General features: G+C 32.0%; 5 protein-coding genes and 1 long non-coding RNA gene across 20 annotated transcripts; 3 read left to right on the forward strand and 3 right to left on the reverse strand.

Moving 5' to 3' along the window:
* Positions 1-19,333: 19,333 nt before the first annotated feature.
* LOC111697387 (dual 3',5'-cyclic-AMP and -GMP phosphodiesterase 11) lies at positions 19,334-36,459 on the forward strand. The gene is made up of 22 exons (XM_023467387.1): positions 19,334-19,463; positions 19,665-19,755; positions 21,503-21,599; positions 21,802-21,876; positions 22,741-22,783; positions 23,123-23,224; positions 23,394-23,675; positions 24,097-24,180; positions 24,683-24,810; positions 25,081-25,140; positions 26,097-26,185; positions 27,096-27,189; positions 27,777-27,950; positions 29,165-29,246; positions 30,142-30,214; positions 30,756-30,875; positions 31,400-31,444; positions 33,016-33,131; positions 33,649-33,787; positions 34,712-34,830; positions 35,742-35,849; positions 36,333-36,459. The coding sequence occupies exons 1-22, from the start codon at positions 19,420-19,422 to the stop codon at positions 36,457-36,459; spliced, it is 2,292 nt and encodes a 763-aa protein (XP_023323155.1). The 5' UTR covers positions 19,334-19,419.
* Positions 36,460-36,487: 28 nt separating this feature from the next.
* On the forward strand, positions 36,488-37,421 carry LOC111697397 (cone cGMP-specific 3',5'-cyclic phosphodiesterase subunit alpha'). The gene is made up of 3 exons (XM_023467408.1): positions 36,488-36,612; positions 36,687-36,775; positions 37,112-37,421. Exons 1-3 carry the CDS (start codon positions 36,559-36,561, stop codon positions 37,395-37,397), a joined length of 429 nt encoding a protein of 142 aa, XP_023323176.1. The 5' UTR covers positions 36,488-36,558; the 3' UTR covers positions 37,398-37,421.
* A 9,138-nt stretch (positions 37,422-46,559) lies between these two features.
* On the reverse strand, positions 46,560-49,381 carry LOC111697376 (uncharacterized). The gene is made up of 3 exons (XR_002764274.1): positions 49,331-49,381; positions 49,091-49,193; positions 46,560-49,023 (listed from the first exon to the last, which is right to left on the reverse strand). It is a non-coding gene; the product is annotated as an uncharacterized LOC111697376 (long non-coding RNA).
* Positions 49,382-50,701: 1,320 nt separating this feature from the next.
* Positions 50,702-89,665, reverse strand: LOC111697378 (voltage-dependent calcium channel subunit alpha-2/delta-3). 10 transcript variants are annotated; one of them, XM_023467360.1, is made up of 34 exons: positions 89,289-89,665; positions 87,025-87,079; positions 86,304-86,357; positions 83,166-83,303; positions 82,694-82,797; positions 81,260-81,937; positions 80,750-80,846; positions 79,482-79,628; positions 78,267-78,359; positions 77,696-77,968; positions 76,108-76,182; positions 73,590-73,676; positions 70,445-70,501; positions 69,674-69,754; positions 69,102-69,176; positions 67,287-67,304; positions 65,087-65,157; positions 64,738-64,777; positions 64,183-64,278; positions 63,673-63,805; positions 61,315-61,454; positions 60,659-60,749; positions 58,991-59,029; positions 57,842-57,923; positions 57,466-57,504; positions 57,066-57,131; positions 56,302-56,388; positions 55,327-55,579; positions 54,229-54,411; positions 53,817-53,935; positions 53,512-53,679; positions 52,403-52,627; positions 51,856-51,958; positions 50,702-50,824 (listed from the first exon to the last, which is right to left on the reverse strand). In XM_023467360.1, the coding sequence occupies exons 1-34, from the start codon at positions 89,393-89,395 to the stop codon at positions 50,717-50,719; spliced, it is 4,182 nt and encodes a 1,393-aa protein (XP_023323128.1). In that variant the 5' UTR covers positions 89,396-89,665; the 3' UTR covers positions 50,702-50,716. The 10 variants fall into 10 exon arrangements, with proteins under 10 accessions (XP_023323128.1, XP_023323129.1, XP_023323134.1 ...); XM_023467361.1 differs by lacking the exon at positions 70,445-70,501 and adding an exon at positions 72,880-72,933; XM_023467366.1 differs by lacking the exon at positions 70,445-70,501.
* A 4,750-nt stretch (positions 89,666-94,415) lies between these two features.
* Positions 94,416-106,131, forward strand: LOC111697384 (histone-lysine N-methyltransferase SMYD3). 6 transcript variants are annotated; one of them, XM_023467379.1, is made up of 8 exons: positions 94,761-94,866; positions 100,066-100,164; positions 101,270-101,384; positions 103,068-103,219; positions 103,601-103,661; positions 104,363-104,640; positions 104,825-104,998; positions 106,013-106,131. In XM_023467379.1, the coding sequence occupies exons 4-8, from the start codon at positions 103,077-103,079 to the stop codon at positions 106,089-106,091; spliced, it is 735 nt and encodes a 244-aa protein (XP_023323147.1). In that variant the 5' UTR covers positions 94,761-94,866; positions 100,066-100,164; positions 101,270-101,384; positions 103,068-103,076; the 3' UTR covers positions 106,092-106,131. The 6 variants fall into 6 exon arrangements, with proteins under 6 accessions (XP_023323146.1, XP_023323149.1, XP_023323147.1 ...); XM_023467378.1 differs by lacking the exons at positions 94,761-94,866; positions 101,270-101,384 and adding an exon at positions 94,416-94,498; XM_023467376.1 differs by lacking the exon at positions 101,270-101,384.
* A 5,118-nt stretch (positions 106,132-111,249) lies between these two features.
* Positions 111,250-121,326, reverse strand: LOC111697383 (4-trimethylaminobutyraldehyde dehydrogenase). The gene is made up of 8 exons (XM_023467374.1): positions 121,282-121,326; positions 120,683-120,795; positions 118,139-118,219; positions 117,035-117,096; positions 115,250-115,483; positions 113,281-113,365; positions 111,616-111,688; positions 111,250-111,418 (listed from the first exon to the last, which is right to left on the reverse strand). The coding sequence occupies exons 1-8, from the start codon at positions 121,298-121,300 to the stop codon at positions 111,309-111,311; spliced, it is 777 nt and encodes a 258-aa protein (XP_023323142.1). The 5' UTR covers positions 121,301-121,326; the 3' UTR covers positions 111,250-111,308.
* Between the last annotated feature and the right edge of the window lie 945 nt (positions 121,327-122,271).

Consider the following 122,271-nt stretch of genomic DNA (forward strand, 5'->3'; position numbering starts at 1 on the left):
AAATTACCAACTGCTTTTATTGATCACTTTCTTCAGAGAGCGAGGCTTTATTTACTTATGAGAGATAACTACATATAATTTCGTCTTTTCATCAAATTTTAAATCAAAATCAAAAGTCGTCTTCATTGTATTGGCAAAATCGCCTACCACCGTATATTTAATCTTCATCTGAGACTTTTATGATAATGGTGACATTGGAAAGAATTTAATGTTTGAAAGATTCACGTTTTTTGAAAATCAAACCCCCCCCCCCCCTTCCATACGTCTATGGTATTCTACAGAAGCCAGAAACAAAACATTTTTATTTATACTTAAATACAGAATGAGAAATAAATTAGCCTACAGATTAATCAACGTTATTTGTCCTGATTGCTTTTAAGAAATGAATTTATAAAACCAAATTCTTTTGATCCATCCTTTCCCATTAAATTAATTATTGTTTCTGAAGAATTGGAGAAAATTATATTTTTCTGCTTTGTACAGAACAATGGGATTCCATAATGGAACTATATCTTTATTATTATTCTTAACGCAAGAAAGAACAGTCCTGTGCACAAAGAGCATCTTTTTTTATGATACAGAATGAAAAATATAGATATAATTAATTTTGTCGTACTTTAATACGTCTCTTACTCTCAGATCTTATACGTTTTAAAAAGTGAAAACTTTAAAAAGTAAAATCTTTAAAAATTTATATTATTAGTATCCTGGCATTTAGATATCTAAATAGGGGCATAAGTGATAAATCCCCCCCTCCTCCCCGGTAGTAATATAAACAACATCACCTTACAAGCTCTTTTACTCATTTTTTTAAGCATTTAAAATTCTCTGCGCTCCGCTTAAACTTTAAAGGTGATGTGGAAAAAACATTTATGATTTTTATTAAAATATTTTAATATACCCCCCCCCCCCCCCCCNGGGGGGGGGGTATGCTAAGCATATTCCTCCCTAAATCTACTCCTAATGTATAATCTCTCCTGACCCTTGTATTTATACTGAACTATCGAGTTTTGACAACTGTTGAAGGATTTTTAAACTAAACACAATTTGGTCAGAAACTTTTCTATAATATTACAAATAGACCTTTTCCAAGAGAATTCATTTTTTACTTAATTTAATCAGTTTCAGTGATAATTTTAGTTTTTTTTATAACTTGTTCGTCATCCCTGGGCGGATTTTTTAAATTTTTTTTTGAGCAATTTTTTTTAATTTTGACCAGCTATAATCCTCCTGCGATGTCATCAAAAAAAATGTGGACCCTCCTATCGGTTCAACCGTTTTCATTATTACCAATATCAATGAGAAATTCGTTACGCTCCACTCTGAAAGAAACTCATTCCATCCTTTCAAGTCTTTCTGGCTTGGATGGGATAAAAGAAACTCATTCCATCCTTTCAAGTCTTTCTGGCTTGGATGGGATAAAAGAAACTCATTCCATCCTTTCAAGTCTTTCTGGCTTGGATGGGATAAAAGAAACTCATTCCATCCTTTCAAAACTATCTGGCTTTTGATGACATCTGTTATTAAGTTCCATGTACAAATCAACTTTTAAAGTTTAAAAAACGGTTAAAAAGGTAATAAACTGCAAACATCTAATTCAAGGATTTAATACAAATGTTTTCTACTTTTTATTCGAATAAATGCATTTTAAACTGGGACATTGACACTTGTGCATTGATTGAAATAAAAATTATTTTTCTAATCGCACACGACAGAATAGAACTATTGTAAATTATATTTTACCGTTGGTAACTATTTAAAACACAATTTCAAATGAGCCTCCATTTCCGTATCACAACCGTACCCTTCAAAGTTTTGTCTGTTCAAGGTATGAATAAGATATCCATAATCCTCTGTTGAAAACTGATTTTCTTCAATATAGGTTTCTCTCTTAAAGCGTCTCGCGCATTTTCTACTTTAGAAACAATAGGGGAAATTGTCAGGAGTAAACAGTTTTCCAGCTGAAAAAAACGACAATATCTTCAACATGTTTTATCAGAAAACTGTTTAAAGGGTAACGTTGTGAATAGGACATGCCACACTTGAAATTACAAGTACAGTCCCTTTAACAGAAGTTGATTTAGTAGTTTTAAGAGATCGGCCCTGCTCCTCAATAATTTCACAATTAATACTTGTGCTCCCGACTCTTCCAGAAAATGACTCGCGGATTAATGCATTATGAAACAAAAGAGCGGGAAAATTATCTTTATTCATAAGTATTCCTTTGTTTCTTAGTGTTTTCTCATATCTGTCTTGACATCAATCCACCAATTATTAACTTTTTGTAAAGCTTCTTAGTTAAGATTCTGTAAGAGATTAGAATATCAATATATTTACCGTTAAAAACATGTTGAACTAAAACAATAAGAAAATCCCTCTGTTCAAAGTTATCAAAAACAGTGTTGCGGTGTTCTGTCAAAAATGTTCTAAATCAGTTCAAATCAATATTTAAATGTTCAAACTTGTTAATTAATGTGTGAAGCCTAACTATTTTTAAATTTTTATTTTTAAACCTCGTAACTATGTACTGATCCTGAGGGAAAAAAAGATTAAAATTCTTCACATATTTAAAGACTGGACAGCGGAAAAATAGACGTGACGACAGGAATTCATACGGTTGAACCTGGCTTTAAGTTCAGTTTTCTGAACTTAAATATAGTTATTTCTAAACTTAAATACAAAACTCAGAACCTAAAACTTAGGAAGGCCATTAAAACTATGCAAATCGTTATGAAGCAAGGTGTTTATATTCTGAGGAAGATGATTAGAATTTGTGGCTTAGATACGAAATATTTGTTATGCATTTGCTATGACTGATTGGATTAAAAATAAACAAAGCCCACGCATGTTCTGTTGAATTTAGTTTTAGTGTTTCTTGATATTCAGTAATGGAAATAAAGGAATTGAGTTTTGGCCACAAGTTTTGATCCCTATATCTTTGCAAACCGATGATGTAGACCTTTGATATTTCAAACTATGAATTTGACATTTTAAGTTGGTGGCAAAAGTTCCTTGGCCTTTTTTTAAAAAAAATTGATAGCTTAACATGCTATGCAAAATTTTTCTTAACTCTGTTCCTGTTTTTAAATGCTAAAAAAGTAGTGATTGGCGAATTGTAACATTTGAAAATACCATTTTAAGAACTGTTTTTTTTTCAAGGACTCATGAAATATCTTGTTTTTCTCACGACTTCCAGAAATTGTTTCGATCTCTATACAATCCATGCATGAGCAACAAATTAGATGTTAAGTGTTTTGAAAGAAAAACTTTACTTCACGTTTTTATTCTTTTACGACACACGGGAGGTCATTTCAGGGATTTAAAAATTTAAACCGCGTTTAGATTTAGTTTTTTTTCAGCTTCTATAAATACAAAAAGATTTTATCAAAACCCTGATCAAATTTTTTAACACCAAAAAAAACTTTGAACTGTTAGTGATCACGTGGATTTAACGTTTCTGTCAATGTTTGAGAAAATTGTGACTTTCGATCACTATTTGGCCCCTTTAACATAATCTTATAGCCTTTTATCTTAAATGTTTTTGTTGGTATATACATTTTGAATGAAAAAGTAACAAATAAACAAATCTGTAAGTCTAAAGACTGTTGAGTTATAGACGAAAACAGTTTGATTTCAAATAAAAGAAACCGAATGCTTCTCTCTCTCGTTAGTTCAGGGTGTGATAGATGAATCAAAATTGTTTATATGATTATTTTTTTTTACACACTTCAGACATCACAAACATATTTTTTAACCTAAATCTTTATGTTTATTTATAATTCCAACTAAAAAGATTAAAATGTCAGTATACCTCGTTCTCATTTTGACATATGTTAAAAGTCAACCTTCAATCTAATGTCAGCTAAATATGTGTTTTAATAAAAAATAGATCTTGATTTCAACTTGCTATCTTTTTCATCAATCCGAAATCGGACAAATTTGGCCTTTTTCCTGAACTCAAAATTTCTACTCCTAATAGGTTTGCAACCTGATGGTGTAAACCTTTGATATTTCAAACAAAGAATATTTGATCCGACAGAAATATTTGAAATATCGGGTTCAGATATAGGAGTTATAAAATCAGAATGTAAAAAAAACTTAATTTCTTTCATGATATAGTCATAGGCAATTTAGGCATAGATTTTCTACCGAAGTTCTAGAAACATTGCATTTTAAAACTTACATTTTTGATCTTGCAGGTCTACGGCATCATTTTATAAAGATTTAGATTTGTGGCAAATCATCAGTTTCCCCTCCACATTTTATCACAAAAATATTTTTATATTTCCTGTTTTCCTTCTGAAGTCAATAATATTATTTATTTATCTTATTTTTCCAAAATATTTTTCAGCTTCTATCATATGTATATATACTGTATATGCGTATATATACTTTATAATTGGATTTTTTCTCACTTCATACAACATGTTATGATGTTGAAAAATAGACATGAGTAAATATTAAAAAAATCAAGCAAAATATTATGATTGTAGAAATAGAACTTTTTATATCATCTGTCTGATTTTCAATTTTGACGTTTAATCTGAATTTAATCCTCGCAGATTTAATCCCAAGAAAATGTCATTTTCGACCTGATTTGAAAAGAATGTTAATGAAAAATAGCGCGGAATTTAAGCATTAATAGATAAGTAACGCTGTCAATTTTTTCCGACGTTTCTTTCGGAATATTTATGTTTTTTTTTTTCGTTTTTTAGGTTTTTTTCGTTTTTGTTTTGTTTAAAGGAACTGATGACCCAATTAAGAGCAACAATACCCTTACAAGCTTTGCCAGATATAAATTTTATTCGAAAGTGGCATTTGCGCATTTCTTGCTTCAGAAACAATGGAGTAATTTTCATTTTAAATACTTTTCAAGTCAGAAAAACGACAATATCTAGATGTAGGTTTTCAGGGTACACCGTTGTGAATCAAGCATGTCCTTTTTTAATGGAGGGTAACTTTTTGTCCTGTATAGCTCCTATATATATATATTATGTTAAGGAATTGAGTTTTTGCAACAAACTCTAAATTTAAATTCCCTATATCCTTGCAACCTTATGTCGTAGACCTCTGGTTGTTTGATATATCAAAAGTTTGCCCCATCAGGTTGTGAAGATAAAGAGATTAGAAAATTTGAGTTTGGGGCAAAAACTCAATTCCTTTAACTTAATATATTTCCATCTTTAAATTTAATAAAATTCCTTAAGGATGATTTTCTCGTTTGATAAAATATTTCAAGCTAAAAATTGTTATTTCTGGTTCTGGGAATTTTAGTGAGATTTATGCATTGTTAATTAACGTTTGTTTAGAACTAATTTAATTAGCCTGCGAATGATAAATTTATTTTTAAAGAAAATACCATAAAAGAACTTTTCAAATTAAATACAGAGGAAAATATTTTTTATAAGAATTTTATCAAAAGAGAAATTATTTAGAAACTGTTTTGTTACAAAGTTTAATTTTGTCCTTATGAACATTTGTACATTTCCTAATTCCTAAATGTTTGCAACCTGATTTCGTGGACCTTTGATATTTCTATTTTTGACCATTTGATCAACCAAAATTTAAAGTATCAAAGGCCTGAAACTTCAGGGTTACAACGATATAAGGATTAGAAAAATTAGAGTTTGGGGCACGTGTTCGAATTCTTAAACGTTTGTTTACTCGAACAGGCATGTTCTACGTTCAATTCAAAGTTACTATCTTCATTCTCTCCTATAGATGTGTAAGGGTTATATGCCCCTGAAGATTCTAAGAACTTCACGAAATAATCAAATATTTTTATCATTGACGAGCGGAGAGCTATTTCAACAAAATAAAATTTGATAAAAAGTCAACAGTAAGACTGAAAAATTACCAATCATGGTATCAAAAGATCCGTCTTAGAACACTGAATTCAGAAAAATTGATTTCACATGGATTCGTTAATTATCCAACCAATTAGAGTTAAAAACTGGTTTTTGTATTGAAACTTCTTTTTTTGGCATTAAATCAAGAAAATTAATAAATATAAAAAAAGTGGACAGTATTCAGCGTCTTGATATATTTTGAAGATTTCTTTTCGATCCTGTTATTTATTTTTTATCTTTTATTTCCTAAAAATGTTTTTTTTGTGAAGTTCTTAGAATATTTAGGTGTACATATATCACTAGGGCCCTAAGATTGGTTCCAAAATCGACCCACCCCTAGTGTGCACACTGCACAGTGCACACCCCTGATCCTGCAGAATTTTTGCAAAAATGTCAACTATTCTTATCTGCAAAAATGTCTGATTGTAAAACACAAGTCATTACACATTTCAACAGACGTTTCAATATTTCAAATTGAGATCGATGTTCTTGTTTTCTCCGTTCTTTTAAATTTAAATGCTGTTTTTAAGTTTAAAATGCTGTTTGTGCACATAGTAAGCAAGAACGTTTTTTAAATTAATTGATTAAATCAGATTTAATATATTAATATTTATTATTTGTTTTTATTATATTTATATTATATTATACTTTAGTACAAAAAGTCCAATTATAAGTAAATAGTGTTAATAGTTTTTTTTTACTTCTTTTAATAAAATTTGAATTTGAAAACCCTATTCTGTTTAAGTTTGGGATATTTGTATCCAAAAAATAAAATGGAAAAACGATCGTTATGACACCATCGTGGTTGGATCGTTTTTTGGTTTGTTTTAGGGTTAGAAAAACCCAGCCCCGTGGATTTTATTGGGTTTTTTTTGGGCTTTTTTTGGGTTTTTCAATTTGAAAGTAGTTAAAACCTTTATTGCTATGAAAAATAATAATGATGTGATAGTAGGCTATTATAAAAATACTCTTCAAATTCAACAATATCACCTCCCTTATTCATGATGGGATTACTGAAATTTTTTGATATTATAGTTCTATAAATTTCAGACTAATTCTATTTTCTCACTTGGATACATATTTCTGATTGGGGGTTGGGCTACTCAGATGAATCAGTAGATATTTAATATTTACCTGCTCAAGAAGGAAGACCAACTGTTGAATACCGAAAAACTTCAGCTCATAAAAATGACAAAGGGATTTTGACAGCTCTGGTGTAGTTCTGTGTATCTTCTTGGGGTTTTCGATATCTTTGATCCTTGTTATAAAAATAACAAACATTGCAATTGATCGATTGCTTTAAAAGTTTTCTACAATTTGATTTGTCTAATGGTAAAACTAGAAACCTTCTTGAAGTCTCAAGTGACAAGGTTGACTACTTTGATTAATTCAATAATTTTTAAATAACTTAATATTCATTTTTTAAAACCATTGGTTAAGTTTTAGGAAATGAATAAATGCGTTAGTTTTAGTGATGATAACTTCTAAAAATGTAAACCTTATTTCTTTAAGACTTTATCATTACAAGAGTGAAGAAATTAGGGAATAATTAAAAAAAATTTAAAACCCCTCCAAAAAAAGTTCACTTACAGGTGGGTTTAAAGTTTTTTTGGGGTGGGCTGTTTTTTTACGCCAACCCTGGTTTGTTTTTGCATTTACTTTCTGTCAGGGTCAAAATTTTGCCAAGTGAAAGAAGAACAAATGTTTAGAAAAAATGTCAAAAACATATTTTAACCATGAAAGAAAATATAGGCAAATAAGAATCAACTTAATGCACATCACTACTTTTGTACAGCTTGACCAGGCTGTACAGTGTACAGTATACGTACAGGCTTATAAACGGGAATGCGGGGCTGTACATCAAATAAATCATCCCATTTTATATTTATATAAATATGTACTTCTACTGTATTCCTACTCCAGGGTTACTTCTTAAATTATTTCTAATTTTAGATTTTATGTGTCAAGATTTGTGGGATTTGTTAGATCATCTAGTTTCAAGCTTACTGAATCTCTCTGTATATGTTCCAGAAGTAAGGCACTGGTTTATTCTTCTACCTTCCGCATTTTGTTCAGTCTTGAAATACTTCCTATCCAGGAGTATACCCTGAGATATAGTGAACCTGAACCAAGGTTGATCCTCTCTCTTTCTCCGGGCTCTGTTGCTAAGCAGGATACTCAATGTGTATATGTGAGTAGGTGGAGTAATGTATAGGGCAATATACGCATTAAACCTATTTATAATCAAGGGACGCGACAGAGAATAAATTAATTCTATTTTATCCTGACCCTGTAATCTGTATACATCATCTTAATCTTAGAAACTTGATTCCTTAAGTATACTCTGCGCGCGCGCGTACTCCAAGAGAAAGAGGTGCGCCTTACTGCACGCAGTTTTTTGTCAGGCTTTTGCGCATATAGTGCATTAAAATATATATATTTAAAAGACATGTGTGGACTTTAACACTTCGTGAATGTGACAAAAAGTGATATTACGTTCAAGATAAATCTTTCGAATTAAGATATTTTAGTTGTCAGTTTTTAGTTTTAAAGTTATATGTATTTGTGTACGTATAAACATTTTATTCAGTGATTGTATAGGTTTTTCTAAAATCCTTGAACGCACTGTTTTCAGGTAATGCACCAGAAACATGTTTTCTGAATTCAGGTTGAAGTAAAATGTCGTTTTGAAATAACCCGAAAGAGCCCCCCCCCCCCCCTATTATTTTATTATCTTCAAGCCAAAAAAAATTGTGTAAACAAACCCTATTTTACATAAAAACTTGTTGATAATAAAAAATAACAAAATGAATACTTTGAATTTTTTTTAATCTTTTTTAATAAATAAAATTTTTTTTGTGGTATCAGTATTTGTGCCTTGTAAGTTGTATCAGTGTGTGTTCTTACACTGTTACTAAACCTTTATGTCAATGTTTGATAAAGAAAAAGTAAACAAAACACACACACTTGGTTGCAGTACACAAACACACAAACTTGATTGCAGTACACAAATACACAAACTTTATTGCAGTACACAATAATACAAATTGATATAATAAACATGATTTTGCCAGTCTCGAAAAAATTCATAATTTTAGAATTTGATTAAAAGGCATGTTTATGAACCTAATTTAAAAAAATCACGTTTAACTTGAATACCACATTACTGAAAACATATCGCGTTGTCTATTAAACAATTTTTCAGTAACAACAGCCCAAGAAAATCTAAAATTATCATATTTATATGATTTTAGTTGTTATTAGTCCGTTTATGCTCTGACTACATAGTTGTGCGTAATATGCGTAGAATTAAATATTTTCTTGATTTAGTTCAGTCACAGATTGGTCATGATAAGCGAAGGAAGTTGTAGATTCAGTCAGGGAGTCGTCACATTCGAACCTAATTTATAGAACCTTTTTATTTGATATAAAAACAAAGAAAAACATGTTCCCGACTTTTCCCAGTATTTATTCAGATGATCTTGCTGCAAAAGAAAAAAAGTATTTAAAGTGTTAAAAGTAAAAATGTTTATATTATTTCTCGACGAAACTCCATTTAAAGGAATTGAGTCTTTGGAACAAAATCAAATATTTAAACCTCAATATCTTTAGAACCCGATTTTGTAAACCTTTGATATTTCAAACTCAGATTATTTGATTTAACAGAATTCATAGTTTGAAATATCTAAGGTCTACAACATTTGGTTCCAAAGATATAGTGATTAGAAAATCAGAGTTTGTGGCAAAGACTCAATTCCTTTGACTAGATTGCACACCTTCAAGATCGAGTGTATAGTTTCAAAATATACAAATTGTTAACACTCAAGTGAAAAGTTGACGGAATATATTCGCGTTAACATTTCTTCTTGCTTTATGTAGTTTTCCTCATAAAGCTGTTTAAAAAAAGATGATAAAAACAGAGCTTTAATTTTCTACAAAAAATATTTCATCATTTGATACCGTCTCGGATTTTTATGTGTTAACAAGTCTTCGGGATTATAACGTACAAAATAACATTCCATGAGTATTCGAAAATATCAATTTTTAAAAATTGAATATATAACTAGATTCTTTGAAGAAGAAAAGGATCACTTCAAGGGTTTCCGGGACCAACTATAGGCCTATACAACTTAAACATCTCTTTCTCATTCAGGTGCCTCTAAATGTAAAGATGGCAACACCCATTATACACTCAAAAGCTTTGTTTGATTAAGTATGAATCCATCTTTTGTTAAGGTTTTTGAATTTGTGTATTTCGGAAAACTGGCTTGCCCAACTCTTGCTTACAAGAAACAATGGAGAAATAATCGAATCAAATATTTTTCGTGTTAGAAAAAACAACAACATTATCTTCCACGGTTTTATATCAAATTTTGGTTTAAAGGATTAAAGGGTATCGCTGTAAATTGACATCATTTTTTATCAAGAGTCATTTTAAATTCTGCTTTATCAAATTGTGAATGATTATCAAACTGAGTTTAAAATCAATATATTTTCAAATACAGCCTATTTAGCATATATTCAGCAGTATTCTCATTCGGTTAAACAACAGATATTGTTTATTTTTCTCAATCTATTATTGTATATTTTAAACTTGAAGTTTTAGACAGAAGAAAAAACATTTTAAATATTAAACTATTCAAAAATGTGAATATAATTATCTTTTCAACTTAAAGGGAGTGTTCGCGAAAAATGAAAGGGGGTATAGGCTGAATGCAATAAAAAAGCGCTTTTGATCGCTAATAATTTACTTCTATCTGTTGCGTCTATAAGGAGAAAATTGTTAAAGACGTCTCATACCGAATAACTTATAATATGTTTTAATTAATTTGTTTTGAATTTGATTATTTCTCTTGTCGCTTGCGCAACTATCTAAGAATGCCGCGCACCACTCACATTTTTCGAAATCCGTTAAAACGTTTTCTAAAAAAAATAAAATATTATAAAATATAAACTATATACAAATGTGGCGAAAGATAATCGATGACTATTGGTTGTAATATCTGAACGATTTGTTTGAAATTAAATAGATTTTTTTTTTCGGTCTAAGTCGTATGTTGCAATTTTCTGAATTTGTATGGGCGCTAAGTTATTCGTTATTTATAGACGCAACAGATAGAAGTAAAATTAGTCGCAATCAAAAGCGCTTTTTAATCGCATTAAGCCTATGCCCCCTTTCATTTTTCGCGAACACTCCCTTTAAAGGGGCCGTAGGCGTAATCTCATTCATCATATAAAGGTTTTAAAGGGTCTTGTTTTGTATCGGTCATGGTAAAAACTATTTTTAAGAATTAAAAACGATAATTTGCAGTATATTACCCTTCGGGTCGATAATTATACCAAAAGTTAAAAATTGCAAACATAAGTTCATTTCGTTGCATGCAAGAACACCCATGAACTATCCTTGAATATAAAAAATTAAATTCTGCGTTAATTTTTATTTATATTTGTGTAATTACAGCTTGAAGAATGCTAAGTCACAAATCATTAAAAATAAAACAATGAAGCAATTTATTTGTTTTTCTTTATGATGATTTTAACGGTTTAGTAGCAGTACACATACAATAGCATATCACATAGATCCAAGGTGCTATGAAAGGTTTTATCACTATTCAAGATAATTTTTTTTATTATTTCCTGTTTCTTATTGACAAGGAGTATTAAAAGAGTAGAACAGTTTACGGCTTCAACATGTTTGTATATTTATATAAGCTGGAGTAGAAGTATTTCTAAACACAACTCAAATATATTTTCATCTATCTATCCATCCTTCTATCCAGCTCTTTATTCATCCACATCCACATATCTATCCAGCTCTTTATTCATCCCACCTATCCATCCTTCTATCTATTCATTTATCTATTCAACCATTTATTTATCTACAGTGATAACCAGAAAACTCTCGAACCTCAAATGACTTTAAATAGTGTAATGAGCAATGAGCATGAAAAACAGTAGTTGTGTAGTGTTTACAGTCATGTTTTAATAATATACTAGTAAAGCATCAAATGCACTTTAGTATTGCGTTTATGTCGTCTTCCTATTCTACAGTTTTCTTGTTGTTACTGTATTTATTCGTGTATAACTATTCATTTATCCATCTGTTTATGTAACATATATTTTTTATGTCTATTTTCCCATAAAAAAATATCCAAACTCCAAACTGCTGTCTATCTAACTGTCTGCCTTATAAATAATATACTTTGACTCTCTGTTCATTTATATCTCTATCTATCTTTCTGAAATTCTAACACTTTTTATTCTAGCACTATAAAGATTAAAATTGTAAATATAAAGATAAAAAATTTTAGAAACTCTGGAATATTTAGAGTGTTGATAACGATTGATCAACTAATTAATTATGCTAATTTTATCTTTTTTTGACCTAAATTTAGATGTGCATTTATTAAGTGTATTTGTCTGGTCTATTTAAAAAAGTTCATCAAAAAACAGACAACAAACTAAGGCCTTTTTATGAACTTGAAAAAATATCATTTGAGTGATTTTTCATTGTAAAAGTTGCTAGATAAATTGATGTAAAAAAATTACTTTGAATCTTTTCTGTTTGGGGGTAATTTTTTAAAAGCTTGTTGTCTATTCTACATTTTTAATGTTAAAATATGCATCAAAAATTGTTTACACTAATGCAGTAATCTGCATTAGATGCATCCATGTAATCCAATATACGTGCAAACTAAAAAAAATGTGGAATATTTAGTATTTTTATGCTTCAACTCTTTCCTTTCTCTTACAAGTTCATTTAGAGGGAGCACTATCCCCCCCATCCAGCCTTTTTTAGATATTAATAATGTATTGTGAGATAATATTGGTGTCGTATCGTTTGCACTAATGATTGATCGGACTAACGTACATTCGGACTAACGTTTTATTTGAGGGTCAGGTTAGGTTATAAAGAAAATTTCTGGGCCGAGCGCTGCGGCTAGGACAGGCTAAGGGGCCGAGCGCCGCGGTTAGGACAGGCTAGGGGGCCGGGCGCTGCGGCCACAAGTGTTACTGATAAGCTGACTTTAGTGCAAAAGTACGTTAGTTCAATCGGACATTAGTGCAAACGATATAGCATCATAATATTCTATGTTTGATTAAATTGAAGTCGGGTGAAGCTTGAGGTATTTTTTCTTTTAGTGATATTTAGTGTTGTTTATTGCGACCTATTTTAACACAAAAAATAAAAATATAAAAAGAGAATTTGAAATAAATTAACTAGAACCATAACTGTAGGGGGGAGGGGTGCACACAGGGTAAATAGGGTGGTAAAGACCTTCTTTATAGTAAAAAAGTAATTTTTCGCCTTAGATTTGGCGGGGGTCACATGTCCCGTCCCCCCCCCTCAGTTAGGGTTCCAAATCAGATCTAATGAAGGTTCTTGTTAGGCGTTAACGTTTGTAACTTTAAAGTTACAGAAGATATGATTGTTTTGTTACACCATAAACAATTTGAAACTGGGTGAGAATTACTCCTTCATACTTTATTTTTTCCTTGTCATTTAATTAAAAAAAGAGTTTTTTATGTCCAATTCTTTAAAAGGTTTAAATACCCCTCCTTAAACAAGCCGTTCCCCCCCCTCCCCCGACTCACGCAAAAGTTCGTTAATTAGATCGACCCCCACCCCAACTCTATATTCACACATCTACACAGTTTGTTTTTAATCTTTGTGAAGAAACAATCTCAAGGAATAATAAATGTCTTTAAACATTTTTTTAGAAAGTGAATATTTGCAAATTATCTTTTTCCATCTCATAATCTGAGTTCTTTTCCCTTATGTCCATTTGACAGCCCAAATTCTTATTTTGAATAGTCTTTTTGTTTGTTTATCTTCTTGTGATTTTTACATTTTTTTATTTTTTTATCGATTTTGATAGTTATTATATCGTTAGAACTGACGAGGGTCAACCCAGACCGAAATATATTTTCAATAAATGTGGAACTAACATCTACTTTTTTACTCTACAGAGGTTTGGTCCATCACCATCACTGAATTTTAAATTAAGTATTTCTAAAGACTGAATGCCCTAAAAGTTTAAAAGTTCAAGGCCTAAATCCAGGAAATATGGGAAACCCTTTCAAATCTTTGATTTCAGTTTTATTGAGCAAATCTGGAAATGATTCTAAAAGTTGTAGATGAAAGATCTCATTTACTTGATTCTAGGATTTTAAGGGTTAAAACATTTTTAATGTAAACAAAAATGTTTTAGATCTAATAAACACTCTAAATACTCTATTTTATTCAATTTTGATGGAATTTATCACACCTAATATTTCCCGTTGTAGGCTGATTAAGTGACTTTATCGCCCTACAACAGGGTGAAAAAAAGTAACTTTTTCACCCTGCTATTAAAATTTCAAATTTCATACCTAATTTGTTTCATTGTAGGGTGATAAAGTTACTTAATCACCCTACAACAGGGTGATTAAGTAACTTTATCGACCTGCTTTTAAAAAATTTGAGTAAAACGGAATAAATAAAAATTTTTCTAGTTTGTTTTCGATCAAAATAAAAATTCCGGCAAAAACTTTTTCGCACTTAATAATACCCATTACATGATACAAGTACACGCAAATATTCGAAGATTTCTGGTTTAAATATTTAATATTCATATTTCTACATTAATCTGTCAATGGGAAAGGTATAGCTAAGCGTAATGATTACTAATGGCTGTAAACTAGACAGAAGGGTAAAGCAAATAAATACAACATTACTGGTCCGACATTGAGACCGCTTAGCTCCTCTAGTTTTTATTTTACGCACAAATAAAAGACAAACTTGTTTATCCGGTTAAGTATTAGAAATTCAACCTTTTTTGTACTTTTCAGGAGTTATGATTGAAATCATTTCAATCAATTACGTGGAATTTACTTTAGATTGATGTAAGATTTAAGATACAGGGTGTCCCAATAAACATGGGAATTCAGTGACGAATTCGATATCGTCTTTTAAGATAATTCTTTGATTTAGTATCGTGATACCTACTGATAACGCTGTAATATGTAAGAGTTTCGTCTGCTATGTTCACATTTTGTTTGTTTATGTTTTGACTGCATACGGTTGTACTAAGTAAAACAAGAAAATTACAGTATACAATCAAAGTAAATTTGTCCGTCTTCACTGTTCATCTTGCGGACACGTTATAGACACATCTTTACAGTCTTTTACCTTTTTCATAAAATAAACTCTAGCAGGCATAATAATATTATGGCTTTTGAAATTAGGTATTACAATGCTAATTCATAACAAAGACGATATCCAATTCGTCACTGAATTCCCATGTTTTTTTGGGACACCCTGTACAAAAGTTGACAGAATATTGGAATAGTATCTGGTTTAAATATTTCTAAATTCTGGAGAGCTCCAAGTTTTGTTCACTTCAGTTTGTCTGGAGGAATTCAAACGAACTAACTCTAAAGTTAAACAACTTACAATTTTAATTTACCGGAGATTGGAACCTTTGTGTGGAGTATTGTTAATTTCGAACACTTTATTTCGATATCCAATCTGGACACTCTTAAATATGAGGATACACGCTTGATCCCTCATTAAAAGTTTTGACGTTTATTGGATACAAACAAACAGACAGACAGACAAACAGACACCCAGACAAGCCAAATTTTTATATAGAAGGATATACGCTTGATCCTTCATTGAATGTTACCCCTGCAAGGCATGACCACCACGAGTTTAGTTTATGAAAAACTAAACTTATGTCGAAGCTTTCTTCGCTTATAAAAAAAATCATACAAAACATATTCATACTTTTCGATAATCCAAGATCTTTCTATATTAGGGTAATCATTTGAAATCTGCAAATGCTAATTCTATAAATATATAAAGCCGTAATATCTGTTTGCTTGTCCGTTTGTGTATCCCATCATAGCTCCTTTTGACCGATATGCCTCAAATTTTGATTGGGGAACTCGTTAGAAGTATAGAAATGTTCATAGCTCGGTTTAATATTTTTTTAAGTTGATTCGGTATAATCCAGGCAAAGTTTGATCCCCAAGCTGTAGTTTTTAAAGATAAATTTGATCTTTGAATGTATACCGCGTAAATCTAAGACGACCTCCATTTATTGGAGAATTATTGGAGTTATATATTCAGGGTTGGAGTGACGGAAAATAATGAAATTCCATTCCCTCTCTTATCAAATTCCTGAATTAAGTTTGGAGTCAAAGTTTTGGTAATTTTGCGTGCCCCTCTTTTGGCATTAAAGAAATCCATGAAAGAAATAGATATTCTTTTTATAAAGAATTTCTTTCTAATATGATATTAATTATTTTAATTTAAAAATGTGCTATTGCTTTGAAATTGATATTTTAAAGAACTTTGCGACTGCTAAAAATGTGGAGTTGGACATTTTTAGAAACTTATTTTAAATATAGGTTATAAGATCGGAAAGGCGGTATTATTGGATTTTAAATATAGGTTATAAGATAAAAAAGGCGGTATTATTGGATTTTAAATATAGGTTATAAGATAAAAAAGGCGGTATTATTGGATTTTTTGAATCTGATTCGTCTAAACTAAAGAAATATGTTTTTGTTTAAGCATTTTATTATAATTTTTTGTTTTGATATTTTCAAAACTGTTTTTTAGTATTTAAAAATTGTTTTACTCGGCCAAAGAAACTTACTCGTCAAAAACTCTACTTGTCTAAACCAAATATCTTTGGAACCTGAATTCATTTAGGTTCCAAGCATACAGGGTTTAGAAAACTAGAGTTTGTGGGGAATAATCTGTTCTTTGGCCGAGTCATAGTTTAGTTTCTTCTTCACAGGAAATGAAACTTTGATTAGAAATAATTTCTAGATTAGGTTCAGTGTGCGCTAATGGATTTTTACCACTTGATTATTCAATAAACCGCGTAATATCTAGGTATATTCAGGTTAAGGAATATGAGGATTGCTGTATTTATTACAGGAAGTGTAGTAGCGGATCTGGCGTAGGTCAGAAGTGGAGTATAGCGGATATGCTTAGGTCGAAAGATACACCAAAAAAGTTTAATTGCAAAAGTAAACGCTTTCGAAATTACTATATCTTTTAGCAAAAATCACAATTTTCACCAAAATATATTAGAAAAGTCTAATTGGTAATGAAAATATATTTTTGTGGAAGGGGTGGGGGAATATATTCCCCTGTTAGTTTGTTAAATATTTATAGAGCTAAGTGAGGGGTAGGGGAGATATACTCTATGAGGCTGAGAGCAGAAACAATATGTAACACTATAATAATATAAAGAGATAGAGAGGATATTTTTATAAATCTAACAACTGTATAATTTATCATCCAGTTTCTAAGAGGATATATTTTTAGAAATCTAACAACTGTATAGTATATCATACAGTTTCTAAGGGGATATATTTTTAGAAATCTAACAACTGTATAGTATATCATACAGTTTCTAAGGGGATATATTTTTAGAAATCTAACAACTGTATAATATAAAATACAGTTTCTAAGAGGATATATTTTTAGAAATCTAACAATTGTATAGTATATCATACAGTTTCTAAGAGATTTTTAGAAATCTATCAACCGTATAGTATATCATACAGTTTCTAAGTGAATATATTTTTAGAAATCTACAACTGTATAATATATCATACAGTTTCTAAGGGGATATATTTTTAGAAATCTAACAACTGTATAATATATCATACAGTTTCTAAGGGGATATATTTTTAGAAATCTAACAACTGCATAATATATCATACAGTTTCTAAGAAGAGGATATATATTTAGAAATCTAACAACTGTATAATATATCAAACAGTTTCTAAGGGGATATATTTTTAGAAATCTAACAACTGTATAATATATCATACAGTTTCTAAGAAGAGGATATATATTTAGAAATCTAACAACTGTATAATATATCAAACAGTTTCTAAGGGGATACATTTTTAGAAATCTAACAACTGTATAGTATATCATACAGTTTCTAAGAAGAGGATATATTTTTAGAAATCTAACAACTGTATAATATATCATACAGTTTTCAAGAAGAGGATATATTTTTAGAAATCTAACAACTGTATAATATATCATACAGTTTCTAAGGGGATATAGTTTTAGAAATCTAACAGCTGTATTTCTGAATTTCAGTTGTTAAAAAAACAACTATTTTTTTAAACCCAAAAAAATGTAGATCGCGTTGTTTTTTGGATTGTAAAATTACATACATTGTACATATGGCAATACAATTCCATTTGTTTTGCAATTTATTGAATGATTTTTTAAATTTTTTTAATAATTCTTCCCAATAAAGTTATTTATTTGCACTAGGTAGCGTGTAACATTTTAGATTGGAGAAACTTTGTATGAAAGTGTCATATTTGTTTTTGATATTTGAAAACCCTCCTTCTTGGCGCGTCAAGTCGGCGTCTCATATTTCCTAAAAAATATTATTGAAAAGTTTATTTGTGAAGATAAAAAAGTGTTTATTTAAGGACCTGGCAATCAGGCCTGTAAAGAGATATATCTCCAGTCTACACAAATAAATCATTTAGAACAGATCAATTTAAATTCGCCTTTGAAGAACAGATTTCTTTTATGGAAGATAGAGGGGTGAAACAATTTGTTAGGCTCATTAGTTTTAGAGGATTAGCAAGAAGAAAATATTAAAGGATTTTTTCCATGTTTCTATGATTTCATTTTTTTTCTTAAATGTTACCACAGAAAAGAAGATAATACAGTTTTTTTCGGATAACAAGGGCAATAGTAGTGATAAAAGCAGTAACATCTTTCATGAAAAAAAAACAAGGTGCTTAAACTAAAATTTTTAAATCTTTTTATCTTTGCCACCTGATCGTGTCAACCTTTGATAAATATGATCTGAAAAAAATAAAAGTTTAAAATATCACCGGTCCATGAAATGGGGTTGCAAAGATATAGGGATTGAAAAATCAAAGGTTGTGGCAAAAACTTAGTCGATATTTCCAAATAAATGTTTGTTTTGAACAAAGCATCATATTTGTCATTTTTGTTAAGATTCTCAATATTATCTTCTTCTCTGAATTATCGTCATAATATTAAATCATAGAAAAGAGAAAAAGTATGAATCAGAGATAATTGTATCATTCATTCTTTGAAAGTACTTGCATATTTTTTCATCTTACATTAAGTTATTAGTTTGTAAATACAATCTTTAAATAAAAAAGAAACACATGGTGATTATTACAACGCCAGTTTGCACTTTTAGCCCTGCTTTTAATCCACTTTAACCATTGGATGTACTTTTTTAAGATAAAAGTAGGAAAAGTACATTTTCGGTTTGATTTTTGTCTTTTAAAATATAAAGCCAAATTTAATATGTTTATTTAGTACAACGCGGTCATACATAGATTTCAGGGTCGTATAGAGGGGGCTATGGGGGCTAAGCCGCCACCATTGATAAAGTCAGCTTTCGTAGTTTTGTTTGAGGTGATACACAAAAAATTTATTAAAAAAATTTAAAATGTTATTTTTTCAGAATAAAAACGGAGAAAAAAAGAGGAGGAAAGAAGTGGAAAGAGGAGGAGGAAGAAGATAAAGAGGGAGAAGGTTGAAGAGCTGAAGATGAGTAAAGTTCAGAGAAAACAGGGAGTCGGGGGTCTTTTCAGGTCAGTACGTTGGTTTGAACAATCACAACGGTACCCTTGAAGACTTTGTCTGAACAAGCATTAGATATTCGTGTTTTGATTTTGGAAAAGGATAATTTTCAGGGTAGAGCTGTGAGTCGGCACTTTAATTAAAGGCTTTCTTGAAATTACAATTGGACAATCCCATTTAAGGTTGTTTACATTTACATTGTTTACATTTAGACCAGTTTCCTGGAACAAAGGTCGTCGTTTCACCAGTCCTGGACCTGAGATACAAAAACTAAATGAAAACACTGGAATTCAAAATTATGAGGTGAGTATTGTTTTTAGGAAAAAACTTTTAGATCCGTTTTTAACTTTTAAACATTTTAATAGTTCTCTCAAAGGAGTTGAGTTTTTGCCACAAACTCTGAGTTTCAAATCTCTATATCTTTGCAACCCATTGTCGTAGACCTTAGTTATTTCAAACTATGAATTCTGTTAGATGAAATGGCGTAAATTTGAAATATCAAAGGTACTATACACCATTGGATTGATAAGATATTGTGATTAGAAGATTTAAGTTATGTGGCAAAAACTCGTTTCCTTTAAAAAATATTATCTCCAAGACAAGCATGTTTTTATTACATTATGCCAGCATTTGAAAAAAAAACGCAATATATTTAATCATAATTATAACTTTGCAACATATAAATACAATTTTTAAATTTGTAAGAATTCTAACTTTAACTGAACGTTTAATGTTTAAAAACGAATAAAGAACAATGCCCAAGACTCGAAGATTTTTTGTTTTCAGTTTTTTCGTTATTTTTTCGATGCAATCGATCTCAGTTGCTTAAAAACAAGTTTAAACATCATAAAAATAGCCTAGTGTAATCTGACGCATTCTGATTTGCAGAACAGATGTGCAAATTGAAAATTCAATTTTCTAATTTTTATTTACTCCATGTAAGAAGCATATTTTCAAAATCGTTCAGAAAACTGTAAGAGAAAAATTTACAACAAAATTTTTATATTTTTATTAAAATCTATAGAAAAGTATTCCGAACATTTTTAATTCTTTAGAATTTTTTTAATTAACTTTTTATCGAAAGCAAGTTTTGATGATGAAGGTTTTCAAGAGTTTTAGATAAAAAAGTCTTAAAACCTGATGAATTATTAATAAACACACTAAAAATCACTTAAGTTGTAAAGTATCAATACCTTCATAAAAAAATAGAACAAAGTTTTTATATTTAAATTATTGCATTTCACCAAATTGGACACAAATAATAAAGGATGTTTTTTTTATAGCGGTAAATTTCTTTGATCATCCCGGAGTGCGTAGTTACAAAGATTATCATTTGAACGTTTTGAAGTGTTCTTATCTTGTTAAATGTTCAGTTAAGGTTAGAATTCATTAGAATGAAGCGAATACATATTCTCAGAGAGGTTAGACATGTTTTTTTCGAACGTATGAATTTGGAATTCTCGTCGTATTAAAAAAGGGGCAGATTGGATTCACAACGTGGTTCCCTTTAAACCTTTTCTCATCAATAATGTGAAAGACTTTTTCTTTGTTTCAACCTGAAAAAATACCTAATTCTGAAAAAGTGCCTAATTCTAAAAAAGTACCTAATTCTGAAAAAGTACCTAATTCTGAAAAAGTACCTATTCTGAAAAATTACCTAATTCTGAAAAAGTACCTAATTCTAAAAAAGTTCCAAATTCTGAAAAGTACCTAATTCTGAAAAAGTACCTAATTCTGGAAAAGTACCTAATTCTGAAAAAGTACCTAATTCTGAAAAAATACCTAAATCTGAAAAAGTACCTAATTCTGAAAAAATACCTAATTCTGAAAAAGTACCTAATTCTGAAAAAGTACCTAATTCTGAAAAAGTACCTAATTCTGAAAAAGTACCTAATTCTGAAAAAGTACCTAATTCTTAAAAAGTACCTAATTCTGAAAAAGTACCTAATTCTGAAAAAGTATCTAATTCGGCAAAAAATTCCTTTAAGTAGGAAAATTACGTCTACAGACCATTTGGAAATCTCTTGGCTGTAAAGTTTTAAATTTTTAGGGTCCCTTGATGCGGCTCCAGATTGAAGCATATTTGGACGATAACCCTGAATTTGCAGAGTCCTACGTTCTACGCAAAATCAGCAGAAAAACAATAGGTAATTAGTATTCATACAATTTGATCTTGATTCTTTGACCTAATTTTGATCTGTTTTGTTTGTTATTTTACGTAGATTTCTACAATTATAGACAATCTCAATTTGACAATATATCAGTCAATTATTAAAATAACCAATTTTCTTTTTTAATTCCATCACAAACAATTAACTTTCAATAAATCTTAGAAAAAATTATTTTAAGAAAAATGGCTTAAACTGCACTCCGTGCAAGAACAAGAGAATCCTCTACTAATAGTTCAAGAACCAACCACTCCAGGTACAGTATAGTACGGTACAGTACGGTACAGCATAGTATAGTACAGTAAAGTACAGTTCATACATTACAGTACAGTACAGTACAGTAAAGTACAGTACAGTAAAGTACAGTACAGTAAAGTAAGTACAGTACAGTACAGTACAGTACAGTACAGTACAGTACAGTACAGTACAGTACAGTACAGAACAGAACAGTACAGTACAGTACAGTACAGTACAGTACATTTTAGCATAGTGCAGTACAGTACAGTACAGTACAGCACAGTAAAGTACAGTACAGCACAGTACAGTACAGCACAGTACAGTACATTCCTGTATAGTACAGTACATTCCAGTATAGTACAGTACAGTACAGTACAGTACAGCACAGTAAAGTACAGTACAGCACAGTAAAGTAAAGTACAGTACATCAGAGCACAGTACAGTATACAGTTCATACATTATAACATGTTTTTTCACTGTTTACTGGTACAATGTATACAGTTCATACATTATAACATGTTTTTTCCCTGTTTACTAGTACAATGTATACAGTTCATACATTATAACATGTTTTATCACTGTTTACTGGTACAATGTATACAGTTCATACATTATACCATGTTTTATCACTGTTTACTGGTACAATGTATACAGTTCATACATTATAACATGTTTTTTCACTGTTTACTGGTCCAATGTATACAGTTCATACATTATACCATGTTTTTTCCCTGTTTACTAGTACAATGTATACAGTTCATACATTATAACATGTTTTCCCTGTTTACTGGTACAATGTATACAGTTCATACATTATAACATGTTTTCCCTGTTTACTGGTACAATGTATACAGTTCATACATTATAACATGTTTTTTTTCAGGAAGAAAGTTTTCCGATGAACCCAGTTATTCTTCACAAATAAGGAAAACAGTTCATTACAAACATTAGTTTTTACGCAGTTTTAGCGGGTTTTTCTATCTTTATGAATCAAAGAACAATTGCAAAAAAAATGTCAGTGTTGGGTCCTGACAAAAAAATGAGAATTTCCACAGTGATTTGATTGAATATGCTTAATAATAGAAAGCCGCGTTTATAACAGAATTTTTGGGAAAAAAATACATTTTTAAGGTTCAAAATAATTATTTGTATTTACTTTATTACTGTAACATAAATATTTTTTGTTTGTTTTCTATAAAATACGAAAAAAAATATATTGTTTAAATTTAGCTTCGAGCAGATGACTTGAATTGGTTGTTTTTCAGGAAACGATTTTCCGCCGATAATTCTCCCACGATCCACCGATCTATCTCGGTTACTCCGAACCGGAAGATTTCTGCTTCTGTGTTTGAAGCAAGCGGGCTTAGGTATAGGTTTGTGGCTTTGCTCAGTTTTTTTAGCTTTAATAATAATAATTTGATAATCGTTGGAGAGAGAACTGATTGCTCGGATCTAATTCTAATTTACTAATACCTATATCTTGGAAATTTTGAGTTAGATGCAAGTAATCAGTTTCTATATCTCTGAAAATTTTAGGTCTGCCATTTTATCAACGGCGGATGACGGCTCCGCCTCGTTCCTATCCACCAACTCCGCCGTGGACCTGTCCAGGCAAAGGTCCAAGTCCCTGATCCTGGTCGGGGAGCAGAGGTCCATCAAGGACGTGACGAACACGATCATCTCTGAGCTGGACTTGAGCGTGCTCTGTCAGAAGATTGCGCATCATCTTCTCTCAATATCCCAGGGTTCAGAGTGTACAATCGCTCTACCTACAGATGGACTTAAGCGAGGATATAGGATAGAGGCGATCAATATCAGGTAAACAGCAAGTAAGCAAGCTATAAAGCAAAAATCTGATAGGATTTTGCCAATAACTCCTTCTACATGGTTTCTAAAATCATGGAAATCGTAGTTTTTAAAATGCGGTTTTTAAATCTTAAACATATATATCTGTGACTCTATTTAAGGAAATGAAGCGAGCAAAAAACAATAATCAATTCTGAGCTGAAAATTTTAGAATTATTGATATCGAGATCAATACTTGATGTTCTCTTTTTATTAATCTGCCGATTAATTTAATCTTGCATTAATATCCAGGCAAGTGTCTAAAATTAAACCAATCAGAGAGTTGATTGAAGAAACCAAACAGACAATCAAAAAAGAGGATTAAACAGAAAATAAAAAGAGATCTGGCAATCGGGATTAAGGGTGATCTTAATTAATTTCTTTATGTTTTTAGACAGAACGGAGTGGGTGGAGTGAGACAGATATCTGCTCTACCACTTCCAGATAGTAGGGTGGAGATAGATAATTCTACAGTAAGGTAGAGTACACTTCCAGATAGTAGGGTGGAGATAGATAATTCTACAGTTAGGTAGAGTACACTTCCAGATAGTAGGGTGGAGATAGATAAGTCTACAGTTAGGTAGAGTGCACTTCCAGATAGTAGGGTACACTTCCAGATAGTAGGGTACACTTCCGGATAGTAGAGTAAACTTCCAGATAGTAGAGTAGAGATAGATAATTCTACTGTTATGTAGAGTACACTTCCAGATAGTAGGGTGGAGATAGATAATTCTACTGTTAGGTAGAGTACACTTCCAGATAGTAGAGTAAACTTCCAGATAGTAGGGTGGAGATAGATAATTCTACAGTAAGGTAGAGTACACTTCCAGATAGTAGGGTGGAGATAGATAATTCTACTGTTAGGTAGAGTACACTTCCAGATAGTAGGGTGGAGATAGATAATTCTACTGTTAGGTAGATTACACTTCCATATAGTAGTTTATCTCCCCTGCAGTGAGATTAACTATCTCCATGTTTAGTTTATTGACGGATGGAAAACTAGTCTATCTTCCCTCCTCCTCCAACCTGTTCCCTAAAACATCCCAGGTTACTCTACCCGGAGCTACTGTAGGAATCTGTCTCATCCCACTCAGAGATATTCAAGAAGGTATTAAGGTTTATCTATTTTTCTATAATTTTCTTATTATTCCAGAAAATCGTAATTTAGACCCATTGAGGATCTTATATGATTAACTATATCCATCTCACCCAAGTCCAAAGGTTACATGATCCTAGACGGTAAAACACGTATTGTATATGCATTCAGCTTCAGCCGTACTGTCCAGTCAGGCTACCCAGGGTAGAGTCAACCCAGCACGATTTATCCAAAAAATGTAGCCTGGTAAGATCACAGTGATCTATTAATCCATGTATTTAGAACTGCAAGGGTTTGCTGCTGTTAAGGGAAGAGATCTCCTGGAGCTTCAAGCTAACACAGGAATAAACTCATCAAGAACTTTTTAAAAAACATGGAAACGAGTGCTTAGGATCCGGATCTGGAGCCACAAAAATATGCAGATCCACGGATCAGGATCCAAGGGGCAAAATATCAACCAAAAAATTAATTAAAAAAAACTTTTTTACTCTCAAAACCCAAATTTGAATTGTTGAAAAAAGAGATATCATAAAAATTTTCTTATCTAAAAATGGTTCATCAAGCATAAACAGCGTTATCCTTTTTCAATCAGAATGAATTAGAGTTCCTTGTTTTTTGAGATAAAAATTGATTATTCAACTGTGCAGTTTCCTTTAAGAATGACTTTCGCATTTATGCTGCAGGAACGAAAAGAAGTTGTCAGAAATTAGCACTGTTGAAAATACAAAATCGACATAATCTTTCTCATTGCTACACCGAGAAAGGTTTAAAGAGTACCGATTACTTTCCTTTTTATTATCGTCTTCCTTCACCCCGATATGTATTTGTAAATTTAATAATGCAATGCATTATCCGTCAAATTATGATAAAAATGACTCCTTTACCCTGTGATTTATAAAAAAAATGCCTGTCTGTATTTTACATTAAAAATGGATGGAGAAGAAATTGGCTGAAATTTATTGATTAAAATGTTTGAGACGGTAGACCACATTTTGGAAATATTTTACAATTTGCTTTTATTGTAATATTTTCTCTTTAAATCTTTAAACATTTTTCACATTTTTTCAAGTATCCTGTAAAATTAGATTTCTGAACATTCTTTGTAAAACTAACTATTAAATTCTTAAAGTTTTTTTTATTAAATATTGTGTTCTTTCAACATTTAACAAGATGAGAAAATGTATTTTCTTCATACCTTCATGAATGCATCTTATATACAGATTTATCGTTAAAGCCAAATTTTGAAAAACAAGAGCTTATTATGCTTGAATCCTTGGTTTGAGTTTATATTTGTTTAGTACTGCTGGATCTAGCCAGAATATCAGGGATATGTTTAAAGAATTCAACACAGTACAATGCAGCGAGACTAGAGGTCACTAGATCACAGGTAGTCTATCGAGGTTAGAGGTCACTAGATCACAGGTAGTCCATCGAGGTTAGAGGATACTAGATCACAGGTAGTCCATCGAGGTTAGAGGATACTAGATCACAGGTAGTCCATCAAGGTTAGAGATTACTAGATAGCTGGTACAGACATTCATCGAGGTTAGATGATACTAGATAGCGTTGTTGTCGGATAGGAACAAGATTCTCAATAATGAACAGATAGACAACGGAGTAACCCTCAAATCAAAACTGATAATGCAGAAAACTCTTTATTTCCTAAAAAAATCAAATGTATAATGAAAAATAATTATTACAATGGTTTACAAATTTTATAATGAAAAGATTCTTACGATCTAATTAAGGATCTGTAGGTTAAAACCGTCGGGGAGTCCTAAGACGTTTTTTATACATTAAAACTTCTGAAAAGAATGACAATTAAATGTTAACGAAAGTCACTAATTCTTTATATGAAATATTCTTTGCTTAACTTTTGAAATGGGTTCACAATTAATAAAAGTGTTTATATTCCGTTGTCGGAGAACAAAGAGAAGCGGGGCTGAAATTGTTTGGTTTGGTGTCTCGTCTCCGAGAGTTGATTTTAGGTTGAAGACGACATTACATGGATGGGCGGGGGGGTCTTATAGTTAATGGTTGATAAGCGTGTAGTTACATTCATCGATGTTAGAGGATACTGGAGATAGCTGGTAGTTACATTAATTGAGGTTTGAGGATACTAGATAGATGGTAGTTACATTCATCGAGGTTAGAGGATACTAGATAGCTGGTAGTTACATTAATCGAGGTTTGAGGATACTAGATAGCTGGTAGTTACATTTATCGAGGTTAGAGGATACTAGATAGCTGAAAGTCATATTCATCGAGGATAAAGAATGTAAAATGCATTATTTCAGGTGTTCCTGGACCTAGCTCGAGTAATATTTGACGAGCAGACCTCCATAGAATTTACTGTTCTTAAGATACTCATCAACTTTCTCAGTTTAATAGGTAGATATCATAGATATGCAAGACTTAGTAGATATATAAATGTACGTGGGTGGGTCAAATTTTTCTAAATAATTTAACCCTGAGGCCGAATTTAATGAATTTGAGCCGAGTCTCAAATCCACCAAAAATCGATTTTAATTGAGCTCCGGCTTAAATCTTGAAACATTGAATACAATTTTAAGAAGAACCATAATTGAGCCGCGTTTCAAATTTAAATCGCGGCTCAAATACTCTAAATTCGGCCTCTGTACAATTGAATTGGATATGGGATGGGATTTTAAAAATTAAATATTCGCGTTAAACTACAGTGATAACCAGAAAACTCTGGAATAGGAGGACGACTTTTAAACTTAAATTATGACTTTAGATAGTCCAAGAAGCCCGGGAAGGAGAAATCGTTCAGTTTGAACAGACCCATTTTACATGATTTGTGATTTAATAAGTGTCTAGTAAAACTATTTGCTTTGTAACAACATCAAAAACACTTAAGTATTGCTACAACGTCGTGTTCCTATTTTGTAGTTTTCTGGTTATCACTGTATGATGACAATAATTTTTTTTTCTAAGAAATAAAAATTATTTATTAGAATGTGAGCGGGCCCAGGTTCTCCTCTCTTCTGCTGAATCTCCAACACAGTTTCATAAAGTTTTCGATCTGGAGGAAGCCGACCTTAATCGTCCAGATTTCGAGGAGTTGAAATCTCCGTTCGAAAACCGGTTTCCTATCAACAGCTCAATTTCCGGTCTGGTGGCCGCAACAGGTTACTAACGTTTTTTCTTTAAATAATCATTCTCTATTTTCAATCGGAAAGATGAAAGTTAACGAGCTGAAAACATTAGAATGAGATATCCTTAATCCCGATTAAGGATATTAAGTAAGTATCCAATGGACACACTTTTAATTTTCTACTTAAACTGTTCTTTCTTGGATATAGTAGAGAAAATTCAAAAGCAGGTTTTCTTAATTAGAGAGTTCCTCCCATTTCTGTATACACTATATAATCTTAAATGGCGCGCAAAATTTCAAATTTATCAGCTTCATATACGCGACTCTGATTGGTTGAATTTTATACACTTTTCAGGATACAAGCTTACAAGATTAAGTTAGTCTCGATATTAAGATAAAGAGAGACGCATTAATCTCAATATCCACCATTCTAAAGTTTTCAGCTCTGTTTTCACGTTAGGTTATGATTTATCAAAAGAGTTTAAAATTTTCTTTTGATATCAAGTTCTACCAATTAGTGTACAGTGCACAAAATCTTCTGAATCCAATTTTGAAATAATTTAGATTAAATTTTGAGAAATCTTAAAAATATAATTTTATCCAAGTAATCTTTAAAATTAAATTTTTCTGAACCAAATTCGTACATTTTTTACAATGTGCACAATGTTGAATGTGAGTGTAAAATAATTACATTTAACAAATTTCATATTATCAAACTTTTGAAAATCAAGACTTTATCTTTATCTTACCGGCTATGTAAGGTAGTTGAACTGAGTATGCAGTGTTGAGGAATACTTCTTTCGGATTCATTTGAGACATATTAAACTTTTTAAAGATCTGTAAATCCTGAGTTTGAGTGCAAATTTTATGTTCAAAACTCCTACTCAAAATCAGTTTTTTTTAAATTATTAAATAAATTATTTAAACACCTTTATTTTTACTTCATATATATATATATACTGAATTGAAGAAAAAATCCCTAAATGTATACCACGGTAAAAGTTCAATAAAAATTTCATCCTTCGTTCGGATTAGGAATCCGTGAGATGTTTGGTATCGGGGATTTGAGAATGGATATAGGATATTTTAAAAAATTGGATATCGTAATCGGATATATTTAAAAAAATGAACTCGGAACTTAAAAATCAGATTTCGGAGAATAAAAGATTGGATATCGTAGTAATATTAAAGATAAAATATCGAAGATTTAAAAAAATAAATTTTCGATATTAAATAAGATATTTTTAGGAGAGACGGTAAATATTGGTGATCTATCTACCGATCATAGATTTGATCCCAGGCTCAATGGTGATGTGGATGTGGAACATAGGCTAGTTATTCTTTACATACAGTGATAACCAGAAAACTCTGAAATAGGAAGACGATTTTTAGTCTCAAGTTATTACTTTAAATATGAGTCACAACAATTGTGCGGTGTAAGCAGACCCATTTTACTTAATAAGTGATTTAATAAGGATCTAGTAAAACTATTTGCTTTGTAACAGCATCAAATACTATAATGTCGTCTTCCTATTCCATTGTTTTCTAGTTCTTCCTGTTTATCACAACTTTTCATAATTTAACGATCATTTAATATTTCTCAAATTTTCTGAAAAAAATCTAGGATCTACACCCGCACTTCAATTCTAGACATATTTGATTGCACATAATCTATGTCCGTATAAAATAGTCGTAATCCCTATTTGTTTGTTGGTTTGTTTGTATGTCCGATTATAACTATGGAACCCCTTGACCGATTTCCCTAAAATTTTGATTTGGGAACTTGTTAGAACCATGGGAATGTATACTAACTGTTCTAAGTTTGGTAAAAAAATTAAAAAATCAAGTAGGTTTTAGAAAACTTTAGTTTTTTAAGCAACGCTGGGTTCCCAAAAATGAAATTTAAATATTAAATTGATAATCAATACGATTCCTTAATTTTCTTGGAAAAAAATTGACTTCCATTTTTATTTTATATTTTTGTTCTTAAAGAAAGTAGGAATAGAAAAACAATTTGACTAACTAATTGTCTGTTCAATGTTTGTAAAAGTATCTAATCAACCCCTTTTCTTCTCAATTAGATTTATTTTTTTGTCTATTTTTAACTAAAAATACAATCTTTAGCAAAAAATGTAAAGCACACTGCATGACAAAAAAAGGAGATATCATCGTTTTCCTAGCTGCAGTACCTTTAATTATTGTAAAATAATATTTCAAGTATTTAGATCCCTTCTCTGTATGCCTATACTGGATAGTGATCAGAAAATACTCGGTGTTATATCTCTTATCAATAAAAAGGTAAATATAAATATATATATATGTATATTTTATAAACTAATTTGAAAGGAGCGAACCATTTGCCATACATTTCAACTTTTTAATCAGATTATTGTGTAAATCTTTGCAACATTATTATGTAATGAAATGAAAGAAAGGTCTAGTACAGTCAGGTTATAATGATATAAGGATAAGAAAATTAGTGTTTAGTTAATTTAGTGATATCTATATATATAAAGATATCTCTCTTTGTTTGTTTGTCCGATCATAACTCGGGAATCCCTGGACCGATTTGCCTCAAATTTTGATTGGGGAACTCGGGAGGCCCACGGGAATGTTCTTAGCTTGGTTGGGTCGACTTTAACAGCGAAAATTTAGTTTTCTGTTAAAAATCGACGACGTGGGGGTAAATGGCGGGAGTAACTATGAGTGCCTTGTGCAACGCTAGGTTCCCAAGCTAGTTTTACATATTTTAGGTCTGAAACCCTATAAGGTCAATATCTTATAATTAATGAGCTTTTACTTAAAAATTTATAATAATTTATTTAAAAGTTGTCTCTAGGAGGGTCAGTTTACCTGGAACGATGAAAGATTTGTGGAAGCGTTTGGAATATTTTGCGGCATTGCGCTCAGAAACGTTTCTCAGTTTGAGATTGTTCAATCTGCCGAAGCTCGATGTCAGGTAAAGAGATGGTTTTAACCATAGTTTAATCAAAATAACAGATAGGACACTAGATGTCGTCTTTTCAAGATTCTACACTTAACTCCTTTGGGCTGCTGCCTCAGTGATATTTGAACGTAAGTTAACAAAATCTTGAAAAGTCGACATCTAATGTCCTATCTGTTATTTTAATTAATCTATGGTTTTAACGCTAGGGTTATAACTCCTTCTGGAAAAAATCTATACTGCAAAGCGTATCGGCTTTATCTGACAAAAGTTGTGAGCTTTCATTTAACGCCATCAAACAAACACTATTTTAAAGACACATTCATAAACACAAATCTCCTTTTTTAGCTTTAGTTTTTCAGAAGTAATTGGCAAAATACTCATTAAATTTTGCTTCCCACCTTTGGATCTCATATCTAAGGATTATAATTTTACCGAAAAACATTTTATTATTTATTATTGGATTACTGATTACTTGTGTTTGTTTCAAGAGTTACTTCAAATTTGGTCCACACTCCACAGTCTTTTAATTTTGTCAGGTTGCTCTGGAGATAATGTCCTACCACGCAGATTCAGATCCAAAGGAATAAATCAAATTAATGAGAAAGAAATTCATTCATTTATTGTTTAATTAATAAATTAAATTATCAAAAAATCTACTATAGATATTTAATAAAAAAAATTAATGAATTTTCAACAGTGGAAAAATGAATGCATCCATATATAAAGCAAAGCAGGTCAGTTGGTAGAAACATGGTTGGAAGAAACATGGTTGGAAGAAACATGGTTGATAGAAACATGGTTGGAAGAAACATAGTTGGTAGAAACATGGTTGGTAGAAACATGGTTGGAAGAAACATGGTTGGAAGAAACATGGTTGGTAGAAACATGGTTGGAAGAAACATGGTTGGTAGAAACATGGTTGGAAGAAACATGGTTGGTAGAAACATGGTTGGAAGAAACGTAATTAATAGAATCTGAAATCAATTAGAGTTCTCTCTGCACATTTGTTGAATTTCGCTTCATAAACAGAGATTCAACAACTAGGAAGTAATAACGCATCAAATCAAGACCTCGCCGACTTCGAATTGTCGCTGAACACGCCAAACTAAAGTAGATTACACGAAAGATTAAATTATTAAATGTTTTCAATCATAAATCTTTCAATTAAAGAGCTATTGAGAAGAACATTTTGAATTTATAATATGTAACCGGGTAAGTTTGCTTTTTTCATACTCATGCGTAAATTCAAAACTAGAGGAGCTACGAGGTCACAAAGTTGTACCAAGAGTTTGCTAAGCCTTTTAGTTTAACCTCACTTAAATTTGTTTAGTCGTGGCCAGGGGGGATGATAGTTCTCTACCTGTGTGCTCAGTTAGCTGTAATGTACACTTACAACTATTTACTAATATTGATATACTATAGGTTAGGCCAGAATCAACTGATATTAAACAAATATGCAGTACGCTCTCGGTATAGTTGATGGCCTATACAATTAGTAAAGGATTAGCGTACATCATCACTCTATACACTATAACCTCGTTAGTCGTGGGGCATAGACTTTGCTAGCCTCTAGTTGGGAAATAAAACGTGCTAGGTCGACTTTACACTGAGAAGTCTAGTCTGTGCGGTAGGAGTAGGGATGTTAACGTTTTCATTTTTTTGAAAAACTATCGTTTTTTCGTTTTCCTTTCGTTTTTTGTTTCGTTTTTCGATCGTTTTAAAAACTATCGTTTTTTAAAGTTTTTAAAACGATTGTTTTTAAAATGATCGGAAAACGAAACAAAAAACAACAGGAAAACGAAAAAAACGATCGTTTAATGATTGTTTTCAAAAACGATTAACAACCCTAGGTAGGAGTAAACGCATTTACAGGACAATAACATTAGACCGGTGAATCCTTGTGCCAGTTCGGATCTTGCAACGATTGGGTTGGGTATGCACGCGTCGAAACTGCAACGCCATTGTTTCTAGCTTTCGTTAAAAAGGAGTATTTTGCAACACCCTACTAGTTATTTGAACCGCGAGCATATTTAGGTTCACAGGGCAGTGTTTAGATTCTTACAACTGCAATTTTACCAACCATGGTTCGTTTCAACTGTATCGGATGATAAGAATGATGATAATTGATCAAGTTTGGTTTGATTAACTCCAGGAGGCCGAGGAACTAAGTAAACTACCCGTTCCTTCAGTTCTCTCTCTTCAGCTCCAGTCCCTCACATTCCTAGATACAGAACTACAGGAGAGAGATACAGTTAGAGCATGTTTACGGTAAATTATACCTTACATTACAGGTATAACATGTTTGCGGTAAATATACCATACAATATATACAGTTAGATCATGTTTACGGTAAATTATACCTTACATTACAGTTATAACATGTTCACAGTAAATATACCATACAATATATACAGTTAGAGCATGTTTAAGGTAAATATACCATACAATACATACTGCAGTTAGAGCATGATTACGGTAAATATACCATACAATATATACAGTTAGAGCATATTTACGGTAAATATGCCATACAATATATACAGTTATAGCATGTTTACGGTAAATAAACCATACAATATATTCAGTTATAACATGTTTACGGTAAATATACCATACAATATATACAGTTATAACATGTTTACGGTAAATATACCATACAATATATACAGTTATAACATGTTTACGGTAAATATACCATACAATATATACAGTTAACACATGTTTACGGTAAATAATCTATGAAATGTACTCCTATTTGAATTGTACTCTATTAACTGTTCCCTAGAATGTTCTATGAGCTGGACCTGGTCTCCAGGTTTGGGTTGGATCACAATGTTCTCTGCAGATGGTTGCTCACCACTAAGAAGAACTACAGGGTTGAAGTACTCTACCATAATTGGAACCATGCATTTAATGTTGCTCAGGTATTAGCTGCAGGGAATCTATATTGTAAGAACTAAGACTGAATAAATTCCGTACAGTCGTCTTTGAAGTCAAATCCTTTGTGGGTAACCAGCTGTAACTTGATAAAGCATCAATTTTTTTTCCAGCTTTAGTTCCAAAAAGAATGAAACACTCGTCTAAAACTTTAATTATCAAGTCCTTTCATCTTCGCAACCTTTGATATTTCAAACTTTTACGCCATCAGGTTGCAAAGATATGAAAGAATTAGAAAATGAGATTGAGGAGAGTAATCAAATTCTTTAATTTAAAAATTCACATAAAGTAATTGAGCCTTTGTCAAAATCTCTGATTTTCTAATTATTATATCTTTGCAACCCAATGCCGTAGACCATATATATTTCAAACCATGAATACTGTTTGGTCATAAAATCCATCAGGTTGCAATAATATTTGGATTAGAAAATTAGACTCAATTACACATAAGCGAAGGCGTACTCTGAAAAAATCTAGGGGGCCGAATATTCGCGAAGCGCAAAAGTTGTTTTGCCCCCCCTCTAGGAGCTCCTAGGGGGGGGGGGGGGATTTGAACTGTATAGTCCAATTACCTTACAAGTACTATTTTACCTCTCAGTCAAACATAACTAGCAGAAAAAGGGCAGCAAACTAATTTTTTTATGTTCTTCGCTCTTCAATTTCAGATCTGAAAAGTGTAATAGCTCTGAGTTTTGGGGGGCTTTATATGTCGTCTTAAAATTACAAAATTTTACGGGTTTGTACACATAGGATGAAACTGTAAAGACGACTTGAAACTTTATATTAAATTATTTTACAGTTGCGGTAAATCAATAATATGAGGAAACAGACAAAATACATTTTGTACTGTCGAACCTGAAGTCTCATTCTTTATAGGAAACCCTGTATAATATTTATATTTATGTATCTAGATGATGTTTTCCTGTTTGTTAAACTCCGGATGGTGGTCTGGGTTGGGTCCTATCTCCTGTCTAGGACTTCTCATCGCCTGTCTTTCACACGACCTGGATCATAGAGGAACCAATAACAGGTTTATACCTTCAAACCATTCTTTTATTCTGTTTAAAGGAAGTGCAAACGTAATTTTAAATTCTAGAATATAATGTTCGATTCACAACGGTACCCTTTAACTAGTTTACACTATTTCGTAAACATAAATCCGCAATTGTCACTTTTACAGAGAAAGATACGAAATTTTCAGTTTGAAAAACTATGATATTACATTCATTCTTGATCAATATATGGTTTTCAGGGTAAAGTTGTGAATTTAAAGAACGCCTGCAATCCCTTTAAATCTAAATATTTAAAGTCAAAATTCTGGACACAAAGGTTATTAAGATTTGTGTAAAGGTCAAGCAACAGCTTTTATTTATTGAATTATTATCTAGAGAAATTTATATATAATAAAAATATATAAATATGAAATATTAATATCAATCCTTGATAAAGCTTTGTTTGTTTTTATCTTCAGGTTAATTATTTTGAAGATAGTAAAAGCCGACAACTATTTCTGAAACTTTATAATCCTTGCAAGATATCATTTTTGAAATGTTTTCAAGTGGACTTTCAAACCTAAGGTCTTTTAAACAATACTTTGTTTGATAGTTTTTAAATGACTAATTAGAAGTAGAATCATGATTGGTTAAGGGATAGGTGTTTACGTGTCAGTTTTTCATCAAAAACCTATCCTCAAAGTAAACTGATTAGTCCCAACAAACGATGATTTGTCATTCCAGAGATCTTTGCAACCTGATGTTGTAACTTTAAACCTTTGATATTTCAAACTATTTGATCCAGCAGAATTCAAAGTTTAAAATATCAAGTTGAATAGGTATGGTATGGGATTATAAAATTCGGAGAGAAATATGTACTTTTAGCCTCAGATTTTTCTTAAAAATCATATTTTTATTTTTATATTTTTAATGGTTTTATTTATTTTAGTTATCAATTGTCCACAGATTCTCCTCTAGCTCGTCTCTACTCAACCAGTACCCTGGAGAGACATCATCTTAACCAAACCTTGGTTATACTTAATCTTCAAGATAATAGGTGATTATCTTAACCAAACCTTGGTTATACTTAATCTTCAAGATAATAGGTGATTATCTTAACCAAACCTTGGTTATACTTAATCTTTAAGATAATAAGTGATTATCTTAACCAAACCTTGGTTATACTTAATCTTTAAGATAATAGGTGATTATCTTAACCAAACCTTGGTGATACTTAATGTTCTAGATAATAGGTGATTATCTTAACCAATTCTTTGTCATTCTTTATCTTCAAGATAATAGGTGAAATTATCTTTTAAACCTAGATTATACTTTATCTTCAAGAGAGTACATATCTTATCCACAATTAAGAATAATAAATTTTCTTATAGAAAAATTAGGATATCATCCTTGATCAGACAAATGTTAAAATGGTATCGTTGTCAATCGGACATGTCACTCTACTTATGGAGGATTCCTTGAAATTATATCTACGGTATCTTCAGAATTTGAGATCTTGGCTAAATCTTGATTTTCCCAGAATCCTGGAGCCCTTGAATTCTTCTGAATATACTGCTGTTCTAACAATAGTAGAGGAAGCTATTATTGCCACAGACCTGGCCCTCCACTTTGCTCATTTATCTAAACTTACTGCACTATCTAGGTAAATATACCATACAATATATACAGTTATAACATATATATCTGCTCCTAAAGGAGTGAACTGGGAGGATGGAAAGGTGACCTCTATTATAAGATCAGCTCTGATGACTGCTGCAGATCTGGGAGCTTCAACTAAACCCTGGGAGATGCAGAAGGAGGTATTTATATCCCAGTTTTCTATCTGGACTCCCTTTGTTAATCTGAGATTTTTGAATTAAGTATAATTGTTTAGGTAGCTGGATTGATAGCTGAAGAGTTCTGGCAGCAAGGAGACTTGGAGAGAGTTAGATTAAACAAACCGTCCCAACCCTTGATGGATAGGAGAGTTGCAAACCAGGATTTGTTAACAGACAGAGAAAAAGTTATTCTTAAAATAATTCAAAAATTAATTTTGTCTTTCTTTTAATATACAAGCTCTACTTTTTATTATTAACAAAGAACTAATTACTCGCCTCAACTTTAATTTCCTTTCATCTCTACAGCCTAATGTCCCAGAATACTGCTAGATCAAATAGCCAACGTTTGAAATATCACAGATTTAAACTATTAGAATGCAAAGATATTGAGATTAAAGAGTTTGAGTTTGTAGCAAGTAATTAACTACATTTTTCTTCTTTTCAACCCGGATAAAAGTTTATAGTTTGCAACCGTATTTAGAGATTTGAGGGATTCCTTCCCCCAGCTCCAGGTTGGGTTCTGTCAGGATGTGTGTCTACCCGTCTACAAGTCACTGACCAACCTCTGCCCCGCCCTACATCCACTGCAGGACGGAGTAGAGGACAACAGGGACAGATGGTTGGAGATCGCCAGGAACCAGGACAGGGATGAGGAGGAGGGCGATGAGGAGGACGAGGAGGAGGAAGAAAGAGAAATTGAAGAGAGAAGTTCGGACGAGGAGAAGACGATCGGAACAGATAATCAGAAAGTTACGCGGAATCTTTAGCATTAGGTCACGGAACCTTCTTAGATCCGGTCACATTTTTATAAGATACAGTCACTGGATCTAGGGTGTTCCAAAGTACGATCACGGAGCCTAGAATATTCTATGATCCGGTCACGGGTGTTCCAAGATATGGGTACTGGATCTATGGTGTTCCGAGATAAGGTTACTAGATCTATGGTGTTCCAAGATATGGTTACTGAATCTATGGTGTTCCAAGATAAGGTTACTTGATCTATGGTGTTCCAAGATAAGGTTAATGGATCTATAGCATTCCAAGATATGGTTACTGGATCTGGGGTGTTTCAAGATATGGTCACGAGATCTATGGTGTTCCAAGATACGGTTACTGGATCTAGGGTGTTCCAAGATTCGGTTACGGGATCCAGGGTGTTCCAAGATACGGTTACTGGATCTATGGTGTTCCAAGATACGGTTACTGGATCTAGGGTGTTCCAAGATATTGTCACGAGATCTAGGGTTTTCCAAGATACGGTTACTGGATCTTGGGTGTTCCAAGATATGGTCACGAGATCTAGGGTGTTCCAAGATACGGTTACTGGATCTGGGGTGTTCCAAGATATTGTCACGAGATCTAGGGTGTTCCAAGATACGGTTACTGGATCTAGGGTGTACCAAGATACGGTTACTGGATCTATGGTGTTCCAAGATATGGTCACGAGATATATGGTGTTCCAAGATATGGTCACGAGATCTATGGTGTTCCAAGAAATGGTTACTGGATCTGGGGTGGTCCAAGATATGGTCACGAGATCTAGAATGTTCGTAGATTGGGTAAGAGAATCTTTTTAGATCCGGTCATGGTAATTAGATCCGGTCAAGATACGGTCACCATGGATCAAGACTCGGTCATGGAATGGATAATGGTCCAAGATTCCAATTCTTCATAATACTCCGCAATATACTCTCAAGCCAACTAAAAGTGATAAAATCAAGAATTTTACATATTTCCATTTTTGGTAATTTTTACTTTTTTTACTTTTTGAGTTAAATTTATTATATTTTTTTTTTGAAAAAAAATGATTTATATTATTTATCCAATGTTTTTTGTAGCATATTCGCGGGCGAATATAAAAATCTTCTGTATTTTGTTATTCATTTTATTTTTTTATTCCATTTCATAAATATTGTGATATATATAATCTATTGTTACATTTCTTTCTTTCTTTTTATACATATTACAAATATATATATTAGATATACTTTTATAATCATAAACAATAAATAAAAATAAATTTGAAAACAAGAATTTTTTAATTCAAATCTTGTCTCAACAAAAATTCAAAAATTCTGGTCAAGCATGATAAAAGAACCTGTCAAATCATTCGTTGGGATGTTTAGAAAGATGAAAATTTCCCTGTATGATAATTGAAGGACTGCAATGAATCATCAGCTGTTTAGTTTTAAACCATCAACGGAACCTCTTTCATACTGTTATACACAAATGAAAATAATGCAAAACTAGAGTAAAGTGAAACCCAGAAAAGCTTCTATATTATAAGTTCTAAATATTTTTGTTCAAAATAAAAATTCTGTTTGGTTTGGCAACTTTTTTCTGCAGAATCTTTCCTATTTTCTGAAAGGTTTCACATCGATATGTATAAGGATATCTACTCGATATAAAGCAATATTTATTAATACTTATTTTAACTCAAACTCTTAACTAAATGAATATAGAAAAAATATGCCGGTTTAAGAAAGTTTTAGATAGATATTTGCAATCATCCAGAACAAAAAGTTTTATCAAAATTAAAATTTTTTAGGTTTATTGGACGTTTTCAAAAAACTGCAAAAAAAATCATTTCTGACGCCCCTAGGCTTAGTACGTCAATATAATTCACCAAAACCATACTGCAGTCCTTCAATTATCATACAGAGAAATTTTTATCTTTCTAAACATCCCAACGAATGATTTGACAGGTTCTTTCTTTAGCCTTTGAATTGAGAATATATTTCCTTCTTTTAGTTTTTAGACATTAAATGTTAATTTATAATAATTACTTTCCATGATTAATCAGTGGAAAGAAGGATATATCAACGCAAACCATCTTAGTTTTCGACAACACCATTTTAAGGAAATTGGTCAAATTCTTTTTTGATTCAATCTAAACATTATTTTAAATTTCATATAATTCCATTTCTGATCCTAACCAAATGGAATCGGGATAAAACCCTGAAATCGGGGTAAAATCGGTTGAAAGTAAATTTAGGGGCAGGAAAATACACTTTCTGTGTCATTGTGAACTTTGGTAAGTTTTTTGTGAGCGTGTATACTACACTTCAGAAATGTGTACTGTACATAGATAAATAAACATAGATAGCTTATGTACGCAAAATCACCAAGAATTGTACAGTCCGCGAACTCATATTTCTAGGGGTCAAAGTGTACTTCAATGATAAGCGGGGTGGTTTGGTGTTTTAATGGATTTCATAATTATTAAACCACTCAGGAGTGAATTTTATTTTGAGAATATCAAATTATTTCACTGAGCAATATATCATATTGACGAGAACTGAAGAAGGACATGAGAACATAATAAGGACTAATCTAACTTAAATTTCTCTCTACAGAACTCATGTACACAATACTCAATGACATAAGAACAGCCAATGTTCAAAACCGACCTAGTTAATCTATATAATAGGAATATCTTTAAAACATCTCTGTACATTTTTATCTTTCAAGATGAAAAATGTCGTCTTATGCGCAATCTATCTTTATCTATGGTACTGCATTTGGGGATATTACTTTTAGGATCTCAATCTGCATAAAACATTTTATGAATATGTTCTGATAAATGTAATGTAGGAAAGAATTCATAAATGGTTTCATTATGAGAAGCCTGGAAGATTACAGTTTAAATTAAGGTACAGTGGTAGGCAATTATATCAATACAATAAAGACGACTTTCTTACTTAAGTTTTGATTGTTAATTGTTAATAAGCTTTTTTCGAATTACAAGTTTAAAAGTAATCAAAGAGAAGCTTTTTTAATTGACAGCTTCACATGACTTCTGTCTATGTGTATCCATGCTGTTCAACAGCTTGATATAAATCAAAATTTAAATCGAAAGTAGTCTTCATTGTAATGATATAATCGCCTACCAGAGTATGATAATATATAAAGGGTTACCCGTAAAAAAGATGATACACAATGACGTCATAAACATCAGATAAAATGCATTTTATATACTCAAAATTGACGTCGAAAAGAATATAAAGCTACAGCATTTTAGAAATAATGAATTGAGCCGTTGCCACAAACTCAAATTTTCTAATCCTGATATATTTGCAAACTGATGATGTAAACCTTTGATATTTCAAACTTAGATTATTCGATTTAACAGAATTCATTGATTGAAATATATCATGCAGCTGACATTAGTTGCAAAGATAAATGATATTCAAAAATCAGAGTTTGGGGCAAAAACTCAATTCCTTCCTGAAATTTAGAGGGTTGGCTAACTGCTTAAAAGTAAAAAAAAATCAAATACTTTTGTAAGTATTATTGAAATTGAAATAGAACTAAACAATAAATATTTTTTGCTACCGAAAATATTTATTTAGAAAAATGGTTAAAACTTTATAAATGCGTTTTTATTTTGCGACATTTTTTTATTCAGGGTGTCATTTTATTATTCATCTACAGGGTGTCCTTTTATTATTCATCTACAGGGTGTCCTTTTATTATTCATCTACAGGGTGTCCTTTTATTATTCATCTACAGGCTGTCCTTTTATTATTCATCTACAGGGTGTCCTTTCATCTTGCCAATTTTCAAATTATTGTAACTTTGATATTGTTTAGAATTTTTTCCAATCTGTAAAAAATGTGAACGTTTTGTTTTATAGAAGGAAAATTCACAATTCTAATACCAAAATATGCGCAAATTCAATTATTTCATTTGAGCCATATTCCTATATGCTGTTTTCTAAAGAAGCCAGAACCATTGTTCTGACAAAGGATTACCTTCTCTGGGATTACATTGTTAACTTTACCAGCACAAACATGAACACTGTTCCTGTTGTGAAAGCCTTCAAGTGAGTGATTGATGAGAAGTTTGCCAATGGAATCTCACGAGATACTCTGTTAAGGGTTGCTGATAACTTTTGTACCAGAGCCAAACTATGCATGCAAGAGGAAGACGTGGCAATTTTGAATATCTGCTAAAGAAAAAGAAGTAAACCAATTGATATAACAAAATGTTCATATTTGTAGATTAAAATGTCACTGAATAAATGTAACCAGAAGGTTTCAAAATTTGCACAATAAAAAGGACACCCTGTAAGAATAATTAAAGTACGAATATTATTCCCACTAAGGAATGGGGCGCACTACATTTACTGCATTTACCACGAACGGAGAAAAAATTGAGCCAGGTAATTTTTCAAGTAAAAAAAAATATATAAATTGTCGAAAGTTTGGAGCATTTTTTAAACATCTTAATAGCATTCTTATGCATGCTGTCAGATATTTTTTAAGTACTACAGTTGTCGTCGTAGATATCAATAGAATAAAGACGACTTTCGAGTTCAATTTAGATTTTTACCAAGCTATTAAACAGATTTGTAATTTGGAAACACATAAACATAGAAACATAAACATAGAAACATAAACAAGCTGTCAATTAACAACAGCTTTTTTATTTTACTTTTAAACTTGCAAATTGAAAAATGCCTAAATCACAAGTTAAATAAAAGAGTTGACTTAAAGGGAGTGTTCGCGAAAAATGAAAGGGGGTGTAGGCTTACTACGAAAAATAAGCTCTTTTGATCGCTTTTAATCTTACTTCTATATGTTGAGTCTATAAGGAAAAAATTGTTAAAAAATTACTGCTGACAATTTTCATAAAGGTTAAAATGATTTTGTATTAAATTGTTTAAATATAGAAACAAAAGCTAAGAATAAAGATAGATAATCATAAATTTTATGTTTTTAATGGAATCGAAAAAATGACTTCAGAAGTTCAGTATCACAAAACCTTTCTCTTCATTCCCTCAATTTCTCACTCCTCTCTTACTTCCCCCTCACTATACCTTTCATTCTCCTCTAACACCAGCTTATCATCCTCTACCTCAAATCTCCCCTCTCCTCCTCCCCCTTCACACTCTAAACTCTGGTAAAAAGTTGTATTCTCCTTTAATTTATGTTAAACCAGTTTAAACAGTTTAAACCAGTTTGTCTGTTTTCATTAAAACTGGGTTTTGAGGATTCCCAGGAGGGAGCCAGCAACTAAACAATAAACTATCCCTCAGGAAGAATTTTTTGCTACAAGTTGAAAAAAATGTTTTCCAAGACTTAAATGAAGGAAGCTGAAGTACCCAGTGGTTGCCCATGCCCCATAGACTTCAATTTGTAAGGTTTTCTGTGCTTTACATTTGTTCTCTCTTAGCGAAAGACGACCTTTTGTGTCTAAATGGTTAGTCCGGTGTATAAGGAAAAAAATTCATACCGAGGGATTGTCTAAATTCCACTCTAATAAATATTCTCTATATCTATTTTATCCTAAATTATAATGGGGGNTGAACGGAACTACTTAAAAGTTACATTATTTTTAGCGTAGTTTTTCGAGATAGTGTTCATGTCTGACAATTTTCTCCATGTTTCTTCAATATAAATCGGCAAGCCACTGCATACAGCTAGAAACTTGAAAAAATCGTCAATTCGTCAAATAGTCAAAAATAGTAAATTCAGAAATAGCTTTATGGATACATATTGTAATTTGTAAATCCGACTTGTAAATCTACAAATGGAAGGGCATACGAAATAACGACAACAGTCCCTTCAAACAGGAAAATCGCAGGGTGTCCCGATAAACATGGGAATTAAGTGACGTCTTTTAAATCGTCTTCGATCATTGTTCGGAAGACGTATACAGCCTCGTTTTTATACTTTCATTGCCATGCATTATAAATATCATAAATCAAAGACGACTTTCAAATCGTGTCTCAATTCCCATGTTTATTGGGACACCCTGTAGTAAAGTGTTCAATAAACGAAAGAAAATAAAAATAAAATATGAAACTTCATTTTGTAAAATAGAGGAATTAACTAAAAGAAAAAGTGAAAAATATAATAATCAATAAAAAGGCAATAAGCAATAAGAGCACTCAGAAATAAACATAAAGAAGAAACGAAGACCTGAAAATTGAGAAAATGTATGAAGATAAAATAAAATTGTGTGATTTGATTTTGCAAGATAAATCCAAGAATCGATGTACTATATCTTCTGTATTCCCTGTATATCCTGTATCCCCTGTATCTCCTGTAACCCCTGTATATCCTGTATCCCCTGTATCTCCTGCAGTATCCTCTGTATATCCTTTATCCCCTGTATCTCCTGTAACCCCTATATATCCTGTATCCCCTGTATCTCCTGCAGTATCCTCTGTATATCCTTTATCCCCTGTATATCCTGTATCCCCTGTATATCCTGTATCCCCTGTACATCCTTTATCCCCTGTATATCCTGTATCCCCTGTATATCCTTTATCCCCCGTATATTCTGTATCCCCTGTATATCCTTTATCCCCTGTATATCCTGTATCTCCTGTATATCCTGTATCCCCTCTATAACCTGTAACCCCTGTATATCCTATATCCCCTGTATATCCCTTATCCCATGTATATCCTGTATCCGCTGTATATCCTGTATCCCCTGTATATCCTGTATCTCCTGTATATCCTTTATCCCCTGTATCTCCTGTAACCCCTGTATCTCCTGTATATCCTTTATCCCCTGTGTCTCCTGTAACCCCTGTTTCTCCTGTATTCCCTGTATATCCTGTATCCCCTGTATATCCTGTAACCCCTGTATATCCTATATCCCCTGTATATCCTTTATCCCTTGTATATCCTGTATCCGCTGTATATCCTGTATCCCCTGTATCTCCTGTATCTCCTGCATCCTCTGTATATCCTGTATCCCCTGTATCCCCTGTATATCCTTTATCCCCTGTATCTCCTGTAATCCCAGTTTCTCCTGTATTCCCTGTATATCCTGTATCCCCTGTATATCCTGTATCCCCTGTATCTCCTGTATATCCTGTATCCCCTGTATAACCTGTAACCCCTGTATATCCTATATCCCCTGTATATCCTTTATCCCATGTATATCCTGTATCCGCTGTATATCCTGTATCCCCTGTATCTCCTGTATCCCCTGTATACCCTGTATCCCCTGTATCTCCTGTATCCCCTGTATATCCTGTATCCGCTGTATATCCTGTATCCCCTGTATCTCCTGTATCTCCTGCATCCTCTGTATGTCCTCTATCCCCTGTATCCCCTGTATATCCTTTATCCCCTGTATCTCCTGTAACCCCAGTTTCTCCTGTATTCCCTGTATATCCTGTATCCCCTGTATATCCTGTATCCCCTGTATCTCCTGTATCCCCTGTATATCCTGTATCCCCTGTATTTCCTGTATATCCTGTATCCCCTGTATATCCTGTAACCCCTGTATATCCTATATCCCCTGTATATCCTTTATTCCCTGTATATCCTGTATCCCCTGTATCTCCTGTATCTCCTGCAGTATCCTCTGTATATCCTGTATCCCCTGTATATTCTTTATACCCTGTAGCTCCTGTAACCCCTGTTTCTCCTGTATTCCCTGTATATCCTGTATCTCCTGCAGTATCCTCTGTATATCCTGTATCCTCTGTATATCCTGTATCCCCTGTTTATCTTGTATCCCCTGTATATCCTATATCCCCTGTATATCCTGTATCCCCTGTATATCCTTTATCCCCTGTATCTCCTGTATCTCCTGCAGTATCCTCTGTATATCCTGTATCTCCTGTATATCCTGTATCCTCTGTATATCCTGTATCCCCTGTATATCCTGTATCTCCTGCAGTATCCCCTGTATCTCCTGTATATCCTTTATCCCCTGTGTCTCCTGTAACCCCTGTTTCTCCTGTATTCCCTGTATATCCTGTATCCCCTGTATATCCTGTATCCCCTGTATCTCCTGTATTCCCTTTATATCCTGTATCCCCTGTATCTCCTATATCTCCTGCAGTATCCTCTGTATATCCTGTATCCCCTGTATATCCTGTATCCCCTGTATATCCTGTATCCCCTGTATATTCTGTATCCCTTGTATATCCTGTATCCCCTGTATATCCTGTATCTCCTGTATATCCTTTATCCCCTGTATCTCCTGTAACCCCTGTATCTCCTGTAACCCCTGTATCTCCTGTATTTCCTGTATATCCTGTATCCCCTGTATCTCCTGTATCCCCTGTATATCCTGTATCCCCTGTATCTCCTGTATCCCCAGTATCTCCTGTATCCCCTGTATACCCTGTATCCCCTGTATCTCCTGTATCCCCTGTACATCCTGTATCCCCTGTATATCCTTTATCCCCTGTATCTCCTGTATCTCCTGCAGTATCCTCTGTATATCCTGTATCCCCTATATATCCTGTATCCCTTGTATATCCTGTATCCCCTGTATATCCTGCATCCCCTGTACATCCTTTATCCCCTGTATCTCCTGTAACCCCTGTATCTCCTGTATATCCTTTATCCCCTGTGTCTCCTGTAACCCCTGTTTCTCCTGTATTCCCTGTATATCCTGTATCCCCTGTATATCCTGTGTCCCCTGTATCTCCTGTATCCCCTGTATATCCTGTATCCCCTGTATCTCCTATATCTTCTGCAGTAGCCTCTGTATATCCTGTATCCCCTGTATATCCTGTATCCCCTGTATATCCTGTATATCCTGTATCCCCTTTATATCCTGTATCCCCTGTATATCCTTTATCCCCTGTATGTCCTGTAACCCCTGTATCTCCTGTAACCCCTGTATCTCCTGTAATTCCTGTATATCCTGTTTCCCCTGTATCCCCTGTATTTCCTTTATCCCCTGTATACCCTGTATCCCCTGTATCTCCTATATCTCCTGCAGTATCCTCTGTATATCCTGTATCCCCTGTATAACCTGTATCCCCTGTATCTCCTGTATCCCCTGTATATTCTTTATCCCCTGTTTCTCCTGTATCCCCTGTATTCCCTGTATCTCCTGCAGTATCCTCTGTATATCCTGTATCCCCTGTATATCCTGTATTCCCTGTGTATCCTGTATCCCCAGTATATCCTATATCCCCTGTATCTCTAGTATTAGACGGATAATGATAATTGTCAAATTCATATATTTCACGTAAAAGATACATATGATTTCAAATTATATTGATATGGTGATAAACAATTATATCAGAACAGTGGAAGCTGTACTAGAAACAGTGCAGTGTGTTTAACCATTGAATAGAAAATAAAAATGTCCTGAATTAAAACATTTCATCCAAGCAGCATAATACAATATTATATCAAATATTCAAAACAGGGAACTCTGGGGTTGCTAAAATAAAATGTAAATAAAAAGTATTCAAATAATAAGTTAAAAAAAGGGAATTCTAACCTCCCTCTCTTACTCCAGATTATTCTTTCATCCGGATATTTGCTCCAGGGGGACCTGGAGTCAGAGAGACAGTAGTAGGATGGTTAGATCAAACTATTTATATACAAATCAAGGTTTTTAACATTTAAATTAATCCAAGCGGTTTTGAAACAGTAATAAATTTTTAAGATAAATTTTTTTTAATCACACCAAAATTGAATTATCAATGATTGCATAGAAAATGGAAGACTTGTTTTCACTTATTTCAATATCCAATAGTGGACTTGGATATTCTTTATATCGATATCCTTCAGAGGACATGGATATTTTCCATATCCATATCCTACAGTGGAATTGGATATTATCCATATCCTTCAGAGGACTTTGATATTCTTCATATCCATATCAAATAGTGGACTTTGATATTCTTAATATCCATATCCTACAGTGGAATTGGATATTCTTGAGATCCATATCCTACAGAGGACTTGGATACTATCCATATTCGTCAGAGGACTTGGATATTATCCATATCCTACATAGGGCTTGGATATTATCCATATCCTACAGAGGACATGGTTATACTTTATATCCAATATCCTACACAGGATATTCAACCGTTCATTATATACTACATATATGGTACATCAGTGTACTACATGTGCATGGTCCAATTAACTAAAGGTGCAATGTGCAATATTTTGGAATAAATATGCATTTAATACACACCACAAGATCTACAGATTCTAGCTTAAACAAGACTGTACAATACAATGGTAGCAAGTACAGTGCACATTGTTGTACTTTGTACTACATTGTAATACATACGATACATTATCTAAATGTGACAAGTTCAATTTAGAAATGGATTTCAAGGTTAACCAATAAGCATAGGACTACTTAGGCAAGATATGGTAAGTTAATACCTTCTATAGAATAGTCCTAATTTTATTGACTGACCCTGTCTCGTGAACTAGAACCTTTTTACAGCGAGTAAATTGTTATTCTTAATTGTGCATAGCACAGAGTAAAGGGTACAAGCATATAATGATTAGTAAGCTGGAAAATTAACAAAAAACTTTTCTAAAAAAATTTAAGAAATAAACTATTAAACTATATTAAGGAAGCTTGTAGTTTAGTGAACGAGTAAATTAGTTAGATGTTTTAACAAGAAACCTCAGGTAAATTATTAAACAGCCGATTTACTGCTAGTTTGCTAATTACGTCAATACTAAAGCTTGTAACCTAATTTACAAGTAAAGGTGTAAAAACGTGTAAACAAGTTTACTTGCATGTAAGTCAGTTGAGAAGCTAGTTGACACTCAAATCACTTAAAATACAGAACTAGCAACTAGCAAACAAGTAAAAAGTTCAAGCATAATTTAGGAAGTAAGTAAACTGCAATTCTAATTAACTAGAAAACTAAAAAAGTAACTAAGAGAAGAATACAATAGTAAACTAACTAGTATAAAAAGTAAATCTAGTAAAACAAACAGCTATTAAATAAGTTTACTAACTAACTAGTTCACTAAAAGTACTTACTAAAAACAAGTTTACTATTAAACAATTTCACTATTTCCCAAGCATACTTATTCACAAAGCTTGACAATCATTTTATATAATTGATTAGAAAGTGGCCTAGTAGTAGTAGTAGTAGTAGTTATTGTTCAAGAAACAGTATAAAAAATCTCGAAATCCATTTGACTGGATGAGTTTTTGAAACCTGTTGAACTCACGGTGCTATAAAATAACCTGTTGAGTTCCTATTGTTTTGAGGGTTCGAAGGGTCGGATTTAGATAATCACTGATATATAGTTTCACGACTCACCCTTGAAATTTACACCCTGTAATAACAGGGATTGAGCAAGGGAAACCCAATCCTGAGAATTAAATCCTGGGCAAATATCCGTGCAGGGATATTCAGAATCCTTACTCCGAAGGTTTAGGGAGGGAGGAAGGGGGTTAGATTGGATTACATCTGTTAATAATATCTACTCTGATATTGTTAACTCTAAGATCTGAATTGTGGACTGTAGATCTTCATTTCAGGAGTATAAAGAGGAATGTGTAGAGTGTGTAGAGTGTAGAGTGAGCAGTGGGTTTCACAATAACTCTCTCTCCGGTAGTATACATGGTAGAAGTATCCAGGAATCCAGGTATACATGTACACAGGTACAGGTACAATCGGAGAGAAGTCACAAACTAAAAAAAAATTAAGAAATTTAATTTTTCAACAATTAACCAAAAGATTGAATTGAAAGAAAATCACCTTAATTTTGAATAATTGGTACATTTAAGTATCACTGTACATAGAGTACATAGACCTGTGTACACAGTATACAAACAGGCACAAGTAGTAGAAAACTAACAGCCTAAAATAAAAGAATAGATATTCTAGCACCAAGAAGAAAATAGTGCAAAGGATTCATGTAAGTACACAGGTTTAGGTTTAGTATAGAGTAGAGTAGGATCAGTGTTGTGAGAAGGAAGGATGAAGAGCATATATTACCTATTAATAATGATGTCAGTGGTTTAGTATAGAGTAGAGTAGGATCANTGTAACAGTATCTAAATGATGACAAAGTTCAGTAAACATGAAACATGAAACAGTATCTAAATTATGACAAATTCCAGTAAACATGAAACAGTATCTAAATGATGACAGAGTCCATGAGTAAACATGAAACAGTATCTAAATTATGACAAAGTCCAGTAAACATGAAACAGTATCTAAATGATGACAAAGTCCATGAGTAAACATGAAACAGTATCTAAATGATGACAAAGTCCAGTAAACATGAAACAGTATCTAAATGATGACAAAGTCCTGTAAACATGAAATAGTATCTAAATGATGACAAAGTCCAGTAAATATGAAGCAGTATCTAAATGATGACAAAGTCCAGTAAATATGAAGCAGTATCTAAATGATGAAAAAGTCCCGTAAACATGAAACAGTATCTAAATGATGACAAAGTCCTGTAAACATAAAACTGTATCTAAATGATGACAAAGTCCCGTAAACATGAAACAGTATCTAAATGATGACAAAGTCCTGTAAACATAAAACTGTATCTAAATGATGACAAAGTCCTGTAAACATGAAACAGTATCTAAATGATGACAAAGTCCAGTAAACATGAAATAGTATCTAAATGATGACAAAGTCCAGTAAACATGAAACAGTATCTAAATGATGACAAAGTCCTGTAAACATGAAACAGTATCTAAATTATGACAAAGTCCAGTAAACATAAAACAGTATCTAAATGATGACAAAGTCCTGTAAATATGAAACAGTATCTTAATGATGACAATGTCCAGTAAACATGTAACAGTATCTAAATGATGACAAAGTTCAGTAAACATGAAACATGAAACAGTATCTAAAATATGACAAAGTCCAGTAAACATGAAACAGTATCTAAATGATGACAAAGTCCTGTAAGAATGAAATAGTATCTAAATGATGACAAAGTCCAGTAAACATGAAACAGTATCTAAATGATGACAAAGTCCAGTAAATATGAAGCAGTATCTAAATGATGAAAAAGTCCAGTAAACATGAAACAGTATCTGAATGATGACAAAGTCCCGTAAACATGAAACAGTATCTGAATGATGACAAAGTCCCGTAAACATAAAACAGTATCTAAATGATGACAAAGTCCCGTAAACATAAGACAATATCTAAATAATGACAAAGTCCAGTAAACATGAAACAGTATCTGAATGATGACAAAGTCCCGTAAACATAAAACAGTATCTAAATGATGACAAAGTCCCGTAAACATAAGACAATATCTAAATAATGACAAAGTCCAGTAAACATAAAACAGTATCTGAATGATGACAAAGTCCCGTAAACATAAAACAGTATATAAAAGATGAATATTCAGTTCACCTGTGCATGATATGGCACACAATGATGAGGACGCTTCCTATAGAGATTGGTTTTCAGCTTCTCACAGTACATTGTCTCATTCACTGGACCATAATCAACCTACACAAAACATCAATGTGTACACAATTGCAGAACAAATATTTTTCTTAAAATACGGGACGAGACTGAACCCGTTCCGATCTCTTCCGTGGATCTTACTATTCTTGGGAAACACAATTAATCGAAGAAATGGAATTTTTGAAGTTTCATTTTTTGGGGTATTAATTTAACAAAATGTTCAAGTTTTTTAAGGGATTCTCGACGTTATTCCATGTGAACCCTCAGTTTTAGAGTTACGTGCTAGATCCACAATGGTGCCCTTCAAAACTTCATCGGAGCATCCAATAAGCCAATTTTCTACTTTGTCTTTGATGCATAAAACCGGAACTAAAAAGGGGAACTATCAACTTGTTTTGGTAAAAAAGCGGATATCTTCGTAAGTTTTTTTCAGAAAACAGATTTTAAGGGCACCGTTGAAATTACGTTGATAGCCCCTTTGCAGAAAGAATAAAATACGGCATATTATTATTTTTTCTTCAGTAAAATCCATTTATCTCCAAAATAGAATTTCTATGCAAAAGTTTTAGCGAGATATAATTTTCTCTCCTTTAACTTTAATGCTTTTCGTGCTTGGCTTAAACAAATTAGAATTTTAAATGAAAATTATGAAATTCGCCATTTTTTATAGTTTATGCGTTATAACACACCCGCATTTGATAATAAAAGGGAAGGTTGCGAGAAAGGGTAATATTCCAATAAAACTTCAAATACATTTTGGATTAATTTTTCCGATATATTTGTATTCGTCGCTTGTTTTGAACAGTAAGATATACATATAAGCGTTGCCTGCCCGATTTATGACTTTTTTCGATTAACCCTATCCTTTGGGCGGAGGGGGGGGGGAAGGATTCCACCGACCCCCCTTGTGATGTTTACTCCATTACTTGAAAACAGCTGACACTTTATAGAACGCGTGATATTCCACGATAAAAGGGATCATTCTAAATCAGACATAAAGTTTTTTTTGTAGGAAGGATATCATGAAATTACGTCTATGGTTCCTGTTAAAAAAGCAAAACCTGAATAAATACCTTGGTTGGAGAAACTGTAATTCTAGCAGAGTAGCAGGGACATGTTGTATCCGCTGCAACCAGGATCAGGTTCGTGTTTGGGATTAGGGTTACAGTAAACGGTCTAAATATATATATATATATAGGGATTAGGGTTACAGTAAACGGTCTAAATATATAGATGTAGGGATCAGGATTACAGTAAACAGTCTAAATATATAGATATAGAGATCAGGTTTACAGCTTAAACGGTCTAAATATATAGATATAGGGATCAGGGGTACAGTAAACGGTCTAAATATATAGTTATAGGGATTAGGGTTATAGCTTAAACGGTCTAAATATATAGATATAGGGATCAGGAATACAGTAAACAGTCTAAATATATAGATAAAGGGATCAGGAATACAGTAAACGGTCTAAATATATAGACAAAGGGATCAGAGATATAGAGACCTGTCTAAATATCAAAAAAAAACTTTCATTTAACATATATGTATATATAACTTGTTTAAGAATTTTAAAAAATTATAATAAAAGTGAAGTTAAGAATGAAAGGAATATTCACCTCTCACACTTGCTGTCATGACAGTTTCTAAGAATACCCTGAAGAGGTCTACCCATCTTCTCTAGAACTGTTTCCTGGAGTTCATACAGATACACCTCCTTGTCACATGGTTTAGGTTGGGTCTTGTTTATATACGTCATCTCCAGGATTGGTATTGGACCTCCATCCTTCATCATGTATTCATTCACAAGCTCGTCATCATGGGAGTTGTAGGGATCATGTAACCTTAACATCATGGGAGTTGTAGGGATCATGTAACCTTAACATTATGGGAGTTGTACGGATCATGTAACCTTAACATTATGGGAGTTGTACGGATCATGTAACCTTAACATGATGGGAGTTTTACGGATCATGTAACCTTAACATGATGGGAGTTGTACGGATCATTTAACATTAACATTATGGGAGTTGTACGGATCATGTAACCTTAACATGATGGGAGTTGTACGGATCATGTAACCTTAACATCATGGGAGTTATACGGATCATGTAACCTTAACATCATGGGAGTTATACGGATCATGTAACCTTAACAATGAAGAAAATTAGGGTATGATAGGAAGTAACGAATATTTAGTATTTTAAATCTATGCTTTCAACGCTCCGGCCAGTGCCACCCTCCTTAGACCTTAGGCGTTAAATACCCTTCTAAATACTTTTTTAATTATCTGTTGGTAAATTTGCAGTAAAACCCTGGAATCAAACTTTATTTTTTTTAATTTAAAAGTTTACACTTTTGGTTTCGAGTTCAGTAGCCAAAGCTATGCGTTATAAAAAAAATTTTTCCTCTGAATTCTGATCGCAAAAATTAATTTGATCGCCGCTGAGCTAAAAGAAAGTTAATTTGATCGCCACTGAGCTGAAAGAAAGTTAATTTGATCGCGACTGAGATAAACAAAAATGAATTTTATCGCCAAGGAGTTTAACGAAAATTAATGCGATTGCGACTAAGTTAAAAGAAAATGAATTTTATCGCCACTGAACTTGAAAAAGTGAATTTGATCGCCACTGAGTTCAAATAATAGTAAATAATCGTGCTTCAAATTTAGAACAGTTTTTTACGTATAATTGAATACAAAATGTGTAGGTTTAATTTTGAAACTTACTCTTCCTCCTCCAAGCTAGAATCCTCCGAAGTCGGACCCTCAGCTGCAGCCTCGTTAGGAGTATATTCATCGTAAGCGTAATAATCTCCATCAAAGACAACATTTGGATCATTAGACTGAGGGAAGGAATAGGTCCAGTCAGGGTTCCATAGATGATGCAGCTCCAACCTTATCATTTAATAATGATAGATATCATAATGATGATCATAACAATAATAGTAATAATAATAATAATAATAATAATAATAATAATAATAATAATAATAATAATAATAATAATAATAAAAATAGTAATAATAATAAACCTGATGATGGTGAAGGCTATGTGTCCAATTATCCAGTTAAATAAAGAACTAAGAAGTCTGAATGGAGTTAACATCATGGAGGCCGGGGATCCATCATCAGCTGACTCAAGACAGATCGCCTTAACAAATAAAAAAATATTTGCTTGTATATTTGACATCTTAATACATAAAGTTCCATGTAATATTGGATGACTCATAGATACTTGTATTTCTGCAAGAAAATTGTGAAATGAGTTGTATCAATAAATTTTTTTAAATGATTGAATTTAATTAAAATCCAATATGATGTAAGACCCGAACCCCCTCCACCCATTTTAACAGTGTATGTCTTCAGGAATAGAATTGAACCTCCCGGCGCCACTCTAAGAAAAGCGTTGACATTTATCATAATATTTTAAAATTATGGTTTTACCTGATAATCGTAAACTTTGATCTTCTTGAACACATTATTCTGAACTAAACTGTTGAGAACGGTTCCATCAATCTCTCCGAAGAACTTGCCAGTGTTGAGCTTGTCCTCGGAGATAACAACGAACCCGTTGTTATCCAGGACGTAGCACTCGATCGTGTTGTCGTTGCAGGACAGGGCATTGTCCTGGAGACAAAATTAATTAGGTTTCAAGAATATCTTGTTTTAGTATTTTAATTTGAAGTTTTTTTCCTTTAACAAAAATATAAATTAGAATATTTTACATTGGGAGCAATTGTGAATACCCTTTTTCAAAGTGCATCTTACATGTAATCCACTGCACACTGTACAGGTGAAAATGTACAGTTTATATATATATATATATATATATAGATAGACACTGTACATTGTATAAACTGAAAACACAAGACACACTGTACATTGTATGAACTGAATACACTGTACACTGTACAGGTGACAATGTACAGTTTATATATATAGACACTGTACATTGTATGAACTGGATACACTGTAAACTGTACAGGTGACAATGTACAGTTTATATTTATAGACACTGTACATTGTATGAACTGATTACACTGTAAACTGTACAGGTGAAAATGTACAGTTTATATATATATAGACACTGTACATTGTATAAACTGAATACACTACACACACTGTACATTGTATGAACTGAATACACTGTAAACTGTACAGGTGAAAATGTACAGTTTATATATATATATATAGACACTGTACATTGTTTAAACTGAATACACTACACACACTGTACATTGTATGAACTGAATACACTGTACACTGTACAGGTGATAATGTACAGTTTATATATGGACACTGTACATTGTATGAACTGAATACACTGTACACTGTACAGGTGAAAATGTACAGTTTATATATATAGACACTGTACATTGCATGAACTGAATACACTGTTCAGCTGATCCTACCTTGTTAGCTACAAGCATGAACGTATTTCTAAACTGAATACACTGTACACTGTACAGGTGACAATGAACAGTTTATATATATAGGCACTGTACATTGCATAAACAGAATACACTGCTCAGCTGATCCTACCTTGTTAGCTACAAGCATGAACGTATCTCTAAACTTCTCGTAATCTATTTGAACTCCAACCACAGCAGCCGGAGCCTTCCTTGAACCCTTCCCCTTGAAGATGGCGTGGGTTGCGGTTACTTGGGTCGGACGTTTATCTCCGATATCAAATGGAACTGAGAAAACAAAACTCTGAGGATTGTTGTAATGATATTCTACAGCTCTCTTATACCAAACCTCATCTGTAGCCTCATTATTGACCTCACTGAAGTGCCTAAACAATATATTTTAAAATACATGTTACTCCGTACGATAACAACATGTTTTAATTATTTATAATTTAACGCAAGTGTGCACGCAAGTTAATGTCCATCTATAAAGGGGGGCATGCCCGATGTGCCCGATTAACAACGTTACCCCTATATAAACCTTTGCGTGATCAAAGTTGACTAAATATCCTTGTTTTCTAACCTAAATTTGATTATTTTAAATCGCGGGTTCTATCTGAAAACAATTTGCAGGTTTTTGCAACCGAAACCATGATATCTTTCACATTTAAAAAGGTCCTTTGTGATTCGGACATACCTCTTTACAAATGAAGGGTAACTTGAATTACGCCTAGATGCCCTGTGATGCGGATTGCCCCAATTAAGGCAAAAAATAAATATGTGTCAATTACAGCAAAAAGTAAATATGTGGCAATTACGGCAAAAAGTAAATATGTGGCAATTACGGCAAAAAGTACATATGTGTCAATTACGGCAAAAAGTAAGTATGTGTCAATTACGACAAAAAGTAAATATGTGCCAATTACGACAAAAAGTAAATATGTGTGAATTACGGCAAAAAGTAAATATATGTCAATTACGGCAAAAAGTAATATATGTCAATTACGGCAAAAAGTAAATATGTGTCAACTACGGCAAAAAGTAAATATGTGTCAATTACGGTAAAAAGTAAATATGTGTCAATTACGGTAAAAAGTAAAGATCTTACGGTTCTTTTGGATTATCCGGGTCATACGGTGTTTCTTCTTCATATCCAGGATCATTGGGAGATGGCGGGGGCTTATGTTCTTCCCATCTAGATAAATACTATTTAGGGGCAAAAACTTACAGAAAAACTTTATAAAATATAAAACTATAAAAACTATCAAACTTGTAAACAGGGTGTCCCAAAGAAGTGTCAATCAATAAAGAAGGAAATAACGGGATGACTTTTAACCAATTTTTTAAACCATCTTTTCACAGTATTTTCTATCATATTTTAATCAAATGTTAAAAAGTGTATGAATAACGAGTCATTTGATTTAGGAGCTATTCAAAATTCGATGCAAAAATTGACAATTTGAGATTATTTCTTTATCAAATAGATAAGATATCTGGACAAAAGAAACTGAGTTTTGTCACAAAATCTGATTTTTGATCCCTGCATTTTTGCTACCAGATATAGACCTAAAGGTGTGTCAGTTTATGAGTTTTGTTAGATCATAATAGTCAAAGTTTGAAAAATGAAGGGTTCGCACCACCATGCTGAAAAGTTAAAAGATCAGAAATTTTGAGTTTGTGGCAAGAAGTCAGTTCCTTTCTTAATATCTTTCTAAAAAAGATGCAAAAATGACAGACCACATTTTGGAAATTCCTAGGCCAAAGTTATTGTAGGTAATTACTTATTAACCGGAATAATGCTGGAATACGCAGGATGGAAAAAATATGTTTTTAAATCTCAATTTTTATGTTTTTCGGGACGCTCTTGGATACCTGGTGAGTCCACTTCTAGTCGCCACAAAGGAGAGTTTAATCCCGAAAATGTTGAAAAGGTTGTCCCTGGAACATTTAGTTTTGTAAACAAACTTTTTAATGTTATTCATCCGATGTCCTAATCAGCTCCAACCTCGCCTAAACCCTAATTATTCAAAAATATTATTATTATCCAAACAATTTAGAAAATAAATCCTTGACTGCTAAAATAAAAAAAATGTTAGTCCTTGATTGCATGAAAAAAAATTTTAATTTTTTCTCATTTTTCTGACAAATCACCTGAAAATACTAAATAAAAAATTACCTGGGTGTGCTAGAAAAAATATGATTAGAATACAAACCCTGTCCTCGGCTTGGAAGAGAAACCATTATAAAAAGGATTAATTTCTGCAAAGCTTACCTTGGCATCATTGCAAAGAATTCGCCAATCCCAGGGATACTGATTGCAAATAGTTTATAGTGCATGTGCAAAAAATAAGTATAATTTTCGTTCAACAGTTTTAGTATTAGTTAGTGTGCAAAAATTGAATTTTCAGCTATAGTGCATGTGCAAAAAATAAGTATAATTTTCGTTCAACAGTTTTATTATTAGTTAGTGTGCAAAAATTGAATTTTCAGCGTTGACATTTTCTATTTCTATTATTTTAAATAAAGGAAAAGGACGAAAGTAAAATATTGATTTAACTTTTTCAAATGTTTTCTCTCAAAAAAATAAACTAAAAAGTGCAAAAAGTGTAAATGCAAAAATGTAAAGGAAGAAAAGGAAGTAAACTTACGAATCTCGTCTTGATGTTTTCTCCTCAAAAACCTTTGTAATCTGTGCATCAAGGATTAGAGCTTGTACCAACTCCTTGTCACCTGGACAATTGTCATTTTTTACATTACTTTCCATATCTTTGTAAAATCTACGAAAAAGAAGAAAACTTTGTACTCCTCAAATCGAAGAAAATTTAGCAAATGAGATGTTTGTTTTTGTTGTAAAAACATATTCAACGTTTTTTAAGGACATTTAGGCACATTTTGGTAAACAAAATTGGCCCAACATTTGGTATTTATGTTTAGATTCCGTGCAAAAAAAGAACTTTTCTAAATCAGATATTTCTAACTTTTAATCTGAATGTATTTTGCTTTAAAGTTGAAATCAATATGTTGCACTGAATCTAGATTGATGAGCAAACTTACAAACACAAAAAACGGGAGACACATAAGAAAGGTAAAGTAAAATAAAAACAAATATTTTGTTCATAGCGTAGATCAAGATTTTAAAATGGCGGAAAAAATAAGGTTTTCAACAATAAATCTGTAAACGTGAAAATGATATTTTGTATAAAAATATAATTTAAAAATGTCTTGATCTATGTAATAATTTGGTGGTGAATATTAGTAAGGATAAACACAGAATTAGCATTTTTTAAATTAGTTTTCCACAAAATTAACAAGATTAACGGCAGGTTCTAGAACAATATTAACGGCAGGTTCTAGAACAAAATTAACGGCAGGTTCTAGAACAAAATTAACGGCAGGTTGTAGAACAAAATTAACGGCATGTTCTAGAACAAAATTTACGACAAGTTCAAGAACAAGATTAACGGCAGGTTCTAGAACAAGATTAACGGCAGGTTCTAGAACAATATTAACGGCAGGTTCTAGAACAAGATTATAAACGGCAGGTTCTATAACAAGATTAACGGCAGGTTCTAGAACAAGATTAACGGCAGGTTCTAGAACAAGATTAACGGAAGGTTCTAGAACAAGATTAACGGCAGGTTCTAGAACAAGTTTGAAAGAAATAAAACGGATAAACTTAACGATAATAACAGCAACGTCGTCGTCATTTTTTGTGTTGCAAATTTGAAAGTTTTTGCTTGAACAAAAATATGTAAATTGTATGTGTCGCATTTGAACGAAACATAAAGTTTACTTACAGAAATGTGAATCCTTCCCAGCAGTTGGGATACCAGCAGCTTTAATATAAATTAGTTAGTTTACACACACTATCTATACATTAGTATATCGATGGATAAACACTATCTAGATACATTGGTATATCGATGTTTAAAAACTCTATTTATACATTAGTTTATCGATTACCGATGGTTAAACACTATCTATACATTAGTATAACGATGGTTAAACATTATCTATACATTAGTATATCTATAGTTAAACACTATCTGTACATTAGCGTATCAATGGTAACACACTTTTTACATAAGTATATCTATGGTTAAATACTGTATATACATTATCAATGGTTACAAACTCTATACATAAGTATATCCATGGTTATCAGTTAAAGGGAGTGCTTGTAAAATATAGAAGAGGGTATATAAGAAGAACCGAAATGTTAGGGATACAATAATATACGGCAAATCTGATTAAAATGAAAGTGTTACTGATTGAACTATAAATAAATTGATTTTAATTCAGACTTATCCATTTTTTATTTACAAACACTCCCTTTATATTATTCTACACACATTTTCTATTCACTAAATATTTTTAAAAACTTGCCATAAACTATAATAATTCTGATCCTTATTTCTTTGAAACCTGATTGATATTTCAAACTATGATTTCTGCTTGATAAATTAGTCAATTTCTGAAATATCATTGCATAGAAATTGGGATTTGAAAATTAGAATTTGAGGCGAGTGGTAAATTTCTGTTTGTACACACCCTATATACGTCTTTTTATATCTTTGCTTACAGCTTAAATCTTTAAACAAATTCTATACAATATAGCATTGTTGATTTTCATTCAAATGTTGTGTATTTATTGTAGGTTTCTATACTTTCTACTGAGCTAAATAAAAATCAAGAAAAAGAATGTTTTACTTTTTCTTTTTCCACGCAAACTTTCGATTGGTTAGATTAATTTATACTAATGGAAGAATTGGTTAGGGAACAAAACTATTGGAAATCACAAAAATACTTTTCACAAGAAAAAATATTCGCGAGTTTTCAGGGATCTGTGATGGAGTTGATGGGTTGTAATGAAGATGAAGGACTTTATACTCTTTTTTTATTCTCATATCTATGCAACTTGACTGGTCGCAAACTATGACTCCAGGTTCCACAGTTTAAAATATCAGTGGTCTACGACATTAAGTTGCAGAAATGTAGGGATTAGAAAATTATATTTTTATCAGATAAATCATTTTTGTTTGGAATTTAAAGGGACCGTTCACTTTTTTGGGTAATTTCAGGGTAATTCTGAACGAAAAATCGGCTTTTTCTCCGGCCACAGATGTCTTTGAAAAGTAAGACTATCACCGATGAATAGCTGATAGGCTGTTTAGTTTACCCTGAAATTACCCAAAAAAGTGAACGGTCCCTTTAATGACACAACTTTTGTATATCACTACTATTATTAAACAAATTAAAGTGTTCAGAAAAAAAGTTAGGGTTCGTCCGGGCAATGCACATGCAGAAGTTATGGTATCAAAATTGAGTAGCAAAAGTCGCCGAAAATATTTTTTCTAGTTCTATACCCCTTTTCAACAAATTTCATCCCACCCCCCAGCACACATTTTTTTGTTGCCAAACTCTAGTTTCAATCACTATAAACTAGTTTAATTAAATTAACTTACATTTAGTACAATCCGGAGTGTAAGCACCATTTCCTTGACATTTAGGCAATGGACGAACTCTAGACTGCCCCCAGTCAAACTGATTCTTCTCCTAAAACAATAGAATAAAATAGAATAGAAAAGAAAAGAAAAGAAAAGAAAAGAATAGAATAGAATAGAATAGAATAGAATAAAATAGAATAGAAAAGAAAAGAATAGAATAGAATAGAATAGAATAGAATAGAATAGAATAGAATAGTATAGAATAGAAAAGAATAGAATAGAATATAACAAAATATAAATGATAAAATGTGTGGCTCAAAAATTTCGCATCCGCTTGTGTAAAGATCTCAGCAAAGATATCAGATCTCTTGTTTCGAGGAGTAATATGCATTTGCCACAAACTTTGATTTTCTAATCATTTCTTTACGATCCAGTTAGATATTTCAACTTCTTTTAAATTCTGTTAGATCAAATAATTAGTCTAAGTTTGAAAGATTTACAGAATCAGGTTGCAAAGATATGTGACCAAGTAAAGTTGAGTTTGTGCCAAAGACTCAATTCAGTTCTTAATATTCCAGATATCACAGTTATAGATAACTGTATTCTTCTGAACTTAACCCTTCCGCTGCCCCCCCCCCCTCTCCTATATCCTATGAATACCCTCTAGGTTTTACCTCCTCGAGCCGGTTAAGAAAATGAACCATGTTGGTTTCCGGATTATCGAACATTTTGCCAGATTGTCCTCCGTAATTGTACTCACAGTAAACCCAATCTGGATGCAGCTTCCATCTATCTCCAGCCAGGTTGGCAGCAGCTGAAAATATGTATTTATATATTTGACATAATAATAATTATATATATATATACTTCATTCTAATTTCGTTTTTTCTCATTTTTCCTTTCATTTAGGTTTTTGGATCGCAAACAAATATGAAGCTGAATATATAAACCTGGTGGTGTAAACCTTTGATATTTTAAACTTAGATAACATGAGTTAGCAGAATTCATAGTTTGAAATATAAAAGGTCAACAATTATGTGCATTATAGAAAATCAGAGTTTGTGGCAAAGACCACATTCCTTTAAATTCTAATTTGTTTTTTTTCTCTTCTATTTTTTTACTTTTAGAGTTTATGGAAATCTCAAAAATTGTTCTAAAGGAACTGAGTTTTTGCCACAAATTATGATTTTACAATCGCCATATTATTTCAACCTGTTGGTGTAAACCTTTGATATTTCAAACTATCATTATTTGATCTAAAATGATTCATAGTTTGAAATATCTAAGGTCTCCGACAATCAAATGCAAAGATATAGGGATAAGAAAATCAGAGTTTGTGACAAAAACTCAATTTCTTTACAATTTTTTTCCTTTCTTAACATATGCAAAAACATCTTTGACGATAAAAATAACATTAGCAAAATTTTTAAAATAGATGATATTCAAATAATTCAAGCTTTTCATATTTTTTTGGAGCCGTCTAAAATTTATTGAAACGAAGGAAATGTCTGAAGGAAAGGGGCGACTTAAAGTCAAATATATAAGTAAAAATTACAAAAAAGCAATCTCAATCGAAAATTCGAACATCAAGAAAAAATGATAAAATAATTCTGATCTTATTTTTTAGCTGACCGTTTGTACATCATCATGAGGCGGGGTTCGGAAAAGTATGTTTGTGTTTTCAAATTTCTGAATTTTATTAAACTTTCAAAATTAAATTCTCAGAATTTTACAAAAATATTTAAATAAAATCATATCTGCAGTATATGTTCACGTATACAGTTATATCCTTGTCAATTAAATTCTGAAATACTAGACTGAGTACTTATGTAATATGTATTATATATATATCCCTTCTTTTAATAACATCAAATCATAAAAAGAAATCCAAAATGCCTTGAATGTTCAAGAATTGATTTGCAGCATGATATAGAATCTATTTGTCAGAGTTATTAAAAGCCTCTATCGATAAAACGCTACCCTACTAAAACGCTAAAACAAAAAAAACGCTACCTTAAAAAAACGCTACACTACAAAAACGCTACCAAGGCTAAATATCTTTAGCACATATTTTTATGACTTTGAAGATGCAAAATATTATTTCAATCAGGGCTCAGTCGCCCATCCCTTTCCATACCAAGTTAACACTTCTTACAAATTCTAAATAAACATTGAAAATATTTTTAATGACAATTTCAAATCGAGGAGAAAACTTTATTAACAAATTATCGTCCCATCAGTTAACTATATCTTCCTTTTCTAAACTACTTGAACAAATTGTCTATCAGCAAATATTTATTTTCCTCAACCTTCTAAAACAAATTGAAACAGAGAGAATAATCTGGATAAATAAAGATGAAATTATAAATAGAATGCGTAAAACTGGTGAATTCGGAGACGCTACTGTCTGCATGCTTTTTCAAACTTAATTGGACGATATATTTGTATATCCTCGTTTTTGAAATCTCTGCAATAGATTTAATAATTTGTGATACACTATGTTATTTTATAATGTACAACTAGAATTTTTCGATATAAAAATTATTCAAATCGCTTTATTTCTAAAACATTATAAATTTTGAAATAAACTTTAAATCTCAGACAAAAACAGAAGAAGTCAATAAATGTGTAGCAAATTATTGCCTAGATTATAGCGTTTTTATACTGTAGCGTTTTTATACTGTAGCGTTTTTATAATATGATCATAGTATAATAGTATTATAGTATGCAATTAATACAAGTGACCCTTTCTTTATAGAGTGGCATGACTGATTCACAACAATACCGTTAAAAACTTTCTTAGATAAATGAATAATGAGATATACTTACATTCATGGTTGAAAATTGATTATTTTAAATTTTGGTTTTCACTTACAGAATTATTTTTGAGAAACAATGAAGAAAAATCATATTTCAACAATTTTAGAAAGAAAATTGACAATATCTTATTCATCGTTTCTTCTTAAAACTGCGTATATAATGCTACTTTGTAGTTTGAAATTAAACTGTAGAATTATTTATAGAAAACTTACGTCCATTTCCTGGTTGTCTGTTCTGAGGGTCATTGACCTCTAGTCCTCCGACCACCCTGTACTTCCCGTACTTGTTGGGGAACACGATACCGAGGGTGAACGGGGTATTGGAGATATTATGGTAGAAGTAGTCCTACAACAACACACGTTTTTAATTTATTAACGATTAATGATATAATAATCATTTTCAGTGTTTGCACATTGGAAGTAAAAAAATTATCACATCGCAAATACTCTTATTTGCTAATCCCCGTGCAATTATGAATTCTCCTTAATCAAATATAGTCAAAGTTTAAAATATCAAAAGTTTATACACTTATGCATTAGATCAAAAGTTTAGATTCTTTATATATTATTCTATATGAATTATTGTAAATTTCGCAACGCCCTGGACATGTCTATACCCCTTCCCCAACTGAAAATGACACATTTCATACAACCCACTCTGTACAGTGTAATTAAGTGCCTTTCAGTTTAAAAATGCGCACTGTAAATATTGAGAACTCAAACCTGTTCTCTGATAGTAACCCTCTTCATATCATCCATGTGGACCTTGACGGTCAACCTTGAGATGCCGTCCTTCTGATCAACCATCTCTCTCCTCATCTAGATCATTACGTCATTCATTTTAATCCTTCTGCGGATGTCTTCAGATTATTTACGCATTTTTACAATATGTTTCAGGTTCTTTTGGAGTTATCGTTTTTGTTCTAGGAATTTTTTTAAATGAAAATTGTAAACTAGATCTGATTAAAATTATAGTTTTCCCTGTTATTTATTTTAATCTATGTAAGTTTATATTATCATATGTAGAGTTAAATGAAAGGAAATCAATCATTAATACCTGCATTAATATCATTAATATCATTAATATCATCGATGACATAAATATAATCATTATCATTAATATTATTTATATCATTTTATCATCTATATACTAGTAATATCGTTAGAAACGTGTTAGAAAAAGTTTAAGTGTTAGCTTTGCAACCAATGTCCCCTGTTTTAAAATCATTAATTTTACATTATTTAAATTTTTATTATTAATATTTGACCCCTCTCTACCTGGTAGAGTGTTGAATCATTAAGTCTTGGCTCATCAACTCTAAAAATAATTTATAATTAAAAATTCAAAATCCCATTTTTATTCTTTTTTGTTCAATTTAATAACTGATTATTTTGTTAAAATATAAAAATATAAAAATATAAAAATATAAAAATATAAAAATATAAAAATATAAAGATGATGTTTACCCGACCCAAACCTACAATCCTCATTTTTCTAGTCAAATATTTAGTAATAACATTTTTAGAATTTTCAATATTTTTCAAGGTTTTATCGAAATTTGCCTCTCCACATCCCTGAATCTTCAATATACAAAATGAAAATAAGGAATAAAATGTAAAATCTAACCTCTGATTATAAACTAGCTCAACCTCGGACAAATCTACACTGTTGTAGTTAGGTTTCAGGATCTCTTGAAACTAAACAACATTGTTCAAAAGTTTAAACATAAATTACGGAATATGTATGTCGTGGATTTTAAGCAGGTTAACATGTTTAACAAACTAGTAGGAAATCACTTTCTAAACTTTATCGTTTCCTAAAATGTAAAGTGATTTCCTCAATTTATGGTTTGTGTGAAGACTAACAAAATATTTTCAGTTGATATTAGGATTGAATTATTTGGAAATATGGAAATATTTTGATAGTTTTGTATTGTTCAGGTTTAGGGTTCTATTATTCTATACTAGAGTTGACTCAGGGTAGGGGTTTAATCACGGGGGATCTATTCCAAGTTCTAGAGTCATAAAATCGAACTTAGTACAGACAAGGGTCATCACAAAACAGGGTTGCAGTAGAGCGTTCCTTTTTTATCATTTAATACCATTTTTAAAGGATTCTTCAGAAATAGTGTGAACAGATGTTGCAACAATCACTAGAAGATTAATGAGAGGAAAAAAGTCAAAATGCATCAAATGTTGTTTGATATCTTTGAAATAAAATATCTGAACGATCCTTTTCAGCTCTGGTTTCGTTGCATCTTTTAATTTTACAAATTAAACAATTGTTTGGAAAGCTCACTTCATAAATTTAACACGTTACGTTTTATTTTTAGTTTTACTTTCATACGTTTAGTTTCTTTTTTAATGGTGTTGCAAGTTTTGGTTAAATATCATTTACATATTTTTTTATAATTGTTGTGTTGCAAGGTTTACTACTAATGTATGTACTGTGTATATATTTAGCAGTGGTTGATGATGAACCCCGAATGCCATAAATGTAAGATATATTGAGACACCCTGTATCGTTTATGTTATAGTAAAAAATGAAAATCCTAGTGGGGGGGGTGGAATAGTAGAATATAAAGTGTTTAAATATATGTATACATCCCTGTTCTACACTTTTATGTATCCATGTATAAAAACACTAAGAAAAATTGCAAAAATTCCAAGTAAGTACACACCCCCCCCCCTCCCCCTTAGTAGTTTTCTATAGTTTTGTAATATCTACTCTACTATATCTATTTCTATGTATAATGACAACCTAGAGGATCGAGTATTTGCAATAAAAACGTAATTGTTCAGAATATTCAAAATCTGTCTTAGCGAGTTCAAAAATGGAAGAATAGTTTATTTTTTGGTGGCTTTCTTTTTTCTAACATCGATAAAAGTTATTAAAATCTTCATTTACATATAATATATCTTGGCTCCACCCGCTTTATTTTTTTTTGTAGAAAACCCGCGAAAATTTTCTAAAAAACAATTTTTGCTTAACCGTTTTTTCCTTTGTACGAATTTCAGCTAAAATCAAGTTCTACAACGGAATAAAATCAAGTTCTACAATGGAATAAACTTTTCTACGAAAGAAACTAAACACTTTCCTCAAATTATAATTTTCATATTCTTATATTTTTGCAACCTGATGGTGTAAACCTGATGGTGTAAACTATGCATGAATTCTGTTAAGTCAAATAGTCAAGTTTGAAATATCAAAGGTTTACTCCCTCTGGTTACAAAGATATAGAGATTAGAAAATTAGGGGGAGCGTTAAGTTCCTTATTTGTTTTGTTTTGAGGGAAAGGTGACAACAACACAAGCTCCCAGCCAGGATTAGTTTAAATCTACAAATTTAAGAGGCATAACCAAATACAGAAATTAGAATTTAAAATTTATTTTAAACATTTTCTCATTTTTAAATAAACAAAGAAAACGAAAGAGGAAATTTGTTTTTTTTTCAATTAAATTTAGATTTTCTTTTAACATTGAGAAAATATTGTTCCACTAATGATTATGCTTCTGAAAATAAGTTGCTAAGAGGTTAAAGGATATTTGAATACCTATACTAACTATAAACTATAAATTTGTATGTATATATATAGAAGATCAAAATAACCAGGACTTTTTTGAAAATCTAAATTTATATTTCTAGATTATGTCTTTGCAAACATTTTGTTTTCTGTTTACTCTGATCTATCTTGTTCTATTCTATATAATTTTGATCCAGTATCCCCCAGTATCAGAGCGGAGCTGGCGGAGTATGGTTATCATCAGCTAACCCTGCTCATATTTAGATCTATTATGTATATCTATATATATATATATATATTTACCGTTCCGTATCTTGAAATCTAAACAGCAAACTTTATAAATTACACCCAGCAAACATTTTACATTCACACAATGACACGCGGCACACTGAGCATTCAATGCTTGCTGGATGCAGAGGACATTAATATATTATACAGGGCAGGCAGCAGAAGAAAACTTTTATCTTGATCTTCACGACTAGCATAGGGCTTCGTTTATATATATATATCAAGCTTTCTTGGGGGGTTTAGAGACTTTTAAGGGACTGTAAACATAATTTCAAGTGACCCTCCGTGCAAAGATGGCAATGCTTGATGTTAACGGTACCCTTTGTCTGATCAACTATGCATTATAAATGTATGCTTTTGTTTCTTTAAACTGTTTATATTCATTTACGATTTCTCTGCAAAAATTACTTGCACATTTCTTGCTTATAAGAAGCAATTGAAAATTTTTTAGAATTAAACACTTTTCGAGGTATCTTCCATAGTTTTGATCAAATTAAAGTTTCAAGGGTACCGATATAAATTGTTTTCTGTCTTTGAAATTTATATCTTTGGTTTAAGTAAAATTTGAAAAAAATGAACTCGTTTTTCACTTCTGAACGCTGTTCAGACTTCACAAACATCTTACTTAGACTTTTTTGTAGCCTCTGTAAATGTTTTAAAAATGAAAAAACGACACTAATGCTTAGTCACGCCTGGTTTTGTGAAATACAAGGTAATAGGAATTGAGTGGCTCAAAACTTGCCCGCTTTTTAAATAACATTTCACGTACACAAATATGAAAAATAGTTTGATCCCTAGTTTTAGTTGTTATTTGATATTTTATTTACGATTTCTACTTTCTAGGGTTCAGTGTTTCTTATACCTTGATTTCACAGTCAACCTGGCCGGTAAAGATTAAAGAGATGAAAACTTTTGAATGAACGGGAATTATTTAAATCGATTTTAAATCCTTCTCTTCTTACCGGGAGTTTATTTCGAACATTTCGACTGAATTTTTAAAAGTTATACATTCAAAAGATTCGGTTAAAGTCAGGACACTTTGTCCCATCGCATTTAAAAGTTCCCAGCTCAGATTTTCTTCTAGTTCCTGGGATGATATTTGAAAATGACAAGTGAAGTATATAAACCCAGTTGACCGGGGGGGAAAGGGGTGTTGGGTATATTAGTAAGGGGAACACCACATATAAAATTAAATTCACCATTTGACCTTTACCCATTACATTTCTTTATAAAATAAGATAAAGTTATGAATAAATAAATGCTTTGAACATAGATTAACAATCAAACATGAAAACATAAATACCGATATATTCAATATTATACAAAATCGACTTTTATCTTAATTCTTCAAATAACAATTAATAATCTTGACGCAAATGTAAATTAAGAAATCTTTCTTTTAACCCTTTCGAGACGAGATCACAATATTTGAAATTTTATCTAATTTTATCAATTAATAATTTTCAATGGTTCTTTAGCTCCTTGATTTGCAAATTATGTGAGAAAATGAGCTTAAAAATGCTTTTTCGTAAAGAATTCCTAAAAAAAAATAGTATTAGCCAAACGCTCAAATTTTCTAATCCCTCTATCTTTGCAACCCAAAGGCCTTAGATATTTCAAATTCTAAGGATCAAATAATCTAATTTTGAAATATCAAATCAGATTGGCTGGAAAGATACAGGGTTTAGAACATTTGAGTTCGGAGCAAAGACTCGATTCAATTGTGTGAGCATCAAAGTCTCGGACCGAAAGGGTTAAACCAATTAAATCCTTAATCTTTGAAACTCTTGGATGAACCCAACACATAAACAAGAGAGATAAGTATATTACCATTGGTCTCAGGTCTGGATGGTAGAGAATATAACCATTGTTATTCACAGCAAACGAATATCCGTTTACACCAAGCTAAATAAATGGATTATTTGACGCACAATTTTAAAAGAAATATTTTAACCCCATAATTTAAGAAATAAAACATCGATTTTTCAAATTGTTCTGAAAACAGTGAATAATACTTTCAAAGTTATTTTTATTACGCGTTTCCTTTAGATAGTGCGAAAATTGTAGTTTGATCATATTTGATCTGGTAGTAGCGAAAGTAGTTGAACTACGTAGACTAAGTTCAACCATTACTCTTCAATTTGAGTCGGCGCACAAGAGAAGTGGTTCACCTTTGTCAAAATAGTTCAACTACTTCTTAAGCTATTCATTAAATCTGGTCCTGATCGATCACAAGGACTGAATCTAATGATTTTGAGCTATGTCTCTGAACTGGCTACTGCCGATTAAAATTTGAACCACAGATTCAAAGTTAAAGATTAAGGATTTGAATCGGTGATTCAAGTTTGAACCGGCGGTGTTCAGTTCCAATTCATTATAATTGGTCCCAGATCAACATTTACCTTATATGGTGGGATCAGTTTCTCTATTTGAGCAATAGGAACATCAGTCCCTGCTACACCGAGTAATTCTGCTATGCGAACCTGAAGATTAAGTTTAAGATTAAACTAGATATAAACAAGGAAATATAATCCCAAATATCTAGATTAAACTAAATATAAACAAGGAAATATAATCCCAAATATCTAGATTAAACTAAATATAAACAAGGAAATATAATCCCAAATATCTAGATTAAACTAGATATAAAAAAGGATATATAATCCCAGATATCTACCAAAATGCACTCAATGAGACTATTTTCATTGCTATTTATTTTTCTATTGATGAAAATACTCCCATATCTAACTATAGTAAACTATATAACTATAAGACTATGTATATATAACTATAAGCTTGAGGGATAGTTTCTAAGCTCATGGGACAATCAGGGCAATTTCACACCACGGAGATCCATAGGTTTATCAAGGGAGGAGAAGGAATGAAACCTATGGATTCCTGTGTTTTCAAAAATTATTTCTTGCCGAGATTGTTTCAATAATAAATCTATATAGGGTCTAGGTCTATTGTCTGAAGGGGGGAGGGGGGGCATCCAGAATAGGTAATTTAATCTTCTAATCAGTTCTTGCTAAAAATAAAAAGTTAACCAACGAAGACGACATATCTATCATCGGTAGAATCTACAGTAAAATAATATTCTAAACCATCGCTGACTAAAAGAACCGAGAGTTTCTAATTTTCTATTTGAAAAATTACATGGATGGTTTTGTCACCTTTTTAACTTTATCAACCTTCTTTTTATCCGACACTCGTATACTCTCAGTATAGTTCTATAGGCCGGGAAAATATAAGAGTTAGACCCTTTACACTAAATTCATAACAGTGCAAACAAATACAAAAAAGATATAATTTTGAAATTGTTATTTTTAAAGATTTGAGTTTGTAAATGTTGTTTGCACTGTGGTTGGATAAAACTATATGTTAGATGCAAAGGGGAATATAATCTTTGTACAAAATATTTACAATATGTTCAGATATAGGGGCCAGGGTTCAGAATATCCATTCTCAGTCTAGTTGCAATATCGGAGGAATCTAGAAACCATCGGGTTAACTTCTATTTACAATAGAGAAATAAATCTTAACCCCCTCTCTCTTCCCCCCCCTTTTCTCCCCCTCCCTTCCTTCGTTCTGAATGAGCTATTGCTATTGCTATTGCTCACTCTATTAGTCTAGATTAGTCTGCACCAAAATCAAATCAAAGCCATCCTTTCTAAAACTAATCAAACCAGATTTAATTTATCCTGAAACTTCGATAAAAAAATTATAAATATTGTAGAAAAAAACCAATAAATTGATTTTTTTTAAATTATTAGACTTCTAGATGGAATATTGAAGAAAAAACATTGTTTAATACTGAAGGCCTTTTTACATTTAATGACTTTAAAAAAAACAAAATGTAGTTAAGCTTTTTTTCTTCCCTTTGGCGTCTTGACGAAGTTTTTTTTTTGTACCAGGAACTGAAGAGGTAACTAAAGTGTCATTATGGCATGTCCGTTACACAACAGTACCCGCAAAATGAGATGTCCATGTTTTTAACTTTGAAAAAAGAACTTTTCGAGATAAAAGACGGCGATATTCTCCACAATAATAATCAGATAAATGTTTTAAGAATATCCTTGTGAATCGGACAAGCTTTAATTGCAGGGTCATTACAATTTACCGTGACACTCCCTTTAAGTGAAAACTTGTCTATATCTATCTTGTATATCTTTGAGAGAAACGCGGGAAAACTTGTCTATATCTATCTTGTATATCTGTGAAAGAAATGCGGGAAAACTTGTCTATGTCTATCTTGTATATCTGTGAAAGAAACGCGTGAAAACTTGTCTATGTCTATCTTGTATATCTGTGAAAGAAACGCGTGAAAACTTGTCTATATCTATCTTGTATATCTGTGAGAGAAACGCGGGAAAACTGCGTCGAATCCAGTTACCAAGCTCTCCTACTGGTGTACAGTACGGCACGTGTGTGCAGCCTCTGGGCGAGGGTGTGCACAATACAAGGTTTACCTCAACTAGTTCAGGTTTAGGTTCAGGTTTGTTAAAAAGGATGTTATCAAGTTTACTGTAATCATTTGGTAATGGCAACTTCACAATCTAGGATCAGGATTGGTTAATAATAGTTTTCAGATGTTTTTGAGTGACTTAACACTTCACTAAAAAAAATGTTCCTTAAAGATTAAAATAACAGAATTTATAATTTGTTTTTATCCTAGAAGAATTTAAAAAGTCAAATAACTTTTTAAGACCAACCCTATTTGAAAAAGAAGATATAAGACAGCTAGTAAAGGGGGTTTTATTCATATGAAAGACCGTATCTGGCCTAAACTGTTTTAGGTCAAGGAACAATTTTATTTTCAAACCAGATAGAGGCTCAGGTTTTACAAAAAAAAAACATATGTTGTGCATATTTATTATAGAGTGTGCGGAAACATCAAAAAAATGAATTAATCAATGCAAACAATGCAAATGCAGTACACAAACAAACAAATAAAATAGTGTTAGAATTACGGATACATTCATAATTGAAATATTTAGTAGAAGAAGAGGGAGAAGTGAAACACAGGTTAACGTAAGGATCAGGAGATTAAGATTACAAAAAGGAAAAGTATGGGGTTGCCAAGGGTTCGATGAAACCAAATATCTCCGGGTAGGACTCGGAGCATAAGGGTTTCCCAAACTATATCCGGACTATACGCTGAACTGCGGTTAATCTTGAATAATCTGGGAGACACTTGATTTTGTCGGCAAGGAAAAATCTGCAGTGCGGATTTAAATAATGAACAATCGTGATATTTACAATTTTTCCAAAAATATTTACACTATACAAGTTACTAAACATTCGCCAAATACCCCATTTAGCATTCCCGATATACATATGTACAAACAGAAAGGATAAAAACCCCAAAACTGTACAGAGCAAGGCAACTGCACTGTGTACAAAGTTCGTTATTTATGTACTTGAGTACATATTTTAGTAGGTAAATAATGCATGAACATCTTTGAAGAACCTTTTAATCTAAAATGTACAATTTCAATGAACCAGTACACAGTACACTGTACAGTTTATATTTGCTATTACTCTGTACAGACGGAAGGGAGAATGCAGAAAACCTGCCGACACAGCTCAAAGGGTTTAAATGTCGAACCTTTCCGAACGGATTGGAAATTTCATTTGGTTTTAGTCCGAGAACCTCCAGAGTCTAAACCAAATATAAATCTGAGATCAGTCTCTTTATTCTTCTATCATCAGCATTTATATAAATATATATATACAGGAGATTATTGAATTGTTTAAACTTATCTGTTCCTCTGAATTTATATTCCAACAAAGTGTCCCCGCTCTCACGGGGATTAAGAAAGAAATAAAGCTGAAATTTCGTCATAATTTCGTTATGCTCGTGCTGGAGAACAAATATTCAGGTGCAAGATGTGCAACATACAAAGAGAGAAAAATATTGTTTTTTTTTGTCAAGAAAAAACTTTTAAAATGTTTAAAACTGATCTTGAGAGAACAACTTAAAGAGAGAGAGAGTTGGGTTTAAAATATTCAAAATCATCAATATTCTCAACATTATCATCAATAATACCGTCAACTAAAATCCTAAAGTTATAAGTAATCGTATCAATTAATCAACCAATCAATCAATCAATCCATCGATCAAATAAACAGTCTAAAGTATAGATTTAGTTACACTATTGATGGTTCAATGGTTTAAAATTTTATTCTTTAAAATGTTTTTTTACATGTCTAAATTTTTACTTTATTCTGTTTATTTGGCAAGAGGGGCTAAAAGGGACATTTTTGAGAAAGTATAAAGGCCAAGGGGGTATAAAAATTGATCAAAAAATAGCTTACCGTATGGTTTTTCTTATTATAGACTGGTATTGACACTGAGGTCATTAGTTTGTATCCTTTAAAGGATCCATCTTTACCCTGCGCCTCCTGAAATAGAAAAAAAATAAGAAACAAATTTTTTGCCAAAATTCTTAAACATTTATTTTTAATCTTGAGTGATTTTTTTAAACATTTAAAAGGAATTTAGTCTTTTTCTCAAACTCTGATATTCCGATTCTATAATCCCTACATCTTTGTAGTAGGTTGAGAGTATGTATTTCAAACTATGAATCCTAATCTAAGTTTGAATTATCTATGGTTTACATCATCAGGTTCTAAAGATACAGGGATTAGAAAACTTGAGTTTGTGGCAAAGGCTAATTTCCTTTGTACTTTTTAATCTTGAGTGAGATTTTTTAAAAAAGTATTTGGAAAATAAACACAGAAATAGTTAAACTATGTTTAAGTAAATTTCTTTTAGAATACAGCTGTGTTTATCTTTCATTTATCTTTCAAACATCAGTCATTTTAAATTAGTGATGTTAAAAATATGCAATATCATGCGATTAAAAATAGTTCATGCAAAAATTGAAACAAACCAAAAATTAGCACAAAATACATTGATGCGGGAAAAACTGAAATTTATCTTTCGACACATGAAAAAAAGAGATTTTTGGCCTGCTGACTTCTTCTCCTCCTTTTTTATATTTTGTTTTAAGATTGATTAATTAAAAAAATTTTATTTGCAAAAATAGAAAAGTTTGTTGAACAAACCACTTCTCGCCAAAATCTGTAGAGTGGAAAATGCACTTTTTTGTGCAATTCCGGAGTGCAGTTGAGTTAAACAATTTATACATTGTTATTTTTAACCAATTTCTGTATTTTGATAATTTAAAGAATAACTCGACATAGATTTATTTAAATATATCGTGGATATACCAAGCCGTTGGTGCATAAAGCTTCTACTTAATCTGCATGATGGCATGATGCTTAGAAAATTCAGATTTCCATGGAGTGTTATGGAAAGAAATGGTTAAGAGGGGTTGGGGGGATAGTTTTGATTGGGTCTCCCAATAAATATGAGAAGTATTTGGAGAATTAACATCGTCTTTGATTAAATTTTTTTAATTGGAATGGTGATAAGTTTTATGATTTCTAAGTAGTAGTTTAAGATTTTTTTTTGTACTTTCAAATTCAGATCTTAATCCAATATCTCCGGCAATTCCTAAAAGGTAGACCATATTTTAAAAAGCTGATAACAATTAACCTAGATTGAGCTGATCTGTAGAATTTTAAAATTTGAAATTGATTTGCAAAACAAGGTTCTTATCGAACATTAATCATATACAATTATAGGTCTTCCATGATAAGTATCATTAGAGCTTGTGGAGGTTTAGGATTAAATTTCAATTTTCAACTTAGAATTTTTCAAAGACGTCATTGAATTCAGAGTTAGGAGTTTATGCAGCTAGTTTAAACTTAAGCTCAGGTTTCAAAGAAATTGAGTCTTTTTTACCACAAACTCTGATTTTCTAATTCCTATATCTTTACAACCCAATGTCGTAGGACCTTAGATGTTTCAAACTTTGAATTCAAATTTGAAATATCAAAGGATTACACCATCAAGTTGCAATGATATAGGAATAAGACAAGTAAAGTTTGTGTCAAAGACTCAATTCCTTTATTAATAAATTATAGTTTTTTTTAAATAGGTACATTATCTAGTCCACTTACGTACAGTTATAATTCCTCAAGCACTGAAGTGTTTGAACTTAAACTCAGTTTTATCTGCATAAAGTCCAATATCTAGTTGTTATGTGAATTAAATTGTATTTATATACAGTAGGAACCATAAAATTGTGGAATAGAAAGAAGACAAAGGACTAAAATTATGATTATAAATTGTGTAATGCACACAACAACCCATTTCATTTCATAAGTTTAATTTCATGGCTACTGGTAAAACAATTTGCTTAAAAATAACATCAAAATATACAAGAGATGCTGAAAATTCTCTTCCTATAGTCCACAGTTTTATGGGTCTCACTGTCACAGTAGCATAAAGTATAAGCTGATGGAACTGAAGCAATTAATCTACAGGATTAGAGTGCTCCGGGTTCAGACCAATCGTTTAATCAGATGTAGCAGTCGAACACGAGGTATATGACTCTTCTCCCTGTTCTGCAGTACATGAGCTGGTCCGCCTGTACTCAACAGTTTAGATAGATCTTCTATCCGTCGTACATTCATCAGCTGATAAACATTTAGTTTATATATATATATGTACAATTCTTCTTTCCTAAACTATACTACCAAATAATAAACATAAGATTGAGGAGAAATAGAAAATTAAAAACATGCGTCGATCCATAAGTCATCTGACTGGACCTCAACTTTTAATTTGATCTTTAAAAAAATATCATAGAAATAAACATTTAATACATAAATTTCCCTTTAAACATAAAACATAGAAACATGCTGTAAACCATGGAGATGCTGTAACCCATGCAGGAGGAATCCGAACCAAAGAAAAACTTACGCGGAACGCGAGAGATAACTGTTTGGGAGGAATTGACCATTTTTCCACCTTAGCATCTATTATCTCACGAACCAGCTGGAAATGAAATATGTCGTCATTGTTTTATTACTATAACCTTTTTACACAAAAAAAACTTGAAAGTGTACAGTTTTGCGTCACTATTTTTGATATTATTAATCCTTTTCATTAAGTTTACCATGAAAAGAAACCAATGATCTTAGAGAATAGGATGAGATGATAGGAAACCAATGATATTAAAGAAAAGGATGAGATGATAGGAAACCAATTATACTAGAGAATAGGATGAGATGATAGGAAATCAATGATATTAAAGAAAAGGATGAGATGATAGGAAACCAATGATATTAGAGAAAAGGATGAGATGATAGGAAACCAATGATATTCGAGAAATGGATGAGATGATAGGAAACCAATTATATTAGAGAAGAAGACGAGATGATAGGAAACCCATGATATTAGAGAAGAAAATGAGATGATAGGAAACCAATGTCGATTCAGGAGAGGATTAGATGACAGGAAACTAATGATATTGGAAGAAAGAATGAGATGAAACCAATGAGATTATAAAAAAAGAATGAGATGATATGAAAGCAATGATAATAGAGAAAAGGATGATACATAATAAACTGATAAAGATAAAAGAAATTTAAGCCCCACCCCCACCCCCCACCCCTTCTGTAAACGCCCCTGTATGCAGCTTTCTAGATTAAAAAGTTTATAACAGCCCCTGAAATATCAGAGAAAGGGTTATATTGAATAAAGTTTGATTTGCATTTAATCTCCTGGATAATCTAAACGGGATGAACAAAAGTCCGATTATTACGCTTAATTTTACAGGATTTAAACGGACTGTTATTCTTGTTTAAACATTGGATCTTGAAGAAAACATTGCTTCAAACAATGCACCCAGCACAATAGCGCCCTGTGAACCTTTGCAGCCTCTTGGAGCTAACTTTGCAAAAAGTCAATGGTCATTTTTGAAATAAGTAGATTTTACATTTAAAATTAAGTAATTATTCTTATCATATCCTTTTGATTTCCATAGTTGCTTGTGATCACTGGCCATTTTGTGATCACAGGATACCTTGTGATCACTGGCTACCTTGTGATCACTGGCCACCTTGTGATCACTGGCCACCTTGTGATCACTGGCTACCTTGTGATCACTGGCTACCTTGTGATCATTGGTCACCTTGTGATCACTGGCTACCTTGTGATCACTGGTAACCTTGCGATCACTGGATACCTTGTGATCATTGGTCACCTTGTGATCACTGGTCGCCTTGTGATCACTGGTCACCTTATGATGTCTGGTAACCTTTTGAACCCTGGATACCTTGTGAACACTGGATACCTTGTGATCACTGGATACCTTGTGATCACTATATACCTTAATAAATCTGGTAACCTTGTGAACACTAGTTACTCTATAATAACTGGTTACCTAAAATCTGCCTGTAATCTATATATATCATATACCCTGTCACTCGATTTTATGATTCTTTCAATTTTAATATTGAAGATGAATATTAAAAAATGAGATTAATGTGCGAATAAAATATCCTACCCGTTCTTTCCTCTCTTCCTCTTTATTAAGTTTCTCTATATCTGCGTCCTTCAGATCCCATTTCCCATACGTCAGAAAGTTTTCCATCTGTTTCTTATCATGCAGACGGGTTAGTTTCTCCAGAGCTGCAATCTGCTGGCCTGATTCTCCTTCCTCCGTAGGTTGTAGATCTTTATCTCGTTGCATAGCAATAATCTTCCGATAGTTCTCCGTCCTTCTCTTCTGTCGAGCCCGTTCTCTGATATTCCAGAGCCAACGGGAGGTTTTAGGATCCTAATTAGGATATCAGGGGGTTAGTAATATTAGTAAAACAATTCAAATATTAAGTGTTAGGAAAATGAAAACCAGTTCTGTTAGTTCAAAGTTAGGTTCAAACCATCTTACGTGAATATGTCTCCTACTAGTAGGTTTTTGTAAACCTATTACCCACAAACTTCTACCATTAGGCACCTGTTTGTTACAAATTTTATACTATTTTCTTATCCAATTTTTTAGAATTATTTATTTTTGTTATTATTTTTTTTTCAAATTTATTTTTTAACCTTAAAATTTTTTATTTTATCTATTAGACCTCAATATCCGCATAAACTCCTGTCCAGCGTACTGGATGTTGCTCCCTGAGAAGAACCAGGGGTCTGGCCATTACAGGAATATACTTCAGAACCTGGAGAAAATATATCTTAGAAACATTACATGGATATTCTTCAGAACCTGGAGAAAATATCTTTCTTAGAAACATTAAAGGGATATACTTCAGAACCTGGAGAAAATATCTATCTTAGAAACATTACAGGAATATACTTCAGAACCTGGAGAAAATATATCGTAGAAACATTACAGGGATATACTTCAGAACCTGGAGAAAATATATCTTAGAAACATTACTAGGATATACTTCAGAAACTGGAGAAAATATCTATCTTGAAACATTACAGGAATATACTTCAGAACCTGGAGAAAATATCTTTCTTAGAAACATTACAGGGATATCAGGGACTTCAGAACCTGGAGAAAATATCTATCTTTAGAAACATTACAGGAATATACTTCAGAACCTGGAGAAAATATCTATCTTAGAAACATTACAGGGATATACTTCAGAACCTGGAGAAAATATCTTTCTTAGAAACATTACAGGGATATACTTCAGAACCTGGAGAAAATATATCTTAGAAACATTACAGGGATATACTTCAGAACCTGGAGAAAATATCTTTTTTAGAAACATTACTGGGATATACTTCAGAACCCGGAGAAAATATCTATCTTGAAACATTACAGGAATATACTTCAGTACCTGGAGAAAACATCTATTTTTGAAAACTTGAAAAAAACTGATTGCTGGATTGGTACTTAAATTTTCTAATCAGTTTATCTTTGCTTCTTTATATATGAATTTTGTTGGATCAAATAGTCAAAGTTTTAAATGCCAAAGGTTTTAAAGAACCCAAAATTAAAAATGATAGTTAGTTCCTTTTACAATTATAGAAGAAAATGATTATTTCATAAACAGACAAGAAAAAAGATTCAAGTAAGACATTTGTAATATCATTGTTTCTAAAAATTATTTTTTGTTAAATTCCATTTTAAAGACCAACCAGATAATTTTGATTATAAATAAAGTTTTAATGAAGAGTTAAAATACTTTTAAAAATCATGTTTTTGTAAACAGTTTCAATATGTCCAAACTAAAAAACCTTTAAATTTTCATGTTCAGTGGGAAACACTGTCTATTAAAATATTTGATATGAAAAATGTTGTTTTTATCCCTGAGCATGTTTCTCACCTGTTCCTTGACTTCAGCCAGTGTTGTTACATGAGTAAAATATCCCTTGTTGGTGCAGGCCATCCATTTAGCAGCTTCGAGATCAGAGATCTCTCGTCCTATCAGGTACGTGAACATTCGAACCTTCTTCTCAGGCTCATTAAACTCCTAAACAGAATAGTAAATTAAAATTATTACTTGCATCAAACTTGAATTATCTAAAACCTTTCTTCAATTTGAACCGTACACAATGAATCAGTGAAATCTTTGGTTTCCAGTTTCTTTTTGGGCCGCACTGGGTGCTGAGCTTTCCCCTGGACAAATACCTGTGTACGCCCTGAAGGTTTAAACCTTTGGCTTAATGATCATAATTTCAGATATCAAAGACCCACGACATTAGTTTGCAAAAAGTGGAAGTTAGAAGAGTGATCAGTTGTTAAAAAACGCGAATATTTATAACAAAATAATTTTTACTTGTTAAAACGGCCATTTTCTTCATCATTTAAATAATTTTAAGACAGAATCTGCAATTTACGAGAATAACTTCTTTTAATTTTTAGAATTTGCTTTGAATATATGTCTGATATATTTGCAGGCTGTAAGTAGGTAAATGCATTACTGGTTTTTAATCTGTTTTAATACATTAGGAAAGCTATGAAAAATTTTTCACATGACAAATAACAGGAAAACAGGGACTATTAGCATAATTTGAAACCTCCATGCAAGATTGCAATGTCAGATTTAAAACGGTCCCCTAGAAGGCTTTGTCTTATCAAGTATGAAATTAAAGGGACTGATGCCGTACTTTTACGCGTCCAATTTACAGCTTTAATCTTGGAACCTTGATCTGAGTAACAATGAGAAAGATATTGTCATTATTCAATCCTAGAAAAGATCAATTCTAACAATTTCCTCCCTTGTCTCTCCAATAAACCTTTAAAGAAATGAAAACAAGAATATCTCCATCTTTCTCGAGTTTTAAGAGTAACGTTGTGAATCTGGAAAGTAACAAGATCGTTAAGTCTGCTCTCGTCATAGTACATTTTCTGTTTGAAAATAAATACTTAACTATTTAAATGGCGATCACTTAAAAATACGTTGATATAACCCTTAATAGAAGCCATCTTGTTGTGACAGGGAGGGTGGTTAATGAGAACGCTCTAGGGATATAAGAAAAAGTATAAGCGAGTAAGTTTGGAAAATCAAAAAGGCGTTGCGACGGTTCAAAGTCGACCTGGTCTTGAAAATTGATGCGTATTTGTCTTAATCTGCAGTGTTGTATGGTGTACCTGGAATATAGTTTGGAACTTGTATGGAACTCCGTCTGTCACCAACATAATTGCTCGGTTGCAGTTTGCTCCAAGCTTTCCAGATCGCGACTTCAAACTGAAATATTCACAGAATCAATTCTTAAATTCAAATAAATTAGGATTCAATTTGAAATATGAATATTTGTCCAGATTTAACTTTCTCAAATAGTCCTGGAATTAACTAATGTATTTTGGACTTATAACTGAAAATATTTCCGGAATAGAAATTCGGATTTTTCTAATTAAACTGAAATATTCACAAGGTAAGAAATTTTATAAACTCAATCTGAAACATGCAAATTCGGATTACGAACTTTGATTTGATTTTAAGCTTATTATTTTTGGATTTACATGCTTTACTAATTCGAACAAAATCATTAAAACTTTTATCTCGGCTAAAATGAATGAAATACTAATATTCTTAAAGTCGGAGACCGCATCTAGATTTTATCTGTAAGTATAATAATAATATCCCGGTTAGAGTTTTACCTGTATTTCTCCAGTAAGGAGAAAGCACTGGTGAGTGCAGCTGTAAAGTTTGCAATCTCCTCGGTTTCAATATTATTCACAGCTTCCGTAAACTCCGCAATATTCTCTGTAGTTGCTTGAACCAGCTCTGGTTCTCCGTCAGCATCTGTAAAGCAGGGAACTAGAGGACGGGTCTCGTCGGAGAAGGTTAGAATCGTTAGGAAATCATCTTCTCCGAGGGTCTCCATGATATTGAGAACAACATGCTTTGCAATCTCCTTCCTAAGTCCTGTCATGGATCCTGATGTGTCGAGAAGAATAACTAAATCTTTGGAGCTTGCTGCTGATTTGATATACCAATCTCTCATCCTTGCATCATACATATCTGGGTCGTCCTCATAGGTCAACCATTTGATTGCTGGATACTGTCGGAGAAACCCAGTGCTGGATCCAAAATATTGCCAGGAGAGGGACGGATCTCTCTCATAGTTATCCCTAAACGTATCGTCCAGCTTCTTACTCCAGTCTATAGCATTGATCACCTTCGGTTCACCGTCAAACACGTTGGTTGGGACGTGGACAGAGCTCCGGGATGTATTAACGGGGATACCGGAGAAATGTGGGTTTGCATTTAGGTTGAGACGAGAGTATCCTGGAGCATAGTATTCATCCTCCGGGGATCTGTACTGAGACAAATACCTGAAAAAAACGTTTTATAGTAATCATTAGATCCAAACCAACATAACATCGCACCCTATTTATAGATGATCATAATTTGTTGCTAGTTCTAAAGGCGATCCACAAGAACTTAAGATCCATGCCATATTATCCTAAAATTACCTATCCTAAAATTACCTAATCCTAAAATTACCTATCCTAAAATTACCTATCCTAAAATTACCTATCCTAAAATTACCTATTCTGAAATTACCTATCCTGAAATTACCTATCCTAAAATTACCTATTCTGAAATTACCTATCTGAAATTACCTATCCTGAAATTACCTATCCTAAAATTACCTATTCTGAAATTACCTATCCTGAAATTACTTATCCTGAAATTGCCTATCTTGAAATTACCTATCCTGAAATTACCTATCCTGAAATTACCTATCCTGAAATTACCTATCCTAAAATTACCTATTCTGAAATTACCTATCCTGGAATTTCCTATCCTGAAATTACCTATCCTGAAATTTCTAATCCTAAAATTACCTATCTTGAAATTACCTTTCCTAAAATTACCTATCCTAAAATTACCGATCCTAAAATTACCTATCCTGAATTTACCTATTCTAAAATTACCTATCTTAAAATTACCTATTCTGAAATTACCTATCCTAAAATTACCTATCCTAAAATTACCAATCCTAAAATTACCTATTCTAAAATTACCTATCCTGAAATTACCTATCCTAAAATTACCTATCTTTAAATTACATATCCTAAAATTACCTATCGAATTCCCCAGAGCCTCCGGCATCTCCTTCTGGGAGAACATTAAGCTTCTTAGCATTCACATAATGATATCTTCCTTCTGCTAGTCGGGCTCCACGTTCCTAAATTAAACAATTCCAATTCTTAACCCTAAACAGGCTGGGGGGGGGGGGGGTTTGGCACCCCCCGGTGTTCTTTTTTTGTCCTAGCACTCTCATTTTTGACACTATCACGGTGAAATTCTGTGTCTTTCAATGAAAAGAAATTTAAAGGTTTTTTTTAGTAAATTATTTTTTTAAATTTATAGGTTAGGGTAAAGGGCGGAAAAAAAGTCCGGTTTGTGAAAAAAAATACAAAATAGGCCATAACTTTTTTTGTGACTAAAACCACAGATATAAAAACTATATTTTTGAAAAGCCCTTGAAAAATGCATGTAGAAACATGTAGAAACTTTAAGATTTGTTTAAAACGATCAAGCAGTTTTGGTTACCTTGTCATATTTATGATCCAGGGCAATATTTTCAGCTAACTCCATAATCCTCTTGATAGCATCAATCTTGTGCTGCATCATGATCTGAACCTCAGCAGCCATTGCTCGGACCAATACAAACCCATCAACCTCATCAACCTGAACAATAAACTTATCAACCTAAACAATAAACTTATCAACATAAACAATAAACTTATCAACATAAACAATAAACTTATCAGCCTGAACAATAAACTTATCAACCTGGACAATAAACTTATCAACCTGAACAATAAACTTATCAACCTGAACAATAAACTTATCAACATAAATAAATAAACTTATCAATCTGAACAATAAACTTATCAACATAAACAATAAACTTATCAACATAAACAATAACCTTATCAACCTGAACAATAAGCTTATCAACATAAACAATAAACTTATCAACATAAAAAATAAACTTATCAACATAAACAATAAACTTATCAACATAAACAATAAACTTATCAACCTAAACATTTAACTTATCAACCTGAAAAATAAGCTTATCAACATAAACAATAAACTTATCAACCTGAACNTATATTGAATTCACCCCCCCTGTCATTCGTGTTATAGTGTCTAGCACATATTTGAAGATATATTGCAAACCCTTGTATAGAGGTGAACCCTTAACAAGATTGAATTGAGTTTAGTTTAGCTCCAAGATATTCAATATTTCGTCCTTCTCAATATTTTCCTGTTGCAATATTCAAACATAAATCTTATGTCGAAACCTTAACCTATATACATATTTATATACATATATTTATATTTTCAAAAATATATTTGCTTTAGCTTTGCATAGAAGTACACTACAGTTTGTCTGAAAAATATTGAGGTATCAAAAATAATCTTTGCCAAGAAGAGTTAGACAGCATAAGCGCGAATTCAAAATATTATAATACTATATATGTATATATATATACTTGTTATTCTTTATCTAGGGCAAGGGTAGGCCATAAGAGAATTTTTTAACAGTACAAAAGTACAAAAAAATAAATCTTGAATACACAATGAACTCGGTTTCGGTGGCTAAAAACTGGTGCAGAACCTGGTGGGAGGCAAGGCACTAATGCAAGATAAGTTAATTCCTATGACCAGAATATTTCATAGATTATTTTTGTAAAAAAGGATTCCATGTCAGGCTGTGACATACGTCTTGTGTTTACTTTTCTGCCCAGAGACAGTACACTGCAGTACAAAAAATGCGTACACCTCTGAAATAACTTTCCTTGCATTACAACCTTGGTGGGAGTGGAAGGGAACAGGCCATGCAAAGAAGGCCGTTAGAGGGGGGGGGGGTTTCGATTATTTTTAACACAGACCAATTTAAATATATTTCCCTTGTCTGTCTGTTTGTTTGTCCTTGTATTCCCTATCTTAAAATGCTGGGTTTGATTTCGTGTTTCGGTTCAAGTCCTGTTTCGAATGTTTTTGTTGACAAACAACCAATATAAATAGTACAGTTACCGAAACTGAGTTCATTTTGAATTAAAGAATTTGGTGTTCTCTGAGTACAAAATTCTCTTATGGCCTTACCCTAGCCTTGATCTAGGGTTTGTTCCCAAAAAGAGGTTAAACGGCTGAACCAATTGAGCCAAAATTTGTTATTCTACGGCCAATCAGATTGAAACTAAGCTTTTAAAGAATTTTCTCCCAAAATGTTTGAAAATTCAACGAAAAGACAAAAAAATTGTATTTTGTGAAACTGTAAATGTATATAAAATATATATAAAATATATACAAAATATAAAGTATACAGCTGAATCAGAAACAGATGTTATCAATCAAAGGTTTGCTTCTTTTTTTATTCAATATTTTTTCTTTCCCAGTAATCCTTTCATTCTAATACTTCTGATAATCTGATTAAAGAGACTGTTTACGTAAATTCTAGTGACCCTCTCTATCAGGGATTCTTGCCACCGATTCACAATGCTAGCCTGTAAATCTGTGTCCCAGCAAAAGTGACGACGATAATCTTGTTTTTATACCTGAAAATTGTTCATTTTCAATTCATACCCCACCGGTGTACATTTGAATATCCGAGCTTTGCAATCCTTCTTTAGACTGTACCGCCAATTTAAAATTACAAAAGCGGCAGAGGAGTGTGAATTGCGGGTTTTCTTTCAAAGTGAATTGCAGATTTATGCAACCTAGCAGAGGGAAAGAATGAAAATGAAAGAAGGTTAAAGGTATAAATGTTTAGTTAGAGGTCACATGAAACAATACTGACGGGAGTGATGGTCCCTTTAGTTGGGGGTCACATGAAACAATACTGACGTGAGTGACAGTCCCTTTAGTTGGAGGTCACATGAACCAATACTGACAGGAGTAATGGTCCTCTTAGTTATGGTCCCTTTAGTTGGGGGTCACATGAAACAATATTGACAGGAGTGATGGTCCCTTTAGTTAGGGGTCACATGAAACAATACTGACGTGAGTGACGGTCCCTTTAGTTGGGGGTCACATGAACCAATACTGACGAGAGTGACGGTGTCCCTTTCAAATTGTAAGATTTGACGACGTTTTTTTTGCGGCTAAGTGTTTAGCTCATCAGTCACTTTATTTTTTTGGGTTTCAAAATCAATTCAAATGTTTTTCTTAAATGAACAGAAATATGAATTTTCAATAGATATTAAACTTTGTTGAAACTTATTTAAAGTTTTACAAGGATACATATTTTGTTGGTTTAGTTTCTAATTAAGAATTTAAATAAACTAATCTGGAGAGAACCTTTATACTCATGTATCTTGTTTTAAAGTGTCTGAATATATACGAGTCTTTGCCACAAACTTAATTTTTTAATCCTCATATCTTTTCAACCTGATGGTTTTAATCTTTGATATTTCAAGCTTAGGTTATTTGACCTTACAGAGTATATATAGTTTGGATTATATACGGTCTACGACATTAGGTTGCAAAGATTTGAAATTTAATGTTTGTGAAAAAGAATCAATTCCTTTAGTTTTAAATCCAATAGTATCTTTCTTTCATCTAAATTTGCATTGTCTTTTAATAGAATTATAACTTAGTAAGCTAGCAATATTTTGAAAATTGGTTATGTTCATATTTTTTCTCCAAAAGTATAATTTTTATTTATTGCAAACTTACGTTGAGGTTAGGATTGGTTTCATACTGTTGTTGAATGCTCTCTCGCCTTGTTGCCTAAATTAGGATTTATCAGTCACTCAGATAATTACCAAATATTTTACCCTCAGGATAAATAGGAAATTGAATCCGAGGCGAAAACATTTGAATTTGAGTTAAATATTTTGAAAATGAGTTCAAGTGATCTAAATCAATACCTTGCGTTACCCCTCTCAGTATTTGCGAAAATAAATAAATAGCCATGAATATTAAAAAACTAAATATCTGCAACATTCCATTATTAGAAAGTGAAGAATACGACATTTGATGAATTATTTCGATGTATGACTTATTTCCTGGTTTAACTGTACATAACACTATTTACCTGGCTAAGAGATTGTACATAAGACTATTTACCTGACCTAGATATCGTACATATCACTATTTACCTGACTAAGAGATTGTACATAACACTAATTACCTAACTAAGAGATAGTACATAGCACTATTTACCTGACCTTGATATCGTACATAACACTATTTACCTGACTAAGAGATTGTACATAACACTATTTACCTGACTAAGAGATTGTACATAACACTATTTACCTGACTAAGAGATCTTGATATCGTACATAACACTATTTACCTGACTAAGAGATTGTACATAACACTATTTACCTGACTAAGAGATTGTACATAACACTATTTACCTGACTAAGAGATTGTACATAACACTATTTACCTGACTAAGAGAATGCCAAAGATCTGTTCCGAACTTTTGTCCCCATCTACTCACACTGAAAAATAGATATATACAGTGGGACTCATAAAACTCTGAAATAAGAAGACGACAACGTAACTTAAAGGGTCTGTAGACGATATTTAAAGTGACAATTCATGCATAGAGGTAAAACCAATTTACATCTGTGCATCTTAACAGCTGTGTCTGATTAAAAACTAATGATTTTAAATACAAAATAAAAGCAACTAGCGCAATTTCTGCTTACGGAAACAACGAAGAATCCTTTTATTATAAAATAGAAGAAGTAGAAAAACGACAATATAATCCACATTTTTAATTAGATACAGGTGTCAAGGGTATCGTTGTTAAAAGAGCATGCTCCTCTAGAAACTACGACGACATTACAGTTTCTCTTCAAGTTATTATTTTAATTAAATAGTCCAATAAACATATAACACAGCAATTATGCAGTAAACCACAGCTCCCCATATCACTTTAATAGTTTATTTTTTCACTACTGGTAAACTATTGTCTGTATTGTATATGTCTCTGAACAGTTTTATGATAAATACTTTCTTCCATTTCAAAACGGAGACTCTAATGCCTCAATAAAGATTTTAGTTAAAATATTGCTGTATAACATTATGATATTATCCTATTTTGTATTTACGATATTTTAGCATTGTACTTTCTCCATGTTTAGGGAATACAAGTGCTTTTTTGATCTACAGAGCGTCCCATATCATATTTGACTATCTCCAAAATTTAACACTAAAACACGAACATAATACACAAAAAACCTAGTATTTTCTCCAGCAAATCTTTATGTTAGCAATATACAATTTTTTAATGATTCGTTCTCTTAAAAAGTTGCAAATAAAAGTTATAACACGATCCAATATGATGTTAGACACCTTTACAACAGTAGCACGGCTAAAGGAAATAATAATTTTTACTTCGAAAATAAGTACCCTCCCCCCCCCTCCCCCCAACACTAAGCCTAAACCTCCGTTTTCAAGTTCTGTTCTTGTGTTTAAAACTTTTAATTGCTTAAAGATGGAAAATAATGTCGGATAATTAAAAGTTTTTTTCTGTTTATTGTATTGTATTGTATTGTATTGTATTGTATTGTATTGTATTGTATTGTATTGTATTGTACACCGTATATATCTACACAGCCTACAGTCTACACTGTACATTTCAAATTGTGCATGTAATAAAATTTCTATTTCAAAGACTTAAAATTTAATGAATTTTTTTGTTTTCCGATTGGGTTTCTTATTGGAGTCCTTTTTTTAGATATTATCCCTTGAAAATCATATTTATCTCCATGGGGGGCTTACCCCCAACAGCCCCCCCCCTGTAAGCACATCTGAACATGTTTAATCTTTATAAAACTTTTAAATGAGATGGTGATAATCTAAAACTTTTAATTTGAAGTAATTAAGTGTCTACTTCATGAAAACCATCTGATCTAAATTTTCAAAAAATTTAGATCAACTAAGCTCACAACTTTAGAATGAGATATCCTTAATCCCGTTTACTTAATCTGAGTATCCAATGGAAACACTTTTGATTTTCTTCTTAAACCATTCTTTCTTGTATATAGTAGAGAAAAATCAATTACCGGTTTTAAAAAATAATTCTGTTTCGTATATTAATCTTAAATGGCGCGTAAAATTTTAAATTTATTGACTTCATGTACGCGACTCTGATTGGTTGAATTTTATACACTTTTCAGGATACAAGTACATGATTAGGTTAGTCTCGATATTAAGAAAAAGAGAGGATAAAGCATTAATCTCGATATCCAGCATTCTAAAGTTTTCAGCTCTGTTCATCTAAAATGTTTGTAATGTTTGTAATGTTTGTAATGTTTGAAATGTTTGTAATGTTTGTAATGTTTGTAATGTTTGAAATGTTTGTAATGTTTGTATTGCAAAAAGTTTGAATACAAATGGAATAAAAAATGTTTTAACTGTGATATACAATATTGCAGATTGTGGTCTGTAGTTAAAGAAGGCAACAGAAGGAACCAAATCAATCCAAAATGTAAAAAATTATAATATTACAATTTTCAGGAAGAAAATTGATTGTCGTCTTCCTTCTTTCTTGTAACTATGAAATTATAATAATTATCTTATTTTATGAGATATGGCAGTAGAATGAAGTACATATTATATTGAATATCAAGGTATAGACGAATATAGAACCGACTATACAGCTGAAGTATTAGACCGGTCAAATAAGTCAAAAATACTTACGTTTCTGCATCAATAGGATTAGAGTTCTTGGGAGGGAAGTTTTGTCCCACTGAGAGCGCAACCACTAGAAGAACAATTACGGAGCAGGCTTTATACCCACACCCCATTATTCTATATAAACCTTCAGCTTAGTGGGTCAACTTAACATGACAGTATGAATGAGTGTGGAGTACTGGCCACTAGTCTCTCCACCTATGTGCTCGGATAGGAAAGCTCTCTATCTCTTGTTCCCTTTATCCGGATATAAGTTGTTCGGGAAACTATAAACTCTGATAATTGAATAAGAAACGTTGATATAATCTGTATATCTACACTTTATTTACTTGTCGACGTATTGTCTGTTTTGTGTCGAGGTTGGTATATACTGGTGTGTAGAGGCCAGATATACAGTATACATCCACCTCGAGGATACAGAGGATATATCGACCTACAAGCTTTCTCGGCCTCTCAGGGTCAGGAGAACCCAGGAAACCAGAACCAGTCCGCTGCACTGCAAAACAACATTAATTCTCTTATTTAAAATAAACTCCAACCCCGCCCTCTTGCCCCCCCCCCTCTACCATCCAACCCTCCGGGTAAGACAGCAGTAAATGCTGAATACATTTAACCCGGAGAAAACCATCCCTGCTTATATGTGTAGTGGGCGAGGGTACCCGGAGCTAAGATCGTGTCACGAGATAATAAATCCAATGTTCCGATATATTGCAGATTCAACCATCTCTACCCAATATATTTTATCAGAAATGAATATGACTTGTATCTCTTCATTTTCTCTTCATCCTAAGATATAGGAGGAGAAAGTGGGATGGGGGGAGGGAGGGGGGGGGGATATCTAGGGGAAAAAGAGAATTAATTTCTAAACCTACTCACCAAGCACTACAACAACTACATCCTAACGAGACAATAATACCTTGCTTGATATTTTCTTAACCTTTCTTCGAATCCTTAAATCTCAATTTAGTTTTTAGGAATGATAAATTTCATGATGTCAAAAGGTATCAAATATATATATTTATATATACGTATCCTGAAGATTGCCGAACATGAAACATAACGTTGAATGATACAATACAATTTATTATTTGTGTTGAATACTTCTACTCATTCATTTCTCATTATAGGTGGCAAAGATATAGGGATTAGAAATCTAGTATTTGTTACGAATGGCTAGTCTTTGTGGTAAATGTTAATCTCTTTCAATGCAGTTATTATAAAACTAAATTTCTATTTTTTTCAAAATAAAATAGATATCTGCATTGGGACACTGCAGACACAACTGTGGAATAGGAAGACGACATTTAACCAATTTTATGTGGATTCGATGTTTAGTTATATTGTGAGGCAGTTCTGTAAATATCTCAAAATTTGTTTATAAAAAATATTTTTTATTGTTAGCTATATATATTTGATTTTTATATTCTTTTACTTAACGTAAATCTAGACAAATGTTAAGGTTCCAAAAGGGAAACTCGGGAGTTTCGTTAAACTATTCTATTTAAAATTTCTGCTGAACACTTTACAATATTTGTTGGGACTTTTTATAATCATAACTTCAAATTAATTGTCGTCTTCTTAAACTATAGTTTAATGGGTTCCACTGTATCCAAAGAGTGCCGTAAACGATTTAGAGTGGTAACTCTTAAGCTTTGCAAGGTTTGCAACAGGTTTTATTTGAATTTGTTAGACTTTGGACTACAAAGTTTTGCACTTTCAGATTGCAAAGATAAAAAAATTCGAGCAAGAGGCAAGTGTTAAATTTTTCAAAAGTAAACTTTACAGCTGATTGGTTAAGAGAACAGAAGAGACCTAGGGATTCAACCATGGAGAAATACAAGAATCATAAGAAGTCGTTGCATAATGCATAAAACGGCCAAATTTCTTCAACAAAATCTTGTAATTTAAACCATTTACTCCAATTTTTTACCTAAAAATTTCCCCTTTTTTATCTCCATAGAAGGGGGGGGGCTAGCCTTATCTAGATCATCACAATAAGAACATGTTTCAATAAATATGTGAATAGTTTACTCTGAAGACGTGAATATTTATTTAATATTCGGCTGATGAACCGCATACAAGATTTGTTTACATATGTCTAAATCTGTATCCGTTGTAATGCTCTAGGAGATATTCAAACTAATTTTACCGCAAAATAAACATCAAAACAAAACTAAGCTACCACTCAGAGATAAAAGAGTTACAGAGATCGATTATCAGGGATATTTAAAGATCCTTTGGATATGAAACACAAAATCTTCAAAAAAAGACTAAATCCATAAATGTTATGTTTCATGTTTAAAATTGGAGTATTTCTTTAAAAGTTGTAAAACTTAACCCCTGATTGGGTATTATGTTCAACAAGTGGCCATGAGATGGCACTCTAAAAACCTATCGTAAAAACGTAGCATGTCGTGCCGGGTCAACTTAGGCCTACGTAGCCCACCCTGTGAAATTGAGATAAGCAGTCTGCGTAGTCTGTGCTACATCTTGTAGATCTGATAAGGATATGTACCTTCGTTGCAAAAGGAATTGAGTTTTAGTCAGAAACTCAAATTTTCTAATCCCTTTATTTTTACAAACTTTGACTATTATATCTAACAGAATTCATGGTTTCAAATATTATTGGTCCACAACATCAGGTTGAACTATCGTAGGTATTAAAAAATAGGGTTGTGGCAAAAAACTTGGTTCTTTTACATATTCATGCTAGGATCCAAGAACACACCGTTTAAAATATGAAATGGAACTCTTGCATTGTGGATATCAAGCTCAATGTTTGATCTTGATCTTTGTTAATCTGCAGATCTTTGTTCGTTCTTTATTGGATTCGACCTGAAATGAAGAGATTAGGCATGAACTCCTCAAATTAATAGTTCCCACGGTAGATTTTGAGATCAATCGATCGCGATTATGAGTATCAAACACGGAAGTTTATAGCTCTGTTCACCAAAACACAACTGCAGTTTCTTCGCTCACATGCCGGAATTAGTGATTAGCGACAGTAGTTTAACTTACCATGGATAGTTGAACTATGGGAAATAAACCCTCAGTCACATATACTTGCCTTTCCCCGCCTTCAAGACAAGGGAACCATGTTAACATGATCGCGCTGGACTAGCTACAGCTGGTTACTAACAAACGATGAGACTTCAGAGACGTTTGTACGAAATTATCTTATGTGAACTGCAACTGTAAAATTGTTTGTTCTTCCTCTCAAAATCATTAATTCTGTCATTAAAAGACTATATTCAAGACAAAAGTGTCTAAATAACCTTGAGATCATCATATTGTAAGAGTTTAGGTCGTCTTTACAGTTTCATCCTTTCTCTCTGTTCAATGATCAACGTATAAGTAGCATTTGCATTGTATAAGACGTTTTTTACCTGTATCTATTAAATCTACGACAGCTTTTAAACATTTCTGTAAAAATCTTGCAGAGACCACATTTTAAGATGACAATTCAAATAATTCTATTCTAATTCATGCATCTTTCTAGAGGATTTTTCTGATTCTCATGTTTTGTATGTGCTACGCAATACGTATATATATTCTAATAAATACTACGTAAAAATAGATCTATGAAAGAAATTATAACTTATAAGTAAGTATAAATGTGGAAATTAAATATCGTCTTTGTTTGCCCTTCATTTAGACTTTTCCCACATTTTACATAAAATGTTGCATTCGTCAATATTACAGTATTTCCAATAAAAAGTGGGACGGGAAAGGGTAAATCCCATTTCGGAAAAATTTGGAAGTTTTGGCCTTCCTTAAAAAATAATCTTCTACTTTGCTTCTTATCCTCTAAACTAGAGTCCCTTTAATCCTAATCTACTTTGCTTCTTATCCTATAAACTAGAGTCCCTTTAATCCTAATCTTCTTTGCTTCTTATCCTACTCCTAGAGTCCATTTAATCCAATAAACTAGAGTTAAGCTGTTTTTATGTTATTTAGAAAAAACCACAGAGAGGGGGGATTAAAGCCACCCCCCCCCCACCATGATAGGGTTTACATAAATGTTCAAGGATTCCTGTAGTCCCTGTACTTACAGCGATATAGTTAAAAATCTTATCATGGCGCTTTTCTAAAGATAAAGTAACTTTATGAAACAGATTTGATAAATAAACAATTTAGTTTCCAGAGTTTGAAATAGAGAGAAGTGGTGTTGACATATACATACACATTATACTCAAACTATAATTTAATGTTTTTACATTATCTAAAACAGAATTAATGTTTTAATTTATATAATAAAGCTTTTCGCTCATATATATATATATATATATATATATATATGTTAGCAATAGCTGGCCAAACGGCTGGACCGAATTGGCTAAAATTTTTGGAGGAGTAAAATAGGCTAAACAAATTAGATTTGTTTTTCAATAATCGATTTTTTTTCTTCAAAAGTCATTTTTTTTCTTTCAAAATTCGAATTTTTAATAATTCCCCGGTCACCGGAACTTCAGCCAATCGACAACAAAATAAATACTTAAAGCATTTTAAACATGTTTTACAACGCAATTCATTCATCTAGTATATTTCTTATGAGAACTTGCAAAAAGTACATATTGAGGCGGATAAACCTGTAAAACAAGAAGACGACATTTACGCAATCTAACAATGTTGTCGATATTGTTGTTTAAAAGTAGATTTACCCATAGCTTCAAAATCAACTTGTAAAGTGAAATAGGACTGTGTACACTTCACAATTGCTGGGTTTCGTGTTTATTGAGTCCAAAGTTTTAATGCAAGGAAAGTTAATTGCAGTTGCGTACACTCTGCGTTCATATTGAAACCAGTTCTCTTTGGGCGGAATTTGTAAACAAGAATAGATGCATCAGTGTTCGTTTAGTTTCCGAGGGGGTTAAAAGCATTAAATTTTGATAATTTTGATAATTTTGATATTTCACATAATATTTTCCTATGGCCAGAATATTTCATTGATTTTATTATGTGAAAGATGGATCCCATGTCAGGCTTCGACATCCGTCTTGTGTTTACATTACCGCCCAGAGACAGTACACTGCAGTACAAAAGATGCGTACACCTCTGAAATAACTTTCCTTGCATTAAAACCTTGATTGAGTCTAAGAGGGTCTTTTTCAGCTTATCCACAGTTATATGGTGCCTCTAAAGTAAACTAACTAGAGCGCATCCTGGCTGGTTAAACTGAGTTTTCATCTCTATTTCAAATCCATTAAAAATAGCAGGTAAGGTTCGATATGCATAATGCAACATTAACATTTAGATATGTATTCATTTTTAAGGTAATAATTACGAAAAGTGAACAATTAAAGATTGAAGATTGGTTCTGAAGCATATTTTAATTGACTATTTAAACAGAAAAGACGTGACCTTGACTTTTTTGGCCTTTTTTTTGGTAACAGTCATTTTTGTACGATTCTTTAGTTTGAATTTTGCAGTCGTATCTTTAAGTTAGAGTATTCATATAGGCCTGGAGCCTAGCAGTGCTTCAAAAATGCCTAGGCTCAGGCATAATATTTTTTGGCTTGAATCCCAGCTTTCAAGCTAGACAGGCATTTTCTGTTTGACCGTCACCTCGTACGCTAGTACGAAGGTAAATATTTGTAACACAGTTTATTTTATGCGTAAATATTTGTAACACAGTTTATTTTATGCGTAAATATTTGTAACACAGTTTATTTTATGCGTAAATATTTGTAACACAGTCTATTTTATGCGTATTAACAAGTTTAAAAAGTATTGTGTATTAGCAAAAAAACAATTCCTGTAATGTGAGAATTTATTTCAACAAAATTAGATTAAAGTTTTCTGAAAAGTTGTAGAAGAATCTGTTATCTTATATTGTTATTATTATTGCAGTCAAAATATAACTTCCTCAGAACGTTTATTATTTATTTGTTGTTGTTAAAATTTACATTTTCATAGATTGGTTATTTAGATTTTAAAGGGACTGTAAGAGTAATTTCAAGCGACCCTCCATGAAAAATGGCAATACCTGATTTACAACGGTACCATTTAAAGCTTTGTCTGATCAAGTATGAATTAGATATCAATGTTTTGTTTCTTTAAACTGTTTATTTTCATTTGGAGTTTCTCTGAGAAAATGACTTGCGCACTCCTTGTTTTGAAGAAGCAACTGAGAAATTCACAGAAATGAACACTTCTCTTCTACATTTTTGATCAGATTAAGGTTTCAACGGTACCGTTGTAAATCGGACATTACCATCTTTGTATGGAGGGGATCACTTGAAATTACAGTCCACTTAGACACATTTTTTCCTAAGTTCTAATGAAAATCTTATTTATTTTACTAATATTATTAATATGAGTGTTTTTTAAATAAGTTTTCATACCGTAAAAAAACTTTTTCGAAAATAAACTTTGTATTTCAACTTTTAATAGCTAATTAGCCTTTTTTATAACCGGTTATGGTAGTTTGCTTCAAATTATTGAAATATTCTTTTTGAAAGGATTTCAATTGGCATGTCAGATTGACATTGGAACCCTTGGAGCAAAAGTTGTGGAACTAACCCTGTTTTTCATAAAAAAAGTTTAAGAAAATTTCGCAACATTTTACCTGACATAAAACGACGATATCTTCCTTCTTGCTAACCGATAAAGGTCTAAAAAAGGGGAATGCTTTAAATTAAGATTTTCCGAAAATTACGCAGACAGTCCCTTTAAACAATCAGAAATAAAACATTTTTGAGATGAAATCATGAAACCTATTCGTTGGAGGCTTTACATAATTTTTGTAATAACTAATCAAACGTCTTTGGGGTTTAACGAGCAGGGTTCGTGTTTTAAATATACGCTCGTGTAAATAATCCTAGCTTAAAATGAATACAGTCTCAACTTCTGTGTTTTATTTAAAGGATTATTTACAACAACATAAGACTCCTTTTGAAAAAAATACGTTTCTTGTTACCAGGGAAAGTTGGCGGTATATGATTTCATAAAAATATTCAAAACTAGAAAAACTTTAGATTTTCAATAACAAGTTAATTTCCTCAATTTCTGAATATGACAGAAATAAAACGAAACTCAAACTTTTGCACAACTTTTAATGATTTTAATGGAAGAATTCTGAATACTATGATATTGAAAAACTAAAGGTTTCAGCCTTCATATTGGTATTTTAACAAGAATGATACAAATGCAACTTGTAAAGAAGTCTTTAAGCGACATTTTCTAACTATTGACAGATAATTCGTCCTGTTGAGTAAGCATTTATAAATAACTCGTCTTATAGAGTAAATATTACCAGATAATTCGCCCTGTACAGAAAACATTCATAAGTAAATTTTTATAGGTGGTAAGTCCTACAGAAAGAACGTCCTGTTGAATAAATGTTGGCAGATAATTCGTCTTGTAGAGTAAATACTGACAGAGTGTCTTTCCTATTGAGTAAATATTGACAGACAATTCGTCCTATCTAGTAGATGTTGACAGATAATTCGTCTTGTAGAGTAAATTGGCATATAATTCGTCCTATTTAGAAAATGTTGACGGATGATTCGTCATGTAGAGTAAATAAAGACAAAGAGTTTGTACTATTGAGTAAATGTTGATAGATAATTCGTCCTATTTAGTAAATGTTGACAGATAATTCGTCCTATTTAGTAGATGTTGACAGATAATTCGTCTTGTAGAGTAAATTGGCAGATAATTCGTCCTATTTAGTAAATGTTGACAGATGATTCGTCTTGTAGAGTAAATATTGACAAAGAGTTTGTACTATTGAGTAAATATTGACAGAGAGTTCGTCCTGTTGAGTAAATGTTGACAGACAATTCGTCCTTTTGAGTAAATATTGACAGAGACATAGAGTTTGTCTTGTAGAGTACATTATTATTATTACTATTAACTTAAGCTTAACTTTTCAGATTTTCATGAACCCGATCGGTTCAGCCGTTTAACGTTTATTAATGTAAACTATAACCAATTTCATGTAAAACAAAATACCGTGATTTACGAAAATATGTTAACAGTTTTGTAGTATGCCCAACTTTTAATTTACAATACTTACAGCATTGACACTTTAGGAGCTACTGACGATCTTTATGGAGCAACTACTGAAGGAAAACAATATCACAAACAATTAATAACCCTACAAAGCTTTGATATTGAATTGCATTTTATAGCTGTAAAAGTTCAAAAATACATATTTGTTTTTTAATGTCCTGTAAATTTTACAATGAGTGAAGAAAAATTTTTTGCAACTAAAGGTATACAAACCTGATAATTATATTTTAGTAAGAGGTAATTTTGGTTGAGGTATCATCTCTACTTGCAATGATATTAGGGTTGAAAGATTGCTATAACCAAATTCAGCAATTTATTAACTATAACCTAATATCACACTTATTTATTTTTAACAAAAGGACTCCTTGAAATACGGTTGCAAAACCATATTTGATCCTCTTTATATAAAACATGAAAATGGTAAATATAAAATAAATTGCACAATGTTGAATCTCTGGAGAGTACTTTACAAAAGTTTGGAAACTGACCTAAATAAAGGTTAAACAGAGGCTTTAAAAGTTTACAAGTTATAAAACTTTTATCTTAAGGAGTTTTTAGATTGATACTTTAATAATTGATTATTTGTTTATCAAATCATATATCAAATATTTATATCATAAAGATGTTATTATTATTAACAATATAAATATCACAAAATACGACAAATCCTTAAGAGGGAAAAAAATCTGGTAGTAAAGGTTTTCATCAAATTCCTTGTAAATGATAAATGATGAGGAAAAACAAATAATATTTTTAAAATCTATATAGATAGTTTTCTTGTCTGTCTGTTTGTTTGTATCCAATAAACGTCAAAACGGCAAACCCGTTCTGGCTCAAGTTTTGTGTGGTATAGATGCTCAGAAATACACAAAAGTTGTGATTTTCGTAAAATTTTGTAAATCCAGAAAAAAAAAATTGTTACGTTATCGTAAAGAAAATGCTGAAAGATTGAGCAACAATTAAAATTTAAAATACAAGATGGGCGCAAAGCGCCCTGATAGCCTAGCATTTTATTTTAACAAATTATTAACTGAAAATTTCATACCAATGTAAGGTTTAGTAAGTTTACTAAAATACACTTTAATCCTTTTTTTAAGAAACCAAATTAGGAATATTTACAGTTTATATAAATTATATATATGTTCTTTTATTTGAAATTATCCTGAATTTTATATTTTGTTGAATTTAGCTGAAATCTTTAAAGATTGTTTAAACATCTTCCATATGACCAGAAGACACAATAAAAACTGTTTTCGGCCATATATTCTAAATGCCTTCAAAGATGGTTTAAACATATAACATATGACCAGAGCTGGGAACTTTAGAATGGTGGATATCGGAATTAATGCTTAATCCACTCTTTTTCTTTTTCTTTTTCTTTTTCTTAATTAAATATTGCTTGTTCTCCTCATGACTTTAATCTCCAGATTAATTAACAGATCGGGATTAAGGATATCACATTCTAAAGTTTTCAGCTCAGAAAACACAATGAAAACTGTTTTCGGCCATATATTCTTAATACCTTTAAAGATGGTTTAAACATCAAACATATGACCAGAAGACACAATAAAAACTGTTTTCGGCCATATATTCTAAATGCCTTCAAATATGGTTTAAACATATAACATATGACCAAGAGGACACAATAAAAACTGTTTTTAGTAATATATTCTAAATACCTTCAAAGATGGTTTAAACATATAACATATGACCAGAGCTGAAAACTTTAGAATGGTGGATATCAGGATTAAGGCTTAATCCACTCTTTTTCTTAATCTCCAGATTAAATATTTCTTGTTTTTCACATGACTTTAATCTTCAGATTAATCATCCGACAGGATATCTGGATATTTCATTCTAAAGTTTTCAGCTCAGAAGACACAATAAGAACTGTTTTCGGTCATATATTCTAAATACCTTCAAAGATGGTTTAAACATATAACATATGACCAGAAGACACAATAAAAACTTTTTTCGGTCATATATTCTAAATACCTTCAAAGATGTTTTAAACATATAACATATGACCAGAAGACACATTGAAAACTGTTTTCGGTCATATATTCTAAATACCTTCAAAGATGGTTTAAACATATAACATATGACCAGAAGACACAATGAAAACTGTTTTCGGCCATATATTCTTAATACCTTTAAAGATGGTTTAAACAACAAACATATGACCAGAGCTGAAAACTTAAGAATGAAATATCCTTAATCCCGATCGGTTAATTAATCTGGAGATTAATAACAAGAGGATAACAAGAATTATTTAATCTGGAGATTTAAAAAAAGAGGAGATCAAGCATTAATCTCGTTATCCACCATTCTAAAGTTTTCAGCTCAGAAGAGACACAATAATAATTGCTTTCATCCAACACAAGGAAACGCAAAATTTTAGTAAGCTGTTTGGGTTGTATAATTTTTGCTGTTGATATCTACTTTAGGCATTGTAGATCAGCGCTTGTTTTACCAGAGTTGGGACCTTTTGAATTCGCTTGATCTCGATATCGACACTGGTCACTTTTAAATGAAACGGAGAATGTGCTTATAACTTGATTATGAATATCTCTGTTATCTCATTGTTTGAACGCCAAATGCTCTCGTTTATGATTGGCTGTTTGTTTTGACACTTCAAGGGAAATCAAATAAAAATTTAATTAATCTGTATATTAACGAAATATCGAGATCAAATCATAGATCTTGACATCCACAATTCTAGAGTTCCCAGCTCAGATTTTTCTTTTCTAAATTTTTCTATTTTCAGATCTACAGGCTGGGTTGGAAACAAGGAGAAAATGTATTCCAGGATTGTGAACCCTGGATATCTATCCTCAGCCAAGACCAGAGAAGTCTAAGATGTGAGGTTTGTTAATCCCTTTTCTCACAGGATTAATTTCAAATCTTCTATCTTGAGAATATATTGCAGGATTTATATATTCATACTTTATATTATCTTTTTATCTATTTAGATAAATTTCGATATCTCAGTTTTCATTTTTTATGCATTTCAAGAATACTTTTCAGTGAAAAAGTGAAAAAAATAAAAAATAAAATTAGGCTAATTTATGTGAGCTCTTTAAATAGAATTAGAGAGAAATTTGCAAGGATTTATAAAGTGCTTTTTCTTTTCTCTTTTTCTTAAACAAAATTATTTATATATTGTGCATGGAAATATAGTTCCATCCGTTGGAACTATATAGTTTTTTCTATTAGAACTACATACAGTTTTATCTGTTGAAATTACAGTTGTATCTGTTGGAAGTCCCAGTTCGTTCTGACTATTGAACGTTTGGAGTCTCAGTTCGTTCATTCTATTAGACGTTTGGAGTCCCAGTTCTGACTATTGAACGTTTGGAGTCCCAGTTCTGACAACTGAACGTTTGGAGTCACAGTTCTATTGGACCAATAGTTCCAACAGATAGATAGTTCCAACAGATAGAACTATAGTACCAACAGATAGAACTACAGTTACAACAGATAGAGCTATAGTTCCAACAGATAGAGCTATAGTTCCAACAGATAGAACTATAGTTGCAACAGATAGAGCTATAGGTCCAACAGATAGAATTATAGTTCCAACAGATAGAGCTATAGTTCAAAACAGATAGAGCTTTAGTTCCAACACAGGGAATTATAAAGGGTGTTGAAAAAACCCAAACACTTCACACTTTTTTTTCTCTTACAGGCTTAATTATCATCCGATCATAATAAAATTATCTGATTTGGTCAACCCTGCTCTGAATAAATACTTTTTATCTCTTGGGAAAGGATTTGATCAGCCTACCCAGCTGGGATGTCCTATTCTACCCACACTGGTTTAGATGATAGAGGTTTTCACATATCCTCCCTTGATGTAAACCTTATATTTTGCCATAGTCCAAATATTCTCAATTATAGGCTGGACATTATTTAAATTCTTGGTTATTGTCAGGTGTAAAGCAAACTTTAATTTAATCTATTGCTGACAGCATAAGAGGCTGGTTGTGTGGTGGCTGTTTACAAGAATCCCCCAGCCAGCAAGCGGCAAGACCTCATGGACCATGAAGAGTTGATTTACACAAGGAAAGGCTTTATGATTATAAGGTATATTCCTTTTTGCAATAAAATATGGTTCCATCAGCTTATAGTACTTGGTCCCCGGCAGCTGTTCTCCTTGTTAAAGGAGAAGTGAAGGAACTGGTTCTGCATTTACCTGTAAATGGTGGGTTAGAGTGTCATACAAACTGGTGTTTGGTCATATTAGCTCCACCCTAAACTTGTATACTGAATACCTTAAAACAGATTCTTGTCATTATCAAGCAGGTTTTTGACCTACTCTAGCTTTATAAATGTTTTTTTTTGCAGGTAGGCAGGCTCATCAGTTCCATCCCATTAAGATAAAGAGCATTTATTCATATTTCAAACAGATGGAATTTTACCTCCAACAGATAGAATTGTAGTTCCAACAGAAAGAACTATAGTTTTATCTGTTGGAACTATAGTTCTATCTGTTGGAACCATTTTTCTATCTGTTGAAAATAAAGTGTTATCTGTTGAAACTATAGTTCTATCTGTTGGAACTATCTATCTGTTGGAGTTATTTTTCTATCTGTTGAAAATATAGTTCTATCTGTTGAAACTAAAGTTCTATCTGTTGAAACTATAGTTTTATCTGTTGGAATTTTAGATCTTTCTGTTGAAACTATAGTTATATCAGTTGAAACTATATAGTTATATCTGTTGAAACTATAGTTCTATCAGTTTGAACTGTAGTTCTATCTGTTGGAACTATAGTTATATCTGCTATAACTTTAGTTCTATCTGTTGGAACCATAGATCTATTTCTTGAAACTATAGTTCTATCTGTTAAAAATATTGTTATATCTACTGGAACTATAGTTATATCTGTTGTAAATATTGTTATATCTGTTGGAACTATAGTTCTATCTTTTGCAAATATTGTTATATCTGCTGGAACTATAGTTCTATATGTTGTAAATATTATTATATCTGTTGGAACTATAGTTCTATCTGTTGGAACTATAGTTCTATCTGTTGTAAATATTGTTATATCTGTTGGAACTATAGTTCTATCTGTTGGAACTATAGTTCTATCTGTAGTAAATAATATAATATCTGCTGGAACTATAGTTCTATCTGTTGTAAATATTGTTATATCTGCTGGAACTATAGTTCTATATGTTATAAATATTGTTATATCTGTTGGAACTATAGTTCTATCTATTGGAACTATAATTCTATCTGTTGTAAATTTTGTTATATCTGCTGAAACTATAGTTCTATCTGTTATAAATATTGTTATATCTGTTGGAACTATAGTTCTATCTGTTGTAAATATTGTTATATCTGCTGGAACTATAGTTCTATCTGTTGTAAATATTGTTATATCTGTTGTAAATATTGTTATTTTTGCTGGAACTATAGTTCTATCCGTTGTAAATATTGTTATATCTGTTGGAACTATAGTTCTATCTGTTGTAAATATTGTTATATCTGTTGTAAATATTGTTATTTTTGCTGGAACTATAGTTGTAAATATTGTTATATCTGTTGGAACTATAGTTCTATCTGTTGGAATTATAGTTCTATCTGTTGTAAATATTGTTATATCTGCTGGAACTATAGTTCTATTTGTTGGAACTATAGTTCTATCTGTTGTAAATATTGTTATATCTGCTGGAACTATAGTTCTATCTGTTGTAAATATTGTTATATCTGCTGGAACTACAGTTCTATCTGCTGGAACTATAGATCTATCTGTCCTAGGGTTGTTATATGACTGGTCATCTCCCTGATCCTGATATCCAGTGTGGTGGATGTGGTGTCCAGGTATACTGTAGTTGGGCCTGCAGAGCTAATGACCGCCAGCATGACCTGGAATGCCCGTTCATTGCAAACAAAGGAGTTCTTCCACTCAGGTTTAAATTTCTCTTATATTAAAGGGACTGTATGTGTAATTTTAAGTGACACTTGATGCGAAGAGGGCAATGCCCGATTTACAACGGTACTCTTGAAACCGTTGCCTGATCAAGTATGAATTTTATATCAATATAAATAATTGTGGTTCATCAACAAAAACTTCTTGCGCATTTCTTAAATGCAGTAAAACAAATAGGAATTATCAGAAAGAAACACTTTTAAACCTGGAAAACCCACAATATTTTCCACATCATTGATCAGATAGGTTTCAAGGCTACCGTGATGAATCGAGCATTGACATCTTTTTATAAAGTGTCACTTATAAATACGCTTAAACAATCCCATTAAGATTAAAGATTGATAAAATATAATTTGTAAAGAGACGAGGTGCGTGTCATGATCAGAGCAATACTAAAGCTTCAGAAAGAACAGTGCTCGAACGTAAGTGTCTTATTGATAAATACATCAATATATTTTAACTTAACCATCGGGTAGTGTCTATTTTACCATTCGGCAGTTTCCACTTTGCCATCGGGTAGTTTCCACTTTATTATCGGGTAATTTATACTTTTATTGGGTAATTTCACTTTATTAAAGGATGGTTTCCTTTTATCATCGGGTAGTTTACACTTTATATCGGGTAGTTTACACGTTATCATCAGGTAGTTTACACGTTATCATCAGGTAGTTTACACGTTATATTGGGTAGTTTCCGCTTTATCATCGGGTAGTTAACACTTTATATCGGGTAGTTTCAGCTTTAACATCGGGTAGTTTTCACTTTATATCGGGTAGTTTCTGCTTTATCATCGGGTAGTTTTCACTTTATAACAGGTTTAAAGTTCAGTTTGTCATACAGTATTTATACCTACAAAGAATGGGATGATATTTGACCCAAACTCTTTCAATATAACGACCTGAATATTCAATCTTGGATGTATGTCTTTAATTTAATCTTTAAATTAAAAATTAAATGGTTGTGCAAAGAAAGAAAACAAGTTTACAGCAGTAAGGAACCTTTGATCTAAAAACAAAGACAATATAAATTACGTAGAGTCGTCTCCATCAAGTCTCATCCTTTACAAAAAAAAGATAATTTAAAACTAAAAATATGCTTCAAACTATACCAGGATCCGCTGTAGGTATCCCTGCTAAAAGGAGGACCTGGAGATGAGGTGCCGACCCAACCTAACAGGAGAAAATTCAGTGACCTACTTAGCCACAAGGAGAACTTCCTGGAAAATGAGGAGAGGAGGCAGGACATCATCCTGGTCTACAACGAGGTTGAAGACTTCCTTGGATCCCTTGTTCCTAGCTTCGACGAGTTCGTTGAGATTCTCGGCAGGCTTTATATTAACGGTTTCGAGATTTGTACAGACAAGATGGAAACCTATGGTTGGGGGGTGTATCTAGGTCCTAGGTGAGAATATATATGGAAACCTATTGTAATGAGGTGTCTTTCGTTCCTAAGTGAGAATATGAAAGCCTATGGTTGGGGGGTTTATCTGTAGGTCCTAGGTGAGAATATGGAAACCTATCAGCAAGCNTATTTTACTGTTCCTTTAGCTAGGTTGTTCATGATGTTTGAATTGGTATTATTTTAGTATAATGGATCACTCATGTCAGCCCTCTGCCTGCGTCAGTTTCTCTGGCTATAGATTGACCGTAACCTGCCTACGTCATGTGACCAGCCTGACCGACCTATTCATCAGCTACTGTGATACCAGCCTACCAACAAAACTACGCAGAGAAAAATTAAAAAGAAACTACTTTTTCAGGCAAGAGAGGAAAAATGAAAAATACCAGGGCTCTTTATTTTCAATACCCCCCCCCCCAGGGAATTTTTTAAATGCTCTAGGGGGAAAATTAGAATTGGACATCAACAGTCCACAGCCAAGTTTTAAAGTCTTTTTGTTACTTTTTATAACCCAAAAATCCTTTCTATTTTCCCAATCCAGCAACTAAAATATTTTTCAAGAAATATTAACCCCTGAAAAATACTGAATTACAACTTGAAATTGGTTTTTAATTGACATTTCTGTAAGCCTAGTGTTTAGCAGGAGATTATACAGTACACAGTAGACAAATATCCTCTCACAACAGGGAATTCTTTCCATTTAAAATTGTTATATAAGTACACTACACTTTCGTGAGAAGCATCGTTAATTTTCATCATAAGATCTCGATATCTAAATTAAAACTTTTAAACTTGAGAATAACTGCTTCATCAGTAAATTAAAGATATCCTAACAGGACATCGAAGAGGAATCAAGTAATCCGTAATTCTGCATAAGCTAGATGGAGTTCAGTGCATACGCTGGATGGATTTCAATGCATAAGCTAGATGGAGTTCAATGCATAAGCTAGATGGAGTTCAATGCAAAGCTAGATGGAGTTCAACGCGTAAGCTAGATGGAGTTCAATGCTAAGCTAGATGGAGTTCAATCTATAAGCTAGATGGAGTTCAATGTATAAGCTAGATGGAGTTCAATGCATGACAAGACAATCTCTGATTTCTCGCCGAAATTACTAATTTTATAATGCTTTATATTTGCTAAGGAATTGAGTCTTTGCCACAAACTCGGATTTTTAAAACACAATTTCTTTAAAACAAAATGTCGTAGACCGTAGATATTTCAAACTATGAACTCTGGTGGATCAAACAATGTAAGTTTGAAATATGAAAGGTATGCATGATCTGGTTGTTGAGATATAGGTATTATAAAATTGGGATTTGTGGCAAAAACTCAATTCCTTGGTGGTATAAACCTTTAATATTGATATTTTTTCAGTTGTATTTGCTGTAAGTGTTCGCATACGTCTAGAGGGGTTTCTATTCAGTACAAAAACAGAAGCAGAGGCAAAAAATGATTTTTAGAAAATTTATTGAAATAAATACAAATATTTTTAAGAACTTGAGTTTGTGTATGATGTAGTTTAATTAATTAGTGGCAAATTTAAAACAATGTTAAAATATGATTTTATGTGATTTTCAATTCTGCCATATGTTTGATGCTTACCACATCAACATGTACGGTATATTCATTCGTACTGTCCAGTCTGGACTTCCCAGTGTAAAGTCAACCAAGCACGTTTATGAAACAAATAGTGACGAAGAAATATTTCAGTAACTTAAAATTTTATTCAGAATTAAAGAAGCTGGGCTCCATGTAAATGGAGCACAGCTTCTCAAAAGTTTGGTACCCAGCGCGCGCCAACATTTATTTTAGTTAATTTAATCCTTTGCTTTAATCATATGTGATATATACAAAGAGAATAGAATATATATTAGAGGGGAATTTACTAGAAAAAAGTGTAAAACGGCCATTTTGTTGTACTGTTTCCATACTGCAGGTGTACTTCACATATTTATGCTATATAACCTTTTGGGCCCTGGAATATCATTTTTATAGAAAATCTAAAATTAATGTTAAAAGAAAACCAAATTATGAAATAGGCTGGTTTCATAATTGACCAATGAACATTTCACTTAGACTCTAAGCCTTTCACTTTACAAACGATGATATTCCGTTATAACTATAAATCAAATGATGTTTTTTATTCACCTAATTCATTATAAAGTTTATTTAACAGCTTTAAAAAATACGAAATTGAAATGGATAGTCTAGGGAACATACTGTATTAATGTACTCTACTGCATATAATTTGTGAACATTTACATGATTTGTACACTTTCAACTCCCATTCAGGCAGAAAGTTACTGAAAAAATTCATACCGAGAGATTCTCTAAATTCCCCTCTAATATATATTCTATGGATATATATTATAAAGCTAGGGAGCCCTATCTATTTCATTTACGTTTTAAAATATATTTTAGTTAATTTAGGGTTTACCATTGTTATTTCTTATTTAGTTCTAGAAAAGCTAGATTATGACGCTGTAAAGGCTAATAGTAATGTTTGAATGGAAGTTAACAAAATAAAAAGTGTCCCGAAAATATATTTGTTGTTTGATAAATTGAAAGGAAGACGACATCTGAAAGAATTTTATTTGTGACTTTTTCCCTCTTTAATGATACAATTTGAAATTAAATGCGCATTTGTTTGTAAAATTCAATAATTTTTCATAAAACTGTTTTTATGTCAAAACTTGTGTTAAAATTTCAAAATTATAGTTTCAATGCATCTGCACAGAGTACGTTTCTCTCAAAGGTTTAGGGATCATTTTGGAAAAAAATTATCAGATTTTGACAAAGGATTAAATTTCATTTCAAAGAAAAATGCTAAATATGTCACAAGATTAGTTTCATTGAAATAAATCTTTAAATATTCTACTTTTATTATGGCAGAGTTAGAAAAATATTTAGCATTTAAAGGGACTGCGGTCGTAACTTAATTTAAAGGGACTGTGGTCGTAACTTAATTTAATGGGGCTGTGGTCGTAACTTAATTTAAAGGGACTGCGGTCGTAACTTAATTTAAAGGGACTGTGGTCGTAACTTTATTTAAAGGGACTGTGATCGTAACTTTATTTAAAGTGACTGTGGTCGTAACTTTATTTAAAGAGTGGTATTTCTGCTTCACAACCAGGGGTGCAGAAAAGTCATGTATGTGTGTCTGTACCAAAAGAGTGTGTGTAAGTAATAACGAACCGAAGACGTGTACTGTAGGTATATACAGTACGTATGAATCTCGGTATTTGTACAGTCTAGGAGAATTGTTAATTGCTTACTTAAAAATAAGTTTAATAAACATATATTATATCATTTGCATATTTAAGTTAACACTATGAGCCGAATTTTCATGCAAAGAATATAATTTGATGAAAGTTTACAATAAACTACTTGTTATTCAAGCTTAATTATTATTGACGACATTGTTCTGCAATTTCCGTGACTCTAGTCATGTTGTGTGTCTGTTGTGTGTAATAACGAACTCGTCTGCAAAACAGTGCGATTGGCGATAAGAGTTCAATCTGATGTTTCTGTCTCGAGAAATTGATATAAAACCATAGAGAATAGAATATATAGAGAGGAATTTACTGGAAAAAAGTGTAAAACGGCCATTTTGGTGTACTGTTTCCATACTGCAGGTGTACTTCACATATTTATGCTATATAACCTGTTTTTTATTTGACCAATTATCATTTCATATAGACTCTATGCCTTTCACTTTACAAACGAAGATTTTCCGTTATAACTATAAATCAAATGATGTTTTTATTCACCTAATTCATTATAAAGTTTATTTAGCAGTTTAAAAAATTCGAAATTGAAATGAATAGTCTAGGGAACATACTGTATTAATGTACTCTACTGCATATAATTTGTAAACATTTACATTATTTGTACACTTTGAACTCATTTCAGGCTTAAAGGGACTGAAAAAATTCATACCGAGAGATTCTTTTAATGCCTCTCTATATATTCTATTCTCTATGTATAAAACCGTGTCAAATTTATACTAAAATCTATCAAAAATTTTGCATAAAATAGTAGGTTTAAAAATATATTATATTCAGCAAATACGCAACCAATCTGAAAACGACGATATCATAGAGGAGCCTAAGTAACTTAGGTTTGCTCCAATGCTCTAAATTTAATTATTTATTTTTTATTTTCAATAGATATAATTGACAACATAACTATTACGTTCGTATTATGTGACCAGAACTTCCCACAATGGCAGTGCAGTATTATTGTCACGTGTCTCCGTCTGTATCACATGACCATTATACTGCACTGCCCTTGGTGTGAGTTTTGGTCACATGATACGAATGTATAAATAATGTTATCCAAGGATGTAATGCAAGGAAAGTTATTTCAGAAGTGTACACATCTTTTGTACTGCAGTGTACTGTCTCGGGGCGGAAATGTAAACACAAGACTGATGTTAAAGCCTGACATTGGATCCATCTTTCACATAAAAAAATCAATGAAATATTCTTGTCATAGGAAACTATTATGTGAATTATCAAAATTATCAAATTTAATGCTTTTAACCTCCTCGGATAATAAACGAACACTGATGCATCTATTCTTGTTTACAAATTCCGCCCAAAGAGAACTGGTTTCAATATGTACACAGAGTATACACGACCGCAATTAACTTTCCTTGCATCATAATTGATGTTATCAATTATATCCATTTAAAATAAAAATTATTAAACTAAAATAATAATTGGAGCAAACCTAAGTTACTTAGGCTCCTCTAGGATATCGTCGTTTCCAGATTGGTTGCGTATTTGCTGAATATAATCTAATTAGACCTACTACTATTATAAAACTTTATATATATAGATTTTCGTATAAAGGAATTGAGTTTTTGCCACAAACTCAAGTTAACTAAAACCTATATCTAAGTAACTTGATGGTAAAAACCTTCGATATTTCAAACTTATATTATTTTATTTAACAGAATTCATAGTTTGAAATATCAAACGTATAGGGCATTGGGTTCAAAAGATATAGGGAATAGAAAATCAGAGTTTGTGGCAAAGACTCAATTCCTTTGACACTGTTGTATATCAATTTCTTGAGACAGGAACATCAGATAGAACTCTTATGGGTCTTGATCACCTCCAAAAATCTTAGGCTTTAGGCTTTACCCCTTTCATTTTTCCTTTACAGTCCCTTTAAACGTTTAAAAAGTTATACAATATTTTAAATTATATGTTCAAAAATGTCTACAGTACAAATGTAAACGATGGGAAGAAATAAAGTGCTGAACAGAACAACAACAACGAAGGGTTTTCTCTGTCGGAGCCAAATTGTAGCATTTTGAAATATGTCAGACTTTGTAAAGTTTTGGACAATGCTGATCAGAAAGAATCCAATTATGTTTTGCACATACTACAGGGTGTCCCAATAAACTATAGGATGGTATAGGGTGTCCCAATAAACATGGGAATTCAGTGACGAATTCGATATCGTCTTTTTAAACAAGACTTTGATTCAGTATTGTGATACCTACTGAGAAAGCTGTGATCTGTAAGAGTTTCGTCTGCTTTGTTCACATTTTGTTTGTTTACGTTTTGACTGCATACGGTTGTACTTAGTAAAACAAGAAAATTACAGTATACAAACAGAGTAAACTTGTCCGTCTTCACTGTTCATCTTGCGGAGACATTAAAGACACATCCTTACAGTCTTTTACTCTATTCTATAGTCTATTCTCTATGCGTTTAATACGGCCCGGGATTAACGGATTAACGGTTAATTAAGTGGGGCCTTTCTACAAAAATACGACATTTGTCTACAATTTTGTATACAGTATACACAACTTATATAAATTTAATATGATGTAAAATAGAAAGAGGTTTGAGATTTGAGTATTCCCAACTCTATGCTTAGTGTGTCTCGCCTGAGCTGAGTCAGCAACTTTACACAAATTGTAATTCAAGTTAAAAGAGATAAAATCTGAATAAAGATTATAGGGATTCTAGGTTTATGGAACTCAACTTGTCCCTGTATATAGGGATTCTAGGTTTTTGGAACTCAACTTGTCCCTGTATATAGGGATTCAAGGTTTTTGGAACTTAACTTGTCCCTGTGTATAGGGATTAATATGTTTATGGAACTAAACTTATCCCTGTATATTGGGACTTTAGGTTTATGGAACTCAACTTGTCCCTGTATGTAGAGATTCTAGGTTTATCTAACTCTACTTATCCTTGTTTATAGGGATTCTAGGTTTATGGAACTCTACTTATCCTTGTTTATAGGGATTCTAGGTTTATGGAACTCTACTTATCCTTGTTTATAGGGATTCTAGGTTTATGGAACTCTACTTGTCCTTGTTTATAGGGATTCAAGGTTTATAGAACTCTACTAATCCTTGTTTATAGGGATTCTAGGTTTATGGAACTCTACTTGTCCTTGTTTATAGGGATTCTAGGTTTATGGAACTCTACTTATCCTTGTTTATAGGGATTCTAGATTTATGGCACACTCTACTCTCGAAAATAAATCGGGATATTAAATTCGAGATGGGTTTTTCATTGAAACCATTAGAATTTGTAAAACAACTCTAAGCTATCTAAACCATCCTGCCATATTGCTATCTTTTCTTCATGTTTGATATTATTTATGAAACAACTTTAATCTTAAAGATAACATTTTCCAGTGTTTAATGTTCTGTATAGAGTTGACCACAGTCCACATCATTCATCTCCACATAGGTCGTCTTATACTGGGTATAGTGATCAATACCAGCCCAACCATTCTCCCGTCCAATACCTACAGTATAACAAAGAAAATAAAAAGAACTTTTGGATTTGTTTAAAAGATTGTAAATACTTTGAAGGAAAAAGCAAGAAATATTCAAAATATCTTATTAAACTGTATTTTGTGGACATAGAGAAAGGTTATGTAGGTCCATTATTTATGTATCCCAATACCCTCTACTATTTTCCCTTCCCTTTAAAATCCGTTACCTGACATTTTCCAGCCTCCGAATGGAACTTCAGCAGGACTCAAGTTAAAGGTGTTTATCCAGGTAGTTCCAGCCTAATACAGGGATATTCAATGTTTCAGTCTTAATACAGGGATATTCAAAATTCCAGTCCTAATACAGGGATATTCATGATTCCAGTCTTAATGCAGGGATATTCAAGGTTCTAGTCTTAATACAGGGATATTCAAGATTCCAGTCTTAATACAGGGATATTCAAAGATTTTGAGTTGTAAATATTTTTTACGTATTCCTACAAAGACGACATTTACCTCCACCGAATCTTGGAAATAATACCAACTAATTAGAGGACATGTCGTCTTTCTTTTTTCATTTGACACATATGACGTTGTGCGCAGTTGGTCGATTTTTCTGTTGCCATCTATTGTACTTGACAACCTATTTGGGGATATTCAAAATTCCAGTCTTAATACAGGAATATTCAAAATTTTAGTCTTAATACAGGGATATACAAGTTCTAGTCTTAATACAGGGATATTCACGGTTCTAGTCTTAATACAGGGATATTCAAGGTTCTAGTCACAATGCAGGGATATTCAAGGTTCTAGTCTTAATACAGGGATATTCAAGATTCCAGTCTTAATGCAGGGATATTCAAGGTTCTAGTCTTAATACAGGGATATTCAAAGTTCTAGTCATAATACAGGGATATTCAAGGTTCTAGTCTTAATACAGGGATATTCAAGGTGCTAGTCTTAATACAGGGATATTCATGGTTTCAGTCTTAATACAGTCTTTATACACACTTCACTGGATTGTTTCCCTAACATATTGTTACCTAACCATACTTAAAATATTTTATTTTTCAAAAAAATATTTGAATTTATTATTCATTAATCCTTTCTCCTCCCACACTTATATCCACCTACGGTATCAAAGTTACATTCATTTATCTATATTTGAGTAGAAAAAATATTTAAAAATATTTATATTTGTAAATTTCACTGCATAAAATAGCCCTTCAAACCCGGGGGAGGGTGGGATTGTATTTAAATACGGCAACCTTAATTTGAGAGATAACCCTTTGAGCCCGGGTGATATTGTTAATAAATATCCACACCTGGATTTGAGAGATAACCCTATGAGCCCGGGTGATATTGTTTATAAATATCCACACCTGGATCTCAGAGATAACCCTATGAGCCCGGGTGATATTGTTAATAAATATCCACACCTGGATTTGAGAGATAACCTTATGAGCCCGTGTGATATTGTCAAAAAATATCCACACCTGGATTTGAGAGATAACCCTATGAGCCCGGGTGATATTGTTAATAAATATCCACACCTGGATTTGAGAGATAACCCATGAGCTCGGGTGATATTATTAATAAATATCCACACCTGGATTTGAGAGATAACCCTATGAGCCCGGGTGATATTGTTTTTAAATATCCACACTTGGATTTGAGAGATAACCCTATGAGCCTGGGTGATATTGTTAATAAATATCCACACCTGGATTTGAGAGATAACCCTATGAGCCCGGGTGATATTGTTAATAAATATCCACGCCTGGCTTTGAGAGATAACCCTATGAGCCCGTGTAATATTGTTTATAAATATCCACACTCGAATTTCTCTCAACCCTATGAGCATGGGTGATATTGTTAATAAATATCCACACCTGGATTTGAGAGATAACCCTATGAGCCCGGGTAAGATTGTTTGTAAATACTCCTCCTGCTAACCCGAATACTGTATCATTCGCCCTAAAAAAAATTTTTATAAAATTTATTTTTTGCGGGATTATTGATGTATTGGACAAAATTTTTAAATTTTGTTTCGTTCGAATTTTAGACATGAAAAAATAAAATGCAATAAAAATATTCAAAATATATCTTTGGAATATTAAAAAAAAAATGGCGAAACCAAAATTTTTTTGAAAAAATTAAGTTTTTGAAAAATTGCTGGACAAATGTTTATTCCATTGCTTTCCAAAAGTTCATAAAAAAAATCATAGAAAATTGAAATTTGCAAAAATTTTGACAGTTTGGAAAACAAAAGAATAAACATTTTCCAAACAATTTTCAAAAAAATTTTAATTAAAAAATTTTTTTTTTCAATGTTCCAAGAATATTTTTATTTTTCCACATTTTATTTCTTTACGCTGAAATCCGAACAAAACAAAAAAAATTGCAAAATTGTGAAAATGGAAAGGAAAAATGTAAAAGAGGGGAAATTAATACAATGTATCTATAGAATATGCATATTGTAGTGAAATTAATTGAATATTTGCATCTTGTTCACATATTTTATTGTAAATCCGTATTATTATTATATATATATGTTTTATCAGCGCAAAAGGAGATCCAAAGGCATTATTATTCTATGCATGAAGTAAATGAAAGAACACAGGTTTACCCTCTTCTTGCATTGATTAGATCTTGAGATCTTTAGCTAACATAATAAATACATTTCTATGTAGATAGTCGTCATAATAGAATTTTACAGATGTTGGGAAATTTTTGGAAAAAAAAAAATTTTAAAAGTTAAAAAATAAGTCATAATATAAATTACTGATATTCTTTTTAGAAATATTTCAGCAAATCAGGCAATTTTTTGGGGTTTTGATGTTATATGTAATAATTTTTTGACAGTTAAATGGATTGTTGGTAAATTTAAAAAAAAGGAGCCATTATTTTTTATTTTAGAAAATCTGCAAGGAGAAAAAAATGCTGAGAATCTTTTTTCGGCGGTAAAGTCTAGCAATGTTATGAGAGAACTTGATAAAAATGATAAACAGTCCCTTTCTGTTAAACTCTGGACCCACTCTGCTGATGAATGAAAATCCTATTTCCTGAATCCAAACTTCAAGATGGATATCCTGTCTGTACCCGAACCTAGAGCCAGAGGGAGGGAAAGAGGGGGGGGGGGGTGCGGGGACTCATAAATCATTTCTCTTATTCAACTGTCATAATAAAACTTTGTTAAGGAAAAAGTTAAATATACATAGAATATAATTATTTTTGCATCACCGCCGTTCTTTGGAAATTTTAAGTTATAATTTGTTTTCCAGCAAACCTATATTAACAATTTACTTTTTGCGAAAATAACTTTTTCACAAGAAACCAAAGATTAAAAACTGAAGAAAAGCAATTTTTTTCTTCATTATTTTTAGCTTAAGTTAATTCAAATATTTTATTATATTTGACTGCAATATTACAAATATTTTGGTGTTCTTAAAGAAACTGACGTAATTTCAAGTGACCCTCCATGTAAAGATGACAATGCTCGATCGATTCACATCAGCAACCTTAAACGTTTTATCCGATAAAGCATGAACAAGATATAAATGTTTAAAATTTTAAAAACTGATTGTTTTCAATTGTTGTTTTTCTACAAAAGGAAACATGCGCATTTCTAGTGCTGAAAACATATAGAAATGACCAGAATTAAACGCTTTAACCCTAGAAATGATGTGAAGTATCTTTCAAATGTTAAAATAGATCAAGTTTGTGTATCGCGCATTGCCATCATGGAGGATAACTTAAAATAACGCTTTCACATCAACACACGGTTTATTGGGAGGGAGAAAGAATTGATATTTTACACAGGAACTATATCAAAATATATGAAGAAAATGATGCTCGGACCTTTCCACCACCTCCTTCTCAGTATCAAACACTAGAACAGATGCAACCGAACCAAATATCTCCTCCTTTACAGCCTTCATATCATCTCTACAGTTGGTTAGTACTGCTGGAGACAGGAACCATCCGTCCTTGCAGTCCCCCTCCAGGAGAACACGTTCTCCTCCATACTCTAGTTTAGCTCCCTCGGATACTGCAGATCTGATATAGCTTAGAACCTTCAGAGCATGCTCCTCACTGTATCAATATGAGATCTAGTTAATTATAAAGAATATTTTTACAAAACTATAATTTTTCCATCTCTATATCTTGGGATATTTTAAACTATAAATTATGTTAAACCAAAAAGTCTAAGTCTAAGTGGTATATGGCAGAACTGAGTTTGTAATTATTATATAACAGAATTGTTAGAAAGAACTAAAAAGGATTATCTTGCTCGGCTTTTTTCGCGCTTTTTTTATAACGCGCGAATTTACAGAAATTGGCGTTTTAAAAACTAAGGAAAGGATTACTAACAACCACAAAGTCTGGTTTTTAATCTCTAAATCTTTGCCTCCAGTTGGCGAAAATCTCAAACTTTCAAACTTTGACTTTTTGATTCATTCTTTGGAAAAATCAAAGGACACCAAATTTTAAAGTTATGAAAATTAGAAATTTAGTGCTTGAGGAAAGTAATCAGCTTTTTCATTGACGTCAATAGTTCAGGATTATTATCTTTAAAGTTTTGTAAATATTATTAAGTTAATTGCAAACCTCTAGACCCATTAAGATAAAAATGTTTTCTGTGGAAAAAGAAGAAAAATTATTGAATTTTTATTGACCCTTCAAGTTTGATGATAAATGAGTCCCTGAAGAAAAGAAAGAAAAAGAAATACTTTATCCTAATATATCAAACAAAGAATATTTCTTTTGTATATTTCAGATTGCACAGAACAATATTTTATATTGCAAAGTGACACTTAAACAAATCTGAAATTATCATGTAGCATCTAGAAATAAATAACAGAAAAAAATGGAAAAAGTATTAAATACGATTAATATATACTAGCTGAAGGGCCCGGCGTTGCCCGTGGAAAATTTTTTTTTAGAAAAAAATAATTATAAAAATAAAAAAAATGGAAAAAATCGATCTTTTTTAGCTTAAAACACCCCCTGGCCACCCGGCTTATCAACATTGCAATAGTTTGCATGCTCTTTCATTTGGAGGAACTGCGAGACTTAATTTTAATGATCCTCTGCAGTTATAACAGATTCACAACGGTACCTTTAAACCTTCGTTAAATCAAGGTTAAATGATATATTCTTATTTTGATATTTCAAGATAAAGAAAGATGTAAAAACAAAAATGGACATCAAAAGAATTTTATACTTATTCAAATTGTTTTTTATTTATTCCAAAAATGCTTTTATTCTAATTTGATTTTTTTTCTTTTTAATAATGTGTTAATGTGCAAGCTTGAAATTGTGTTAAATAAATGTTATAATATATCTTCTTTTTATTCTAACAATTTAAACCATAATCTTGCAAAGTGGAACATATCAAGGGACTGTTAACTAACTTGAAAATAAGATATTTCAAGGGACTGTTCACTGACTTGAATACAAGATATTTCAAGGGACTGTTCACTAACTTGAAAACAAGATATTTCAAGGGACTGTTCACTAACTTGAAAACAAGATATTTCAAGGGACTGTTCACTAACTTGAATACAAGATATTTCAAGAGACTATTCACTAACTTTAATACAAGATAAAAATATAAATAATCCTTTCTATTTGATCATATTCCTAATAGTGGCTCCTACAGTCGTATCATCTAGTAAAGGATCTCCTATTTTCATATTCTTGGCCTAGAATACGAGTTGGAATATGAATTTTTAAAATATATTTTTCAGTGTTTTTTAAAAGTAATAGATATTAAATATTAGATTTGGTTTACATTAAGATAATTTTGTTTTCATGTAATAAATTGAAATCAATAAAACCAGGTTGGCAAAGGAATGCCGCAAATTACTTCAAAGATCGAAGACGATCTTCAATTCTTAACTGTCAAGAAACATCTGAAATTTGTAAAGTAAACATATAAACATATATAAAAAATATATATAAAAATATTTAGTAGATATATGAAATATACAATAAAAAATATATATTTAAAATATGTAGTAGATATATGAAATATACAATAAAAAATATATGTTTAAAATATGTTCTAGGTATATGAAATATACTATAAAAAATATATGTTTAAAATATGTAGTAGATATATGAAATATACAATAAAAAATATATATTTAAAATATGTTGTAGATATATGAAATATACAATAAACAATATATGTTTAAAATATGTTGTAGATATATGAAATATACAATAAAAAATATGTATTTAAAATATGTTGTAGATATATGAAATATACAATTGTTAACCATTAATTTTAAAACCTCTATAAAATGTCGTCTTATACTGGAATCTCCTGTCGGAGACAGCCAAACCAAATTTTCAGCCCGCAAATTCCATTGTCCTCCTCCGACGGAGCTTAAAATATTTTGTTGTTGTGAAATCATTAAAGTTAAGCAAAATATTTTCATAAGAAGCATAAGTGAATTTCGTTAAATATTCAACTGTAATTTTTCAGAAGTTAAAAAAACGTATTTCAATACTGATCAACAAATAAGTCACCCCTTCTATACTTAAATAATTCGTAAGATTTTTTCTACTATTAACATTNATAAAATATGTAGTAGATATATGAAATATACAATAAAAAGAAATATAAAATATGTAGTAGATATAAGAAATATACAATAAAAAGAAATATAAAATATGTAGTAGATATATGAAATATACAATAAAAAGAAATATAAAGTATGTAAAAGTATTGATGTTTACCTGGAATACAAACTCTTTGATAAATTCTTCGTAAATTCCTCTTTGTACAAACACTCTAGTTCCATTGGAACACACTTCTCCCTTTAATAATGGTAGAGTGTAGAGTGTGGAGTGTAGAGTGTAGAGTGTAGAGTGTAAAGTGTAGAGTGTAGAGTGTAGAGTGTAGAGTGTAGAGTGTAGAGTTTAGAGTTTAGAGTTTAGAGTGTAGAGTGTAGAGTGTAGAGTGTAGAGTGTAGAGTGTAGAGTGTAGAGTGTAGAGTGTAGAGTTTAGAGTTGAGTGTAGAGTGTAGAGTGTAGAGTGTAGAGTGTAGAGTGTAGAGTGTTGAGTGTAGAGTGTAGAGTGTAGAGTGTAGAGAGTGTATTAAGTTAGGATATATATACATATAAAAGCGTTCATTCATTCTACGCACACATTAATATCGTTAAATATGTTTTCCCTGCTAATGTGTCCAAGAGATATCCAAGATGTAGAAACGTATTGAAGGGAACATATCACATATATGTAACCATATTTGGATTCAATGTTTCTTATGACTTTTGGCAGCTTGCATTTAAATTTTAAATTGGCTGAACAGATCTGAGAAAGAACTCGAAATAAGGTTCAAAGAGCAAAACTTTTGAATCTTAAACTCGTAACTCAGCGCGTGTTTGACACTTCATGACCCTCATGAAGATTTAACCTTAGACACCTTAGATTTAAAAAATAAGAGATCGATTATTGCAGTCAATAATCTCGCGATGAAGAAAGAGTTTATATTATTTTGTTTTATAAAAGCACTTGTAAATATTAATAGTTGAATAACTAAATCACGGATGGACAGTTTCACTTCTTTCAAAACGATTTTGATAGTTTCGTTAAAGGGGGTGTTCACGAAAAAGGAAAGGGGGTATAGGCTTAGATCTGTTCAGTTTAGCGTGCAATACCTACGGCTCAGCTACATTTTGCCTGGTCACAATTTGCCTAATCACATTTTGCCTAGTCACAACTTGCCTAGTTCACTCTTGCCTAGGTAACATTTTGCCTAGGTAACATTTTGCCTAGGTAACACAAGAGCATGTTTTTTGCCTATAGCGTTTTTTTAAAACAAATTATGTCAAAAATTAAACATTTTTTCTAAGCTTAATCAGTTAAATTTTACTGAATTAAATGTTATAGAACAATTGAATTGTATCTTGTCCAGCCATTTTAACATTTTTTTATACTCTACAACAGATGAAATATGGTCATATATCAGATATATATATATATTTATAATTACAGTTTACATCATGGAGTATACATAGGTATCATTATTTATCTTATTTCTCAATCACAGCCTTTTCTGTGGTCTTAGCTTTAGTCCTCAGCAGGTTGTTGGTATGGGGCCATGAGTTGGGAATACATCCCTTACCAGGTTTCCAGTAGATATCCTCGTTGTTAGGGTTGCAGTGCAAGAACAGCGCCATTTCTTGGTCTCTGCCCTCTTCCCATCGAAAACATAGGAGAAGTTATTCTTTTCCCTGTAGTTGGATTTACCCCGCATTTGGTAAGCCCTGCAGTTATCATGGGAGCCATTTTCAATGTGTCTTTCGATCTGATTGGTTTATAGAAAATTAAACTATTTTTAAAAATTTGCGAAATAAGTTGCAGATTTTTGAAAAAAATTCTCGGATTGTTGAAAATTTCTTTGTGAAAAAATTATTGACTAGGCAAAAAATTAGCTCTATTGTTACTCTAGGCAAAATGTTACCCTAGGCAAAATGTTATTAGGCAAAATGTTACCTAGGAAAACTGTTACCTAGGCAAAATGTGACTAGGCAAGCTGTGACTAGGCAAGTTGTGACTAGGCAAAATGTGACTAGGCAAATTGTGATTAAGCAAAATGTAGCTGAGCCATACATAGATCTGTTCAGTTTAGCCTGGAATACATGTTCAGTTTAGTCTGGAATACATAGATCTGTTCAGTTTAGCCTGGAATATATAGATGTGTTTAGTTTACCGTGGAATATATAGATGTGTTTAGTTTACCGTGGAATATATAGACCTGTTTAGTTTACCGTGGAATACATAGATCTGTTTAGTTTAGTCTGGAATATATAGATGTGTTTAGTTTACCGTGGAATACATAGATCTGTTTAGTTTAGCGTGGAATATATAGATCTGTTTAGTTTACCGTGGAATACATAGATCTGTTTAGTTTAGCGTGGAATATATAGATGTGTTTAGTTTACCGTGGAATACATAGATCTGTTTAGTTTAGCGTGGAATATATAGATCTGTTTAGTTTAGCCTGGAATACTTAAGTCTGTTTATTTTACCGTGGAATACATAGATCTGTTTACTTTACCGTGGAATACATAGATCTGTTTAGTTTAGCCTGGAATACTTAAATCTGTTTATTTTACCGTGGAATACATAGATCTGTTTATTTTACCGTGGAATACACAGATCTGTTTAGTTTAGTCTGGAATATATAGATGTGTTTAGTTTACCGTGGAATACACAGATCTGTTTAGTTTAGCGTGGAATATATAGATCTGTTTAGTTTACCGTGGAATATTGACCTGAGTGAAAAAGTTTGCCATGAGAGCTCCTTTCACAGCATTCTTCAAGTTTGCATCCTCGAATATAATTAGAGGAGACTTCCCACCCAACTCTAGGGTTACATTCTTTATACCTGGAGTCATAGATTACACAGATTACTCAGATTACAGAGTTTACACAGATTTCACAGATTACGTAGATTAAACAGATTACCCAGATTACACAGATTACACAGATTACACAGATTACAAAGATTACAAAGATTACACAGATTACACAGATTACACAGATTACACTAATTACAGATTGTTTTAAAATTTAAAACTCTTTTTTATTTAATAATTAGTATAACCTTCTGTCCTTTCTGGATTATATGGCCTTTCAAAGTAAGATTTTTAAATTTATTTTTTGGTTTTATTTATATCCCTTTTTACTGTAGGTTAGAACAAAATTTAACAGATTTTTAACTTTTAACTCCGCCAAGGATATACTCTTTAACCTTAATGTTTGTACTTAGCTTTCTATGGTCCGTTGCACCATCCTATACTTGTGGCTTTGAGGAGAGCTTGTTGTTATGATCAAAAGTTGCTAAAATAAGTTCTATCTGTGTAATCTTTTCCTTGAGCCCCAGCAGTCATAATCTTAGATCCAGTCTCAACGCTACCTAAATACATAAATAAAGTTTGGAAACCCGAATTTTAAGTTTAAGAATTGAAAAAAAATTCTAACAAAAAAGTTAAAACCATCTGTCAAGTAAAATTCATTAAATTCTTTTAGGGCGCTTGACGCCCCATCTTCTAGAGATAGTTTAGGATTGTGTCTGTTGCTTTGCTTTTTTCATCTTGCTTCAATAAATAGATTTTCGCGGTTTTTCTAATTTAAGTGGCGAATTTTTAAAAATTATAATAAATGTCGACATTTTTCCGGGCAAAACATTTCAAATTTGACCAGCAATTAACCTTCTCTGGGCTCATTTCAGTTGACACAAAAAATTTGGGCCCGATCGGTTGAGAAGTTTTGGCGTTTTTTTTGCAGCCAAGATAAATTTAGACTTTAATACATAAAACGGATTTCGATTTTTCTAAAAATGAGTTGAGTCTTGGCAACGAACTTAATTGTTCTAATCTCTATATCTTTGCAACCTAATAGTGTATAGGATTTGCAAACACCTACTACTCAGAAAAATACAGCACACCCGGTATCATAGACTTGAACAATTTAAACTGGTTCCCCTTTTTGTCAATAACTCATGAATCTCCAAATTTCGAACCATTCAATTGTGAGCCCTTACGTCCAAAGGATGTAAAAAATATACTAAAAAGTGCAAATTTAAAATCCTCTCCTGGTCCTGATGGTATCCCGTATGAGATATTATTCAAATTCAAGTGTCTCCACCACATATTAGCTACCCTGTTTAATAAAGTGAATGTTCTGGGAACTCCTCCCCCTTCCTGGTCACACAGCGTGGTCAAATTACTACACAAGAAAGGACCGACTAGCGACCCAGGAAACTTTCGCATGATATCTCTTACATCTTCTATTGCGAAGACTTACCATCTCCTTCTTGCAAAAAGACTGACCAAGTTTTTAACTGCGAATAATTATATTG

Source organism: Eurytemora carolleeae, unplaced genomic scaffold (assembly GCF_000591075.1).
Source record: "Eurytemora carolleeae unplaced genomic scaffold, Eaff_2.0 scaffold290, whole genome shotgun sequence".
NCBI lineage: Eukaryota > Metazoa > Arthropoda > Copepoda > Calanoida > Temoridae > Eurytemora > Eurytemora carolleeae.

Coding starts and splice junctions, on each gene's coding strand:
- LOC111697387 (XM_023467387.1), top strand. CDS start 19,420: ATGAGTAAAGTTCAGAGAAAACAGGGAGTCGGGGGTCTTTTCAG. Junction 21,600..21,801: donor AATCAGCAGAAAAACAATAG/GTAATTAGTATT, acceptor AATTATTTTAAG/AAAAATGGCTTAAACTGCAC. Junction 23,676..24,096: donor ATAGAGGCGATCAATATCAG/GTAAACAGCAAG, acceptor TTATGTTTTTAG/ACAGAACGGAGTGGGTGGAG.
- LOC111697397 (XM_023467408.1), top strand. CDS start 36,559: ATGACTGCTGCAGATCTGGGAGCTTCAACTAAACCCTGGGAGATGCAG. Junction 36,613..36,686: donor CCTGGGAGATGCAGAAGGAG/GTATTTATATCC, acceptor ATAATTGTTTAG/GTAGCTGGATTGATAGCTGA. Junction 36,776..37,111: donor TCCCAACCCTTGATGGATAG/GAGAGTTGCAAA, acceptor AACCGTATTTAG/AGATTTGAGGGATTCCTTCC.
- LOC111697384 (XM_023467378.1), top strand. CDS start 103,077: ATGACTGGTCATCTCCCTGATCCTGATATCCAGTGTGGTGGATGTGGT. Junction 104,641..104,824: donor GGGGTGTATCTAGGTCCTAG/GTGAGAATATAT, acceptor GTATTATTTTAG/TATAATGGATCACTCATGTC. Junction 104,999..106,012: donor AAAAGAAACTACTTTTTCAG/GCAAGAGAGGAA, acceptor ATATTTTTTCAG/TTGTATTTGCTGTAAGTGTT.
- LOC111697383 (XM_023467374.1), bottom strand. Junction 113,366..115,249: donor GAGAAGGAGGTGGTGGAAAG/GTCCGAGCATCA, acceptor AATTTTTTTTAG/GGCGAATGATACAGTATTCG. Junction 111,419..111,615: donor CGGAGGCTGGAAAATGTCAG/GTAACGGATTTT, acceptor GTTATACTGTAG/GTATTGGACGGGAGAATGGT.
- LOC111697378 (XM_023467360.1), bottom strand. CDS start 89,395: ATGGGGTGTGGGTATAAAGCCTGCTCCGTAATTGTTCTTCTAGTGGTT. Junction 87,080..89,288: donor AATCCTATTGATGCAGAAAC/GTAAGTATTTTT, acceptor TCTATTTTTCAG/TGTGAGTAGATGGGGACAAA. Junction 53,680..53,816: donor ATAGCCTTCACCATCATCAG/GTTTATTATTAT, acceptor TTAAATGATAAG/GTTGGAGCTGCATCATCTAT.